Below are 144,179 nucleotides of genomic sequence, written 5' to 3'. Positions count from 1 at the left end.
TCAGTCATGTCCAACTTTTTGTGACCCTTTGGACTGTATCCTTCCAGGCTTCTCTGTTCATGGGATTCTTCCAGCAAGAATACTGAAGTGGGTTGCCATTTCCAGACATATCTAAATCATTTTCCTGTACAGCAGAAATTAACAGAACATTATAAACCAACTGCAATGGTAGTTGAAGTATTACAACTTAAATAAAAATTTTTAAATAAAGAACTTCTAACAGTTTTAAAAAATTAAATCGGTAAGATGCACTGCTTTGTAATATGCGTGCGTGCTCAGTGGCTATGTTGTGTCCAACTCTTGTGACCATGGACTGTAGCCCACCAGGCTCCTCTATCCATGAGCCCTCCCAGGCAAAAATACTCAAATAGGTTGCCATTTCCTTCTCCAAGGGATGTCCCCGAGCCAGGGATTGAACTGGAGTCTCCTTCATTCTTTAGAATTCCTTACCATTGAGCCACCTGGGAAGCATTATAGGAAACAAAATATAATATTGGAACTATTTCATTTCATTTTTATTGAGATATAGTTGAATTACAATGTGGTGTTAACTACTGCAGTACAGCAAATTGACTCGGTCATATATATATATAGATAGATAGATAGATAGATAGATAGATAGATAGATAGATAGATATTCTTTTTCATTTTCTTTTCCATTATGGTTTGCCATAAGATATTGAATATAATCCCCTGTGCTGTACAGTTGGACTTTGTGTTAATCCAATTTGTATACAATAGTATGCATCTGCTAACCCCAACCTCCCAGTCCAACTCTTTCCCAAGCCCTTCCTCCCTGGAAACCATCAGATAATACTTGATAGCTTACAAAAATACTTAAACTAAGTAAAAAAAAGTGTAAAACCTGTATATTGATTGAAGATTATTTCAAATTGTAAATAAACATGCAAATATTTTATATAGGAGAGTCATGAAAGTATGAAATTAAATTTATATTTTATGGCAAGAAAAATTTAAACATGAAAAACTATTCTATACCTTTGCACTCCTCTCCCTCACTGTAAGTTGTGTGTCTGCATGATGCATGGACCAGACCTCCCACATCAGAGGGAAGACCTGCTTGACCTTGAAGAGCAACAGACTCCTAGCATCAGTAAGACAGCTCCTTAAAAGATAAATTCCTTCTTGACCTTGTAAGGGGTCACATGACCCACCATGGTGATGCTTAGATCTGGATTAGGTACACTGTCAATAATGTCTTTTCATGCAGAGCCCTCTGTCTCCAAAACTTACATCCCTGTGCCTTGACTTCTGGAGGACATAACAGTTCTCAGGCTTTCTGAGATGCTCTTCCTGGGTTATAGTTCTCAAATCTGACTCGAATAAAATTTTCCATTTCTTTCTCTTACTTTTTCTTTTTTTTCTCCGTTTTACATATGATATTATACATTTTTCGATGCCGTTCTCCCAAATCATCCCACTCTCACCCTCTCCCACAGAGTCCAAAAGACTGTTCTATACATCTGTGTCTCTTTTCTGTCTTGCATACAGGGTTCTCGATAGATCAACTAATTCATTTTTGACAAAAGAAAAGGCACCAGGAGGTTACCTTTGTTTTTTATCCTTTCTCTTTAATTTTCCAATTATTTAGTTATCAGAGAAAACTAGAATTCATATTTGAAGTCTTCTTTATTTCATAAAAAAATTTTAATGATAAACAAGCTTCAAAAGTTCAGACACTTCTTTTAAACATCTCCACCAAGTACAGAAATGCTCTTCACAACCCTAGAAAAGAAGTTCTGGTAGAATGCATGGTGGACAGCTCACAGTCAATATTCTTCAGAATATGGATACTCAGGATGATTGACAAAACTGAGAGAGAAAAAGAAGAAATAATTTATTAAATCTGTCATATTGTCACGGAGAGCATTACTCTGTGGATACAGTCAGGATGGGCTAAAGCTCTAAATCTGTAAACACATCCCATCTTCTCCCCCAACAAGCACACATCAGGTGTCTGCTCCATGTGCACATGGCACCTGCATGTCCAATCCCAACATTCACGTGTGATATTCACCCCACAGTGACAGGTAGTTTGACTCAGGTTGCAATTTATAAGAGGGCACAGACCTAAGGATAACTATGGAGGTCATTTCAGACACAGGTGGAACTTTTGACCCTAAGTAGTGAGAAGGATCACAGTTAAGGAATTCTTTGCTGTTTTTCATAAATCCATTCAACAGAAAAAAAAATGTCAAGCACCCCTCCAATACAGGGTGCTTCCATTAAGGAATTACTATTAAATTGAAGAAATACCACATACACCTAAACAGTCTTACCTATAAAATGTGATTACTGCTTTCTTAATTTGTATCATATAACTACACTCTTTATTAATTAATATTACTGCTGTTTTCCTTCCTTATAGTCTGATTTTTCTTTCTAAATTTGTTCTTTTGAACTCAGTTCATTAAAGAGTGCATCCTGAGCCATTCCATGTGCCAGGAGCTGTGCTATCGACATAAACCTACAAGGATGAGTAAGTCTAGGCATTCACAGAATAATGAAGGAGAGCACAGAATATACATAAAGCTTTTGAGGACAGAAAAGTAACTTGCTATTTTTTCTTACTTTTCATCATGTCTTTTTTCAGAATCATAATATACATATACATAAGTATGCAGGCATACTAAGTCGCTCAGTTGTGTCCAACTCTTAGTGACCCTATGGACTATAGCCCACAGGCTTCTGTGTCCATGAGATCCTCCAGGCAAGAATACGGGAGTGAGTTGCCTGCATTCCTCCAGGGGATCTTCCCACCCAGGGTTCCAACCTGCATCTCTTATGCCTCCTGCATTGGCAGGTGGGTTCTTTACCACTACCACCCCCTAGGAAGCCCATATATATGTGCATGTGTGCTGTGTGCTAAGTCGCTTCAGTCGTGTCTGACTCTTTGCATCACCATGGACTGTGGCCCACCAGGATCCTCTGTCCACGGGATTCTCCAGGAGAATACCGGAGTGGGTTGCCATTTCCTTCTCCAGGGGATCTTCGCAACCCAGAGATCCAACCTGCACCTCTTAGGTCTCCTGCATTGGCAGGTGAGTTTGTCACCATTAGCGCCAACTAGAAAGCCTACATGTAAATGTACATATAAATATATATATCTTCTTTACATACAAGGAGGCTTCCCAGTGTCTCAGTGGGTAAAAAACCTGCCTGAAATGCAAGAGACACAGGAGACATGGATTCAGTCCCCAGGTTGGGACGATCCCCTCAAGATGGGCATGGAAAGCCACTTGAGTATTCTCCCCTGGAGAATCCCATGGGCAGAGGAGGCTGGAGGGCTATAGTCCATAGGGTTGCAAAGAGTCAGACACAACAGAAGCAACTGAACACTACAAACAAGGAGAGTTGTAAGATTTTCCGTTTGAAACTAAATCTTCATTTTATCACTAATTTGTGTTCCCTTTTCTCTAAACTCCCTTCCAGCATCTCTCTGTTTGAGTAGTCTTCTGTCCCTTCAGTCCTGACATCCTCTTGTAGTATTTGGCAGCTGGAATTCGATGGTACTAACTAAGCAAAGTCAAGGAGGTAGGAGCTCCCCAGTGGGTGGACCCCTGAGGGAAAAAGTCTACACTGCGGTGAGTCTTGACTCAAGAAACCAGAGAGACTCAGACGATCTTACCAGGTGTGTCCAGGTAAGGACAGAAGTCTCTCTCTGAAGGGTCAGTCCATGATATACTCAAACTTCATTTGGTGACATTTTAAGGATGAGGAAATGGGAGATGTGTTGGGGAAAAGGTCAATAAAGGGATAAATTTGGAAGAAATAGATGGTGTCTTGGTAAAGAAAAGTCCATCAGCGAGAAAATCCACCAGACACTTAGGAGAGGGAGTGGAGCCAGGCTCACTGTGACTTCTCACACTGAAGCATGTTGGCCTTCATGGGGCCCTCCTCCAGAAATATCAACAATGTGTTCACAATTGTGTTAGGATAGCAGGAATGTAATTCAGGATGGATTCCTTATTACACATCATTATATATCATTTCCTCCTGATTCTACAAAGAACTAAAGATGAAATATTTGCCTCAGTCCCTGAAAGAAGTAGCCTGGTGGGCTACAGTTGATGGGGTCCAAAGAGTCAGCCAAGACTGAGCAAGTAACGCTTTCACTTTCCATAAGAAGAATGGGCTGCAGGCCCTGTGTCCTCTGTGTTTCCTGGGTCTCTGGGCCCTGAGAGGAGGTACACCAGGCACAGGCTTTAGGGGCACAACATAGTGAATTCACCACAATCTCAACACTGGGGATTTTACTGATTGGCTGTCCTGGGCCCCAGTCACATTTCTGTTGATCAGAGATAGAAACCTAGAAGAAACCTCTGGTCTGAGGTCTGCAGGAAGCCCCTGGTATACTCCTACACTGGAAACCAGTGCTGTCTCCCTGAAATTAAGCTTTAAGTAAGCTATTCCTCTGCTGATCTGTATGTTACAGAAACAGTATTTGTGGAACATATGCAAGTCACTTACTGTTGCAAATCATAGTATCTTATATTGCTATTGAGGCCTTCGATTGCTTTCATCTCTTCTGGAGTCAGTTCAAAGTCAAACACCTGGAAAGAAGGAAGAATCACATTAAACTTTCCCCCAAGGAGCTGGCCTTCCCCCGGGGACAGGAGGACTTTCCAGCTGGATGGGGACAACCAGAGGGGAAAGGGAAGCCATGTCTGTCTTCAGTTAGACAAAGAATGCCCCTCATGAAGGATATTCCTTAAGAGCCCTCTCTGCCCACAGCCCCACTCATTACCTGTATGTTCTCTTTTATCCGCTTCCTGTTGTAACTCTTGGCCAGAACCACAACCCCACGTTGTATCTGGTAGCGAAGGGCAACTAGAGCTGGGGTTTGCTTGTGCTTTTTGGCAATGGCAGAGAGAACTGGGTCCTCCAAGAGAAAGGGGAGGTTTGGGTTCACCCTGGAAGGAAATTCAGAAATGCCAAGGAGCTAAAACTAAGTACTCAGTTTATGAAGAGGCTTCCCAAACAGATCAGGTATGTCACCTCTAGACCAGTGCTTCTCAAAGTGTGGTCCATGAATCAGCATCATCAGCATCACCTCGGATCTTTTAGAAACACAAAATTCCATGGCTTTGCTGAAGACAAACTGATACAGAACCTCAAATATGTCACCAGAGTTGACTCATTGGAAAAGACTTTGATGCTGGAAGGGATTGGAAGCAGGAGGAGAAGGGGACGACAGAGGATGAGATGGCTGGATGGCATCACTGACTCAATGGACGTGAATCTGACTGAACTCCGGGAGTTGGTGGTGGACAGGGAGGCCTGGCATGCTGTGATTCATGGGGTCACAAAGAGTCGGACATGACTGAGCGACTGAACTGAACTGATTCTGTGATTACAGATCTCTGCGGGTGATTCAGATGCATTATTGAGTTGAAACCAGGACTGCCAAACTCTTGGAATTTGTTTCTTTTTCACTTCTCTGTGGTTATTTTTCTTTTCTAATCAAAAGTAAAGACAATGGTATGAAAGGAGAACATCATGGGAAATATTGGGAAATATTATGTTTTTCATTTTTTTCTAATTTTCACTAGTCTCAGGTGTTGATAAAAGCTGAACAGTCTGAAAATAAAGACTGTGCATTTCATAATTATTTACATTGTGCAGTTCTTCTACAAATGTTTAAAAAAAAATGGTTCAACTTGTACTTATTTTTCAATCATGATAGGCCTGGAATTGTGTACTATTATCCTGATTTTAGACATAAAGTGAGGGAGACTTGGTAAGTCTATTATACTAATGTGCTCATTATCCATAAATAAGTAAATTATGACAAAGCTTATGTCTTAGTTATCAACTGGGGGATTATATAGAGATTTTAATGCAGACACTTGTGTTAAAATCTATATACAAGACACATACAATGTAAGATATCAAGCTGGATGATGAAAAGACAAAAGAGTATTTTTCCCAACTGTCTTCTCTCTCCTCTACCCTTTGAGAGTTATCTACAAAGCACTGCATACAGAATAATAATATTTTCATTAAAAAATGAGTTTTAAATTAACTCCTTGTGGCCATCCATAATGTTCATTACCATTGTAATGTTCGTTGGGCTCCCAGAGCACCATAGGCAACCAGGACAATATCGTGTGACTTGCAAAACTCCAGCAGTTTGCTCTGGTTGAGATAAGGGTGACATTCCACCTGTAGAAGCCAACAGAAAAGAGTGTCAGATTATATGAAAAGGTAACACACCAGAGAAAGCTTGAAAGGAAGAATTATATATGCTAAAGAAAAACTGTCACATCAAATTACAACTGGAAGTATCAAGGAAAGATTTTTTAAACTTATATTTCTGTCCCCTGAAAAGGTAAAAAATAATGACATTACCAAGAACAAGTAATTCTACGGACCAGATCTTGGTTGCTGAACACCACTGAACAGACCAAGATAAATGCCTAATTCCAGACCTGGGACAGGAAAAGAGCTGTCTAAGCTTTGGACATCAAACAACTCCAGAAAGAAAGAAATTGCACAGTCTTATGAAGAAATGTCTGAAGGACAAAAGAACCAGTGTGATGAATTCCCATTGGTGACATTTCAGTAGATTTGAGCACCAAAGGGAATCATGAGTGAAAGCAAATATAGCACACAGAGGCAAAATAAATCCCTGAGAGAGGAAGAAAGAGCAAAACTGCTTCTCTCCACAGATGGTGATTATTACAATACATCTTTTCTCAGAAACTGACAGCTAATGTGAAGGAGTGCAGTGTTTTCCCCTGTCTGATAGGAATAGATGTATTTTATCCTGAATAATGACGGAATTTTACTTTTACAGTAAAATGTTAGATCAGAAGATTGAAAAGAGCATTTAAAATGGAAAATAATGAAAAACATTCCAATGAAATAATTAATTCAGTTGAAAGTCATCAATGGATTCTCAACCATTATGTGAAAACTTAGGGGAAATCAAACTTCCCCTGATGATGGTTATCATCCAACAGATGACTAGATAATTTCAAGAAGGAAAATACACATTTTCAAATAAAATATCCAGCTACTCAGGAAGCAAGAGTTCGAACTGGACATGGAACAACAGACTGATTTCAAATAGGAAAAGGAGTACATCAAGGCTGTATATTGTCACCCTGTCACCCTGCTTATTTAACTTATATGCAGAGTACATCATGAGAAACGCTGGACTGGAAGAAACACAAGCTGGAATCAGTTTTGCCGGGAGAAATATCAATAACCTCAGATATGCAGATGACACCACCCTTATGGCAGAAAGTGAAGATGAACTAAGAAGCCTCTTGATGAAAGTGAAAGAGGAGAGTGAAAAAGTTGGCTTAAAGCTCAACATTCAGAAAACGAAAATCATGGCATCCGGTTCCACCAATTTATGGGAAACAGATGGGGAAACAGTGGAAACAGTGTCAGACTCTATTTTTGGGGGCTCCAAAATCACTGAAGATGGTGACTACAGCCATGAAATTAAAAGACGCTTACTCCTTGGAAGGAAAGTTATGACCAACCTAGATAGTATATTCAAAGGCAGAGACATTACTTTGCTGACTAAGTTCCATGTAGTCAAGGCTATGGTTTTTCCAGTGGTCATGTATGGATGTGAGAGTTGGACTGTGAAGAAGGCTGAGTGCCAAAGAATTGATGAGTTTGAACTGTGGTGTTGGAGAAGACTCTTGAGAGTCCCTTGGACTGCAAGGAGATCCAACCAGTCCATTCAGAAGGAGATCAACCCCGGGAGTACTTTGGAAGGAATGATGCTAAAGCTGAAACTCCAGTACTTTGGCCACCTCATGCAAACAGTTGACTCATTGGAAAAGACTCTGATGCTGGGAGGATTTGGGGGCAGGAGGAGAAGGGGACGACCGAGGATGAGATGGCTGGATGGCATCATGGACTCGATGGACGTGAGTCTGAGTGAACTCCGGGAGATGGTGATGGACAGGGAGGCCTGGCGTGCTGCGATTCATAGGGTCGCAAAGAGTCGGACATGACTGAGTGACTGAACTGAACTGAACTAGCTTTTCCAGAAAAACAAAAGTGCTGTCCCTCCCAGGGGGACAACTTGTCACCATGCACTTCCTACCCGGGTTCATTTAGGGACAAAGCATGCAACTAACATTTTCTTGTCAAAATATTTAAACTTAATGTAGCAAGGAGTTCAGATTTAACTACTAATTTATGTAATCTAGGATTACAGAAACAAGTCAATTAGCATCACAAAGTATCAATGATAAATACAGTGTATTTCTGAAAACCTTGCCTGGATATCTTGGTAACACAATGACTGAGTGATCGTTTTACATTAAAAGAGCTTAAGGTGACTCAAAATTACATGTGAACCAGTCAGACTCAGATCACCAATATACTGTTGCAGCCTGGCAGAGCAGACGCCAGAACCTGCCCCATGGCTAGAGGGTGCGGCAAACGGTGCCCTCATGATTGTGCTAGTAAGCATGCTGAATGGACAGACTTGGTGCTGGGCATGCTCTCGGCTCTGCTTCACTGCCGGCCCCTGCATCCATCCCCATGGAAACAAATGTTTCTGATCAACAGCGGAGCCTCACCTTTACTCCCTCTTTATGGTGTGCTGATCAAACTCCCCAGTATAGCTCTTTCCTAGTGATCTCGTGACTTCTGCCCATAAAAGTGGGGGCTGAAAGGAGACGTCTTGGCTTCCTGCCATGGAGAGCAGGAGGGTCCCCTGATCCCCCACTTGCAAATTAGATGTGTCTGTCTTTTCATTACATGCTCACCCCTGGTTCCGGTCTTTCTCACCCTCTGTGCTGGCCATGGCAGGTGGCCCCTGAACAGGGACCTGAAGTCGGGAAGGATTCCCCTGAGGGAACAAACTCAAAGTGAAGACAGTGAGCGGTAGCTGAGATGCCTGGATCACAACCAGGCCCTCAAACTCTAAGGGTGGGAAGCCCCTTGTTGTCCACATCAGGGTGTCCATGGGGAAGGACTTGAGTAAAGCTGAGAAACATCATCTCCAGCTTTTGAGGCACCTCCTCCAGACTGCAGGAGTGCAGGTGAAAGAGGAGCCATTGACACAATTGCTAAGAGAGGTGGCTAAATATAATCTTTAGTTTCCAGAAGAAGGCACTCTAGATATTGAAAATTGGGACCCAGTGGAAGAAAATTTGAAATCAGCACACAGGAGAGGGGATTGCATACCTGTGATGGTATTCAACACCTGGGGGCTAGTGCGATTGGTCCTATACCCTTGACAGACTGAGAAATAATGTGAGAAGACGGTGTCCTCAAACGTCTTGTTAATCCTTCCACCCCTTTGCCACCCAAGCTCAATTTTCCACCACCGCCGCCACCACTGGGTCCAGAAATGTCTCTAGAGGACAAGCCGCTGACATGGTTTCAGCAGGCCATGGCCTCCAGCCTTCCTATGGGTGCTTTTGACATTGAAGACCATCTTGCTTTTCCTATCAATTACAGGCCCAACCCCAATAATCCCACTCAGGTTATTGCAACCCATGAAACTTTTGACATCAGGCTTTAAAGGAACTAATCTAGTGTTAGGCTGAACAGGGTCAATTCTCCGTATACATACATGGGAGCTGTTGGAAATTTTCTTGCATGGGAGATGCTCTCCTTACGATGTTAAAATGCTAGCCAAACAGCTTTAAGTGGTCCCCCAAATTTACAGATTTTTGCCTCTTATATTGAATTGTGCCAATAGCTGCCCTGTATTAATTTGGTCAACGGAGATTATCTTACTTTTGAAATACTCATAGGCACAAGGCAATACACCAGTCCAACAACCCAATTGACTTATGAAGGTATACTGGTGAGAGCATATGTACAGATTGCAAAACGCTGCTGAAGCAGGGGCAGACAGCATGAGAACCCAGCGAGCCTACTGGTTCATTTGTTAAAATATTACAGAGACCCAGAAAAGACTTCACTGAATTTTAGACCGGCTCTCATCTTCTCTCCACCATCAAATTAATAGTCCTACAGTGGAGGACATTTTGTAAAAACAGTTAGCCTATAAAAACGTCAATAAAGATTGCCAGGCTGCCCTTAACACTATTTGTCAAAATGGTAGCCTTGGCGATATGTTGGAGAGTGTCAAAATGTTGGTACATAGGCTCACAAACAAACCAAACTAACCCAAGCAATTTGTGCTGCCTTTAAAAACAATTTTAGCTCTTCCCATGCCAAATGCTTTCAATGTGGAAAACCCGGATATACGAAAAAGGCATGCTGTTCTGGGCCCAAAATAGATGTTACAATAGCTCCGCCTACTGGAGAAAATAAAACACCAGGACTTTTGTCAAAGGCTGTCTCAGCACAGTATACTAATGCATATATAAGGAATTTAGAAAGATGGTAACGATAACCCTGTATGCGAGACAGCAAGAGAGACACAGATGTATAGAACAGTTTTGGGACTCTGTGGGAGAGGGAAAGGGTGGGATGATTTGGGAGAATTGCATTGAAACATGTATAATATCATATATGAAACGAATTGCCAGTCCAGGTTCGATGCATGATACGGATGCTTGGGGCTGGTGCACTGAGACCACCCAGAGGGATTGTACGGGGAGGGAGGAAGGAGGGGGGTTCAGGATGGGGAACACATGTATACCTGTGGCGGATTCATGTTGACGTATGGCAAAACCAATACAATATTGTAAAGTAATTAGCCTCCAATTAAAATAAATAAATTTATATTATAAAAAATAAGGTAAAACACCAGGACAGTGTCCTAGGTACCAGAGAGGCAATCATTGGGCTAATCAATGCAGGTCAAAATTCCATAAGAATGGTTCCCCTTTGCAGCCAGGAAACCGCCATCAGGGCCAGCCCCAGGCCCCACAAACGGTGGGGGCATACACTGTGAGAATCTCCAGCACACCTTTCAGCCTATCTCCAGCCTCTCAGTCTCTACCAGTGGAAGTGCTGGGTTGGACCTCCCAACCTGAGTAACTGTTCGAATTAATGGATTGGATCCCCCCAACCACCACCCAGTCACAATCCCTACTGGGATCCAAGGCCCCATTCCACCAGGGACCATAAGATTCATTCTGGGCAGAAGTGGCCTTACCCTTCAGTTCAGTTCAGTTCAGTTTAGTCGCTCAGTCGTGTCCGACTCTTTGCGACCCCATGAATTGCAGCACGCCAGTCCTCCCTGTCCATCACCAACTCCCGGAGTTCACTCAAACTCATGTCCATCAAGTCAGTGATGCCATTCAGCCATCTCATCCTCTGTCGTCCCCTTTACCTCCTGCGCCCAATCCCTCCCAGCATCAGAGTCTTTTCCAATGAATCAACTCTTCGCATGAGATGGCCAAAGAATTGGAGTTTCAGCTTCAGCATCAGTCCTTCCAATGAACACCCAGGACTGATCTCCTTTAGAAAGGACTGGTTGGATCTCCTTGCAGTCCACAGGATTCTCAAGAGTCTTCTCCAACACCACAGTTTAAAAGCATCAATTCTTCGGCGCTCAGCTTTCTTCACAGTCCTACTCTCACATCCATACTGGAAAAACCAGAGCCTTGACTAGATGGACCTTTGTTGGCAAAGTAATGTCTCTGCTCTTTAATATGCTACCTAGGTTGGTTATAACTTTCCTTCAAAGGAGTAAGTGTCTTTAATTTCATGGCTGCAATCACCACCTGCAGTGATCCAATATGCCTCTGGAGATCAGTGGAGAAATAACTTCAGAAAGAATGAAAGGATGGAGCGAAAGCAAAGCAATACCCAGCTGTGGATGTGACTGGTGATAGAAGCAAGGTCCGATGCTGTAAAGAGCAATATTGCACAGGAACCTGGAATGTTAGGTCCATGAGTCAAGGCAAATAGGAAGTGGTCAAACAGGAAATGGTAAGAGTGAACATTGACATTCTAGGAATCAGCGAACTAAAATGGACAGGAATGGGTGAATTTAACTCAGATTACCATTATATCTACTACTGTGGGCAGGAATCCCTTAGAAGAAATGGAGTAGCCATCATGGTCAACGAGAGTCTGAAATGCAGTACTTGGATGCAACCTCAAAAATGACAGAATGATCTCTGTTTGTTTCCAAGGCAAACCATTCAATATCACAGAAATCCAAGCCTATGCCCCAACCAGTAACACTGAAAAAGCTGAAGTTGAACGGTTCTATGAAGACCTACAAGACCTTTTAGAACTAAAACTCAAAACAGATGTACTTTTCATTATAGGGGACTGGAATGCAAAAGTAGGAAGTCAAGAAATACCTGGAGTAACAAGCAAATTTGGCCTTGAAATATGGAATGAAGCAGGGAATAGGCTAATAGAGTTTCGACAAGGGAACACACTGGTCATAGCAAACACCCTCTTCCAACAACACAAGAGAAGACTCTACACATGGACATCACCAGATGGTCAACACCGAAATCAGATTGATTATATTCTTTGCAGCCAAAGATGGAGAAGACCTATACAGTTAGCAAAAACAAGACCAGGAGCTGACTGTGGCTCAGATCATGAACACCTTATTGCCTAATTCAGACTGAAATAGAAGAAAGTAGGGAAAACCACTAGACCATTCAGGTATGACCTAAATAAAACCCCTTATGATTATACAGTGGAAGTGAGAAATAGTTTAAGAGACTAGATATGATAGACAGAGTGCCTGATGAACTATGGACCAAGTTCGTGACATTGTACAGGAGACAGGCCTTACCCTTCAGTTCAGTTCATTTCATTTCAGTTGCTCAGTCATGTCCGACTCTTTGCGACCCCATGAATCGTAGCACGATTCCATCACCAACTCCCTGTCCATTACCAACTCCCGGAGTTCACTCAGACTCACGTCCATCAAGTCAGTGATGCCATCCAGCCATCTCATCCTCGGTCATCCCCTTCTCCTCCTGCCCCCAATCCTTCCCAGCATCAGAGTCTTTTCCAATGAGTCAACTCTTCACATGAGGTGGCCAAAGTACTAGAGTTTCAGCTTTAGCATCATTCCTTCCAAAGAAATCCCAGGGCTGATCTCCTTCAGAATGGACTGGTTGGATCTCCTTGCAGTCCAAGGGACTCTCAAGAGTCTTCTCCAACACCACAGTTCAAAAGCATCAAGGGCCTCCAAATTCTTCCTGGCCTTATTGACCAAGACTATTCAGGAGAAATTAAAGTAATGGCTCTCTCTCATTAATTCCATGTCATTCCTCAAGCTCAACAAATTGCTCAACTCTTTCTCTTGCCTTACCATGCCCTTAACAACTATAATTCTGTCACCAGAGGAGAACAAGGATTTGGGAGCACAAGTGATCAAGTAGTGTGCTTTACTCAACAAATAGTCTCAGATCAGTCCATATGTAAGGCTAAAATCCCAGGAAAAATGTCTCTGAACTCTTAGATACTGGGGCTGACATTTCCATCATTACTTCTCCTCAATGGCCAGCTGATTGGCCCCTGACTGAACCCCAGGAAAAGATAATCAGGCTTGGGGGAACCTCAACAATTTGCTGAAAGTGCAACAGTTTTTCCTTGCCTGCTGCTGCTGCTGCTGCTGCTAAGTCGCTTCAGTCATGTCTGACTCTGTGCGACTCCATAGATGAAAGCCAACCAGGCTCCCTCATCCCTGGGATTCTCCAGGCAAGAACACTGGAGTGGGTTGCCATTTCCTTCTCCAATGCATGAAACTGAAAAGTGAAAGTGAAGTCACTCAGTCCTGTCCGACTCTTTGCGACCCCATGGACTGCAGCCTATCAGGCTCCTCCATCCATGGGATTTTCCAGGCAAGAGTACTGGAGTGGGATGCCATTGTCTTCTCCATCTTCCCTGCCTAGGGCCCAACAAACAAACTGCTCACTTTCAACCTTTTATTGCAGACCTTCCCTGCAAAGATCTGCTTGCCCTTTGGCACCTAGTTCTCTCCAATGAGGAAAAGGCAGATCATATGATGGCAAGAATGGGATGCCAACCAGCAAAAGAGCTAGGAAACATTTACAGGGAGATCCTTCTCCTTTACCTATTCATCCGAAACTGGACAGAAAAGGGCTAATTGAGGGCCATTGAAGTTTCTCTGCCACCACAAGCCACACCTCTAACATGATTTACATCTAAACCTGTTTGGGTGGATCAACGGCCTCTAGCAAGGGAGAAACTTATACATTTACAAGCCTTGGTAGAAGAACAGTTTCAAGCAGGACACATAGAGAATGCTAGTCCTTGGAATACTCCAGTTTTCACAGTCCATAAAAAATCAGGCAAATGTAGGCTGCTTCATGAGCTTTGAGCTATTAATGCAGTAATGCAACCCATGGGGACCTTGTAGCCTGGACTCCCATCCCCTTCAGCCTTACAACAGAATTGGCCAATTATAGGCCAATTCTTTGGATCTTAAAGATTGTTTTTATACAATCTGCTTAGCCCCATAAGACAAAGAAAAATTTGCATTTTTGGTACCCAATATTAACCAGCAAGCCCGCATGAAACATACCAATCAAAAATGTTGTCTCTGGGGATGATGAGTCTACAAGTCTTCAATGATGGCAAAGTAGAAGGACGTGTGCTCATCTTCTCTTGTGAGAACTCCAAAATTACAACTCACTGCTGAACAACTGTCAACAGGAGAATGTTGAATCCCACTAAAAAGAGATACCCCACATCCAAGGGCTAAGGAGAAGCCTCAGCAAGAGAGTAAGAGGGACAAAATCACATTTGGAATCAAATCTTGTACCCGCCAGAGACCTCGGAGGGCTCAAACAAACCTTGTGTGGACCAGGACACAGAGACCCCACAGAGACTGAAACAGAACTGTGTTTGAGTCTCTCCTGCAGAGTTAAGGGTCAGCAGTGGCCTGCCATACCCCTCAGTCAGTCTCTCCCATCAGGAAGTTTCTGTAAGCCTCTTATCCTTATCCATCACAGGACAGACAGATGAAAACCACAATAACAGAAAACTAACCAAACTGATCACATTGACTATAGCCTTGTCTAACTCAATGAACTATGAGCCATGCCATGTAGGGCCACCCAAGACAGACAGGTCGTGGTGGAGAGTTCTGACTAACGATATCCACTAAAGAAGGGAATGGCAAACCACTTCAGTATTCTTGCCTTGAGAATCCCATGAAAAGGCAAAATTATAGGACACTCAAAGATGAACTCCCCAGGTCAATAGGTGCCCAATATGCTACTGGAGATCAGTGGAGAAATAACTACAGAAAAAAATGAAAAGACAGAGCCAAAGCAAAAAAACGCCCAAGTGTGGATGTGACTGGTGATGGAAGCAAAGTCCGCTGCTGTAAAGAATGATATTGCATAGGAACCTGGAATGTTAGGTCCATGAGTCAAGGCACATTCAGTTCAGTTCAGTTCACTTCAGTTGCTCAGTCATGTCCGACACTTTGTGACCCCATGAATCACAGCATGCCAGGCCTCCCTGTCCATCACCAACTCCCGAGTTCACTCAGATTCACGTCCATTGAGTCAGTGATGCCATCCAGCCATCTCATCCTCTGTCGTCCCCTTCTCCTCCTGCCCCCAATCCCTCCCAGCATCAGAGTCTTTTCCAATGAGTCAACTCTTCACATGAGGTGGCCAAAGTACTGGAGCTTCAGCTTTAGCATCATTCCTTCCAAAGTAATCCCAGGGCTGATCTCCTTCTGAATGGACTGGTTGGATCTCCTTGCAGTCCAAGGGACTCTCAAGAGTCTTCTCCAACACCACAGTTCAAAAGCATCAATTCTTCGGTGCTCAGCCTTCTTCACAGTTCAACTCTCACATCCATACATGACCACAGGAAAAACCATAGCCTTGACTAGATGGACCTTAGTCGGCAAAGTAATGTCTCTGCTTTTGAATATACTATCTAGGTTGGTCATAACTTTTCTTCCAAGGAGTAAGTGTCTTTTAATTTCATGGGTGCAGTCACCATCTGCAGTGATTTTGGAGCCCCAAAATATAAAGTCTGACACTGTTTCCACTGTTTCCCCATCTATTTCCCCTGAAGTGATGGGATCAGATGCCATGATCTTCATTTTCTGAATGCTGACCTTTAAGCCAACTTTTTCACTCTACTCTTTCACTTTCATCAAGAGGCTTCTTAGTTCTTCTTCACTTTCTGCCATAAGGGTGGTGTCATCTGCATATCTGAGGTTATGGATATTTCTCCCAGCAATCTTGATTCCAGCTTGTGTTACTTCCAGTCCAGCATTTCTCATGATGTACTCTGCATATTGGAAGTGGTCAAACAGGAGATGGCAATAGTGAACATTGACATTTTAGGAATCAACAAACTAAAATGAACTGGAATGGGGGAATTTAACTCAGATTGTGATTGCAGCCATGAAATTAAAAGATGCTTACTCCTTGGAAGGAAAGTTATGACCAACATAGATAGCATATTAAAGAGCAGAGACATTACTTTGCCAACAAAGGTCCATCTAGTCCAGGCTATGGTTTTTCCAGTAGTCATGTATGGATGTGAGAGTAGGACTGTGAAGAAAGCTGAGCACTGAAGAATTGATGCTTTTGAACTGTTGTGTTGGAGAAGACTCTTGACAGTCCCTTGGACTGCAACCAGTCCATTCTAAAGGAAATCAGTCCTGGGTGTTCATTGGGAGGACTGATGCTGAAACTGAAACTCCAATCCTTTGGCCACCTCATGCAAAGAGTTGACTTATTGGAAAAGCTCCTGATGCTGGGAGGGATTGGGGGCAGGAGGAGAAGGGGACGACAGAGGATGAGATGGCTGAATGGCATCACCGACTCGATGGACATGAGTTTGAGTAAACTCTGGGAGTTGGTGATGGACAGGGAGGACTGGAATGTTGCAATTCATGGGGTCACAAAGAGTCGGACAAGATGAGCAACTGAACTAACTGACTGACTGACTGACAGACCATTAATTACATCTACTACTGTGGGCAAGAATCCCTTAGAAGAAATGGAGGAGCCATCACAATCCCCAAAAGAGTTCAAAATGCAGTACTTTGATACAATTTCAAAAACAACAGAATGATCTCTGTTTGTTTACAAGGCAAACTATTCAATATCACAGTAATCCAAGCCTATGTCATGACCAGTAATGCTGAAGAAGCTGAATTTGAATGGTTCTATGAAGACCTACAACACCTTCTAGAACTAACATCTGAAAAAGATATCCTTTTCCTTATAGGGGACTGGAATGCAAAAGTAGGAAGTCAAGAGACACCTGGAGTAACAGGCAACTTTGGCTTTGGAGTACAAAATGTAGCAGATCAAAGGTTAACAGAGTTTTGCCAATAGAACACAATGGTCATAGCAAACACCCTCTTCCAACAACACAAGGGAAGACTCTACATATGGGCATCACCAGATGATCAATACAAAAATCAAATTGATTATATTCTTTGCAGCCAAAGATGGGGAAGCCCCATACAGTCAGCAAAAACAAAACTGGGAACTGACTATGACTCAGATCATGAAGTCCTTATTGAGAAATTCAGACTTAAATTTTAAAAAGTAGGGAAAACCACTAGACCATTAGGTATGACCTAAATCAAATCCTTTATGGTTATACAGTGGAAATGAAACATAGATTGAAGGGATTCGATCTAATAGAGTGCCTGAAGAACTATGGACAGAGGTTCTTGACTTGGTACAGGAGGCAGTGATCAAGACCAACCCTAAGACAAAGAAATGCAAAAATGCAAAACAGTTGTCTGAGGAGGCCTTACAAATAGCTATGAAAAGAAGAATACTGAAAGGCAAAGAAGAAAAGGAAAGATATACCCCTTTGAATACAGAGTTCCAAAGGATAGCAAGGAGAGATAAGAAAGCCTCCCTCAGTGTCAATGCAAAGAAATAGAGGAAAACCATAGAATGGGAAAGAATAGAGATCTCTTCAAAAAAATTGGAGAAAATGCTCCAAGGGAACATTTCATGCAAAGATGGGCTCAATAAAGGACAGAAATGTTATGGACATAACAGAAGCAGAAGATATTAAGAAGAGGTGCAAAGATGCACAGAAGAATTATACAAAAAAGATCTTCACAACCCAGATAATCACGATGGTGTAATCACTCATCTAGTGCCAGACATCATGGAATGGGAAGTCAAATGGGCTTAGGAAGTATAACTAGGAACAAAGCTATTGGAAGTGATGGAATTCCAGTTGAGCTATTTCAAATCCTAAAAGATGATGCTGTGAAAGTGCTGCTCTCAATATGCCAGCAAACTGGGAAAACTCAGCATTGACCACAAAACTGGAAAATATTAGTTTTCATTCCAATCCCAAAGAAAGGCAATGCCAAAGAATGCTCAAACTACCACACAATTGTGCTCATCTCACATACTAGTAAAGTAATGTTCAAAATTCTCCAAGCCAGGCTTCAGCAGTACACGAACTATGAACTTCCAGATATTCAAGCTGGATTTGGAAAAGTACGGGGAAACAGAGATCAAATTGGCAACATCTGCTGGATCATTGAAAAAGTAACAGAGTTCCAGAAAAACATCTACTTCTGCTTTATTGAGTATGCCAAAGCCTTTGACCGTGTGGATCACAACAAACTGGAAAATTCTTCAAGAAATGGGAATACAAGACCACCTTACCTGCCTCCTGAGAAATCTGTATGCAGGTCAAGAAGCAACAATTAGAACCAGATATGGAATAACAGGAAAGGAAAGTGAAGCTGCTCAGTCACGTCCAATTCTTTGTGACCCCATGGACTGTGGCATACCAGGCTCCTCCTTCCATGGGGTTTTCCAGGCAAGGGTACTGGAGTGGGTTGCCATTTCCCTCTCCAGGGGATCTTCCCAACCCAGGAATCAAATCCGGCCTCCCACATTGCAGGCAGACGCTTTACCATCTGAGCCACCAGGGAAGCATGGAACAATAGACAAGTTCCAAGTGGGAAAGGAATAAGTCAAGGCTATATGTTTTCACATACAGAATATGCAGAGTACATCTTGTGAAATGCCTGGATGGATGAAGCACATGCTGGAATCAAGATTGCTGGGAGAAATATCAGTAGCCTCAGATATGCAGATGACATAACCCTTATGGCAGAAATTGAAGACAAACTAAGAACCTTTTGATGAAAGTGAAACAGAGTGAAAAAATTGACTTAAAAATCTACATTCATAAAATAAAGATGATGGCATCTGGTTCCTACACTTCATGACAAATAGATGGGAAACAATGGAAACATGACAGACTTTATTTTCTTGGACTCCGAAATCACTGCAGATGGTGGCTGCAGCCATGAAATTTAAAAATGATTGCTCCTTGGAATGAAAAACTGTGAGAACAACCTAGACAGCATATTAAAAAGCAGGCAGGGTACTTTGTCAACAAAGGACCATCTAGTCAGAGCTATGCTTTTTCTAGTAGTCATGTATGGATTTGAGAGTTGGACCATAAAGAAAGCACAGTGCCAAAGAATTGATGCTTTTGAAACTGTTGTGTTGGGGAAGACTCTTGAGAGTCCCTTGGAGATCCAAACCAGTCAATCTTAAAGGAAATCCTTCCTGAACAATCATTGGAAGGACTGATGCTGAGGCTGAAACCCCAATACTTTGGCTACCTGATTCAAAGAACTGAGCCATTGGAAAAGACCCTGATGCTGGGAGAGATTGAAGTCAGGAGGAGAAGGGGACAACAGAGGATGAGACTGTTGGCTGGCATCAACAACTCGATGGACTTGAGTCTGAGTAAGCTCTGGGAGTTGGTGATGGACAGGGAGGCCTGGTGTGCTGCAGTCCATGGGGTTGCAAAGAGTCAGTCATGACTAAGCAACAGAACTGAAATATTCTGAAATCACAATATCTGCTCTAAATCCTGAGTAACTCTTCCATCAACTGTTAGGATCAACAAAGCCTTTAACTTCATGCTCTAACCTGGGTGACTCTCATAGTCTCCAGCACATTTCTTTGTACTGTGCTCACTGTTGAAGCTGGCATACCAAGACTAAGGATTTAGGCATCCAAACCCCATACAAACACTTAACACCTATCTCACCTGTTTTTTTCTCTATTTATTTCCCATTCTGTGTTTTCATGGTCTTCCTTCCTGTATACAGTTTCATCTGAGCACTTTCACACCTGATTTCTGGTCATGCTTTCAGCTCAGGGAAACACGTCCTCCCTCTAAGTTCTAGAAGCAGGAAGCCATCCCCAACTTTTCCACCCAGAGTTTATCAAAGATACTGTTATAGATTCTATCCACACAGTCCAGACACAGGCTCAGCTCTGTAGAATTCACTCTCCTCAAATGTCAGATAAACAGGAGTGAAGGACAGACAGACATCAGGCTCCAGTGCAAGAAGGAGGTTCTGAAGAGCAGGAGGGAGAGGAGCCGAGCTGCTCACCTGATTGCAGACGGGCTTATACTTGAGCCCCGGCTTGTTCAGGATCTTCTCCAGCTGCTTGTGGTTGAAGTTGGACACCCCGATGGACTTGGTCAGCCCTGCATCCTTACACTTCTCCAGGGCCTGGGAGGGAGTGGTGGTGAGCAGTCACTTGGCATGGGTAATATAGCAATAAGAAATGCTGAAAAATCATTAAGAGGGTCTCTGGTCAAGAATTAGCATTGCTTATCAAGGAGATAAAGGGGGAAATGTCATGACACAAGAAGAAGAAGTATTATCTCCTTAGAAAACCTTGGAGAAGAAGGTCACATGTAAGGAAAGAGATGCCTATCTACACTGTCTCAAATTCTCCATTTCATTCCTCTCTGTGAATATTTGATCAATGGTTCCCTCCCCACAACCCCAGCATCCCAGCCCTTAGATTCATGAACTGCAGAGTGTGATGGTCCACAGCCCATTCTCACAGGTGGAAGAAAGGAAGGAGGTTCCCCCTCTTCTGGCTCTTCCTCTGGTTCTCTTCTCTCCAGACTCACCTCCCACGTGTGACAGAGATCCACGGAGTCAAATATCGGTTTTCCATTTTCATCTGTTGGGAAAATTGCCTCCCCTGGCTGGAAAAGAAGCAGTCATTTCAGAGATGTCACCAAATAATTTCTCCACATTTAGCCAGCCTGCCAGGCACATCTGGGTCTAGGATGCTAAACCTCCATGAGGTTCATTTACTTTCTGCATACTAATATTTGCAAAGGGATTTGCAAATGGAGTTATCAGCAATGTCTTTAGAAGGCAGTTTTCCAGTAATCTCCTATACAAACTATATGTTTTGATAGATATAATTTTCCTACATTTTCCTGGGAACTCTCAGTGCCTTAAGTGAATTTTTTTCTGCCCCTTATAACTTTCCTCTTGCAAAATGCCTCTATTGTGCAGGGAGTGACAGTAAGTTATGCCTTACTGCTGGCATAAAAAATGTAATCTTGACCTGGACTAAATATAAAAATTCCTTTTTCACTCTGAACATCTGATAGCTTCAGGGCATGCACATGAACCAGCAAGGTTCTCTTTAGGTTGATAAGCTATGTGGCAGAAGCAGACATACTCTCAAATATTCTGGACAATGAGGCTTGAACAGATCAGGGTCATTCTGCCACCCATGGAAAATGCTGAAATAAAAATAAAGCAAACCAAGAGTGATGTCATTATAAGGAATAGAAAAACAGAGACATTTCTGTCAAGTATTAGGAATCCTTAAATCTATGTAGATGGGAATTACCATCTACATAGTCCAATAAACTCCTTGGCAAAGGATAGCTTGAGCAGAATTCTGTATTCTAAAAAAGAGTTCTGCATAATAGATGTTGTTCCTGTTGTTTTGTTTCGGCTGTGCCATGGGTTTGCTGTATCTTAGTTCCCTGAATAGGAATTGAACCCACTCCCTCAAAACACCCTGACTCAGCACCGAAAGCACATAATCCTAACCACTGGAACAACTGGAAAAATTCCCCTCTACATAATACAGTTCTTAATGGCTAAGTGCAGTTTGCAAACCTCACTGTGAATACAGGCGACAGTGGAGGCCAGGTCTCTGAAGTCCTGAGAAGACTGTGATTAGACCCACCCAGAAGGACACCACCAAATCCACGAAACATGAAAGGATGAGAGATGAAATGACCTCATCCTGTTCAGGTGTGAGGTCGTGTCAGCGCTCAGCACCAAACTCTGGATATGAAATCCCATCTCCCAGGCCTAATCAGCACCATGCACAGAACTCGCCTATTTCTACTTCCTCAAGATTTTGAGACAGAGTCTCAGATTATTTAATTTGTTTCTCTGGAGGTAGATAAGAGATTCAAAGAATCTCCCCAAAAAGATGAACACAAATGATAATTTAGGGGATTCTGCTCTAGTGTAATCATTCCTTCAACCTAAGAAAAATCTTCAACCATCCATGGAAGTTATAGACATTCTGACCCAAGAAATACAACAGAGGTGATCACACAAAGCACCTACCATCAAAGCCACTGGTTGATGAATAATGTAGAGATCGACATAGTCCAGTTGAAGATCTTTCAGTGACTTTTCCAACGCTGGTCGGACCAACTCCGGACGAAGGGACGTGGACCAAACCTGCAGGGATTAAACAAAGGGAGCTGTGGGAAATGAATGCTTCATGTAATTTTGTTTGACTTGTTTCACTTAATAACTAGACATTATTATTGGTTAGAAAGAGATCACTATGGGAAAAAGTTCCATTTCTTCTTGAGTTCTACTGTTTATCTAACCTACCCATGTAAACTTCATTATTTGATTGAATTTATCATCTGTACATCTTTCACAATGGAATGAAATGAATCAAGATATAAATAACTTTATCAAATGATTACCATACCCATCAACTGACCTATGCTTGATAGAGTATAGAAGCAGAACCTTAGTCTAATTTGACCAAACAATCCATCTTCTCAAAATTAATTACTATCTTGTTTAAACATAACTATGGGGGAAAACGCTTTGAACACTTTAATATGAGCAGAACATAATTCAAGAAACTTTGGCTAGATCTTGTATAATACACTAAGTGTCTCTCCCAATGCTCTCTTACTCTTGGAGCTGAGAACTGAGATTTAGAATGTGAAGAAATTTGAGAAACTCACCCAGATGATAAGAAAAGCTATAATCTGCTCCCAGGTCTGTCTGATTCATTAGCCCATAATAAATTACACTGCTCTGGCCTGGGCTCAAAGAAATAAAGTGACTTTCATGTAAAATTAAAATTTGAGTACACCATGATGATAAAGCTCTAGTTATACTCTTTTGGGAGGGGAGGACACAGTGAGAGGAAAAGGATGCTAGATTTAAGATACAAATAAGTGTGAAAACAGTGGTACCAATAAGCACCTTCACCAAACTACTGATTCTATTACCAAACTGTCATCTGCCCCAGTCACTTGCACACACACAACACACACAGCACCTTTGAAGTGTAGAATATGTCTTCTCTCTTCACAGTGCCATCAGCAATCTTGCTTCGAATGGCCTGGCCAACCTGCTCTTCATTTTGGTATGCATGAGCACTGTCAATATGTCGGAACCCAGCCTCTATAGCAAATTTGGTGACCTCCACAGCTTCACTCTTAGGAACCTACATAAGCAACAAAAATAGTAATTGAATATCCAAATGATTAAGAGATTGCTAAGGCACAAGCTTGATCTTATCAAGAACCAACATTGCTTCATGCATTTGATTCATTCTGCATGTGTGGTGAGGAACCCATAACAATTTCCCTGCATGTTCCTGGTCAGTGATTAAATGGACACCCAGGAACCCTTCAACCCCAGGCTATCACTGGTTGATTACAGGCATCAGAAGACCCAAATACCCTCTAGGTTCAGTAATCTGGTGGTAAAACTCGAAAGACTCAGAATAAAATTGTAGTCATGGATATGATTTATACAGTGAGATGTTTGAAGCAAAATCAATAAAAGTACAAGGGGATGGTAAATACATCAAGAAACCAGGCAAAAGTGTCTAAGACCTCTGTCTACCAGTGTAACCACACAGAAAACACCAAATAAATGCTATATCTATTCAAGGTGTACAAAGTGATGCTCTCATATAACTATCCATTGTTAATGATTACCACATTCAAGCTATTTAGCAGATCCATCATCTCACATAGCTAACTTCTGGGGTGTTTTCATGAGAATACTTAACATCTATTAACTATAGTCACCATACTGTACATCAGGTAGATTTATCTCATTACAGAAGGTCTGGATCTTGAACCAACATCTTTCCATTTTTCTTAACCTTGTCCCCAGTTTCTGGTCACCATTCCTCTACACTCTGCTTCTATGAGTTCACTTTTTCAGATTCTACCTATGAAGAGAACATGTTGTATTTGTCTTTCTATTTCTGGCTTATTTCACTTAGCTTAATGTTCTCCAGGTTCATCTGTGTGGTTGCAAATGGTGGGATTAGCTTCCCTTTTCAAGCCAAATAATATTGCAATATGTTTCTGTAATCCAGGATCTTTCATGTTTCAAGCAGGTAGATGCTTGGTCCAAGTTCCCCCTGTTGGATCTAGTCTTGGTTTCCTTATGATTGCATGCCTTTTGGGGTATACTGAGGAATGAACCAGTGAGCTCTATACTAGCCTGGACCCTTCCCTCTACTCATCACATTTTACAAAGTGAAAAATCCCATCTTTTACCTCCAAAATGTCTTCTGTTCTATAAATTAGAAAAATGAGATTCAAAGTTTGAAGAACAGTCCGTTGTCACAACTATATACTCTAAAACAAGATGGACAGCAAAGTTTCTGGCTTCCAGTCTAGAGGCTTGTCCACTAGTCTCTCTTATGGCTAAGGACTGAAAACTATAATTAAAAGGCACTACAAAATCCAAGGATACAGTACAAAGCCTGGCATGTAAGATAGTAGCATATCCCCTCAAATGATAGTATAGTTACCATCAGAAAAAGTTTCCAAGCAGAAACAGAAGTACAAGGCCAAACACAGCTGGAATGTGTCTTGCCTGGCACCGAGCAGGTATACCACAGGAGAAAGGCAATTCTCTCCCACTAGATTTCACTCACCTCATCTTTAGGCCCTCCCACCTCAATTATTTCACTGGGTCATGTTTTTCTGGGAGGAGGAAAGATTTCTGAAATGAAATATACAGAAAACACCGCCATTGCAATTGCCCTCAAAGTCAAGCTGCTGACAGTGATCTTGACAGCTGAATCTCACTCTTCTGCCAAGCTGGGAAAGAGATAGAAACTGGAGGGGAACCCAGAGTAATCTGCAGGTGAGCACAGCCTCAGACTCTGATGCAAAGTGAAGACTGGATGCTCTCTCCCTTTTCACAGGGCATGGTTCTAGCCTGGTTAGTGGAACCACATGATCCTCCCAAAGTCACCCAGGAACTCAATGCTTAAGAATCTTAACCTCTTTCCACTCATGTTACATCTACTTACTATTTATATCTCAACCCCAAACCACTGCACTTACCTCTGGAGGTGCACCGGTGCCAAATCCCAAGGCAGGAATGAAGTGGCCATCATTAAGCTTCACTCTCTGACTTTTTGGATCCATTGTCTGTTTGGCTTCTACAACTAAGCAGACTCCGATTTTTCTCTTCTGCCTTCACAGGTTATAAATGCCAGTGAGGTAATGCCCTAGCTGTACTCTCCAATGTTAGCAGATACATTGTAGGAGGGGCAAAGTGAAACCAGTACCCCGGGGATAGGATAAGAAAAGGATTGAAGTCAATTAACTTGTTTGCATTTTTATCACTGTAATCATTAATTACACTGATTGAATCATTGACCTGAGGTTAAATCATTAACCACAGATATGCAGATAATACCACCTTTATGGCAGAAAGAGAAGAAGAGTAAAAGAGCCTCTTTATGAAAGTGAAACAGGAGAGTGAAAAAGTTGGCTTAAAACTCAACATTCAGAAAACTAAGATCATGGCCTCTGTCCCATTACTTCATGGCAAATAGATGGGGAAACAGTAGAAACAGTGACAGATTTTATTTTCTTTGGCTCCAAAATCACTGCAGATGGTGACTACAGCCATGAAATTAAAAGATGATTGCTCCTTGGAAGGAAAGTTATGACCAATGTAGACAGCATATTAGAAAGCAGAGAAATTACTTTGCCAACAAAGGTCCGTCTAGTCAAAGCTATGGTTTTTCCAGTAGTCATGTATGGAAGTGAGAGTTGGACTATAAGGAAAGCTGAGTGCCAAAAAATTGATGCTTTTGAAATGTGGTGTTGGAGAAGACTCTTGCGAGTCCCTTGGACTGCAAGGAGATCCAACAAGTCCATCCTAAAGGAAATCAGTCCTGAATATTCATTGGAAAAACTGATGCTAAAGCTGAAGCTCCAATCCTTTGGCCACTTGATGGGAAGAACTGACTCATTTGAAAAGGCCCTGATGCTAGGAAAGATTGAAGGCAGGAGGAGAGTGGATGACAGAGAATGAGATGGTTGGATGGCATCACCAACTCAATGGACATGAGTTTGAGTAAACTCCAGGTGTTGGCGATGGACAGGGAGGCCTGGCATGCTGCAGTCCATGGGGTCGCAAAAAGTCAGACAAAACTGAGCAACTAAACTGAACTGAACTGAATCGTTAATTATATAATGATGAGATTGACTGAACAATTATTGACCATATATTAGACTAGAAACCTCCACATAATTTTTTCATTGTCTAATATGAAGCTTGTGCTGTGCTTAGTTGCTCGCTCATGTACAACTCTTTTGACCCCATGGACTGTATTACACCAGGCTCCTAGTCCATGGGATTCTCTAGGGAAGAAAACTGGAGTGGATTGCCATGTCCTCTTCCCAGTGGATCTTTCCAACCCAGGGATTGAACTCAGGTCTCCCGCATTGCAGGCAGATTCTTTATCGTCTGAGGCACCAGGGAAGCCCATATGTTAGACTAAAAACTTCCACACAATTTTTTTTTCATTTTTCTAATATGAAGCTTGATTTTGATCAAACATCAGTTGAAATAATTAACTATCTTACAATATACACATACAAACATACAGTGAAGTGAAACTCACTCAGTCATGTCTGACTGTTTGTGATCCCATGGACTATATAGTCCTATATAGTCCAGGCCAGAATTCTCCAGGTCAGAACACTAGAGTGGATAGCCTTTCCCTTCTCCAGGGGATCTTCCTAACTCAGGGATCAAAGCCAGATCTCCCGCATTGCAGGCAGGTTGTTTACCCACTGAGCTATCAGGGAAGCCCCTGATACACACGCACACATATAGAGAATCACACAATTTAAGGGAGTAATTAATAAGCGTTTTTCAAAATATTATTTCTTAATAAAGAAAACTTCAAATGAAAATAAATTTGCCTTTTTACTTTTCTCACCACCATAATTATGTTGCTATCCAGACCTAACAGTGGTGATATCCTGAAAAGAATACCAAAACCACACATTCTAACAAAGTGTTTTTTTGAGATTAATTATTTAATAGTTTCTGAATACCATGTGCAGTGTGCAAACAGACCCTCGCAGGGGTTAATCCTTGGACTTAGTTATATAACTTTTTAGAAAGATATCATAATGGAAATGATAACGATTTTATTTACTTTACTATCTTTATCAGTGGTTACTCATAAAAGAAGAATCTGTACACAAGTTAAATTGTTACAAATATGGGAAGAGTCAGGGAAATCAAGATGTATTGATACTATGGGATGTTGTAAAGCTAGAAGTATTGAATTCTCCTTTAGAAATGTGAGAAAACAATCAGAAAACAGATGAAAAACCTCACAGGAGCTCTAGAAATGAATAAAATCTACAGGAAACATTAAACACACTATCAGGAAAATTCCAGAACAGAGCAGAAGGTCATTTCATCATGTTTTTACTCCCACTTACCTCTCCTCTGACTTCTACACTGCAGTCTTGATCTGTAAAGGGTGGCAGTTCAGTTTCCTGTTGCCTCCAGCAAACCAGATTGATCACAAAAACCTTAATGCAATGTTCCGACCTATTTGGATGTTGCCTGGAGACTGGTGTCTGTTTTTCATAAACCTAAGCTTAAACTAAAGAGCAGCTGGAGTGGCTTATCACTGTTGCAGGGAGACTGTATATATATATGGGGCCAGGGACAAGGAATTAAGGGTGGAGACATAGCTAGAGCATATAAAACCTTGAATAGAAACAGGGTGTGGATTTAGGGGACAGAGGACATTCAAAAACAACCATATATTCAGGAGAATCAAAGAGGCACACCTACTCTAGGCAAGATGCTGACTCAGAAATGAACTCAGTGCCCTTAGCTTAACTATTGGGGTAATCCAAGGACTAAAGCATGCCAAGTTAACTAGTGAAAGCCAGTCAGGACATGGCACAAATCTACAAAGAGTGGGTATTTTGTCCTTGTTTCAAGTGCCCAGTTGTAAACACACTCACACCCCATACACATAAAACTCAATATGCATCAAAGACTGACACATACAAGACACAAATATGGAAGTCTTAGAAGAGAAACTAGAGGGAAAACTTCATGGCATTAGATTTGGATATGTCACCAATATATTATGGCATCCATAAGTGATGGTACCAATAAGTGATGGCATCCAGTTTCATCACTTCATGGCAAATAGATGGGGAAGCAATGGAAATAGTGACAGACTTTATTTTCTAGGGCTCCAAAACCCTGCAGATGGTGACTGAATCCTTAAATTAAAAAATGCTTACTCCTTGGAAGAAAAGCTGGACCAACCTAGACAGCATATTAAAAAAGCAGAGACATTACTTTGCTGACAAAGTTTCATCTAGTCAAAGCTATGTTTTTTCCAGTAGTCATGTGTGGATGTGAGAGTTGGACTGTGAAGAAAGCTGAGCGCTGAAGAATTGATGCTTTTGAACTGTGGTGTTGGAGAAGACTCTTGAGAGTCCCTTGGACTGCAAGGAGATCCAACCAGTCCATCCATTCTAGAGGAGGTCAGTCCTGGGATTTCTTTGGAAGGAATGATGCTAAAGCTGAAACTCCAATACTTTGGCCACCTCATATGAAGAGTTGACTGACTGGAAAAGACTCTGACGCTGGGAGGGATTGAGGGCAGGAGGAGAAGGGGACGACCGAGGATGAGATGGCTGGATGGCATCACTGACTCTATGGACATGAGTTTGAGTGAACTCCGGGTGTTGGTGATGGACAGGGAGGCCTGGCATGCTGCAATTCATGGGCTCACAAAGAGTTGGACACACTGAGCAACTGAACTAACTAACTAACTAGGTTGGTCATAGCTTTTCTTTCAGGGAGCAAGCATCTTTTCATTTCATGGCTGTAGTCACCATTTGCAGTGATTTTGGAGCCCAAGAAAATAAAGTCTGACACTGTTTCCACTGTTTCTCCATCTATTTGCCATGAAGTGATGGGACCGGATGCCATGATATTAGTTTTCTGAATGTTGAGCTTTAAGACAACTTTTTCACTCTCCTCTTTCACTTTCATCAAGAGGCTTTTTAGTTCCTCTTCATTTTCTGCCACAAAGGAGGTGTCATCTGCACATCTGAGGTTAATGATATTTCTCCCATCAATCTTGATTCATCTTGTGCTTCCTCCAGCCCAGCATTTCTCATGATGTACTCTGTGTATAAGTTAAATAAGCAGGGTGACAATATACAGCCTTGACATACTCCTTTTCCTATTTGGAACCAGTCTCTTGGTCCATGTCCAGTTCTAACTCTTGCTTCCTGACTTGCATATAGGTTTCTCAAGAGGCAGATCAGGTGGGCTGTTATTTCCATCTCTTTCAGAATTTTCCACAGTGTATTGTGATCCACACAGACAAAGGCTTTGGCATAGTCAATAAAGCAGAAATAGATGCTTTTCTGGAACTCTCTTCATTTTTCATGATCCAGTGGATGTTGGCAATTTGACCTCTGGTTTCTCTGCCTTTCCTAAAACCACCTTGAACATCTGGAAGTTCACGGTTCACATATTGCTGAAGCCTGCCTTGGAGAATTTTGAGCATTCCTTTACTAGCGTGTGAGATGAGTGCAATTGTGCGGTAGTTTAAGCATTCTTTGGCATTGCCTTTCTTTGGAACTGGAATGAAAACTGACCTTTTCCAGTCCTGTGGCCCCTGCTGAGTTTCCAAATTTGCTGGCGTACTGAGTGCAGCACTTTCACAGCACCATCTTTCAGGATTTGAAATAGCTCCACTGGAATTCCATCACCTCCACTAGCTTTGATCATAGTGATGCTTTCTAAGGCCCACTTGACCTCACGTTCTAGGATGTCTGGCTCTAGGGTAGTGATCATACCATCGTGATTATCTTGGTCATGAAGATCTTTTTTGTACAGTTCTTCTGTGTATTCTTGCCACCTCTTCTTAATATCTTCTGCTTCTGTTAGGTCCATACCATGTCTGTCCTTTATCGAGCCCATCTTTGCATGAAATGTTCCCTTGGTATCTCTAATTTTCTTGAAGAGATCTCCTGTCTTTCCCGTTCTGTTCTTTTCCTCTATTTATTTACATTGATCGCTGAGGAAGGCTTTCTTATCTCTCCTTACTATTCTTTGGAGCTCTGCATTCAGAGGCTTATATCTTTCCTTTTCTCCTTTGCTTTTCACTTCTCTTCTTTTCACAGCTATTTGGAAGGCCTCTCCAGACAGCCATGTTGCTTTTTTCATTTTTTTTTCCATGAGGATGGTCTTGATCCCTCTGTCCTGTACAATGCCTCCGTCCATAATTCATCAGGCACTATATCTATAAGGTCTAGCCCCTTAAATCTATTTCTCACTTCCACTGTATAATCATAAGGGACTTGATTTAGGTCATACCTGAATGGTCTAGTGGTTTTCCCTACTTTCTTCAGTTTCAGTCTGAATTTGGCAATAAGGAATTCATGATCTGAGCCACAGTCAGCTCCTGGTCTTGTTTTTGTTGACTGTATAGTGTTTCTCCATCTTTGGCTGCAAAGAATATAGTCAATCTGATTTCGGTGTTGACCGTCTGGTGATGTCCGTGTATACAGTCTTCTCTTGTGTTGTTGGAAGAGGATGTTTGCTATGACGAGTGCATTCTCTTGGCAAAACTTTATTATTCTTTGCCCTGCTTCATTCCGTATTCCAAGGCCAAATTTGCTTGTTACCCCAGGTGTTTCTTGACTCCCTACTTTTGCATTCCAGTCCCCTATAATAAAAAGTACATCTGGTTTTGGTGTTAGTTCTAAAAGGTCTTGTAGGTCTTCATAGAACCGTTCAACTTCAGTTTTTTCAGCATTACTGGTTGGGGCATAAGCTTGGATTACTGTGATATTGAATGGTTTTCCTTGGAAATGAACAGAGATCATTCTGTCATTTTTGAGATTGCATCCAAGTACTGCATTTCAGACTCTTTTGTTGACCATGATGGCTACTCCATTTCTTCTAAGGGATTCCTGCCCACAGTAGTAGATATAATGGTCATCTGAGTTAAATTCACCCATTCTTGTCCATTTTAGTTCGCTTATTCCTAGAATGTCAATGTTCACTCTTGCCATCTCCTGTTTAACCACTTCCAATTTGCCTTGATTCATGGACCTGACGTTCCAGGTTCTTATGCAATATTGCTCTTTACAGCATCAGACCTTGCTTCTACCACCAGTCACATCCACAACTGGGTATTGCTTTGCTTTGGCTCCATCTCTTCATTCTTTTTGGAGTTATTTCTCCACTGATCTCCATTAGCAATTTGGGCACCTACCGACCTGGGGAGTTCCTCTTCAGTATCCTATCATTTCGCCTTTTCATACTGTTCATGTGGTTCTCAAAGCAAGAATACTGAAGTGGCTTGCCATTCTCCAGTGGACCACATTCTGTCAGACCTCTCCACCATGACCTGCCCGTCTTGGGTGGCCCCACAGGACATGGCTTAGTTTCATTGTGTTAGACAAGGCTGTGGTCCATGTGATCAGACTGGCTAGTTTTCTGTGATTATGGTTTCAGTGTCTGCCCTCTGATGCCCTCTCGCAACACCTACCCAGTCTTACTTGGGTTTCTCTTACCTTGGATGTGGGGTATCTCTTCACAGCTTCTCCAGTGATGCACAGCCGTTGCTCCTTACCTTGGACGAGGGGTATCTCCTCAAGGCCCCCCTTCCTGACCTTGAACGTGGAGTAACTCCTCTTGGCCCTCCTGTGCCCATGCAGCAGCAACTCCTTGGAGGTGGGGTTGCTCTTCTCAGCTGCAGCCCCTGACCTCGGGCGTGGGGTAGCTCAATGGATAGTCATAAATGAAGAAGCTGTACACAAGTTATATTTTAACAAATAGGGGAAGAGTTAGGGAGATCAAGATGCATTGATACAATGGGATGTTGTGAAGTCAAATAAAATTTAACACATGGAGTGATGTCAGCAAAATGGTGAGCTAGGAAGTGTTGAATTCTCCCTTATAAATGTGAGAAAACAATCAGAAACCAGATGAAAAACCTCACAGGAGCTCTGGAAACAGTCAAACAGTCAAAATCTACAGGAACACATTGAACACTCAATCAGGAAAATTCCAGAACCTAGAGGAAGGACATTTTACTGTGTTTTTCCTCACACTTACCTCTCCCCTGACTTGAAGAGTGAAGTCTTGATCTATAATGGGTGGCAGCTCTGTTCCCAGCTGCCTCCAGCACACAAGACTGATCACAAAAACCTTAATGCAATGTTCCAACCTGTTTGGGGCTATGTATGTTTCACCTAAGCCTAGGGTTAAAGTGAAGAGCAGCCGAAATAGCTCATTACTGTTGCAAAGGAGACTATATATATATGGGGCCAGGGACAAGGGAGTAAGAGTGGAGATATAGATGAGAACATATAAAACCCTGAGTAGAACTGGGGTGTGGATTATGGGGAGAGAGGACATTTAAAAACAGCCATATATTCAGGACAATCAAAGAGGCACACCTACTCCAGGCAAGATGCTGACTCAGAAATGAACTCAGTGCCCTCAGCTTGACTATTGGGCTAATCCCAGGACTAAAGCATGCCAAGTTAACTAGTGAAGGCCAGTCAGGACATGGCACAAATCTGCAAAGAGTGGGTATTTTGCACTTGTTTTAGATGCCCAATTGTGAACACACTCACTCCCCACACACATAAACCTCGCTATGCATCAAAGACTTACACATACAAGACACAAATATAGAACTTTTAGAAGGCAAACTAGAAGGGAAGCTTCATGACACTAGATTTGGATATGTCACGAAAGCACAGGCAACAAAAGAAAAAAATAGGTAAATCAGTATTCATCAAAACTCAAAATGTTTTTGCCTCAAAGGAAACTATTAATACAAAAGTTGTGAAAAGGCAATCCATAGAAAGGGAAAAAAAACTACAATTTACTTTTATGATAAAGCTTAATGGAGTGGAACTTCCTGGAAACAGCCTAAAACTTTATCTCAAATCGCTTGGCTCAACTGCCAAGTTCTCTTGGTGACCTTTACTCTTTAATGCTTTCAGTTCAGTTCAGTTCTGTCCCTCAGTCATGTCTGACTCTTTGCGACCCTATGGACTGCAGCACACCAGGCTTCCCTGTCCATCATCAACTCCCAGAGTCTACTCAAACTCATGTCCATCGAGTTGGTAATGCCATCCAACCTTCTCATCTTCTGTCATCCCCTTAGCCCTCCGCCTTCATCTTTCCCAGCATCAGGGTCTTTTCCAATGAGTCAGTTCTTCACATCGGGTGGCTCAAGTATTGGAGTTTTAGCTTCCACATCAGTCCTTCCAATGAATACTCAAGACTGATTTCCTTTTGGATGGACTGCTTGGATCCCTTTGCTGTCTATTTTCATAATTAACCGTCTGATTATCCCTATCTACTGAAGAAAAATGCAAAGTTTTTCTGTTTCTTCACTCTTTCTGAGTTTGTGATGACTACCACCATTTCTCTTCCCCACTGAATTTAAAGCATTTTCTAAGAGCATTTGGATTTACACCTTGAACTAGTCCTAGTGTTTCCCCACCAGCAGACATGGATATGGTAGAAATTGTCACAATCTCTATGTGAACAGCTGACACTCAGGAATGGAAACACGTTGTTCCACAAACATCACACCAAGCACTCTGGTATATTCTCTCCCTCCAGTAGCCACTTCTGTTTCTCTTTGACTCTCGTTTTCTACACAGTGCATCCCAAACCATAGTAACTGTGTGGACAGGATGATGGTAAGCTCCAGGTGATGGTGGCCCTGGTGCTTTGGTCATGTTCCCTGGCTCCTGCTTCTGTTCCCTTCCCTCCACGTCTCAGAACCACTACCTGTTCTTCTTCATCTTTGTATTCTTGCACTTACTGGATCTCAGGGTTTGTGGGAACTTGAAGACCAGTCACAATCAGAGGATAAGTGTGGTCAGATCACAACAGGAATAAAGTGCTACATCAATAAACATCTTTATTATAGAAGGAGCTGATAATAATGTAAAAGAAATCTCAGATTTGCAAGGAAGTGTTCAAGGAGCTCTTATTCAGTTCAGTTCAGCTCAGTCCCTCAGTTGTGTCTGACTCTTTGTGACCCCATCAACTGCAGCACACCAGGCTTTCCTATCTATCACCAACTCCCAGAGCTTGCTCAAACTCATGTCCATAGAGTCGGTGATGCCATCCAGCCATCTTATCCTGTTGTCTCCTTCTCCTCCTGCCTTCACAGAATAAGTGTGATCAGATCACAACAGGAATAAAGTGTTACATCAGTTAACATCTTTATTATAGAAGGAGTTGATAATAATGTATAAGAAATGCTCATATTCACAAGCAAGAGTTAAAAAAGCTTTTCTTTGGTAACGTGCATTTCAACATCTGCTGAATGTTCATCCAATCCATCTTCAATGAGAACAATTTCTTCATGTCCTGGAGCAAGCACACTTATTGTTCTTGTTCTGATAACTAGAAAATTCTCCTCAATATAGTGTTCATGATTTCCACCCACAAATTCAGATGAATAAGAAAAAAACACAGTTATTCATTCTTCTTGAAATAGATCTTTCTTAGAAAATGGTAGCTGAAGAACATACTCTAGTCTAGATACAGAACCAAGACTTGGGAGTACCCCCATCATCAGGGACTAGCTCCACAGAGATACCCATTGTCCCAAGTCCTTTGTGCATTCAGGCCCAGCTGCCTGCATGGTGATCAGCCCAACTTCAGAAGGACAAGAGAGGGTTACTGCTTCAAGGTCTCAATGTCTAATTGTTGATACAAAACAGAAACAAGAAAAAAATCTTAATACAATTGCCTATATGAGTGTTTGGATAGAAGACAAATTTGGACCGTGCTGGGAGAAAAGATCCCACATCAAGTCACGAAAAGTCTCTCTCGGGCAGTATCTCGAAGGTTTCATGTCTGAATTTTGGCATTCACAGTAGAAACATATCAAGGACTACTCCTCAAATATACAGAAATTCAAGATCATTCATCTTATTATTTGGTCACAAACTTTTGAAGTTGCTTTCAGTCAAGCCTGTGTTCCCATCTCTAAAAGCCTCTTTAGTTTCCCTTTTGGGGGAGAACCCTGACCTGGTGGACACAACACATTTAAGGTACACAACACGTCTAGTGGATCCAAGGAAGAGAGCTCATTACTCACCACCCAGGTAACACTAGATTTACTTTCACATGTATGCAGACGTGGCTTTGGCAAACTGATGCAAAACTGTTCTTGCAATTCTTATTCAGTTCCAGGGTCAAAGACACAAAGCCCGCCCCTATTAAGAAAAATTCACTCATCCATTTGCTATAGCCCAGAACTATGGCAACATTTTCTTTATTATGAATTTAAAAAAAAATTTTAGGGAGAAATTTTTGGAGGAAAATTGCTTTATAACGTTGTTTAGGTTTCTGCCATACAACAATGTGATTCACTAATAATTATATTTTCTTAATTGATAAGATTTGAACTTATATCAACCTGTGCTTCATTTTTATGTTTATTTAGAAATTAGAACAGTCAGAATGCAGTATGACTGGAGCAAAAGTTAGAACACAAGAATGGTTAGACAATAGTGTGTTGCATTGGGGATGTTAGATTCCTTATGAGGAAAGAAGCAGGTAATAACTCATTAAATACACATGTGAGGTGTTGTTAGACATCTCCAAAGGAAAAAAAACAAAACAACAACAACAACTCAAACTCTAAAAGGTCTTCCCAATGGGAGGAAAGGATCTTCAGGCATTTGGGATGGACACATACACACTGCAATATTTAAAAGAGGTGACTGACAAGGACCTACTGTATAGCACAAGAAACTCTGCTCTATGTTATGTGGCAGCCTGGATAGGAGAAGTTTTGGGGGGAAATGGATACAAGAATATATATGGCTGAGTCCCTTTGCTGTCTGCCTGAAATCATCACAACATTGTTAACTGGCTATATTCTAATATAAAAAAAGTTTAAAAATAAATAAATAAAAGGGTCTTCCCAAATATCAGTCTACAGAATAGCTGCATTCAACTTACTGCTGAAATTTTTATAAAAATGCAAAAATCCTGGGCCCACATTGGGATTTAGGAGAAAACAAAGAGGAAGTTGGTCTGACTCCCTGTCAGTAAAAATCCAGTTTGTGGATTTGGCTGCAGGGTGGACTTGAACTGGAGAAGACAGAGATGGGAGGGAACCATGCTCCCCACCACCGAGGACCCCTTCAGCAAGGAAATGATCCCCCTTTTCCTTTCATTTATGTCCCATAAGTACACTCTGGTTGACTCTGCTCTTAAAATATATTCCAATTCTAACAATTTCTGACCGCCTTTACTACTCGCTCATTCCATGGTCCAGGTCAATATCATCTCTCACCTGAATTTTTGTAGAGCCCTAAAAGAGGACTCTTTTTCCTCCTTTTCTCCCCACAATGTAACACCTGTGCTTAGTTACTCAGTCATATCTGACCCTTTTCTACCCTATGGACTGTAGCCTGCCAGGCTCCTCTGTCCATGGATATTCCAGGCAAGAATACTAGAGTGGATTGCCATTTCCTCCTTCAGGGAATATTCCTGACTCAGGGATTGAACCCATGTCTCCTGTGTGTCCTGCATTGGTGGGCAGATTCTTTACTACTCTGCCACCTGGGAGGCCCACCAGAAATTATTCCATATCCCCAGTATGACATAAAATGTAGAAATGATATTTTGGAAATGATATTTTGGAATAGCATTAACCTTGGAGAACCTATGGAAAGGTGCATGTAAGAATTATAAATGCATGCAAGAATGTATTATGTGCCAGAATAGTATGGACTGAAATGCAAATGCTTTTTTCCCTCAGGGAAGTCATTAAGAATAAAAGTCAATAGGTTATTGTGACTTGGTGCCGATTTTATGGCTGTTTGGGAAAAAAAGCAGAACCTCTTTTTTCTTAAAAAGACCAGCTGAGATACCCTGAGCAAAGTCCAGATAGAGTGGGTATGTGGATATGCCTTTGATCTGGAAAAAATAGGAAAAGGAAAAATACATACAGATACACAGATACACACACACACACACACACACACACACACACACACACACACACTCACACTGATCTTCCACTTAGTTTCTCTAGCCTGTCATACAATCAGGAAATCATAGAACGTAAGAACTGGAAGAGATGATTCAGCTATCTGAGTTATCAACCCTATCTAAATAGTTCCTCTAAGGGTTATCAAATGTTTGCATGACAGAGATAATGAGATACTCTTTTTCATTGCTGTAGAACTAATTCGGGTCATCTGGGAGGCCTTGTATTATGATGAAAAAAACACAGATTTTGGAAGCAGAATCAGTACAGTTCAGTCGCTCAGTCATGTCCAACCCTTTGCAGCCCCAAGGACTGCAGCAGGCAGCACTGTAATAGCTGGAGTGATTTTTTTTTTTTAACTTCTGATCATGTAACTACCCTGTTCGAAACCTGAAATATTGTTGTCCATTTCTCTCAGCCTGAAGTCCTTTCAAGAGCCTACATGACACAGACCCCCTAGCCTCATTAGCTTTCTGACCTTATCTTCAGCTCCTTTCTCCCTCCCTCACTAAACTCCACCCACATAAGCCAACTTGCTTGCCCTTAAATGTGACAGAGGCACTCCTCCTGGACTTAGGTTTTCTATTCTGTGCCTGATGTGTCCACTGTTTGCCTTCACTTTTGCTCAAGTGCATCCATCTCAGTGACATTTATTCTAACTCTCTTGTAAGAGCACTCAACCATTTCACCTCCCAGCATGACCCATTCCCCTCCCTGCTTTCTCTTTCCCCTTATCACTATTAGAAGTCATGAAGAATATAAGATTTTAATGTGACTTGCAGGCCTTCAAATCACCTTGCCCTGGGTTTCAGAGAATCACTTCCTAGGTAGGTTGATAAAAAGTCCAGGTGTCCCCAAGAAGACAGGGGTCTGAAATTCTCAAGGAGGATGAAAGGACAAACTTTTTTTTTGTCTACATTCCTTCAGTTCAGTTCAGTTCAGCTCAGCCACTCAGTCATATCAGACTCTTTGAGACCACATGAATTGCAGCACGCCAGGCCTCCCTGTCCGTCATCAACACCCGGAGTTCACTCAAACTCACGTCCATCCAGTCAGTGATGCCATCCAGCCATCTCATCCTCTGTCGTGCCCTTCTCCTTCTGCCCCCAGTCTCTCCCACCATCAGGGTCTTTTCAAATGAGTCAGCTCTTTGCATCAGGTGGCCAAAGTATTGGAGTTTCAGCCTGAGCATCATTCCTTCCAAAGAACACCCAGGACTGATCTCCTTTAGAATGGACTGGTTGGATCTCCTTGCAGACCAAGGGACTCTCAAGAGTCTTCTCCAGCACCACAGTTCAAAAGCATCAATTCTTCGGTGCTCAGCTTTCTTCACAGTCCAACTCTCAAATCCATACATGACTAATGGAAAAACCATAGTCTTAACTAGATGGACTTTTGTTGGCAAAGTAATGTCTCTGTTTTTCAATATGCTATCTAGGTTGGTCATAACTTTCCTTCCAAGGAGTAAGCGTCTTTTAATTTCATGGCTGCAGTCACCATCTGCACTGATTTTGGAGCCCCCAAAAATAAAGTCCAACACTGTTTCCACTGTTTCCCCATATATTTCCCATGAGGTGATGGGACCAAATGCCATGATCTTCGTTTTCTGAGTGTTGAGCTTTAAGCCAACTTTTTCACTCTCCTCTTTCATTTTCATCAAGAGGCTTTTTAGTTTCTCTTCACTTTCTGCCATAAGGGTGGTGTCATCTGCGTATCCGAGGTTATTGATATTTCTCCCAGCAATCTTGATTACAGCTTGTATTTCTTCCAGCCCAGCGTTTCTCATGATGTACTCTGCATATAAGTTAAATAAGCAGGGTGACAACATTCAGCCTTGACATACTCCTTTTCCTATTTGGAACCAGTATGTTGGTCCATGTCCAGTTCTAACTGTTGCTTCCTGATCTGCATACAGGTTTCTCAAGAGGCAGATCAGGTGGTCTGGTATTCCCATCTCTTTCAGAATTTTCCACAGTTTATTGTGATCCAGAGTCAAAGGCTTGGGCATAGTCAATAAAGCAGAAATAGGTGTTTTTCTGGAACTCTCTTTCTTCTTCCATGATCCAATGGATGTTGGCAATTTGATCTCTGGTTCCTCTGCCTTTTCTAAAACCAGCTTGAACATCTGCAAGTTCACGGTTCACGTATTGCTGAAGCCTGCCTTGGAGAATTTTGAGCATTTCTTTACTAGTGTGTGAGATGAGTGCAATTATGCAGTAGTTTGAGCATTCTTTGGCATTGCCTTTCTTTGGGATTGGAATGAAAACTGACCTTTTTCAGTCCTGTGGCCACTCCTGAGTTTTCCACATTTGCTGGCATATTGCGTGCAGCACTTTCACAACATCATCTTCCTGGATTTGAAGTAGCTCAACTGGAATTCCATCACCTCCACTAGCTTTGTTCATAGTGATGCTTTCTAAGGCCTACTTGACTTCACATTCCAGGATGTCTGGCTCTAGGTGAGTGATCACACCATCATGATTATCTGGGTCCTGAAGATCTTTTTTGTACAGTTCTTCTGTGTATTCTTGCCACCTCTTCTTAATATCTTCTGCTTCTGTTAGGTTCATATCATTTCTGTCCTTTATCGAGCCCATCTTTGCATGAAATGTTCCCTTGGTAGCTCTAATTTTCTTGAAGAGATCTCTAGTCTTTCCCACTCTGTTCTTTTCCTCTTTTTCTTTGCACTGATCACTGAGGAAGGCTTTCTTATATCTTCTTGATATTCTTTGGAACTCTGCATTCAGATGCTTATATCTTTCCTTTTCTCCTTTGCATTTCACTTCTCTTCTTTTCACAGCTATTTGTAAGGCCTCCCCAAACAGCCGTTCTGCTTTTTTTTTTTTTTTCATTTCTTTTCCATGGGGATGATCTTGATCCCTGTCTCCTGTACAATGTCACAAACCTCTGTCCATAGTTCATCAAGCATGCTATCTATCAGGTCTAGTTCCTTGAATCTATTTCTCACCAGCACTGTATAATCATATGGGATTTGATTTAGGTCATACCTGAATGGAGAAGGCAATGGCAACCCAGCCCAGTACTCTTGCCTGGAGAATCCCATGGGCAGAGGAGCCTGGTAGGGTGCAGTCCATGGGGTCTCAAAGAGTCGGACCCGACTGAACGACTTCACTTTCATTTTCACTTCCATGCATTGGAGAAGGAAATGGCAACCCACACCACTGTTCTTGCCTGGAGAATCTCAGGAAGGGCGGAGCCTGGTGGGCTGCCATCTATGTGGTCGCACAGAGTTGGACACGACTGAAGCAACTTAGCAGCAGCATACCTGAATGGTCTAGTGGTTTTCCCTACTTTCTTCAATTTAAGTCTGAATTGGCAATAAGGAGTTCATGATCTGAGCCACAGTCAGCTCCCAGTCTTCTTTTTACTGACTCTATATAGCTTCTCCATCTTTGGCTGCAAAGAATATAATCAATCTGATTCCGGTGTTGACCATCTGATGATGTCCATGTGTAGAGTCTTCTCTTGTGTTGTTGGAAGAGGGTGTTTGCTATGACCAGCGCCTTCTCTTGGCAAAACTCTATTAGCCTTTGACCTGCTTCATTCTGTATTCCAAGGCCAAATTTGCCTGTTACCCCAGGTGTCTCTTGACTTCCTACTTTTGCATTCCAGTCCCCTATAATGAAAAGGACATCTGTTTTTGTGTGTTAGTTCTAAAAGCTCTCGTAGGCCTTCATAGAACTGTTCAACTTCAGCTTCTTCAGTGTTACTGGTCATGACATAGGCTTGGATTACTGTGATATTGAATGGTTTGCCTTGGAAAACAACAAAGATCATTCTGTCATTTTTCAGATTGCATCCAACTACTGCATTTTGGACGTTTTTGTTGACTATGATGGCTACTCCATTTCTTCTAAGGGATTCCTGCCCAGTTCAGTTCAGTCGCTCAATCGTGTCTGACTCTTTCTGACCACGTGAATTGCAGCATGCTAGGCCTCCCTGTCCATCATCAGCTCCTGGAGTTCACTCAAACTCATGTCCATCGAGTCGGTGATGCCATCCAGCCATCTCATCCTCTGTCGTCCCCTTCTCCTCCTGCCCCCAATCCCTCCCAGCATCAGAGTCTTTTCCAGTCAGTCAACTCTTCGCATGAGGTGGTCAAAGTACTGGAGTTTCAGCCTGAGCATCATTCCTTCCAAAGAACACCCAGGACCGATCTCCTTTAGAATGGATTGGTTGGATCTCCTTGCAGTTCAAGGGACTCTCAAGAGTTCTCCAACACCACAGTTCAAAAGCATCAATTCTTCGGCGCTCAGCTCTCTTCACAGTCCAACACTCACATCCATACATGACTACTGGAAAAACCATAGCCTTGACTAAACTGACCTTAGTCGGCAAAGTAATGTCTTTGCTTTTGAATATGCTATCTAGGTTGGTCATAACTTTCCTTCCAAGGAGTAAGTGTCTTTTAATTTCATGGCTGCAATCACCATCTGCAGTGATTTTGGAGCCCCCCAAAATAAAGTCTGACACTGTTTCCACTGTTTCCCCATCTATTTGCCATGAAGTGATGGGACCGGATGCCATAATCTTCGTTTTCTGAATGTTGAGCTTTAAGCCAACTTTTTCACTTTCATCAAGAGGCTTTTTAGTTCCTCTTCACTTTCTGCCATAAGGGTGGTGTCATCTGCATATCTGAGGTTATTGATATTTCTCCCAGCAATCTTGATTCCAGCTTGTGTTTCTTCCAGTCCAGTGTTTCTTATGATGTACTCTGCATAGAAGTTATATAAGCAGGGTGATAATATACAGCCTTGACGTACTCCTTTTCCTATTTGCAACCAGTCTGTTGTTCCATGTCCAGTTCTAACTGTTGCTTCCTCACCTGCATACTGATTTCTCAAGAGGCAGGTCAGGTGGTCCGGTATGCCCATCTCTTTCAGAATTTTCCAGTTTATTGTGATCCATACAGTCAAAGGCTTTGTCATAGTCAATAAACCAGAAATAGATGTTTTTTCTGGAACTCTCTTGCTTTTTCCATGATCTAGCTGATGTTGGCAATTTGATCTCTGGTTCCTCTGCCTTTTCTAAAACCAGCTTGAACATCAGGGAGTTCACAGTTCACAGTTCACGTATTGTTGAAGCCTGCCTTGGAGAATTTTGAGCATTACTTTACTAGTGTGTGAGATGAGTGCAATTATGCAGTAGTTTGAACATTCTTTGGCATTGCCTTTCTTTGGGATTGGAATGAAAACTGACCTTTTCCAGTCCTGTGGCCACTCCTGAGTTTCCCACATTTGCTGGCATATTGAGTGCAGCACTTTCACAACATCATCTTTCAGGATTTGAAACAGCTCCACTGGAATTCCATCACCTCCACTAGCTTTGTTCATAGTGATGCTTTCTAAGGCCTACTTGACTTCACAGTCGAGGATGTCTGGCTCTAGATGAGTGATCATACCATCGTGATTATCTGGGTCGTGAAGATCTTTTTTGTACAGTTCTTCTGTGTATTCTTGCCACCTCTTCTTAATATTTTCTGCTTCTGTTAGGTCCATACCATGTCTGTCCTTTATCGAGCCCATCTTTGCATGAAATGTTCCCTTGGTATCTCTAATTTTCTTGAAGAGATCTCTAGTCTTTCCCACTCTGTTCTTTTCCTCTATTTCTTTTCATTGATTGCTGAAGAAGGCTTTCTTATCTCTTCTTGCTATTCTCTGGAACTCTGCATTCAGATGCTTATATCTTTCCTTTTCTCCTTTGCATTTCACTTCTCTTCTTTTCACAGCTATTTGTAAAGCCTCCCCAGACAGCCATTTTGCTTATTTGCATTTCTTTTCCATGGGGATGGTCTTGATCCCTGTCTCTTCTACAATGTCATGAACCTCATTCCATAGTTCATCAGGCACTCTATCTATCAGATCTAGGCCCTTAAATCTATTTCTCACTTCCACTTTATAATCATAAGGGATTTGATTTAGGTCAAACCTGAATGGTCTAGCGGTTTTCCTTACTTTCTTCAATTTAAGTCTGAATTTGGTAATAAGGAGCTCATGATCTGAGCCACAGTCAGCTCCTGGTCTTGTTTTTGTTGACTGTATAGAGATTCTTCATCTTTGGCTGCAAAGAATATAATCAATCTGATTTCACTGTTGACGATCTGGTGATGTTCATGTGTAGAGTCTTCTCTTGTGTTGTTAGAAGAGGGTGTTTGCTAAGACCATTGCATTTTCTTGGCAAAACTCTATTCTTTGCCCTGCTTCATTCCGCATTCCAAGGTCAAATTTGCCTGTTACTCCAGATGTTTCTTGCCTTCCTACCTTTGCATTCCAGTCCCCTATAATGAAAAGAACATTTCTTTTAGGTGTTAGTTCTAAAAGGTCTTGCAGGTCAACTGTAGAACCATTCAACTTCAGCTTCTTCAGCGTTACTGGTTGGGGCACAGGCTTGGATTTTGTGATATTGAATGGTTTGCCTTGGAGATGAACAGAGATCATTCTGTCATTTTTGAGATTGCATCCAAGTACTGCATTTTGGACTCTTTTTGTTGACCATGATGGCTACTCCATTTCTTCTGAGGGATTCCTGCCTGCAGTAGCAGATATAATGGTCATCTGATTTAAATTCACCCATTCCAGTGTGTTGTAGTTCACTGATTCCTAGAATGTCGATGTTCACTCTTGCCATCTCTTGTTTGACCACTTCCAATTTGCCTTGATTCATGGACCTGACATTCCAGATTCCTATGCAATATTGCTCTTTACAGCATCGGACCTTGCTTCTATCAACAGTCACATTCACAATTGGGTATTGTTTTTTAAACTCTGTACTGGGGATTATACAACAACAATGTATCTTGCTTGAGGACAGTTTCTCCTTCCTGAAAACCTTCAGACTAATCCTGTTATCTTAAGATGTAAATTATGGGAGTGAGTCTAGTAAGATCTTTACAACCTCCAGACATTCTATTGATTCATTGTAATAACTAATTAAAAGTATATAACTCCATTGCTAAGACTAACGAGAGGTGTACTCTTTCCGCCCCCTTCTGATGTCTATGTCAGAATCTTTCTCAATCCCTTTTATACTTTAATAAAACTCTATTACACAAAAGCTCTGAGCCATCAAACCTCGTCTCTGGCCCCGGACTGAATTCTTCTCCTCCAGAGGCCAAGAATCCCAGTATCTTTCATGGTTCAGCAACAACCTTTCAGTCATGGATGCTGGTGAAAAATGGAACGTTTATCACCCACAACAAATGCCATAGCCAACCTAAGAATATTGTTTTTCAGCTTTGCTGAGACATAGTTGACATGTCTCATTATGTAGTCTTAAAGATTACCATGTGATGATCTGGTGTACATAGATATCGTGAAAATGTTCACCACAGCAAGAATCATTCTTAACTCTTTCTTTTTAAAGGTTGAAATGGTGGGACCAGGTGACACCTAAACAGGCAATGGATAGGAGGAAAAGTTTAAGTCTAGGGGCCCTGGATGAACTGCACTAAGCACTCAGCATATCTGCCCTTTTTCTGGTTTTCTTTATATCACTGGACAGTGAGCCACGCCCTCCATTTCTCTGGAGGAAGCCACTGTCTCTATGTTGCAAGGCTGTTCCCTGTACAAATAAGAATTAGTGTGGCAGGAAGGTTAGTCAGTGCCTCTGCATCTCAGCTCTCAGAAATGCAAGATGCTGTTGGCAGTCATCTCCCAAAGGGCAATGATCCATTTCTAACAGCTAAATACTCATGACTTCATTTATCATCTTCACTCTCCACTAGACTATTATTTCAAGACACTTCTTACTTTCACTTCATTCTTGCCTGCTTTATGTATTGACAAAACACTGTCTTATTAAAAGTGTTTGATAAAGTTTTGTTGAGTAAATCAGTGAATGAATGAAGAACTCATCAAAACGCTGACCATGGGAGAACAACGTGGCAGAGGAGTAGGTGGACGTGGAGTACATCTCTCTCCTCGGATACATCAGGAATACACCTTCAGACACAGAAGTGCATGCCGAACACCAGCTGAGAGCAGACAGGTGTACCTGACCAGTAGAAAAGAATATACAGAATCATGTAAAACTCGGTAGGACAAAGGAACTAGGGGGAAAAATAGGAGTGTCAGTAGGACTGCACCTGCCCTTGCTGGGTGTGGGAAGTGAAGCAGGAGTCTGATCCCCACAGCAAGGCAATTGTCTGAGTCAGAGGGGAAACATTTAAGGCTGAAAGTGAAACAGCTGCTCTGTGGCACCCTAAATGGAATGAGAATCAGACAGTCCTTGCCACAGCCATACATATGCTGGGCAGGAATGCGCGTTTCCAGGAAGGGACAGTGGCTGGGAGCTGAAGTTTAGGGGTTATGGAGCAATTCCAGTGTGCGGGCTACTGTTGACTGTGGAGAGACGGATTGAGGGGATGTGAGGGAGGAGACTGTGGTGGGAAATGCCTGTGCAGGAAAGCTAGGCAGCCACAGAAGTAAGGTGATACTGCTGAGTCATGCATAGGGGGTAGAGCCATCATCATAGCCTCTCTCTCCCCACCCACCAGAGTCAGCAGATGAACAACAGAGAGGCTGGCCCATCAAACCCCTGGAGTGCTGAACTACTGAGCAGGACCCAGGGTGCCCCTTTAAGTGCCTGATGCACCAAACAACAAAGAAGGACCCCAGGCAAAGGAGCCCTCTAAGTGCCTGAATGGGCAGAGCTATGGACAAAGACTGGCCAAAGACTGATCGCGAGCTACAAGAGACTCGAAAAAAGACTCTGATGGGGCTATAACCCCTGCCACGGAGGCAGTCCGTGTCCCTGCACATCTGGTGCCGCCAGGGTCCCTGCAAGCCAAGCAGCTGCACCACCTTCACACTCCACCCTCACTGTGGTAGAGCTGCCACGGTGGGGGTGGGGGGTGGGTTGGGTAGAGGGGGAAGTCTTGTGCTTATGCACACAGGGTTGCTTTGGCCATGTCTGACTCTTTGCGACCCTGTGGACTGTGGCCTGCTAGGCTTTTCTGTCAGAGAGGGGGCTCTCCAGGCAAGAATACTGGAGCGTATTGGCCAATAATTGTTGCCACACCTTCTAGAGCACTTTATTTTCTACTATCCTAGCTAAGAGTTGGATACAACTGAGCGACTTCCCTTTCACTTTTCACTTTCATGCATTGGAGAAGGAAATGGCAACCCACTCCAGTGTTCTTGCCTGGAGAATCCCAGAGACGGGGGAGCCTGGTGGGCTGCCGTCTCTGGGGTTGCACAGAGTCGGACATGACTGAAGTGACTTAGCAGTAGCAGTAGCAGTAGCAGTGAACTTCCCCGAGTACCTGGTGCTGCCAGAACCCCTGTGACCCAAGCAGCTGCACCACCTCCACACCTGGCCCTCACAGGGGCAAACCTAAACCCTCTAGGACAGCCTCAGGAGCTAAACCCCAGTGGATGACCCGTATGTAGAGGTGGAAATAAAACCACAATTGAAACCCAGGGGTAGTGTGGCTAAGGAAGAAGACTCAAAATCTTCCCACCAGCTGTGCAAGCTGCAGATTAAACCCACATGATCAACTAAGCAGACTCTGTGTCTATGGAATACATAAAAGGCCATTGAGAGCTCCCACAAGAGAAAACGCACTAGCTCCGATAGCTGTGGACACTGGAGGCAAGAACCCACAGGGGTAGGACCAGATTAGAATCTGAGCAGCCCCCACAGCAGGTCCAGAGATCAGTACAGTGTTGGAGGGCATCCTAGGGAGGTGAGGTGGACTGTGATTTCCAGCAAGGGGAAGGATTCTGACAGCAGTGACTCAAGAAAAGCATTTATTAGTCTTATTTTTTCACTTGTTCTGTAGATTCTTTGGATTTTCTTTTTTTGTCTCCTTTGTTGTAGTTGATTTTATTGCCACTAAGAAATTCAACTAAATTTTTGAGCTTTTTCTTTTTCCTCATTCTTTTTATTGTTGTCATAAACCTCTGCCTCTACATTGGGCTTTTGCAGTTCTGTGGAGTTTTCCTCTTTCATTTTCTTTTCTCTTTTTTTAATTTTAATGTTTAATTTTTTAAACCTACTCCTATTTTTTTTCTACATTTATTCCTTTCTTTGCTTTTCCTACTTTTTTCCCCCATTGCAGTTAATCTTTAATGTATATAGCTCTTCTTTGTCTACCTCTATTTAACTTTGCATATCAATTCTTTCTTTCTTTTCTTTCTCTCCTTTCCTCTCAACTTATTTGTTAGTTTCATTTTCATTCCTTTATTCCCCAATTGGCACCTTGCTTTAGTTTTGTTTTCCAGTTTGTGCTTTAATTAGTTTCATTCGGGTAGATATAAATTTTGGTTTCCTTTGTTCACCAGGTCAATCTATTGTACTTAATTTTTGTTGGACTGCTTTGATTTTGTTTATGGGTGTATATGTATATGTGTATATTCAATCACATCTTCTATTGTTATAAAACCTCTGCATCTACATTAGGCTTTGGCAGTTCTGTGGAGTTTTCCTTTTTCTCCCTTTTTTCTTTCTTCCATTTTTTTCTCTTTTCTATTTTTCATAATCTTAATTTTTAATTTTTTGAACCGATTATAATTTTTCTACATTTATTCAGCATTTGCCTTTCCAACAGTTCTTTTCCCCTTACAAGCAATCTTTAATGTATATAAATCTTTTTCATCTATATATATTTAATTTTGCATATCCTTTCTTTTCTTTCTTTCTTTTCTTCTCAACATATTTGTTAGTTTTGTTTTCATTGCTTTATCCCCTACTTGGCATCCTGCTTTAGTTTTGTTTTCCAGTTGGTGCTTAAGTTAGCTTTGTTCTTAATGGATAAATACAATTTTTTATTTCCTTTGTTCACCGGATTAATCTGCTGTACTTTATTTTTGCTGGACTGTTTTCACTTTGCTCATGGGGGTATATGTATATATTCCATTATTTTTATTATTATTTGCCTGATTTTGTAATTGCCATTTATCTGGGCTTCATCTTTGGTTTCTTGTTTTTGGATGTTTGTTTTTCTCTCCCTTAATGCCATAACAAACCACCTGTGGAATCTTTGTTACTGACCAGAGATCAAACCCTGAGCCTTTGGAGTGGGAGCACTGACTCCAAGACCCTAGACTACCAGAGAGCTAACCCTAGGGAGTATCAAATAGTGAAAATTCACACAAAAGAAAGCACTTGAATACAAGACCCAGCATCACCCAACCAGCAGTAGCACCCTGTGCAGCGTGCCTCATCTAAACAACAAACAAAGCAAAAACAAACCCAGTCTTCAGCAGACAGGAGTACCATCTCACTCAGCCTTGCCCATCAGAGGAAAACCAACCAAACAAACAAAAATTCAGCACATATCTCACTGTATACGAAGCTCACACAAACCACTGAACCAACCTTAGGAGGTCAGAAACCAAAAGGAAGAAAGAATTCAACCTTCTTCAAGGAAAGAATTCAACTTTCCTTGAAGCCTGGGAAAAGGAGACATCAAACACAATACCTTAAAAAAAAAAAAAAAAGAAAGGCAGAGAATTACTGCACAAATGAGGGAACAAACTAGAAACACAGAAGTCCAAATAAATCAAGAGGAAATAGGAAAATTACCTGAAAAAGAATTCAGAATAACGATAGTAAGGATGATCAAAAACCTTGAAAACAAAATGGAGAAAAAGCAAGAATCAATTAACAAAGACCTAGAAGAACTAAATAATAAGCATACAGAGACAAACAACACAATTACTGAAATCAAAAATACTCTAGAAGGAATCAATAGCAAAATATATGAATCAGAAGAACAAATCAGTGAGCTGGAAGATAAAATGGTGGAAATAACTTTTGAAGAGCAGAATAAAGTAAAAAGAATGAAAAGAGCTGAGGACGTTCTCAGAGACTTCTGGGACCATATCAAACACACCAACATTCAAATTATAGGGGTCCCAGAAGAAGAAGAAAAAAAGAAAGGATATGAGAAAATTTTTGAAGAGATTATAGTTGAAAATTTCCCCAACATGGAAAAGGAAAGAGCCAATCAAGTCCAAGAGGCACAAAGAGTCCCATATAGGACAAGCCCAAGGGGAAACATGCCAAGACACATACGAATCAAACTAACAAAGACTAAACACAAAGAAAGAATATTAAAAGAAGCAAGGGAGAAGCAAGAAGTAACATACAAAGGAAACCCCATATGCCTAACAGCTTATATTTCGGCAGAAACTCTTCAGGCCAGAAGGGAATGGCAGGATATATTTTAAGTACTGAAAGAAAAAAATCTACAACCAAGATTACTGTACCCAGCAGGGATCTCACTCAAAACTGATGAGGAAATCAAAAGTTTTCCAGACAAGCAAAAGTTAAGAGAATTCAGTACCACCAAACCAGCTTTACAATAAATGTTAAATGGACTTACATAGTCAAGAAATATAACAGAAGAAAAAAGATATACAAAATCAACCCCAAGCAATTAGAAAATGCCAATAGGACTAGATAGATAGATAGATAGATAGATAGATAATTACTTTAAATGTAAGTGGATTAAGTTCTCCAACTGAAAGACACAGACTGGCTGAAGGGATACAAAAACAAGACCCATATATATGCTGTCTATAGGAAACCCACTTCAGACCTCAAGACACATGTAGACTGAAATTGAGAGGATGGAAAAATATATTCCATGCAAATGGGAAGCAAAAGAAAGCTGGAGTAGCAATTCTCATATCAGACAAAATAGACCTTAAAATAAAGCAGATTCCAAGAGATAAGCAAGGGCACTGCACAGTGATTAAGGGATCAATCCAAGAGGAAGACATAACAATTGTAAATATCTATGCATCCAACATGGGAGCACCTCAATACATAAGACAAACAGTAACAGACATAAAAGGAGAAATTGACAGTAACACAATAACAGTAAGAGTCTTTAACACCCCACTCACACCAATGGACAGATCATCAAAATAGAAAATTAATAAGGAAGCACAAGTCTTAAATGATACATTAGATGAGATGGATCTCACGGATATCTTCAGGACATTCCATCCAAATGCAGAAGAATACTCCTTCTTCTCAAGTGCACATGGAACATTCTCCAGGATAGACCACATCTTGGGTCACAAATCAAACCTCAGTAAATTTTTAAAAATTGAAATTGTATCATGCATCTTCTTCGACCACAATGCTATTAGATTCGATGTCAATTACAAGAAAAAACTGTAAGAAACACAAATACATGGAGATTAAACAACACATCTCTAAATAACCAACAGGTTACTGAAGAAATCAAAAGAGAAATCAAACGATTTCTAGAAACAAATGACAATGAAAACATGACAACTCAAAATTTATGGGATGCAACAAAAGCAGTTCTAAGAGGGAAGTTTATAGCAACAAAATCCTACTTCAAGAAACAAGAAAAATATCGAATAGACAACTGAACTTTATACCTAAAGCAACTGGAAAAGGAAGAAGAAAATAAACAAAATTAGGAGAAAGAAAGAAGTTATAAAGATCAGAGCAGAAATAAATGGAAAAAAAATGAAAGAAACAACAGTGAAGATTAATAAAATTGAAAGCTGGTTCTCTGAGAAGATAAAAAAAATGACAAATCCTTAGCCAGACTCATCAAGGAAAAAAGAGAGAAGAATCAAATCAACAAAATTGGAAAAAGAAAAGGAGAGGTTACAACAGACACTGTAGAAATACAAAGGATTATAAGAGACTATTATGAACAACTATAAGGCAATAAAATTGATAACCTGGAAGAAATGGACAGACTCTTAGAAAAATTCAATCTTCCAAGACTGAACCAGGAAGAAATAGAAATTATAAACAACCCAATTACAAGTACTGAAATTGAAGCTGTGATCAAAAATCTCCCCAAATACAAAAGCCCAGAACCTGATGGCTTCACGGGAGAATTCTATCAAACATTTAGAGAAGAGCTAATGCCTATCCTTCTAAAACTTTCAAAAAATTGCAGAGGAAGGAACACTTCCAAACTCATTCTACAAGACCACCATCACCCTAATACCAAAACCAGACAAAGATAACACAGGAAAAGAAAACTATAAGCCAATATCACTGATGAACATAGATGCAAAAATCCTCAACAAAATTTTAACAAACAGAGTTCAGCAACACATCAAACAGCTCATACACTGTGATCAACTTGGGTTTATTCCAGGGATGGAAGGATTCTTCAATACATGGAAATCAATCAGTGTGATACACCATATTACCAAATTGAAAGATAAAAACCATATGGTAATCTCAATAGATGCAGAAAAAAACCTTTGACAAAATGACAAAATTCAGCACCTATTTATGATTAAAACTCTTCCAAAAATGGGCACAGAAGGAACCTACCTCAACATAGTAAAGGCCATAAATGATAAGCAACACAGCAAACATTATTCTGAAAGCATTCACCTTAAGATTCCCTGATCCTAAGATCCCCAAGACAAGGGTGTCCACTTCCTCCACTATTATTCAGCATAGTTCTGAAAGTGCTACCTACAGCAATCAGAGAAGAAAAAGAAATAAAAAGAATCCAGATCAGAAAAGAAGTACAGCTCTCATTGTTTGCAGATGACATGATACGGTACATAGAAAACCCTAAAGATATTATCAGAAAATTACTAGAGCTAAGACTATGGTTTTTCCAGTGATCATGTATGGATATGAGAGTTGGGCTATAAAGAAAGCTGAGCACTGAAGAACTGATGCTTTTGAACTGTGGTGTTGGAGAAGAAACTCTTGAGAGTCTCTTGGACTGCAAGGAGATCTAACCAGTCTATCCTAAAGGAGATCAGTCCTGGGTGTTCATTGGAAGGACTGATGTTGAAGCTGAAACTCCAATACTTCGGCCACTTGATGCAAAGAGCTGACTCATCTGAAAAGACTTTGATGCTGGGAAAGACTGAGGGCAGGAGGAGAGGGGATGACAGAGTATGAGATGGTTGGATGGCATCACCAACTCAACGGACATGAGTCTGGGTAAACTCCAGGAGTTGGTGATGGACAAGGAGGCCTGACATGCTACAGTTCATGGGGTCACAAAGAGTCGGACATGACTGAGTGACTGAACTGAAGTAAAGTGAATCAGTGAATTTAGCAAAGTTGCAGGATAAAAAATCAATATGCAGAAATCACTTGCATTTCTATATAATAACAATGAAAACTCTGAAAGAGCAATTATGGAATCAATCCTATTCACCATTGCAACAGAAAGAATTAAATATCTAGGAATAAACTTACCTAAGGAGATGAAAGAACTATACACAGAAAATTATAAGACATTAATGAAAGAAATCCAAGGTGACATAAACAGATGGAGAGATATTCCATGTTCCTGGGTAGGAAGAATCAATATTGTGAAAATGACTGTATTACCAAATGCAATCTACAGATTTAGTGCAATCCTTATCAAATTACCAATGGCATTTTTCACAGAACTAGAACAAAAATTTCACAATTCATATGGGAACACAAAAGACCCTGAATAGCTAAAGCAGTGAGAAAGAAGAATGGAGCTGGAGGAATCAAGCTTCCTGACTTCAGGTTATACTACAAAGCTATAGTCATCAAGACAGTATGGTACTGACACAAAAACAGAAATATAGACCAGTGAAACAAGATAAAGTCCAGAAGTAAACCCATGCATCTATGGGTACCTTATTTTTTACAAAGGAGGCAAGAATATACACTGGGGCAAAGACAGCCTCTTCAATAAATGGTGCTGGGAAAACTGGACAGCTACATGTAAAAGAATGAAATTAGAATACTTCTTAACACCATACACAAAGATAAACTCAAAATGGATGAGAGACCTAAATGTAAGACCAGAAACTATAAAACTCTTAGAGGAAAACATAGACAGAACACTCAGTGACATAAATTAAAGCAAGATCCTCTATGACCCAACTCCTAGAGTAATGGAAATAAAAAGTAAACAAGTGGGACTTGTTTACTTTTAACTTAAAAGCTTTAAACTTAAGATTAAACTTAAAAGCTTTTGCACAGCAAAGGAAACTATAAGCAAGGTGAAAACACAACCTTCAGAATGGGAGAATATAATAGTGAATGAAACAACTGATAAAGGATTAATTTCCAAAATATATAAGCAGCTCATACAACTGAATACCAGAAAAACAACCCAATCAAAAAGTGTGAAAAAAGACCTAAACATTCATTTCTCCAAAGAAGACATATAGGTGGTTAACAAACATATGAAAAGATGCTCAACATCGCTCATTATTAGAGAAATGCAAATCAAACCTACAATGAGATACCACCTCATATCAGTCAGAATAGCCCCCTCAAAAAGTCTACAAACAATAAATGCTGGAAAGGGTGTGGAGAAAAGGGAGAACTCTTGCACTGTTGGTGGGAATGTAAATTGATACAGCCACTATGGAAGACTGTATGGAGATTCCTTTAAAAACTAGGATTAAAAGCACCATATGACCCAGCATTCCCACTCCTAGTCATATACGTTGAGGAAACCAAAATTGAAAGAGACACATGTGCAAACTGAGAGTTTTACTTCTTCTTTTCCAATTTGGATTCCGTTTATTTCTTTTTCTGCTCTGATTGCTGTGGCCAAAACTTCCAAAACTATGTTGAATAGTAGTGATGAGAGTGGGCACCCTTGTCTTGTTCCTGACTTTAGAGGAAATGCTTTCAATTTTTCACCATTGAGGATAATGTTTGCTGTGGGTTTGTCATATATAGCTTTTATTATGTTGAGGTATGTTCCTTCTATTCCTGCTTTCTGGAGAGTTGTTTTTTTCTTTATCATAAATGGATGTTGAATTTTGTCAAAGGCTTTCTCTGCATCTATTGAGATAATCATATGGCTTTTATTTTTCAATTTGTTAATGTGGTGAATTACATTGATTGATTTGCGGATATTGAAGAATCCTTGCATCCCTGGGAAATGCCCACTTGGTCATGGTGTATGATCTTTTTAATGTGTTGTTGGATTCTGATTGCTAGAATTTTGTTAAGGATTTTTGCATCTATGTTCATCAGTGATATTGGCCTGTAGATTTCTTTTTTGTGGCATATTTGTCAGGTTTTGGTATTAGGGTGATGGTGGCCTCATAGAATGAGTTTGGAAGTTTACCTTCCTCTGCAATTTTCTGGAAGTGTTTGAGTAGGATAGGTGTTAGCTCTTCTCGAAATTTTTGGTAGAATTCAGCTGTGAAGCCATCTGGACCTGAGCTTTAGTTTGCTGGAAGATTTCTGATTACAGTTACAATTTCCGTGCTTGTGACGGGCCTGTTAAGATTTTCTATTTCTTCCCGGTTCAGTTTTGGAAATTTGTACTTTTCTAAGAATTTGTCCATTTCTTCCACATTGTCCATTTTATTGGCATATAATTGCTGAGAGTAGTCTCTTATGATCCTTTGTATTTCTATGTTGTCTGTTGTGATCTCTCCATTTTCATTTCTAATTTTATTGATTTGATTTTTCTCCCTTTGTTTCTTGATGAGATTATTATTTATCAATCTTACTTATCCTTTCAAAGAACCAGCTTTTGGCTTTGTTGATTTTTGCTATGGTCTCTTTTGTTTCTTTTGCATTTATTTCTGCCCTAATTTTTAAGATTTCTAAAGTGCTGCACTCAATATGCCAGCAAATATGGAAAATTCAGCAGTGGCCACAGGACTGGAAAAGGTCAGTTTTCATTCCAATCCCAAAGAAAGGCAATGCCAAAGAACGCTCAAACTACCACACAATTGCACTCATCTCACATGCTAGTAAAGTAATGCTCAAAATTCTCCAAGCCAGGCTTCAGTAATACATGAACCATGAACTCCCTGATGTTCAAGCTGGTTTTAGAAAAGGTAGAGGAACCAGAGATCAAATTGCCAACATCCGCTGGCTCATGGAAAAAGCAAGAGAGTTCCAGAAAAATATATATTTCTGCTTTATTGACTATGCCAAAGCCTTTGACTGTGTGGATCACAATAAGCTGTGGAAAATTCTGAAAGTGATGGGAATACCAGACCACCTAACCTGCCTCTTGAGAAATCTGTATGCAGGTCAGGAAGCAGCAGTTAGAACTGGACATGGAACAACAGACTGGTTGCAAATAGGAAAAGGAGTATGTCAAGGCTGTATATTGTCACCCTGTTTATTTAACTTATATGCAGAGTACATCATGAGAAATGCTGGACTGGAAGAAACACAAGCTGGAATCAAGATTGCTGGGAGAAATATCAATAACCTCAGATATGCAGATGACACCACCCTTATGCCAGAAAGTGAAGAAGAACTAAAAAGCCTCTTGATGAAAGTGAAAGAGGAGAGTGAAAAAGTTGGCTTAAAGGTGAGCATTCAGAAAACAAAGATCATGGCATTTGGTCCCATCACTTCATGGCAAATAGATGGGGAAACAGTGCCAGACTTTATTTTTTTGGGCTCCAAAATCACTGCAGATGGTGACTGCAGCCATGAAATTAAAAGACACTTACTCCTTGGAAGAAAAGTTATGACCAACCTAGATAGCATATTCAAAAGCAGAGACATTACTTTGCCGACTAAGGTCCGTCTAGTCAAGGCTATGGTTTTTCCTGTGGTCACGTATGGATGTGAGAGTTGGACTGTGAAGAAGGCTGAGCACCGAAGAATTGATGCTTTTGAAATGTGGTGTTGGAGAAGACTCTTGAGAGTCCCTTGGACTGCAAGGAGATCCAACCAGTCCATTCTGAAGGAGATCAACCCTGGAATTTCTTTGGAAGGACTGATGCTAAAGCTGAAACTCCAGTACTTTGGCCACCTCATGCGAAGAGTTGACTCATTGGAAAAGACTGTGATGCCGGGAGGGATTGGGGGCAGGAGGAGAAGGGGACAACTGAGTATGAGATGGCTGGATGGCATCACGGACTCAATGGATGTGAGTCTGAGTGAACTCCGGGAGTTGGTGATGGACAGGGAGGCCTGGCATGCTGCGATTCGTGGGGTCTCAAAGAGTCGGACATGACTGAGCAACTGAACTGAACTGAACTGAACTAACCCTGGCGTTCTTCATTTCTTCCTTTTCTAGTTGCTTTAGGTGTGTAGCTGCTGCTGCTGCTATGTCACTTCAGTCGTGTCCAACTCTGTGCGACCCCACAGACGGCAGCCCACCAGGCTACCCCATCCCTGGGATTCTCCAGGCAAGAACACTGAAGCGGGTTGCCATTTCCTTCTCCAATGCATGAATCTGAAAAGTGAAAGTGAAGCCGCTCAGTCATGTCCGACTCTTAGCGTGTAGAGTTATTATTTGACTTTTTTCTTGTTTCTTGAGGTATGCCTGTATTGCTATGAACTTTCCCCTTAGCACTGCTTTTACAGTGTCCCACAGGTTTTGGGTTGTTGTGTGTTCATTTTCATTCATTTCTATGCATATTTTGATTTCTTCTGTGATTTGTTGGTTATTCAGCAGCATGTTGTTCATCCTCCATATGTTGGAATTTTTAATAGTTTTTCTCCTGTAATTGAGATCTAATCTACTGCACTGTGTCAGAAAAGATGCTTGGAATGATTTCTTTTTTTTTTTTTTAATTTATCAAGGCTAGATTTATGGCCCAGGATGTGATCTATCCTGGAGAAGTTTCCGTGTGCACTTGAGAAAAAGGTGAAATTCATTGTTTTGGGGTGAAATGTCCTATAGATATCAATTTGGTCTAACTGGCCTATTGTATCATTTAAAGTTTGTGTTTCCTTGTTAATTTTCTGTTTAGTTGATCTATCCATAGGTGTGAGTGGGGTATTAAAGTCTCCCACTATTATTGTGTTATTGTTAATTTCCCCTTTCATACTTGTTAGCATTTTCTTACATATTATGGTGCTCCTATGTTGGGTGCATATAGCAACTGACAAACAACTAATATCAAAAATATGCAAACAACTCCTGCAGCTCAATTCCAGAAAAATAAACGACCCAATCAAAAAATGGGCCAAAGTACTAAATAGACATTTCTCCAAAGAAGACATACAGATGGCTAACAAACACATGAAAAGATGCTCAACATCACTCATTATCAGAGAAATGCAAATCAAAACCACAGTGGGGTACCATTTCACGCCAGTCAGAATGGCTGCAATCCAAAAGTCTACAAGCAATAAATGCTGGAGAGGGTGTGGAGAAAAGGGAACCCTCTTACACTGTTGGTGGGAATGCAATCTAGTATAGACACTATGGAGAACAGTGTGGAGATTCCTTAAAAATTGCAAATAGAACTGCCTTATGACCCAGCAATCCCATTGCTGGGCATGCACACCAAGGAAACACGTGTGCCCCAATGTTCATCACAGCATTGTTTATAATAGCCAAGACATGGAAACAACCTAGATGTCCATCAGCAGACGAGTGGATAAGAAAGCTGTGGTACATATACACAATGGAGTATTACTCAGCCATTAAAAAGAATACATTTGAATCAGTTCTAATGAGGTGGATGAAACTGGAGCCTATTATACAGAGTGAAGTAAGCCAGAAAGAAAAACACCAATACAGTATACTATTGCATATATATGTAATTTAGAAAGATGGTAATGATAACCCTGTATGCAAGAGAGCAAAAGAGACACAGATGTATAGAACAGTCTTTTGGACTCTGTGGGAGAGGGAGAGGGTGGGATGATTTGGAGAATGGCATTGAAACATGTATAATATCATATAAGAAATGAATCGCCAGTCCAGGTTCAATGCAGGATACAGGATGCTTGGGGCTGGCACACTGGGATGACCCAGAGGGATGGTATGGGGAGGGAGGTGGGAGGGGGGTTCAGGATGGGGAACTTGTGTACACCCATGGCAGATTCATGTTGATGTATGGCAAAACCAATATAATATTGTAAAGTAAAAAATAATAGTAATAATAAAAGAAAGAGACACATATATCCCATTGTTCACTGCAGCACTATTTACAATAGCTAGAACATGGAAGCAACCTAGATGTCCATCGACAGATGAATGGATAAAGAAGTTGTGGTATATATACACAATGGCATATTACTCAGCCATAAAAAGGAACACATTTGAGTCAGTTCTAATGAGGTAGGTGAATGTAGAACCTATTATACAGAGTGAAGTGAGTCAGAAAGAGAAAAATATATACTATAATCTAACACATATACACAAAATCCAAAAAAATGGTACTGAAGAATTTATTTACAGGGCAATAATGGAGAAATAGACATAGAGAATAGACTTATGTACATGGGGAGAGGGGAGGAGAGCGTGAGATGTATGGAAAGAGTAACATGGAAACTTACATTACCATATGTAAAATAGATAGCCAGTGGGAATTTGCTGTATGGCTCAGAAAACTCAAACAGGGGCTCTGTATCAACCTAGAGGGGTGGGATGGGGAAGAAGATGGGAGGTAGTTTCAAAAGGGAGAGGATATATGTATACCTATGGCTGATTCATGTTGAAGTTTGACAGAAAACAGCAAAATTCTGTAATGCAATTATCCTTCAATAAAAAATAAATTAATTTTAAAAAAACGCTGAGCATGGGCAGATGACTTAAAATTGGATAATTTGATATGATGCACTGCTTTACAATAGACAAAATATAATACTGGAATTTTAAAATACTATGCTATAGCTTACCAAGATACTTAAGCTAAGTAAAAAGAAAGTATGCAACCTGTGTGTTGAAGATTATTTCAATTTATAAATAAATACACAAGGTGGCGCCAGTGGTAAAGAACCTGCCTGCCAATGCAGGAGACGCAGGTTCAATTTCTTGATCGGGAAGGACCCTTGGAAGAGAGCGTGGCAACCCCCTCCAGCATTCTTGCCTGGACAATGCCATGGACAGAAGAGCCTCACAGCGTACAGTCCATAGGGTCGCCAAGAGTCAGACACGGCTGAAGTGACTTAGCACGAATGCACACACAGTTGGAAAGGAAAATTACGAAAGTGTGAAATAAATTACATATTTTGTGAAAAGACAAGACAAACTTCAGCAACAAAAAATTCTTCTCTGTCCTTTGCACTCCTCTCTCCTCACTGTGAGTTGTGAGTCTGCATGACCTATGGATCAGACCTCCCCATCAGAGGGAAGACCTGCTCAACCATGAAAAGCAACATTTTCCCAGAATCAGTAAGACAATTCCTTAAAAGAGAGCGTTCTATCTTGACCTTGTTAGGCGTTACATGACCCAGCACGATGATGCTTAGATCTGGATTATGTACACTGTCAATAATATGTCATTTGATGTACAGCCTTCTTTCTAAAAACTTCCATAACTGTACCTAGACCTCTAATGGACAGAACAGTTCTCAGAACTTTCTGAGATGCTCTTCCTTGAAGGTATTAATCCTCACATTTAAATCAAATAAAATTTTCCATTTCTTTCTTAGGTCAACTGACTAACATTTCACTGACAAAGGAAAATGCACCAAAGTTAAGTATTACTAAATGGATTAATCACAGGTTAGCTTCATTGTCTAAACTTTCCCTTTTATTTTCCAAATTTTCTGTAGCTTTTACATGTATTATTTTAATTATTGGGAAAGACAAGAATCAATACTTTCAAGACCACTATTTCATAAAATGTTTTTTAATAAAGGAAAGGCAAGTTTTTGAAATGGAAGACACTTTTTTTAAGCACCTCTACCAAGTACAGAAATCCTCTTCACAGCCCTAGAAGCAAGTCGTTCTGGTATAATGCGCGTATACAGCTCACAGTCAATATTCTTCAAAAAATGGATACTCAGGGTGACCAACACCCCTGAAAGAGAAAGAGGAGTGTTAATTTATTAAATCTGTCATGTTGTCATAGAGAGCTTGACTCTGTGTTGCAGTCAGGATGGGTTAACACTCTGAATCTACAAACACGTCCCTCTTTCTCCCCCAGCAAGAACACACGCAGATGCCATCTCCATGTGCACACTGGACCTGTACGTCCAGTCCCAAAATCTACACAATGACAGGTAATTTGACCCAGGTTACAGTTTATGAAAGGGCCCAAGAACTATGGCTAGGGGCTTCCCTGGTGGCTCAGTAGATAAGAATCTGCCTGCCCATCCAGGAGACACGGGTTTGATCCCTGGTCCAGGAAGATCCCATATGCCATGGAATAACTAAGCCCATGCATCACCACCACTGAGCATGTGTTCTAGAGCCCGGGGACCACAACTCCTGAAGACCATGCACCCTCGAGCCTGTGCTCCACAATAAAAGAAGCCACTGCAATGAGAAGCCCACGAAGCACAACTACAGAGTAACCTCCACTCGCCTCAGCTAGAGAAGAAAGCCCACGCAGCAACAAAGATCCAGCACAGCCAAAATAAATAACTTTTTAAAATTTTTAATGGTTTTTAAAAGTTTTTTAAAAAATGAACGATGGCTAAAGATGGAGCCATAGGTAAAACATAGGACGCTAGATGATGAAAAGGAGAACCCTTAAGGAACTAGTTGATCTTTTTCACACAACATTCAGAAAATAACTACTGAAGCCAGGACACAGGGTGCCCCTGGTGAGGAGCTTCTAATATAATGAAGAGATATCACATTCATCTGAGTGATCATAACTAGAGAATAAATCACTGTATAATTTATGAGAATGCTTATTGTTCATAATTGGTATTACCATTGTCTTCTGCTTCTTGTGTTCCCATTTTTCTTTCTAAATTTGTCCTTTTCAATTCAATTCATTAAAGAGTGTATTTTGAGCAATTCCATATCAAAAGAACCATGCTGTTTACCTAAACCCACAAATATGAGCAAGTCTAGGCATTCACAGCTTAATGAAGGAGCACATAGAAATATAGTTCAAAGGCTGAGAACAGAAAAGGATCCATCTTTTTTCATTTATCAAGATACAGCTTTACAAACAAGAGAGAGTTTTGAGATCTTTCATTCAAAACTAAATGTTTGTTTTATCACTAAATTGTATGTTCTTCTCCTTAAACTCCCTTTCAACTTCTTTGTGTTTGATTAGCCTTCTGTCTCTTCAGTTCTGACAACCACCTGCAGTAATTAGGCAGCTGAAATTCCATGGTACTGACTAAGTCAAAGTCAAGGAGGTATGGGCTCCCCGTGGGATGGAGCCCTGGTTGACAAAGGCTACACTGGGGTGAGTCTGGACTCAAAAAACCAGAGAGACCAGACGATCTTACCTGAGTGTGTCCTGCCAAGGACATGGCCATCACTCACTGGAGGGTCAGTTAAGCTCATGATCTACTTGTGATTCATTTGGTGACATTATAAGGATGAAGAAATGGAAATTAGAACAGGGGGAAAAGGCCAATGAAGAGATAAATTTGAAAGAAATGAATGATGGCTTGGTAAAGAAATGCCCAATAGGGAGAAAAGCAACTAGACTCTTGGCAGGGGGCGGGGGTGGGGCAGAGTTGAAGCAGGCCCACTGTGACCTCTCAGTACCCATATACAGTGGCCTTTGTGGGCCCCTCCTCCATAAAAACATAAGCATGGCATTTTACAATTGTATTAGGATAAACATGAACGTGCTAAAGGATGGATTCATTATTACATAGTAATCATTAATATAATCATTTCCCCCTGATGTAAAAAAGAATTGAAGATGAAATATTTTCATAAGTCCTTAAAAAATAGTGGGCTGAAAGCTCTGTGCTGTCTGTGTCCACAGGGTGCCTGGGCCCTGAGAGGAGGTGCACCAGACACAGGGATGAGCGGTACAAAGTAGTGAATTTACCACCATATCATCTCTGGGCTGGCCTGGGCCCCAGTCACATTTCTGTTGGTCAGAGATAGAGCCTTGGAGAAAACCTCTGGTCTGAGGTCTACAGGAAGCCCCTGGTTTACTCCTATGCTGGAAATTAGGACTGTCTCCCTAAAACTAAGCTTTGAAAAATGTTAGTTCCCTGTTGACCTGCCTGCTACAGAAAATCGTGAAGCATCTGCAAGTCACTTACAGTAGTAGCTCATTATATCTTATGCTGCTGTTGAGGCCATCGATTGCTTTCATGTCTTCTGGAGTCAGTTCAAAGTCAAACACCTGGGAGGAAGGAACAATCACATTACCTCCCCCACCCCCGCAAGGAGCCAGTCTTACCCTGGGGACTGGAGGACTTTCCAACTGGATGGGGACAAGAAGAGGGGACAGGGAAGCCATATCTGTCCTCAGTTGGACAAAGAATGACCCTTGTGAAGGATATTCCTTAGGAGCCCTCTGCCCACAGCCCCACTCATCACCTGTATGTTCTCTTTGATCCGCTTCTTGTTGTAACTCTTGGCCAGAACCACAACCCCACGTTGTATCTGGTAGCGAAGGGCAACCACAGCTGGGGTTTGCTTGTGCTTTTTGGCAATGGCAGAGAGAACTGGGTCCTCCAAGAGAAAGGGGAGGTTTGGGTTCACCCTGAAAGGAAATTCAGAAATGCTGAGGAGCTGAGACTTATTTGTAAGGTGACTTCCCAAACAGACCAAGTAGGTCCACTCTAGACAGTGCTTCTCAAAGTGTGGTCCATGGACCAACAGCATCAGCATCACTTGGGATCTTGTTAGAAATACAAATTCCATGGCTGAGCTGAATACCAACTGAATCAGAACCACAACTGTGTCACTTCCCATTCTGTGTTTACAAAGCTGTGCAGGTGATTCAGATGCATTTTTGAGTTGAGGCCAGTGCTGCCAAACAGGTGGAATTTATTTCTCTTTTTTACTTTTTTTCTTCTTTAACCACCATGAATAGAAAAAGAGAAGGAAAAGACTAGGAATTTTTTTTTTTTTTTTTTTTTACTTTTCTAGGGTATTGATCAAACTTGAATAGTCTCAAAATGAGAGCTATTCATTTCACCATTAGTCTTCTATGGATGTTTAAAAAAATGCTTCATATTTGAATTTTTTCTATCATGATAGATCTGGGAGTTGCATATTACTATCCCAATTTTAAACATAAGGTAAGTGAGGCTAGAAATGCATATTTTTAGAAATATGTTCACGAGTTAATAGATAAGTAAATCATGACATAGCTTGTGTCTTTGGTCTCAAAGAGAGATTATATAGAGATTTTAATACAGACACTTGTTCCTGATGAATCTATAAGGCTAATACAATGTAGAAAAATTGTCTGGGAGCTGGGAAAATAAAAGAGAAGAATTCTTTCCATCCTTCCCCTTTCTCCCCTCTGCCTATGAGAGTTATCTGAGTACTGTACGATTTAAACTATTTCATCAAAAATTGAATTTTAGGCAAACTCCCACTTGTCTTCAATAGGATTCAATACCATCCTTTTATTCTTTGGGATCCCAGAGCGCCATAGGCAACAAGAACAATATCATGTGACTTGCAGAACTCCAACAGTTTGCTCTGATTGAGATAAGGGTGACATTCCACCTGTAGAATGTCAACAAAGAAGAGTGTCAGATTATATGAAAAGGCAATATTAACAGGAAAGAGGAAGATTAAAAGTTTAAGAGGTGCTAAAGGAAAAACTGCAACTTAAATGTAAACTGGAAATATCAATATCAAGAGAAAAATAGAGAAAAGTGTGTTTATATAGTTAATTTTATCATAGACATAGGTGGGAGAACTAATCCAAGATGGAGAAAATCACAAGGTGGGCTCTACATTTGAGTAAATATTTCAGAGTAAATATTTCATCTAGTGTTAGCATCACCATGATCCTTCAACTTCACCCTCTTACCTGGATGATTTTCATCATCTCCAGTACATTTTTGTGTACTGTGCTGCCTGTTTCTCTACTGTGCTCATAAATGCCAAGACACCAAGACTAAGGATTCAGTCATTCAAACCCCATACAAACTCTGAAACCCATCTTATATGACTTTTCTTTGGTGGTGGTGGTTTAGTTGTTTAGCTGTCCAACTCTTGCAACCCCCATGAACTGTAGCCCACCAGGCTCCTCTGTCCATGGGATTTCCCAGGCAAGAATACTGGAGTGAGTTGTCTTTTCCTCATCCAGGGGATCTTCCTGACCCAGGGATGGAGCCTGCTTCTCCTTCAGTGCAGACAGAGTCTTTACTGATGCTCCACTTGGGAAACACATATGTTCATTGTCTTTCTTCCTGTACACAGTTCCCTCTGAGCACTTTCACATCAACTTCTGGTCATGCTTTCAGCTCAGGAAAACACCTTCTTCCTTTAGTTCTGCCTGTCTAGTCTAACCCCTTTCACCTCCATTACCTTCCCTCAGTCCCTACCACAATTTAACAGAAAGTTCTCCCAAATTTTCTACCCAGACATTAGCAGACACAGATACCACTGTGAGTCCTATTCTCTAGAATCTTCTGTCCACAAAGGAGTGGAGGACAGACAGACATCAGGCTCCAGTGCAAGAAGGAGGTTCTGAAGAGCAGGAGCGAGAGGAGCCGAGCTGCTCACCTGGTTGCAGACGGGCTTATACTTGAGCCCTGGCTTGTTCAGGATCTTCTCCAGCTGCTTGTGGTTGAAATTGGACACCCCAATGGACTTGGTCAGCCCTGCATCCTTACACTTCTCCAGGGCCTGGGAGGGAGGGGTGGTGAACAGTCATGAACAGTCACTTGGAATGGTCAATAGAACAAGAATAAAAAAGCTGAAAAACAATCTGTAAAAAAAAGCTGAAAAACAATCTGTAAAAAATGTCTCCTGTCCAGAATTAGCATTGATTATAAGGAAGGAAAAAGGGGAAGAAGGTCATGACACAAGAAAAATTACTATCTCCTAAGAAAAACCTCAGAGAAGACATATCACGTGGAAGGAAATAGATGCCTGTCTTACTGGCCAAAATTCTCCTCTATTCCTTTCTGTGAACATTTCAGCAATGGTTTCCTCCCCCACAACCCTAGCATCACAGCCCTTAGATTCATGAACTGCTGAGTCTGATGGTCCACAGCCCATTCTCACAGGTGGAAGAAAGGAAGGAGGTTCCCCCTCTCCTGGTTCCTCCTCTGGTTCTCTCCTCCCTAGACTCACCTCCCACGTGCGACAGAGATCCACTGAGTCAAATATTGGTTTTCCATTTTCATCTTTTGGGAAAAGTCCCTCCCCTGGCTGAAATGGAAGCAGTCATTTTAGAGATGTCACAAATTAATTTCTCCACATTTAGCCAGCTTGCCAGGCACCAGGGATTAAACCTTCATGAGGTAGGTTTATAAATTTCTAGATACTAATATTTGCAGTGATTGCATATGGAGTTTTAAGCAATGTCTTTAAAGGGAGGCTTATTCTAATCTCTTACACATACTATCTGTTGTAATAAATATAATTTTTCTAGGTCCTAATGGGACTCATATTGGCTTATGTGAATTTTGTTTGTTTCCTATAATTGCCTCTTTTGAAATGCCTCTTTTGAGCTGGGAATGGAAGTAAGCTACATGGCTTTATTTCCAGAATAAAAATTGCAACCTTGACCTGGGCTAAATAATCAGACTTCCTTTTCCCTCTGAGCATCTGATACCCTAGGGCAGGCATATGAACTAGCAATGCTCTCCTTAAGTTGATACGGAGTGTGGATGATCCAGACATGCTTTCAAATATTCATGACCATGAGCTTTGAGCTGTCCCAAGGCCATATTTGCCACCAATGGAAAATGTTCAGTAAAAGTAAAGCAAACCTAGAGGATTGCCTTGATAAAGGCTTTTTGTTTTTGTTTTTAAGACATTTCTGAAGAGTACTGCAAATCCTTAGATCTCCGTGGTTGGGACCTGCCATTGTTATAGTCCTCCAAGCTATTTTGCATCAGGTGGCTTGAGTAGATTTCTGTAACTTAAAATCAAGAGTTCTACATGATACAGTTCTTAGTGGTTGAGCGCAGTCTACAAACTTCATGAAAATAGACATTAGTGTAGCCAAGGCTTCCCAATTCCCTATAAAGGCTGGGAGGTTTAGACCTACACAGAAAGAGCACCAAATCTGCTCAACTTGAAAGAAAAGATAAACTCATCATGTTCAATGTAAGGCAGTTTCATGCTCACCATGGCTGCACCAAACTCTGGGTTCATGAAATCCCCAGAGACTCAGGAGTCATAATCTTGACTATATTGAACTGGCCTATTTTTATTTTCACAAGTTTTTGAGTCAGATTATTTAACTCCTTTCTCTGGGAAGCAGGTAATGTATTCAAAGAAACTCAGTAAAAAGATTATCACAAATGAATTTTTGAGAGGATTCTGCTGTAGTGAGGGCTTCCCTACAACCTACTAAGAAAAATCTTGTCAACCATCCATGCAAGTTTATAATCATTCTGAGGCAAGAAAAAATATATATGTGACTGATTTTAAAAATAGATTGCCAACCTTCAGAGCCACTGGAAAATGAATAATATAGAGATCGACATAGTCCAGTTGAAGATTATTCAGTGACTTTTCCAAGGCTGGTCTGACCAATTCTGGATGAAGAGAAGTGGACCAAAGCTGCAGAGGTTAAACAATAGAAGCTGTGTTAAATTAATTCTTTAGGTAATTTGGTGGGGGGAATGGGGGGCCCTAAATGTGAGGCTGAAGAGATCTTAGTTCCCTAGTTAGGGATGAAACCCAGGCTCATGGCAATAATACACTGAGTCCCAACCATTGGACCCCCAGGGAATTTCAATACTTCAGGTAATTTTTTTTCTTCTTTCATCTAATATTTAGACATTTGGGGGCTTCCCTGGTAGCTGAGACAGTAAAGAATCTGCCTGCAATGGAGGAGACCAGATTTGACCCCTGGGTTTGGAAGATGCCCTGGAGAAGGGAATGGCAACCCACTCCAGTATTCTTACCTGGAGAAGATCCCCTGTAGAAGGAGACCCACTCCAGTATTCTTGTCTGTACAATTCCATGGACAGAGGAAACTGGCAGGCTGTAGCCCATGGGGTCACAAAGAGATGGACACAACTAATGGACTATGTCTAACACTTTAGACATTTTTATTGATTAAAACAAATGACCTCAAGAAAGACGCTCATTTTCCTTTCGAGGTCCTTTTTGATCTAACTTACCCATGTAAGCTTTATTATTTGCTTAAATTATCATCAGTTGAATCAGACATAGTTACATCACTCACAATGGAGTGAAATGAAGGAAGAGATAAAAAGAATTATTGGAAAATTACCATGTTCATCATCTGATTATGTTTGATAGAATGTGAAACCTGCTCACAAACTTGCTCTAACTGGATCAAACAATCAGATCTCTCAGAATTAATTAATAGCTTGCTGTTTACGTAACTGTAGGGAAAAGACCTTGAACATATTAACATGGGCAGAAGATAAGTCAAGACACTTTGGCTAGATCTTGTGTGATACACAAAGTGCCTGTCCTAATGCTCTCATACTGACAGATCCAAGAACTGATTCAGAATGAGAAGAAATTCTAGAAAGTCTACCAGGTGATAAGGAAAGCTATAATCTGACAACTGTTCTCTCTGATTCATTCGCCCATACTAAATCACATTGCTCTGGTATAGGCTCAGAGAAGCAAGGGACTAATTTAAAATTAAAATTTGAACACACCGATGATGAGAAGGGTATAATCACATTCTTCCTTTGGTGGGAGAGTATGGTTTGGTGGAGAAGGATATTAGATTTAATATATAAATATATGTGAAAAAAGTTGTAGCAATAAGTACCATTGACCAAATAACTACTGATCCTGTTACCTAATTGTCACCTGCACACAATCACTTACACACATGTGCACACAGAAAACACACAGCACCTTTGAAGTGTAGAATACATCTTTTCTCTTCACAGTCCCATCGGCAATCTTGCTTCGAATGGCCTGGCCAACCTGCTCTTCATTCTGATACAAATGAGCACTGTCAATATGGCGGAATCCAACCTCTATAGCAAATTTGGTGACCTCCAGCGCTTCACTCTTAGGAACCTACATAAGCAACAAAAATAAAGTTAAATATCCACATGATTATGAGATTGCTAAGGCCCAGGCTGATCTTCCCAAGAACCCACTTTTTTGTGTGCCTTTGGTTAGTTCTGTATGTGTGGTGATGTAGCCATGACAGTTTCCCTGAACATTGTTATTGCTCAGTCACCAAGTCGTGGCCAACTCTTTGAGACCTCAGAGACTACAGCACGTCAGACTTCCCTGTCTTTCACTATCTCCTGGAGTTTGCTCAAACTCATATCCACTGGGTCAGTGATGTCGTCCAACCATCTCATCATCTGTCGTCTGCTTCATTCCTAGTAAGTAACTAAATGGGCACGCAGAAACATTTAATACCAGGCAATTGGTGGTTGATTGCTGGCATCAGCAAGACCACTTCAAGTTGCTGGAAGAAATCATAAGACTCAGTATAAGGTTGTAGTCATGGATATGATTTATACTGTGAGATGTTTGAAGCAAAATCAATAAAGGTGTAAGTTGTCTGGTAAAAGCATCAAGAAAGCAGGTGAAAGCTATTGAGACCTCTGTTTACCAGTGAAGCCACACAGAATACACTAAATAAAAACTGTATCTATTAAAGCTGTACAAAGCTATATTCTCATAAAAGATCCATTGTTGATGATCACCAACACTCCTCTTACGACCAAGCACTGAAAATTATACTTTAATAAAAACATATTACGACACCCAAGGAAACATTACAAAACCTTTCCTGTAAGACTGTAGCTTATCCTCTCAAATGACAGTATATTTTCCATTAGAAGAAGCTTCCAAGCAGAAACAGAAGTACAGGCAAAACACAGCTGGAGTGTCTTGCTTAGCACCAAGCAGGCACCCCAGAGTAGAAAAGAAATTGTCTCCCATTAGTTTTCAGTTACCTCATCTTTGAGAACTTTAACTCAAATATTTCTCTGGGTCATGTCTTTTCAGAAGGAGCAAATTTTTGAACTAATTAAATACACAGAGAAACCCCACCATTGCAATCCCCCTCAAAGCAAATCTGGGAAAGAGGTGGAAACTGGAGGGGAACCCAGAGTAATCTGCAGGTGAGCACAGCCTCAGATCCTGATGCAGAGTGAAGACTGGATGCTCTCTCCCCTTTCACAGGGCATGGTTCTAGCCTGGTTAGTGGAACCTCGTGATCCTCCCAGAGTCACACAGGAGTTCAGTGCTTGACAACCCAAGTCCCTTGCTCTCATGTTACATTCACTTACTATTTATATCTCAACCCACAGCCACTAATGTTACCTCTGGAGGTGCGTAGGTTCCAAATCCCAGGACAGGAATGAAGTGGCCATCATTAAGCTTCACTCGCTGGTCTTTGGGATCCATTGTTTGTTGCTCCACTAAGTAAGCAGATTGATTTTTTTCTTTTGACTTCAGAGGTTATAAATAACAGGAAGTTAACGCCCCAGCTGACTGTCCAATGTTAGCAGACATGCTGTAGGAGGAGACGGATTAAATGAGTCCCACAGGGTAAGAGGAGTATTTAACCACTTAGCTTGTTTGCTTTTTCTTATCGGAATATCTCAAGTTATATAATGATGAGATGTGCAGAACAGTTATTGACCATATGTTACACAGAAACCTCCAATGCCCGTCATTTCATTTTTCTAATTAAGAAGCCCACTCTTGATCAAACATGATTTGAAACAACTATCTTGTAGTACATACAAACACACAAGTCACACAATTTGAAAGAATGTTTAATAAGCATTTTTTCAAAATGTAATCCCTTAATAAAGAATAAAAATATCAAATGAAAACAAACTGCCTTTTTACATTTCCCACCAGCAGAATTATTTTGCTTTATAGACCTGTACTGGTGGAAGTTTTAGTTGCTAAGTCCTGTCTGACTCTTTTATAACCCCATGGACTGTAGCTTGGCAGGCTACTCTGTTCATGGAATTTCCCAGCAAGAATACTGGAGTGGGTTGCCATTTACTGTATCACGGGAAATTCCTGACGCAGGGAACACACATCTCTTACAACTCCTGCATTAACAGTCAGATTCTTTAACTCTGAGCCACCTGAGAAACCCTTACAGATCTGACAAGGGTAAAATCCTGAAAAGGATTCCAAAACCAGACATTTGGCAAGATGTTTATAGGAGACTAAATATTAATAATTATTGGTTACCATGTGCAGTGTGCAAACAGACTCTGAGTGTTTATACCATGGAGTTTGTTACATAATTTTTAAAAAACACTCACAATGTAGCTGACAAATATTTACATAATTTACTATCCTGTTCAACATTATTCATAAAAGGAAAACCTATAAACAACTGAAACTGCAACAAAATTGAGAAGAGTAAGGGAAATCATGATGTACTAGTACAAGGGGATGTTGTGAAGGAAAACATAGTTAAACACATAGAGTGATGTTAGCAAAATAGTGAGCTAGGAGGAGTGAAGTCTCCTTTGGAGAAGGAAGTATGGAAACAGGAAGCAGCTGAAAGTGTCATAGGCATTCTGGGAAACAGTCAAAGATCTACAGCTACAAAGTGAGCATGCAACTAGGAAAGATCCAGAACTGTAGAAGGACATTTCCATGTGTTTTTATTCACATTCACCTCTCCTCTGACTTGTACAGTGGTGTCTTGATCTGTAAATGGCAGCAGCTCAGCACCCAGTTGCCTCCCTCAAAACAAACTGATGACAGAAATCCTTATATGCAAAGTTCCCACCTACTTGGGGGCTGACTGAAGACTGGTGTCCATTTCACTTAACTCTGAACTTAAACTGAAGAGCAGCTGGGGGGCTCCTTACAGCTGCAGAGGGATTTATATATGTGGGGACAGGGACAAGGGAGTAACGGTGGAGACACAAGACTAGACCATGTCAAACACTGAGTATAACAGGTGTGGATTTGGGGGATAGTAAAGCATTCAAAAACAGTCATAAATTCCCCAGAACCAGAGTCATCCACGGGTCAGCTACGTTGTTGACTCAGAAATGAATTCAGTTGCAGATGACACCACCCTTATGGCAGAAAGTAAAGAAGAACTAAAGAGCCTCCTGATGAAAGTGAAAGAGGAGAGTGAAAAAGTTGGCTTAAAGCTCAACATTCAGAAAATTGAGATCTTGGCATCCAGTCTCATCATTTCATGGCTAATAGATGGGGAAACAGTGGAAACAGTGGCAGGCTTTATTTTTTGGAGCTCCAAAATCACTGCAGATAGTGACGGCAGCAATGAAATTAAAAAATACTTACTCCTTGGAAGGAAAGTTATGACCAACCTAGACAGCATATTAAAAAGCAGAGACATTGCTTTGTCCATCTAGTCAAGGCTATGGTTTTTCCAGTAGTCGTGTATGGATGTGAGAGTTGGACTGTAAAGAAAGCTGAGCACAGAAGAATTGATGCTTTTGAACTGTGGTGTTGGAAAAGACTCTTGAGAGTTTCTTGAACTGCAAAGAGATCAAACCAGTCCATCCTAAAGGAAATCAGTCCTGAATATTCGTTGGAAGGACTGATACTGAAGCTGAAACTCCAATCCTTTGGCCACCTGATGCAAAGAACTGACTCATTGGAAAAGACCCTGGTGCTGGAAAAGATTGAAGGTGGGAGGAGGAAGTGATGACAGAAGATGAGATGATTGGATGGCATCAGTGACTCAATGGACATGAGTTTGAACAAGCTCCGGGAGTTGGTGATGGACAGGCAGGCCTGGCATGCTGCAGTCCATGGGCTCACAAAGAGTTGGCCACAACTGAGCAACTGAACTGAACTGAACTGCTCTTAGTTTCCTGTTGGGCTGATCCTGGACCAGGCACATGCCATGCCACCTAGTGAAGGACAATCAGGATGTGGTACAAATCTGCAAACAGTGGGTGTGTTGTGGTTGTCCAAGTACCCAGTCATGAACATACAGAGGAGGAGAGAGAAAAAGTGTACAATAAAGAAAAGTGAAACACGAAAGCTAAAAAAAAAGACAGAGTGGAAAAAGAAAGAGGGAATGACATGAGCCATGAAACTGTTGTTGTTATTGTTTAGTTGGCTAAGTCAAAACCCCTCTTTTGCGACAGCATGAACGGTAGCCTGACAGGTTTCTCTGTCCATGGGATTCTCCAGGCAAGAATACTGGAGTGGGCTGCCATTTCCTTTTCCAGTGAATCTTCCTGGATCTGAGATCCAACCTGTATCTCCTGCACTGTCAGGCAGGTTCTTTACCACTGCCCTACCTGGGAAGCCTGATCCATGAAAGGAAGAAAAGAAATCAGCACCAACTCTTCCTGAACAATCACAGGAGCCACACTTAGCAAACAGCGAGTGTCGCAACTGTGCTGGGAGGAGCTCCAGATAGGCAAGAGGACACTGAGCTCAGCTCCCTCAGGAACACATCAGGATCACATCTCCTAATAACACACGACAACAGCAGGAAGCCTTGTCCACACCAGGGCTGTAAAGAACTGTCCCCATAGAGCTGGGTGGGAAGGGAAGAGAAGCCGGCAGATCAGGACTGAACCCCGGGAGGGCCCCAAACAAGTTGGGTGACAGGGGCTCAGAGGTCCTCCCTGGAGAGACCCTTACACACCACACACTGAGCACTGCAGCCCTGGGATGACTCTGGGAGGTCGCGACCCCGCAGCTGCTATGAACCCAGGTGGACCCACAGGAAGCCCAGGAACCTGACTCCTCTCCTGAGACATGAACCCACTCCTGCTCCTGGAACAGGCTGAGAGGGTGACCAGATGCTGCCCAGGACTCGGCCAGTTTACTGGGCAGCCTGTGTGCCCCCAAGCTCACAAATGCCCCCTCAGCACCTCTAGATCCAGTTCACTCTCCCTGGGGCAAGGGCCACCCATGCTGGGCAGAGTGAGCAATGCAGCGTACAGATCCGGCTCAGACCAGCAGGATGTCTGAATGGGCCAAGGTGGTCATCAGCTATCAGAGAGAGGCCTGAGGAACAGTGTTCTGGAACTATCCTTCTCCATTTCCCTCACAGTAAAGTCCTTTAAAAGCCTATGTGACAAGGACCCCCTGCCCCACTGGCTCTCTGACTTGTCTTCAGCTCCTGTCTCCCCACCTCACTAAACTCCACCCACATCAGCAGACTTGATGGCCCTTAAATGTTCCATGAACACCCTTCCTTCCTGGAATAAGTGTTTTCTGTTCCAGAGAAATGCAGGGAACCACTGTCTCTATTTTCAAGGCTGTTTGATACAAATGAAAAGTTGTGTGGGGTGAACGGTAGTTTGTGTCTCTGCCTAACAGAAGTACAGAAATGAGAGAGATTGTGCAGAATTATCTCAACAGACACTTACCCATTTCTAACAGTTAAATTCTCCTGATTTCATTCAGTCTCATTCTCCATGAGACTAATGACTCAAGACATTTCTCATTTCAGTTATTGACATTCGTTGATGCAACAATGTCTTTCTAAAGAATATTCAGTAAAGTTTTGCTGAATGACCACTGAATAAACTCAAAATGTGTAAGGATTCATCAAAATGCTGAGCACAGGCAGACAAATAAGAAATTACATATATGACTAAGATGTGCTGCTTGCTATACAGGAAGCAAAATATAATGCTGGATTTTTAAAATCATGTTTTTAGCTTACCAAGATACTTAAGCTATGTTTCAAAAGAAGCATACAACCTGTAGATTGAAGTTTATATGTCTTTGTAAATAAACAAACACACACATTTGTCAAGTAAAATCACAATGTAAATGCACCAAAGGAAGTATTTTTGAGTGGGTAAACACAGCTGATCATCATTCCCTGTCCTGTCCCTTTTCTATCTAAATATTCTGTCATATATCTGTATTATTTTAATCATCAGGAAAAAGAGTATTCTTACTTTGAAGTCTATGCTGTTTCATAAAAAGTGTATTTTTAAAAGGAAAAGCATGGTTTTAGAAAGTTCAGACACTTTATTTAAACTTCTCCTTCAGGCACAAAAATTTTCTTAACCACTCTAGAAGTAAGAAGTTATCAAAGAACTACAGTGAGAGCTGAGAGTCAATATTATTCAGAGAATGGGTACTCAGGGTGACTGACACCACTGGAAGACAAAGAGATGGATTCATTCATGAAATCTGGCTTAATTATAACATAGTTTTATAATTAATAGAATCATTTTCCCCTGATGTGAAAATAATTAAACATTAAACATGTTCACTGATCCCTGAAAGAACAGTGGACTGTGGAGACTGTGCCCTTTGTGTTTCCTGGCTCCCTGGGCTGTGAGAGGAGGTACACCAAGCACAGGGATTAGGGGCACAAAGTAGTGAATTTATTCACCACAATGTCAACTGTGGGAATTTTACTGATGGACTGTCCTGGGCCCCAATCTCATTTCTGCTGATCAAGGATGGGGCCCTGGAGGGAGCTTCTGGTTTGAGGTCTGCAGGAAGTACCTGGTTGACTCCTGTGCTGGAAGACTTCTATGCTAGACTGTCTTTCTTTTCAGTCTTGAAAAGAGGACTGACTTAAGGACTGACTGAAGCTTTTAAAAAGCTTAGTTCCCCTGCTCACCTGTCCGCTACCAAAAAACAACAACAACAAAAACTCTGTGTGTGAAACAGTCACTTACATTAGAAATTCATAATATCTTATGTTTCTGTTGAGGCCATCAATTGCTTTCATGTCATCCGGACTCAGTTCAAACTCAAACACCTGGAGGGAAAGAACAATCATTTCAACCTCTCCCGGAAGGAGCCAGCCTCCTCCTGGGCACTGGAGGACTTTCCAGCTGGATGGAGACAAGAAGAAGGGACAGGGAAGATGTGTCTGTCCTCAGCTTCCAGGAGAACAACCTAGGATCCTCTGATGAATTCTCACCTCTCCTTTCCACACCTTCTCCTACTCTGTCCACCTCACAAACATTGTGCATCAGTCCCTTATCTTTCTGAGTGAATCACTTGTGACAGAAAACAAACTAAAATTTGCTTTTTTCAAACACACTGCTTTAGACACTCCTGACTTGATACTGAACCTGAGCTGACGTTAGACTGATTGCCTTTCCCCAACACTCCCTAAGGATGACAGCATTCTGCTGAAGCAGTGTGGGAAGGAGGCTCCCTGTGAAAGCCTATTCAAGAATCTGATATGAAACTTGCTCATTATCTAATATAATAAATCTAACAAAACCTATATGTCAATGCCTTAGTTGAGAAGACCCCTGTGTTGGGAAAATGTCCTGGAGAAGAAAATGGCAACCCACTCCAGCATTCTTGCTTGGAGAATCGCATGGACAGAGGAGACGGGCGGGCTATAGTCCATGGGGTTACAAAGAGTTGAACACAACTAAAGCAACTAACACTTTAGTGTAAACAGTTATGAATGAAAAGTGTTTTAAATACTAAAGAACGCAAATTATTAAAAATTCACATCACAGTCATGAAAAAAAAAGCTTAACTTTCTAAAGAAATACGTTTTCCAGAGTGATCTAGTGATTCAGTGCAGTTCAGTTCAGTTCAATCGCTCCGTCGTGTCTGACTCTGCGACCCCATGAATCACAGCACGCCAGGCCTCCCTGTTCATCACCAACTCCCAGAGTTCACTCAGGCTCACGTCTATCGAGTCAGTGATGCCATCCAGCCATCTCATCCTCTGTCGTCCCCTTCTCCTCCTGCCCCCAATCCCTCCCAGCATCACAGTCTTTTCCAATGAGTCCACTCTTCGCATGAGGTGGCCAAAGTACTGGAGCTTCAGCTTTAGCATCATTCCTTCCAAAGAAATCCCAGGGTTGATCTCCTTCAGAATGAACTGGTTGGATCTCCTTGCAGTCCAAGGGACTCTCAAGAGTCTTCTCCAACACCACAGTTCAAACTCATCAATTCTTCTGTGCTCAGCCTTCTTCACAGTCCAACTCTCACATCCATACATGACTACTGGAAAAACAATAGTCTTGACCAGACGGACCTTAGTTGGTAAGGTAATGTCTCTGCTTTTGAATATACTATTTAGGTTGGTCATAACTTTTCTTCCAAGGAGTAAGAGTCTTTTAATTTCATGGCTGCAGTCACCATTTGCAGTGATTTTGGAGCCCCAAAAGATAAAGTCTGACACTGTTTCCATTGTTTCCCCATCTATTTGCCATGAAGTGATGGGACCAAATGCCATGATCTTTGTTTTCTGAATGCTCACCTTTAAGCCAACTTTTTCACTCTCCTCTTTCACTTTCATCAAGAGGCTTTTTAGTTCTTCTTCATTTTCTGGCATAAGGGTGGTGTCATCTGCATATCTGAGGTTATTGATATTTCTCCCAGCAATCTTGATTCCAGCTTGTGTTTCTTCCAGTCCAGCATTTCTCATGATGTACTCTGCATATAAGTTAAATAAACAGGGTGACAATATACAGCCTAGACTTACTCCTTGTCCTATTTGGAACCAGTCTGTTGTTCCATGTCCAGTTCTAACCGTTGCTTCCTGACCTGCAGACAGATTTCTCAAGAGGCAGGTCAGGTGGTCTGCTATTCCCATCTTTCAGAATTTTCCACAGTGTATTGTGATCCACACAAAGGCTTTGGCATAGTCAATAAAGCAGAAATATATGTTTTTCTGGAACTCTCTTGCTTTTTCCATGAGCCAGCAATTTGATCTCTGGTTCCTCTGCCTTTTCTAAAACCAGCTTAAACATCAGGAAGTTCATGGTTCACGTATTGCTGAAGCCTGGCTTAGAGAATTTTGAGCATTACTTTACTAGCATGTGAGATGAGTGCAATTGTGTGGTAGCTTGAGCATTCTTTGGCATTGCCTTTCTTTCAGTGCAACATGAACCAAAGTCTTAAACACATAATCTTTTGTGGAAATCAGTAAAGTAATACTAAATTTTAAATAAAAGAACAGTTGGTCAAGAGCAGTCTAGACATCCTTAAAGACAAATGTACCATTCTAAAGAAGAACACTTATTTTCCTTTTTAAAAACACAGAACAGAAAACTGAATAATTAAATGGAAGAGAAAGGCCACAGATGTGCTTATGGACACTTATTATATGACAGAGTTGATAATAAAAATCGATGAAATACATAGACACTTAGATTTCTATTTAAATAAATAAACATATAGGCAATCATTTTTATATCATATTAGAAAGTCAGTTTCAGGTATATTTTTGAATGAAATTTCAATGGAAACAGAAAAACAATTTTTCAGGGGACCATCCACCTAACCCTTGACATGGCCTGACCTGTAATTTGCAATGGAGATTTAAGTTTTCCAAAAGAAGTGGTGACTTAGTTCTGAGCTGAGACAATGACATGAATTTTTTCCCACTCCCTGGCTTGAAATTACAGCGTTGTCCTGAGATGAAAACCAAGGTAGTTGACCAGATTCTAGCCGAATATATATGAAAAACTACATGGAGAAGCATGCAGTCTCCTCTGACAAGAGTCATATCCACATGCTAAAGCAGAACTGCCAAGCTGTACTGAACTGAACAGCAAATGCACGAGAGCACAGCCAAGAGGACAACAGTTGAGCTGAGTGCAGGCGGAATCTCAAACCATAGAATCAAGAGACACATAACTGATCTCTGCATTAAATCTTAAAACTGGAGAGTTTTCTGTACACCTATGCTTAAGGGCACAGTAATGCTCTGTTACACAGAAAACAAATGAGAGACACCATGCAAAAGTGGACAAAGTCTTGAAGAGGAACTTCACAAAGACAGAAACTCAAGAAGGTTAAATATATGAAGATGAAAACTTATTAGTATTCAGGAAAATGCAAAATAAAGTCACTATTGTTTGGAGATTAAAGATTGCTACCATAATTTTCATGCCCCCAAATTCACATGTGGATGGTGTTAGAAATGGAGCCTTTGGGGGGTGATTAGGTCATGATGGTGGAGCCTTTTTGGTGAGATTTCAACAACATCATGGTCATATAAGAAACTTGGGAGAACTCTGCTGCCCACCTCAACTATGTTAAAATACAAGAAGAAGCCTGGAGGAGGGCCCTCACCTGTCCAAGAGTGCTCCCTGACCTCAGACTTCCAGCTTCAGAAATGTGAGAAACAAATTTTCATTGTTTCTAAGACACCAAATCTGTGGCATTTTGTTAAAACAGTCCAAAAGGCGTAAAATAATCACATAGTGAAATTTTGTCCATTGAGAATGAAGGTAAGAAGACATCATTTGTACAAAGTGATGGGATAAATTTCAGACCTAGCACTGGAACTAAAATCTCTATTTTCTGTCTAAATTTATCTTCTTGGACTCCAAGATCTTGGACACTGAAGATCGTGACCAGCCATGAAATTGAAAGACCCTTGCTCCTTCTAAGAAAAGCTATGACAAACCTAGACAGCATGTTAAAAAGCAGAAGCATTACTTTACCAACAAAGGTCTGTCTAGTTAAAGCTGTGGTTTTTCCAGCAGCCATGTTATGGATATGAGAGGTGGACTGTAAAGAAAGCTGAGTGTCAAAGAACTGATGCTTTTGAACTGTGGTGTTGGAGAAAACTCTTGAAATTCCCTTGGACTGCAAGGAAATTAAACCAGTCAATTGTAAAGGAAATAAGTCCTGAATATTCATTGGAAGGACAGATGCTGAAGGTGAAGCTCCAATACTTTGGCCACCTGATGCAAAGAACTGACTCATTGGAAAAGACCCCGATGCTGGGAAAGATTGAAGGCAGGAGGAAAAGGGGAAGACAGAGGATAAGATGGTTGGATGGCATCACCGACTCAATGGACATGAGTTTGAGCAAGCTCTGGGAGTTGGTGATGGACAAGGAAGCCTGGTGTGCTGCAGTCCATGAAGTCACAAAGAGTCATACATGACTGAGTGACTGAACTGAACTGAACTGAACCCTCCACAGCCAGGCCACCTCTCCTGTTGCCACAGCAGGAGGAGAAAACCATCAGGAATACACACAAGGCATTCATGCACAGGGAAGAACTGGTAAATCATTTTAACTCAAGGAAAGTCTTGAGAAATAGACAAAGAATGACCCTTGTGAAGGATATTCCTTAGGAGCCCTCTACCCATAGCCTGACTCATCACATGTATGTTCTCTTTGAATTGTTTCTTGTTGTAACTCTTGGACAGAACCACAACCCCACATTGTTTATGATAGAGAAGGACAACCAAAGCTGGAGTTCGCTTGTGCTTTTTGGCAATGGCACAAAGAACCAGGTCCTCCAAGAGAATGGGGTGGTTCACATTCACCTTAGAAGGAAATTCAGAAATCCAGAGGAGCTGAGACTAAGTACTCAGTCTGTGAGTAGTTTTCTCAGACAGATTAAGTCGTGCTTCTCAAAGTGTCAGCGTCATCAGTATCACCTGGGATTTTGTTAGAAATACAAATTTCATGGCTTAGCTGAAGAATAACTGAATCAGCATCTCAACTGTGTCACCTCCCATTCTGTGCTTACAAAGCTCTGCAGGTATTGGATGCATTATTGACCTGAGACTAGGATTGCTAAAGTTGTGGGTTTTTTCTTTAATTCTCAGAGGTTGTTTTTCTTCTATAATCAAGGGCATGAACAGAGAAACAGAAGGGAAATTCCAGGAATTTTTTTAAATTTCACTTTCCGGCTGCTACTGCTGGTAAGTTGCTTCAGTCATGTCCGAATCTGTGCGACCCCATAGATGGCAGCCCACCAGGCTCCCTCATCCCTGGGATTCTCCAGGCAAGAACACTGGAGTGGGTTGTCATTTCCTTCTCCAATGCATGAAAGTGAAAAGTGAAAGTGAAGTCGCTCAGTCGTGTTCAACTCTTAGCGACCCCATGGACTGCGGCCTACCAGGCTCCTCTGTCCATGGGATTTTCCAAGCAAGAGTACTGGAGTGGGGTGCCATTGCCTTCTCTGCTCACTTTCCTAAGGTATTAATAAAAAGTAAGTAGTTTCAAAATCAGAGACATTTATTCCCTCATTATTTTTCTTTAGATATTTACATAAGTGGTTCAAGTTTGTTTTTTTCTATCATAATAGACCTCACAATTGCATATTATTATCACAATTTTACACATAAGGTAACTGAGACTTGGAATTTCTATTTTTAGAAATGTTTTATTAGTTAATAATTACATAAATCATGACATAAGCTTGTGTCTCTGGTTCCAACTAGGGGATTATATATAGATTTTAATGCAGACGTTTGTTAATGATGAGTTTACGATCTAATCAGTTCAGTCGCTCAGTCGTATCCAACTCTTTGCGACCCCATGAATCGCAGCTGATACAATGTACAAAAAAATGGCTGGGTGATGGGAAGTTATAAGAAAAGAAAATATTCCATCCATCCCCTCTCTCCCCTTTGCTTAGGAGAGTTATCTGAGTACTGTATTTTAAAATATCTCATCACGTGTTCCCCGTCCTGAACACGTGTATACCTGTGGCAGATTCATGTTGATACATGGCAAAACCAATACAATATTGTAAAGTAATTAACCTTTAATTAAAATAAATAAATTTATATTTTAAAAAATCTCATCAAAAATTGAATTTTAGGGAAACTCCCACTTGTCTTCAATAGGATTCAATACCATTTTTTACTCCTTGTGATCCCAGCACACCACAGGCTAAAAGAACAATATCATGTGACTTGCAGAAATCCAACAGTTTGCTCTGGTTGAGATAAGGGTGACATTCCACCTGTAGAATGTCAACAGAGAAGAGTGTCAGATTATTTGAAAAGGTAATATTAACATGACAGAGGCAGATTAAAAGTTTTAAGTGCCTAAAGGAAAGATTGCAACATTAAATGTAAATGGAAATATCAACATCGAGAGAGAAGTAGAGAAAAGTGTGTTTATACAGTTAACTTTATGACAGACCATGGATGGGAGAACCAGTCCAAGTTGAGTAATAAAAAAGTGTACTCTATATTTGAGTAGATATTCCCAGGTAAATGTTTTATCTTCTGTTAACATCACCTCAAGTCTTTAACTTTACCCTCTAACCTGGATGACTTTAGTCATCTCCAGCACATTTTCTGTTCTGTGCTCTCTGTTGAGACTCATAAAGGCTAAGACACCAAGACTAAGGATTCAGACATCAGAACCCCACACAAACACTTACCACTCATCTCAGCTGATTGGTTACTTTAATACTTTCCATTCAATGTTTTCAAGGCTTCCTGCCTATACACAGTTCATTCCAGGACACTCTCCCATCCAATCTTGTCATCCTTTAATCTCAGCGAAACACCTCCTACCTCTAGTTCTAGATTCTACCCAAAATTCAGAAGGATGCCCTCCCCACCTTTTCCATCCAGATTACATAGAGATACTACTTTGGGTTCTATTCACACCACCCAGACAGAGACTCTGCTCTCTAGAGTCCTCTGTCCCACAAAGGTCAGATGAACAGGAGGGAAGGACAGACAGATATCTGGCTCCAGTGTAAGAAGGAGGTTCTGAAGAGCTGGAGGGAGAGGAGTCGAGCTGCTTATCTGGTTGCAGACCGGCTTGTACTTGACCCTCAGCTTGTTCAGGATCTTCTCCAGCTGCTGTGATTGAAGTTGGACACCCCAATGGACTTGATCAGCCCTGTGTCCTTACACTTCTCCAGGGCCTGGGAGGGAGGGGTGGTGAGCAGTCACTTGGAATGGGCAAGAACAAGAATAAATGCTGAAAAAATCAACAAACATGGTCACCATCAAGAATTAGCATTGAGTATCAAGAGGAAAAAGGAAAGAAAGTCATCACATCAGTTGAACAATTACTATTTCTGCCTTAAAAAAAAAAAAAAAAAACGAAGAAGGCATATCACATGCAAGGAAAGAAATGCCTTGTCTTCATTGTCCAAAATTCTCCATCTCATTCCTCTATGTGAACATTTCAGCAATGGTTTCCTCCCCTCAACCCCAGCAACCCAGCCCTTAGATTCATGAACTGCTGAGTCTGATGGTCCACAGCCCATTCTCACAGGTGGAAGAGATGAAGGAGGTTCTCCCTCTCCCGGCTTCTCCACTGCTTCTCTCCTCCCTGGACTCACCTCCCACGTGTGACAGATCCAAGGAATCAAATATCAATTTTTGATTTTCATCTTTTGGAAATAATTCCTCCCCTGGATGGAACAGAAGCAGGCATATTAGAGATGTGACAAAATAATTTCTCCACGATTAGCCAGGCTGCCAGGCACCAGGAATTAAATCTCCATGAGGTAGGTTTATAACTTTCTACATACTAGTATTTGCAATGTGATTTGTGTTTGGAGTTGTAAGCAATGTCTATAGGAAGGAGGCTTATTCTATTCTCTTACACTTATTACGTTACAAAAAATACAATTTTTCTATGTTCTTAAAGGGATTTCCATGACTTCTGTGAATTATGTCTGTTTCCTGTACTTGCCTCTCTTGAAATGTCTCTGGTCTGAGAATGGCAGTAAGTTCCATGCCATAATTTCCAGAATAAAAATTGCAAATGACTCCTGGGCTAGATAATCAGGTTTCCTTTTCTCTTCAAGCATCAGATGTCCTAGAGCAGGCATGTGAACCAGCAAGGCTCTTGTTAGGCTGATATGGAAGGTGGAAGATCCAGACATACTCTCAAATATTCATGACCATTAGGCTTGAAAAGCCTCCAAAACCATATTTGCCATCAATGGAAATGTTCAGTAAAAATATAGTAATGTCATGATAAGGAATAGAAAAAGGAGACATTTCTGAAGAGTCCTGCAAATCCTCAAATCTCTCTGTGTCTGAGATTTGCAACTACATAGTCCACTAAGCTTTTTTGCATCAGATGACTTGAGTTGATTTCTGTAACTTGAAATCAAGAATGCAAAGTAAACCTTTCCTTTTTTTTAATTCTTTTTTTTAAATTGAAGGATCAACGTTTTACAGAATTTTGTTTTCTGTCAAACCTCAACATGAATCAACCATAGGTAAACATATATCTCCTCCCTTTTCAACCTTCTCCCCATCTCCCTCCAAATTCTACCCCTCTAGGTTGATACAGTGCCCCATTTGAGTTTTAAGCAAAACATTCTTAATGACTAGTTGCAGTCTACAAATCTCATTGTAAAGTAGGGCAGGACTGTAGACAATGTCTCCCAATTCCCTATAAAGGTAGAAGGTTTAGGCTCACCAAGAGGGAGCACCACCAAAACTGCTCAAGTTAAAAGGATGAAAGACAAGATAAAGTTATCATGTTCAATGTAAGGCAGTGTCATGCTCACTACGACTTCACCAAATTCTTGGTTCATGAAATCCCCAGAGACTCAGGAGTCATAACCAGGACTGTGTGCAGAACTTACCTATTTCTACTTCTTCAAGTTTTTCAGGCAGAGACTCTAGATTATTAACTCCTTTGTCTGGGAGGCATGTAACAGATTCAAAGAAACTCGGTAAATAGATGACCACAAATGATTATGTGGGAAATCCTACTCTAGTGTAATCATCCCTTCAATCTGCTAAGAAAAATCTTAATTCAACCATCCATGCAAGTTGATGCGTATTCTTTTTTTTATTTATTTATTTTAGTTGGAGACTAATTACTTTACAATATTGTAGTGGTTTTTACCATACATTGATATGAATCAGCCATGGGTTTACATGTATTCCCCATCCTGAGCCCCCATCCCATCCCTCTGGATCATCCCAGTGCACCAGCCCTGAGCACCCTGTCTCATCCATCAAGCCTGGACTGGTGATATGTTTCATATATGATAATATACATGTTTCAAGGCTATTCTCCCAGATCATCCCACCCTCACGTTCTCCCACAGAGTCCAGAAGACTGTTCTATACATCTGTGTCTCTTTTGCTGTCTCGCATATAGGTCATCGTTACCATCTTTCTAAATTCCATATATATGTGTTAGTATACTGTATTGGTGTTTTTCTCTCTAGCTTACTTCACTCTGTATAATTGGCTCCAGTTTCACCCACCTTATTAGAACTGATTCAAATGTATTCTTTTTAATGGCTGAATAATACTCCATTGTGTATATGTACCACAGCTTTCTTATCCGTTCGTCTGCTGATGGGCATCTAGGTTGCTTCCATGTCCTGGCTATTATAAACAGTGCTGCGATGAACATTGGGGTACACGTGTCTCTTTCAGTTCTGGTTTCCTCAGTGTGTATGCCCAGCAGTGGGATTGCTGGGTCATATGGCAGTTCTATTTCCAGTTTTTTAAGGAATCTCCACACTGTTCTCCATAGTGGCTGTACTAGTTTGCATTCCCACCAACAGTGTAAGAAGGTTCCCTTTACTCCACACTCTCTCCAGCGTTTATTGTTTGTAGATTTTTGCATAGCAGCCATTCTGACTGGCATGAGATGGTACCTCATTGTGGTTTTGATTTGCATTTCTCTGATAATGAGTGATGTTGAGCATCTTTTCATGTGTTTATTAGCCATCTGTATGTCTTCCTTGGAGAACTGTCTCTTTAGTTCTTTGGCTCATTTTTTGATTGGGTCATTTATTCTTCTGGAATTGAGCTTCAGGAGTTGCTTGTATATTTTGGGGATTAATTCTTTGTCAGTTGTTTTGGTTGCTATTATTTTCTCGGATTCTGAAGGCTGTCTTTTCACCTTGCTTATTGTTTCCTTTGTTGTACAGAAGATATTAAGTTTAATTACGTCTCATTTGTTTATTTTTGCTTTTATTTTCACTACACTGGGAGGTGGGTCATAGAGGATCCTGCTGTGATTTATGTCGGAGAGTGTTTTGCCTATGTTTTCCTCTAGGAGTTTTATAGTTTCTGGCCTTACATTTAGATCTTTAATCCATTTTGAGTTTATTTTTGTGTATGATGTTAGAAAGTGTTCTAGTTTCATTCTTTTGAAAGTGGTTGACCAGTTTTCCCAGCACCACTTGTTAAAGAGATTGTCTTTTCTCCATTGTATATTCTTGCCTCCTTTGTCAAAGATAAGGTGTCCATAGGTGCATGGATTTATCTCTGGGCCTTCAATTTTGTTCCATTGATCTATATTTCTGTCTTTCTGCCAATACCATACTGTCTTAATGACTATAGCTTTGTAGTAGAGCCTGAAGTCAGGCAGGTTGATTCCTGTAGTTCCATTCTTCTTTCTCAAGATTGTTTTGGCTAATCGAGGTTTTTTTGTATTTCCACACAAATTGTGAAATTATTCTAGTTCTCTGAAAATACCATTGGTAGCTTGATAGGGATTGCATTGAATCTACAGATTGCTTTGCGTAGTACACTCATGTTCACTATATTGATTCTTATGATCCATGAACATGGTATATTTTTCCATCTGTTTGTGTCATCTTTGACTTCTTTCAGCAGTGTTTTATAGTTTTCCATATATAGGTCTTTTGTTTCTTTAGGTAGATATATTCCTAAGTATTTTATTCTTTTCACTGCAATGGTGAATGGAATTGTTTCCTTAAATTCCCTTTCTGTTTTCTCATTGCTAGTGTATAGGAATGCAAGGGATTTCTGTGTGCTGATTTTATATCCTGCAACTTTACTGTATTCACTGATCAGCTTTAGTAATTTTCTGGTGCAGTCTTTAGGGTTTTCTATGCAGAGGATCATGTCATCTGCAATCAGTGAGAGTTTTACTTCTTCTTTTCCAATTTGGATTCGTTTTATTTCTTTTTCTGCTGATTGCTGTGGCCAAAACTTCCAAAACTATGTTGAATAGTAGTGGTGAGAGTGGGCACCCTTGTCTTGGTCCTGACATTAGGGGAAATGCTTTCAATATTTCACCATTGAGGATAATGTTTGCTGTGGGTTTGTCATATATAGCTTTTATTATGTTGAGGTATATTCCTTCTATTCCTGCTTTCTGGAGAGTTTTTATTATAAATGGATGTTGAATTTTGTCAAAGGCTTTCTCTGCACCTATTGAGAAAATCATACGGTTTTTATCTTTCAATTTGTTAATGTGGTGAATTACATTGATTGATTTGCAGATATTGAAGAATCCTTGCATCTTTGGGATAAAGCCCACTTGGTCATGAAGTATGATCTTTTTAATATGTTGTTGGATTCTGTTTACTAGAATTTTGTTAAGGATCTTTGCATCTATGTTCATCAGTGATATTGGCTTGTAGTTTTCTTTTTTGTGTGGCATCTTTGCCTGGTTTTGGTATTATGATGATGGTGGCCTCATTGAATGTGTTTAGAAGTTTACCTTCCTCTGAAATTTTCTGGAAGAGTTTGAGTAGGATAGGTGTTAACTCTTCTCTAAATTTTTGGTAGAATTCAACTGTGAAGCCGTCTGCTCTTGGGCTTTTGTTTGCTGGAAGATTTCTGATTACAGTTTCAATTTCCATGCTTGTGATGGGTTTATTAAGATTTTCTATTTCTTCCTGGTTCAGTTTTGGAAAGTTGTGGTTTTCTAAGAATTTGTCCATTTCTTCTAAATTGTCCATTTTATTGGCATATAGTTGCTAATAGTAGTCTCTTAGCATCCTTTGTATTTCTGTGTTATCTGTTTTGACTTCTCCATTTTAATTTCTAATTTTGTTGATTTGATTCTTCCCCCTTTGTGTCTTGATGAGTGTGGCTAATGGTTTGTCAATTTTGTTTATCTTCTCAAAGAACCAGTTTTTGGCTTTGTTGATTTTTGCCATGGTCTCTTTGTTTCTTTTGCATTTATTTCTGCCCTAATTTTTAAGACTTCTTTCCTTCTACTAACCCTGGGGTTCATCATTCCTTCCTTTTCTAGTTGCTTTAAGTGTAGAGTTAGGTTATTTATTTGACTTTTTTCTTGTTTCTTGAGGTAAGCCTTTATTGCTATGAACCTTTCCCTTAGCACTGATTTACAGTGTCCCATAGATTTGGGGTTGTTGTGTTATCATTTTCGTTCATTTCTATGCATATTTTGATTTCTTCTGTGATTTGTTGGTTATTCAGAAGAGTGTTGTTTAGCCTCCATATGTTGGAATTTTGAATAGGCTTTTTTCACTGTAATTGAGATCTAATCTTACTGCATTGTGGTCAGAAAAGATGCTTGGAGTAATTTCAGTATTTTTTAATTTACCAAGGCTAGATTTATGGCCCAGGATGTGATTTATCCTGGAGAAGGTTCCGTGTGCACTTAAGAAAAAGGTGAAAGTCTTTGTTTTGGGATGAAATGTCCTATAGATATCAATTAGGTCTAGCTGGTCCATTGTGTCATTTTAAGTTTGAGTTTCCTTGTAATTTTCTGTTTAGTTGACCTATCCATAGGAGTGAGTGGGGTATTAAAGTCCCCCACTATTATTGTGTTATTGTTAATTTCCACTTTCATACTTGTTTGCATTTGCCTTACATATTGTGGTGCTCCTATGTTGGGTACATATATATTTATTTATAATTGTTGCATCTTCTTCTTGGATTGATCCTTTAATCATTATGTAGTGTCCTTCTTTGTCTCTTTTCATAGCCTTTATTTAAAGTATATTTTATCTGATATGAGTATTGCTACTACTCCTTTTTTTTGGTCTCCATTTGCATGAAATATCTTTTTCCAGCCCTTAACTTTCAGTCTGTATGCGTCCCTTGTTTTGAGGTGGGTGCCTTGTAGACAGCATATATAGGGGTCTTGTTTTTGTATCCATTCAGCCAGTCTTTGTCTTTTGGTTGGGGCATTCATCCCATTTACTTTAAAAGTAATTTTTGATAAGCATGGTCTTGTTGCCATTTACTTTGTTGTTTTGGGTTTGAGTTTATATGTACTTTCTGTGTTTCCTGTCTAGAGAAGATCCTTTGGCATTTGCTGAAGTGCTGGTTTGGTGGTGCTGAATTCTCTCAGCCTTTGCTTGTCTGTAAAGTTCTTGAATTCTCCTTCATATCTGAATGAGATCCTTGCTGGGACCTGGGTTGTAGGTTTTTCTCTCATCACTTTAAGTATGTCCTGCCATTCCCTTCTGGCCTGTAGAGGTTCTCATGAAAGATCAGCTGTTATCCTTATGAGAATCCCCTTGTTTGTTATTTGTTGTTTTTCCCTTGTTGCTTTAATATTTGTTCTTTGTGTTTGATCTTTGTTAACTTGATTGATATGTGTCTTGGGGTGTTTCACCTTGGGTTTATCATGTTTGGGACTCTGGGTTTCTTTGACTTGTGTGAGTATTTCCTTCCCCATTTTATGGAAGTTTTCAACTATTGTCTCCTCGAATATTTTCTCATGGCCTTTCTTTTTGTCTTCTTCTTCTGGGACTCCTATAATTCGAATGTTGGGGCATTTCACATTGTCCCAGAGGTCTCTGATGTTGTCCTCATTTCTTTTAATTCTTTTTTTCTCTCTCTCTGCTTCATTTATTTCTACCATTCTATCTTCTACCTCACTTATCCTGTCTTCTGCCTCCATTATTCTACTGTTGGTTCCCTCCAGAGTGTTTTTTATCTCATTTATTGCATTATTTTTTACCAAGGTGTACAAAGGGATGTTCTTATATGAGGATCCATTGTTGATGATCACCAAAATCAAGCTATTTAGCAGATCCCTCATCTCACTTACTTTACTTTAGGGGAGTTAGTAAGAAGATTTCACATCTACTCTCTACAAAATCTCAGGGTATCACCCATTATTTTTAACTATTGTCACAGTGTTGTCCATCAAGTTACCAACTTATTTGTCTTATCATTGAAGTTCTAGACTGTTGACCAATATTTTTCCATTTGTCGCAGATTTATCTCCAGCTTCTGGTCTTCATTTCTCTACTCTCTGTTTCTATAAGTTCCACTATTTTATATTCCACCTACAAAGAGACTCCCCTGGTGTTTCAGATGATAAAGTGTCTACCTACACTGTGGGAGACCTGGGTTAGATCCCTGGGTCGAGAAGATCTCCTGGAGGAGGAAACAGCAACCCACTCAAATATCTTGCCTGGAAAATTCCATGGACAGAGGAGCCTGGTAAGCTACAGTCCACGGGGTCCCAGTGAGTCAGACACGACTGAGCGACTTCACTTTCACTTTTCACAAAGAGATCATGTAGTATTTGTCTTTTTATTTCTGGCTTACTTCACTTAGCTAAAGTTCTCTCAGTTCACCTGTGTGGTTTCAAATTGCAGGACTAACAGTTTAAATGCTGAGTAATATTCCATTTCTTTTACATGTGTAGAATCTTTTCTATTACAAGGAGTTAGATAATTGGTGTAACCGCCCTCTGTTGGGTTCAGTCCTGGTCTTTCTTAAACATTCTGGCATTCGGGGAATGTACTGAGGAATGGACCAGTAAGCTTCAGTACTAACCTGAACACTTTACTCCTTGCACCCTACTTTGCACTAAAAAGTCCTGTCTTCTCTTTCCAAAATGCCTCTGAATATTTCCTTTGTTTTCCAAATGAAAAAAGTGAGATGCAAAGTTTCAGGATCAGACCTTGTCACTACTACATTCTCTAAAGACAAGATGGACAGCAAACTTTCTAGCTTCAGGTCTAGAGACTTGTCTGCTAGACCCTTTTTTGTCCAAGCACTGAAAACTACACTTTAATAAAAAGACATTGCAACACCCAAGGGATTCATTACAAAACCTGGCCTGCAAGATGGTAGCTTATCCTCTCAAATGACACTATATTTTGCATTAGAAGAAGTTTCCAAGCAGCAACCAAAGTACAAGGCAAAACACAGTTGGAGTGTCTTGCCTGGCACCTACCAGGTACCCCACGGTAGAGAAACAATTCTCTCCAATTAGTTCCTATTCACCTCATCCTTAGGACCTTCCACCTCAAATACTTCTCTGGGTCATGTCTTTTTGGAAGGAGGAAGAGTTCTGGAATAAAACATACAGAGAAACCTGGCCATTGCAAAGGCCCTCAAAGCAAAGCAGTTGACAGTCAGTGATCTTGACAGTCAAGTCTCATCTCTTCTGCCAAGCTGGGAAAGAGATGGAAACTGGAGGGGAACCCAGAGTAATCTGCAGGTGAGCACAGCCTCAGACCCTGATGCAGAGTGAAGACTGAGTGCTCTCCCCTTTCACAGGGCATGGTTCTAGCCTGATTAGTGGAACCACGTCACCCTCCCAGAGTCCTCCAGGAACTCAATGCTTGACAACCCAAGTCCCTTTTGCTCATGTTACATCCACTACTATTTATACCTGAACCCCAAATCACCTCTGTTACCTTTTTAGTTTCTCTGGCCTCTAGGATACATTGCTTGTTTCTAATCTGAATAAGCAGACTGATATTTTCTTCTGCCTTCACAGGTTATAAATAACAGGAGGTTAACACCCCAGCCAACTATCCAATGTTAGCAGATACATTGGAGGAGGAGAAGGATTAAACCAGTGCCCATAGAGTAAGAAGAGAATTGAAGCCAGTTACATTTTTTTTTGATCAGAAAGAAAAACTTACGTTATATAAAAATGAAATGTGCCAAACAATTATTGACCAAACTTTACACAGAAACCTCCACACACCAGTCATTTCACTTTTCTAATTATGAAGCCCACTTTTGATCAAATATCAATTGAACCAACTGCTTCATAGTACAGAAAGACATACTAGTCACACAATTAGAAAGTGTTGATTATTAAGCATTTTCTAAAATGTAATCTCTTAGTAGAGAATCAAAATGTGAAACAAACCAAACTTCGCCTTTAAATTTTCCAGCAGCAAAATTATTTTGTTTTACACACCTATGGTGGTAGAGGTATAGTCAGTAAGTCATGTCTGACTCTTTTACAACCCCATGGACTGTATCCTGCCAGGCTCCACAGTTCATGGAATTTCCCGGCTAGAATACTGGAGTGGGTTGCCATTTCCTACACCACAGTATCTTCCTGATCCAGGGATCAAACCCAAGTCTCTTGTGTCACTTACATTGGCAGGCGAATTCCTACCCCTAGGCCCCCTGAGAAGCCCTTACAGACCTGACTAGGGTGAAATTCTGAAAAGGACACTAAAACCAGACAGTTTGGCAAAGTGTTTATTGGTATTAATCATTAACAATGTTTTGATACCATGTGCAAGTTCAAACAGACTTGGCTATTTATACCTTGTACTAAGTTACATAACTTTTTAGAGTACTCTTATAATGTAACCAGTACATATTTTACACAGTGTGTTATCATGCTAAATATTATTCATAAAATAAAAACCTACAAACAACTGAAATTGCAACAAATTTGGGAAAAGTAAGGGAAATCATGATGCACTGGTACAAGGGGATGTTGTGAAGAAAAATTCATTTTATCACATAGAGTGATGTCAGCAAAATAGTGAGCTAAGAGGAGTGAAGTCTCCCTTGGAAAGGGAAGTATGGAAAGAGAAAGTAGCTGGAAAATGTCGTAGGAGTTCTGGGAACCAGTCAAAAAAACCATCTACAGTAACAACGTGAATGCATAACTAGCAAAGGTCAGAACTGTGGAAGGACATTTTCGTACATTCTCTCACCTCTCCCCTGACTTGAACAGAGCCATCTTGCTCTGTAAAGGGCAGCGGCTCAGCACCCTGTTGTCTCCCTCAAAGCAGACTCATTGCAGAAATCCTCGAGTGCAGTATTCTCCCCTATTTGTGGCTTGCCTAGAAACTGGTATCCATTTCACTTAACTCTGAGCTTGAACTGAAGAGCAGCAGGAGTGGCTCGTTAAAGCTTCAGGGGGACTAGATATATATGGGACCAGGGCCAGGGACAAAGTGTGGAGACACACACAAGACCATGTAAAACCCTGATAGAACTGGGGTGTGGATTTGGGGAATAGCAAGGCATCCAAAATCACTGCAGATGGTGACTGCAGCCATGAAATTAAAAGACGCTTACTCCTTGGAAGAAAAGTTATGACCAACCTAGATAGTATATTCAAAAGCAGAGACATTACTTTGCCAACAAAGGTCCATCTAGCCAAGCCTATGGTTTTTCCAGTAGTCATGTATGGATGTGAGAGTTGGACTGTGAAGAAGGCTGAGCACTGAAGAATTGATGCATTTGAACTGTGGTGTTGGAGAAGACTCTTGAGAGTCCCTTGGACTGCAAGGAGATCCAACCAGTCCATTCTGAAGATCAGCCCTGGGATTTCTTTGAAGGGAATGATGCTAAAGCTGAAACTTCAGTACTTTGGCCACCTCATGTGAAAAGTTGACTTATTGGAAAAGACTCTGATGCTGGGAAGGATTGGGGGCAGGAGGAGAAGGGGACGACCGAGGATGAGATGGCTGGATGTCATCATTGACTCGATGGACGTGAGTCTGAGTGAACTCCGTGAGTTGGTGATGGACAGGGAGGCCTGGCGTGCTGTGATTCATGGGGTCCCAAAGAGTCGGACATGACTGAGTGACTGAACTGAACTGAACTGAAGGCATTCAAAAACAATCATAAATTTCCCAGGATCAGAAAGCCACTCATGCTCCAGGTATGTTGTTGACTTATAAATGACCTGAGATTCCCTTTGTTTTCTGTTGAGCTGACCCAAGAACCAGGCACATGCCATGTCAGCTAGTGAAGCACAATCAGGATGTGGTACAAATCTGCAAAGAGTGGGTGTGCTGTGCTTTTCCAAGTTCCCAGTCATGAACACACAGAAGGCGACAAAGAGAAGGTGTATAATAAAGAAAGGTGAAACAAGAAAGCTAACAACAACAACAAAAAAGACAGAGAGGAAAAGAGAGAGAAAAACATGAGCCATGGAACAGTTTTTGTTATTGTTTAGTCGCTACGTCAGACCCCTCTATTGCAACCCAATGGACGGTAGCCTCACAGGTTTTTCTGTCCATGGGATTCTGCAGGGAAGAATACTGGAGTTGACTGCAATTCCTTTTCCAGTGGATCTTCCTGGACGAGATCCAACCCACTTCTACTGCATTGGCAGGCAAATTCTTTACCACTGCCCTACCTGGGAAGCCTGATCCATGAAAGGAAAAAAAAAAAAAAATGGCACCAACTCTTCCTGAACAATCACAGGAGCTACACTTAGCGAACAGTGAGTGTCACAACTGTCCTGGGAGGAGCTCCAGGTGGGCAAGAGGACACTGAGCTCAGCTCCCCCAGGAGCACATCAGGGTCACATCTCCTAATAACACACGACACCAGCAGGAAGTCCCCTCCACACCAAGGCTGTAAAGAACCAGCCCCACTGAACTGGGTGGGAAGGGAAGAGATGCCAGCAGATCAGGACTGAGCCCCTGGGAAGACCCCAGATGAGGAGAGGAGGACAGGGGCTCAGAGGTCCTCCCTGGAGAGACCCGTGCACACCACACACTTGGCACTGCAGCTCTGGCACAACCCTGAGTGGTCTCAGCCCCACAGCTGCTGTGAACCCAGGGGGACCCGCAGGAGACCCAGAAACCTGACTCCTCTCCTGAGACATGAACCTGTTCCTGCTCCTGGAACAGGTTGAGGGGGTGGCCAGATGCTGCCCAGGACTTGGCCAGTTTACTGAGCAGCCCATGTGCCCCCCAGCCCATAAATGCCCCCTTAGCACCACTGGATCCAGCTCACTCCCACTGGGGCAAGGCCACCCATGCTGGGCAGAGTGGGCAGTGGTGGATACAGATCCAGCTCAGACCAACAGGATGTCTGGATTGGGCAGGGCTGCCTTCAGAGAGGGGCCCAAGGAGCAGTGTTCTGGAAATATCCTTCTCCACTTCTCTCACAGTAAAGTCTTTTTAAAACCTATATGACAAGGACCCCCTGCCCCACCAGCTCTCTGACTTGCCTTTAGCTCCTGTCTCCCCACCTCACTAAACTCCACCCACATCAGCAGACTTGTTGGCTCTTAAATGTTCCATGAACACTCTTCCTTCCTGGAATAAGCATTTTCTGTTTCAGAGAAATGCAGGGAGCCACTTTCTCTATGTTTCAAGGCTGTTTTGTACAAATGAAAAAGTTGTGTGGAATGAAGTGCAGTTGATACCTCTGTCTAACAGAAGTACAGAAATGGGAGAGATTGTGCTGAATTTCTCAACAGATATTTCTAACAGTTAAATTCTCCTGATTTCATTCACAGTCTCATTCTCCATGAGACTAACAACTCAAGACATTTCTCATTTCACTTATTTACATTTGTTGATATGACAATGTCTTTCTAAAGAATGTTCAGTAAAGTTTTGCTGAATGACCACTGAATAAACTCAAAATATGTAAGGATTCATCAAAATGCTGAGCACAGGCAGACAAATAAGAAATTACATAAATGACTAAGATGTGCTGCTTGCTATACAGGAAGCAAAATATATTACTAGATTTTTAAAATCATATTTTTAGCTTACCAAGATACTTAGGCTATGTTTGAAAAGAAGCATACAACCTGTAAATGAAGTTTGTTTGTCTTTGTAAAGAAACAAATGCACATATGTGTCTAGGAAAATTACAAGGTAAATGCACCAAAGGTAAGTATTATCAAATGGGTAAACACGACTGATCTTTATTTCCTATCCTGTCCCTTTTCTATCTAAATATTCTGTCATATATATGTATTATTTCAATGACAGGAAAGAAAGAGCATTCTTACTTTAAAGTCTATGCTGTTTCATAAACTGTTTATTTTTAAAAAGAAAGGCATGGTTTCAGAAGTTCAGACACTTTATTTAAACTTCTTCATCAAACACAAAAATATTCACCACCCCAGAAGTAAAGTTATCGAAGAACCACAGTGAGTTGATCAATATTCTTCAGAGAATGGATACTCAGGGTGACTGACACCACTGGAAGACAAAGAGATAGACTCATTTATGAAATCTGGCTTCATATATTAATATAATAACTATATTCTTTTTATTCTTATATAATAACTAATTGTTCTTCCTTATGTAAAAATAATTAAAAATTAAACATGTTCACTGGTCGCTGAAAGAATAGTGGGCTGCAGGCTTTGTGCCCTTTGTGTTTCCTGGCTCCCTGGGCTCTGAGAGGAGGTACACCAGGCACAGGGATTAGGGACACAAAGTAGTGAATCTATTCACCACAATGTCAACTGTGGGAATTTTACTGATGGGCTCTCCTGGTCCCCAGTCACATTTCTGTTGATCAAGGATGGAGCCCTGGAAGAAACCTCTGGGGTGAGGTCTGCAGGAAGCACCTGGTTCACCCCTATGCTGGAAATCAGGACTCTTTCTAGACTTAAGCTTTTAAAAAGCTTAGTTCCCCTGCTCACCTCTCTGCTACAAAAAAACAAGAACGACTGTGTTTGTGAAACAGCCACTTACATAAGAAATTCATAGTATCTTATATTTCTGTTGAGGCCATCGATTGCTTTCATGTCTTCTGGAGTCAGTTCAAAGTCAAACACCTGGAAGGAAGGAACAATCATGTTAACCTCTCCCCCAGGGACCCAGCATCCCCCTGGGGACTGGAGGACTTTCCAGCTGGATGGAGACAAGAGGGGACAAGGAAGACGTGTCTGTCCTCAGCTTCCAGGAGAACAACCTGGGACCCTTGCTGAGTTCTCACCTCTCCTTCCCACACTTTCTCCTACTCTGTCCACCTCACTAACATTACCGTGTATCAATCCCTTATCTTTCTAAGTGAATCACTTGCGACAGGAAACAAACTAAAATCTTTTTCCAAACAAACTTCTGTGGACACTCCTGACTCGATACCTGAACCTGAGCTAACATTAGACTGATTTCCTCTCCCGAGCACGCCCTAAGGGTGACACCATTCAGCTGAAGCAGTGTGGGTGGAGGCTCCCCCTTGAAAGCCTATTCAAGAATCTGACTTCAAACTTACTCCTTACCTGTGAATAAATCTAACAAAACCTATATGTCAGTGCCTTAGTGGAGAAGATCTCTGTGCTGGGAAAATTCCCTGGAGAAGGAAATGGCAACCAACTTCAGTATTCTTGCCTGGAGAATCGCATGGACAGAGGAGCCTGATGGACTACAGTCCATGGGGTCGCAAGGAGTCACACACAACTGAAGCAACTAACACTTTAGTGGAGAAAGTTATGAAAAGTGTTTAAAATGTTAAAGAACAGCAACTTATTAAAAATTAACATCACAGTCATGAAAATAAAAGCTCAATTTTCTAAAGAAATGTATTTCTCCAGAGTGATCTAGTATTTCAGTGCAGCATGATCCAAGGAGTTAAACAAATATTCTTTTGTGGAAATCAGTAAAATGATACTAAATTTTAAATAAAAGAACCGTCAAGAGCAGTCAAGACATCTTTAAAGATGAATGTACCATTCTGAGAAAGAACACTTATTTTCCATTTTAAGAACACAGTACAAAGAACTGAATAAATAGAAGAGAAGGGCCAAGGCAGTCCTAAGATGGCGGAGGAATAGGATGGGGAGACCACTTTCTTCCCCACAATCATCAAAAGATCATTTGAATGCTGAGCAACTTCCACAAAACAACTTCTGAATACTGGTGGAGGACATCAGGCACCCTGAAAGGCAGCCCATTCTCTTTGCAGGGAGACAGGACAAAATATAAAAGACAAAAAGAGAGACAAAAGAGTTAGGGATGGAGACCCATCCTGCAGAGGGAGTCTTGAAGGAGAAGTTTCCAAACACCATGAAACCCTCTCACCAGCAAGTCTGCGGGGAGTTTTGGAATCTCAGAAGGCAACATAACCAGGAGGAAAAAAATAATCCACAGAATACATGCCTTCACTGCAATTCCCAGCAAAGAATAGCCCAGATGCTCATGTCTGCCACCAGTGCGTGGGGGCTGAACAGGGAGGCGGGGGTTACATTTTTAAGGTAAGGACTGGGCCTGAACGCTCTGAGGACAATCTGAGGGAACTAACCTGAGATAGCAACCCAAATCGTGGGTTAGCCAGAGAAAAAAAACAAAAGAAAGAGAGAACTTTCCTGCAAAAAGCTCTAACCAAAGGTACAGCCTGGCCTACTCATAAAACAAAGGACTGAGCGAATACCAAAGGAAAGCTAGCTGGCTGTGGACAGGCCCATCCCCCTGCCAGAGGCAGACTGGCTGGCAGGCAACAGCCAGAGCCAGAAAGTGAGGGGCAATCTCAGCCCCAGAGATGGCATTCTCCACCAAATTGTGAGCAGGCTTCCAGTTGCTAACAAAGTCTTCCTGGGTTCCTGGAAGGTTGACATCTGCCAGGAGGGTTTCAGCCTGAGATCAGCTCCCCAGAAGAGACACAAGGCACATATGAGAAGGCGCTTTCACTGCGTACCCTGGAAACCGAGCAGCTGGGACCAGGGAGGTGATTAAGATGCACAGCACCCCCTGGGACAGTGCACTCACCACGCACCTGGTCACTTGAGCTCCTTGGACCTGGGAAGGGCATAAAACGAAGGCCCACCCAAGTCTTTGCCTTTGCTAAGTACACAAGAACCTGAACCTGAGCAGCTTAGACCCAGGAAGTGCATGCAACCCCAGGCCCACTTTGGACAGTTCCCCTGCAGAGCAACTTGGAGCCTGAGCAGTGTAGACTGGGAAAGCATGCACCGCCGTGAGCTGGGGCAAACCCAGTGTAGCCCAGACACTGAAAGCACTCCCCATACGTACCAGTGATATTTGTTTGCAGTGTTCTGCCCTCCCCACAGCATAACTGAGCAAGTGAGCCTAAATAAGTGACCATTTTCACGCCCTTGTGTCAGGGCAGAAATTAGACACTGAAGAGACTTGCAAACAGAGGAAGCCAATAAACAAAGAAGAGGGAACCGTTCTGGAAGTGAGAGGTGCAACAGATTAAAACCCTGTAGTTAGCATTGACTAGCCATTGGAAGGTGCCTATAGATCTTGAGAAGAAGTATAAGTTGGAAGAAGGAACTATCTGAAACTGAACTGACCCCACACTGCCCTCAAGAGCTCCAGAGAAATTCCTAGGTATATTTTTACTATTATCATTTTTTAGTTTATTTTTATTTTTTTATTTTTAAGTTCTTTATTACTCCTTCAATTTTCATTTTTATAACCTACTATTACCTTGCAAAAAAAAAAAGACCCTATTTTTAAAGCAAACTTCACATTTTTTTTTATAGTTTTTTGATTGCTTTTGTTTTGTATTTTTGATATTGTATTTTTGAGAGTCTAACTTCTATCCTAGATTTTTAATCTTTGCTTTTTGGTATTTGTTATCAATTTTGTACCTTAAGAATCTAATCTTCAGTATCCATTTTCACTTAGGGGTGTGATTACTGGCTTATTTGCTCTCCTCCTTTTTGACTCTTCCTTTTCTCCCCCAGGTCACCTCTATTTCCTCCCTCCCCCTTCTCTTCTCTGCTGAACTCTGTGAATCTCTCCGGGTGTTCCAGGCTATGGAGAACACTTAGGGAACTGATTAGTGGCTAGATTGTTCTCTCCCCTTTTGACTGTCCCCTCTTCTCCTCCTTTTTACCTCTATCTCCCTTCTCCCTCTTCTCTTCTCTCCTCTATGTAACTCCATGAACCTCTCTGGGTGTTCCAGACTGTGAAGAACACATAGGGAATTGATTACTGGCCAGATTGCTCTCTCCCCTTTTGATTTTCCCTCTTCTCCTTTTGATCACCTCTACCTCCCTCCTCCCTCTTCTCATCTCCATGTAACTCTGAGAAGTTGTCTGGGTGTCCCTCACTGTGGAGAATCTTTTCACCATTAACCTAGATGTTTTATCATCTATGCTGTATGGATGGAGAAGTCTTGAGGCTACTATAAGAACAAGACTGAAAGCCAGAGGCAGGAGGCTTCAATCCAAAACTTAAGAACACCAGAGAACTCCTGACTGCAGGGAACATTAATCAATAAGAGCTCATCCAAAAGCCTCCATACTTACACTGAAACCAAGCTCCACCCAAGAGCAACAACTTCCAGAGCAAGACCTACAATGCTAATTCTCCAGCAATGCAGGAACATAGCCCTGAGCATTAAAATGCAGGCTGTCCAAAGTCACACCAAACACACAGACATCTCAAAACGCACTACCAGACACTTCATTGCACTCCAGAGAGAAGAGATCCAGCTCCACCCACCAGAACACTGGTTCAATCTTCCCTTCCTCCCCTTGTCAAGGAAACTTTGACAAACCACTAGTCCAACCCCACCCACAGGGAGCAACCTCCACAATAAAGAGGAACCATAAACTTCCAGCATATAGAAAAGTCACTCCAAACAGAGCAATCTAAACAAAATGAAAAGGCATAGAAATATTCAGCAGGTAAAGGAATATGATAAATGCCCACCATACCAAACAAAAGATGAAGATACAGGGAGTGTACCAGAAAAAGAATTCAGAATAATTGTAGTAAAGATGATTCAAAATCTTGAAAACAAAATAGAGTTGCAGATAAATAGACTAGAGACAAGGATTGAGAAGATGCAAGAAATGTTTAACAAGGAGCTAGACAAAATAAAGAGTCAATCAATAATGAATAATGCAATAACTGAGATCAAAAGCACTCTGGAGGGAACAAACAGTAGAATAACTGAGGCGAAGATAAGATAAGTGAGGTGGAAGATAGGATGGTGGAAATAAATGAAGCAGAGAGGAAAAAAGAATTAAAAGAAATGAGGACAATCTCAGAGACCTCTGGGACCATGCTAAATGCCCCAACATTCTAATCACAGGTGTCCCAGAAGAAGAGGACAAAAATAAAAGCCATGAGAAATTACTTGAGGAGATAATAGTTGAAAACTTCCCCAAAATGGGGAAGGAAATAGCCACCCAAGTGCAAGAAACCCAGAGAGTCCCAAACAGGATAAACCCAAGGTGAAATACCCCAAGACCCACATTAATCAAATTAACAAAGATCAAACACAAAGAGCAAATATTAAAAGCAGCAAGGGAAAAGAAACAAATAACACACAAGGGGATTCTCATAAGGATAACAGCTGATTTTTCAATAGAACCTCTTCAGGCCAGAAGGGAATAGCAGGACATACTTAAAGTGTTGAAAGAGAAGAACCTACAACTCAGATTACTATACCCAGCAAGGATCTCATTCAAATATGAAGGAGAAATTAAAGTCTTTACAGACAAACAAAAGCTGAGAGAGTTCAGCACCACCAAACCAGCACTTCAACAAATGCTAAAGGATCTTCTCTAGACAGGAAACACAGTTTATAAACCCAAACCCAAACAATAAAGTAAATGGCAACAGGACCATACTTATCAATAATTACCTTAAAAGTAAATGGGATGAATGCCCCAACCAAAAGACAAAGACTGGCTGAATGGATACAAAAACAAGATCCCTATATATGCTGTCTATAAGAGACCCACCTCAAAACAAGGGACACATACAGACTGAAAGTTAAGGGCTGGAAAAAGATGTTTCACACAATTGGAGACCAAAATAAAGCAGGAATAGCAATATTCATATCAGATAAAATAGACTTTGAAATAAAGGCAGTGAAAAGAGACAAAAAAGGACACTACATAATGATCAAAGGATCAATCCAAGAAGAAGATATAACAATTATAAATACATATGCACCCAACATAGGAGCACTGCAATATGTAAGGCAAATGTTAACAAGTATGAAAGAGGAAATTAACAGTAACACAATAATAGTGGGAGACTTTAATACCCCCACTCACACCAATGGATAGATCAACTAAACAGAAAATTAACAAGGAAACACAAACTTTAAATGATACAATAGAACAGTTAGACCTAATTGATATCTATAGGACATTTCATTCCAAAACAATGAATTTCACCTTTTTCTCAAGTGCATACGGAACCTTCTCCAGGATAGATCACATCCTGGGCCATAAATCTATCTTTGGTTAAATCAAAAACATTTAAATCATTTCAAGCATCTTTTCTAATCACAATGCAGTAAGATTAGATGTCAACTACTGGAAAAAACTATTAAAAATACAAACTATTGGAGGCTAAACAACATGCTTCTGAATAACCAACAAATCACAGAAGAAATCACAATATGCATAGAAACAAAATATGCAGAGAAAACGAAAACACAACCACCCAAAACCTATGGGATTCAGTAAAAGCAGTGCTAAGGGAAAGGTTCATAGCAATATAAGCTTACCTCAAGAAACAAGAGAAAAATCAAATAAATAACCTAACTTTACACCTAAAGCAACTAGAAAGTAAGCACTCCAGGGTTAGTAGAAGAAAAGAAATCATAAAAATTACGGCAGAAATAAATGAAAAAGAAACAAAGGAGACTATAGCAAAAATCAACAAAACTGAAAGTTGGTTCTCTGAGAAGATAAATAAAATAGACCAACCATTAGCCAGACTCATCAAGAAAAAAAAAAAAAAAAAAAGGAGAAGGATCAAATCAACAAAATTAGAAATGAAAATGAAGAAATCACAATAGACAAAACAGAAATACAAAGGATCATAAGAGACTACTATCAGCAACTATATGTCAATAAAATGGACAACTTGCAAGAAATGGACGAATTCTTAGAAAGTATAACCTTCCAAAAACTGGGCCAGGAAGAAATAGAAAATCTTAACAGACCCATCACAAGCATGGAAATTGAAACTGTAATCAAAAATCTTCCAACAAACAAAAGCCCAGAACCAGATGGCTTCACAGGTGAATCCTACAAAAATTTAGAGAAGAGCTAACACCCATCCTACTCAAACTGAAGAGGAAATTGAAGAGGAAGGTAAATTGCCAAATTCATTCTATGAGGCCACCATCACCCTAATACCAAAACCAGAAAAAGATGCCACAAAGAAAGAAAACTACAGGCCAATATCACTGATGAACATAGATGCAAAGATCCTTAACAAAATTCTAGTAAACAGAATCCAACAACATATTAAAAAGATCATACATCATGACCAAGTGGGCTTTATCCCAGGGACGCAAGGATTCTTTAATATTTGCGAATCAATCAATGTGATACACCACATTAACAAATTGGAAAATAAAAAACATGATTATCTCAATAGATGTAGAGAAAGCCTTTGACAAAGTTCAACATCCATTTATGATAAAAACCCTCCAGAAAGCAGGCATAGAAGGAACGTATGTCAACATAATTAAAGCCATATATGATAACCTACAGCAAAGATTATCCTCATGGTGAAAAATTGAAAGCATTTCCCCTAATGTCAGGAACAAGACAAGGGTGCCCACTCTCACCGCTACTATTCAACATAATTTTGGAAGTTTTGGCCACAGCAATGACAGAAGAAAAAGAAAAAAAGGAATCCAGTTTGGAAAAGAAGAAGTAAAACTCTCACTGTTTGCAGATGACATCATCTTCTACATAAAAAAAAACCTAAATACACCACCAGAAAATTACTAGAGATAATCAATGCATTAGATTTAGTCAAGGCTATGGTTTTTCTAGTAGTGATGTATAGATGTGAGAGTTGGACTATAAAGAAAGCTGAGCACTGAAGGATTGATGCTTTTGCACTATGCTGTTGGAGAAGACTCTTGAGAATCCCTTGGATTGCAAGGAGATCTAACCAGTCCATCCTAAAGGCAATCAGTCCTGAATCTTCATTGGAAGGACTGATGCTGAAGCTGAAACTTCAATACTTTAGCCACCTGATGCGAGGTGCTGACTCATTGGAAAAGACCCTGCTGCTGGGAAAGACTGAAGGTGGGAGGAGAAGGGGATGACAGAGGATGAGATGGTTAGATGGCATCACTGATTCAATGGACATGAGTCTGGGTAAACTCCAGGAGTTGGTGATGGACAGGGATGTCTGTCGTGCTGCCTCCTTGGGGTTGCAAAGAGTCGGACACAACTGAGAGACTGAACTGAACTGAACTGAACTGAATCAATGGATATAGTAAAGTTGCAGGATATAAAATTAACACAGAGAAATCCCTTGCATCGCTATACACTAACAATGAGAAAACAAAAAGAGAAAGTAAGGAAACAATTTCATTCACCATTATGAAGAAAAGAATAAAATACTTAGGAATATATCTACTTAAAGTATCAGAAGACCTATACATAGAAAACTATAAAACACTGATGAAAGAAATCAAAAATAACACAAATAGATGGAGAAATATACCATGTTCATGGATTGGAAGAATCAATATAGTGAAAATGAGTATACTACCCAAAGCAATCTACAGATTCAATGCAATCCCTATCAAGCTACCAGCGGTATTTTTCACAGAACTAGAACAAATAATTTCACGATTTGTATGGAAATACAAAAAACCTCGAATAGCCAAAGCAATTTTGAGAAAGAAGAATGGAACTACAGGAATCAACCTGCCTGACTTCAGACTATAGTACAAAGCTACAGTCATTAAGACAGTATAGTACTGGCACAAAGACAGAAATATAGATCAATGGAACTAAATAGAAAGCCCAGAGATAAATCCATGCACCTATGGACAACTTATCTTTGACAAAGGAGGCAAGAATATACAACGGAGAAAAGACAATCTCTTTAACAAGTGGTGCTGGGAAAACTGGTCAACCACTTGTAAAAGAATGAAACTAGAACACTTTCTAACACCAGACACAAAACTAAAATCAAAATGGATTAAATATCTAAATGCAAGACAAGAATCTATAAAACTCCTAGAGGAAAACATAGTCAAAACCCACTCTGACATAAGTCACAGCAGGGTCCTCTAGGACCCACCTCCCAGAGTAGTGAAAATAAAAGCAAAAATAAACAAATGGGATCTAATTAAACTTAAAAGCTTTCGCACAACTAAGGAAACTATAAGCAAGGTGAAAATACAGCTTTCAGAATGGGAGAAAATAATAGCAAATGAAGCAACTGACAAAGAATTAATCTCAAAAATATAAAAGCAGCTCATGCAGCTCAATTCCAGATAAATAAACGACCCAATCAGAAAATGGGCCAAAGAATTAAACAGAAATTTCACCAAAGAAGACATACAGATGGGTAACAAACACAGGAAAAGATGCTAAACATCACTCATTATCAGAAAAAATGCAAATCAAAACCACAGTGAGGTACCATTGGTTCCTCATTGGTACTGCTATCTCACGCCAGTCAGAATGGCCACTATCACATGTCTACAAACAATAAATGCTGGAGATGGTGTGGAGAAAAGGGAACCCTCTTACACTAAATTGGTGGGAATACAAGCTAGTACAGCCACTCTAGAGAACAGTGTGGAGATTCCTTTAAAAACTGGAAATAGAACTGTCATACAAGCCAGCAACGTGACAAACAAATTTTCATTGTTTCCAAGGTACACAATGTGGGGTGTTTACAGTCCAAACAGCTTAAAATAATCACATAATGCAATTTCATCCATCAGAAAGAAGGTAATAAGGCACCATCTGTACAAGGTGAGAGGATAAATTGCAGACATAAGCACTGGAACTAAAATCTCTTTTTTTGTGTGTGTGTCCAGCTTTATTTTCTTGGGCTCCAAAATCACTACAGATGGTGACTGCAGCCATGAAATTAAAATACCCTTGCTCCTTCTATGAAAAGCTATGACAAACCTGCAAAGCATATTATAAAGCAGAGATATTACTTTACTAACAAAGGTTCATATAGTCAAGCTATGGTTTTTCCAATAGCCGTGTATGGATGTGAAAGTGGACCATAAAGAAAACTGAGTGCCAAAGAACTGATGCTTTTGAACTGTGGTGTTGGAGAAGACTCTTGAGAGTCCCTTGGACTGCAAGGAGATCAAACCAGTCAATTGTAAAGGAAATCAGTCCTGAATATTCATTGGAAGGACTGATGCTGCAGGTGAAGCTCCAATATTTTGGCCACCTGATGCATAAGGGCTGACTCATTGGAAAAGACCCTGATATTGGGAAAGATGGAAGGCAGGAGGAAAGGAGGATGACAGAGGATGAGATGTTTGGACGGCATCACCGACTTAATTGACATGAGTTTCAGCAAGCTCCAGGAGATGGTAATGGACAGGGAAGCCTGGCATGCTGAAATCCATAGGCCATAAAGGGTCAGACATGACTGGGCGACTTAATTGAACAGAACTGAACCCTCTCCAGGGAGGCCACCTCTCCTGCTGCCACAGCAGGAAGAGAAAACCATCAGGAATACACACAAGGCATTCATGCACAAGGAAGAACAGGTAATTCATCTTGTCTCAAGGAAAGTCTCGAGATACAAAGAATATCCCTCATGAAGGCTATTCCATAGGAGCCCTGTGCCGAGAGCCCCACTCATCACCTGTATGTTCTCTTTGATCCGCTTCTTGTTGTAACTCTTGGCCAGAACCACAACCCCACGTTGTATCTGGTAGCGAAGGGCAACCACAGCTGGGGTTTGCTTGTGCTTTTTGGCAATGGCAGAGAGAACCGGGTCCTCCAAGAGAACGGGGAGGTTCGAGTTCACCCTAGAAAAAAATTCAGACATCCACAGGAGCTGAGACTAAGTATGCAGTTTGTGAGTAGTTTTCCCAAACAGATTAAGTAGGTCTGCTCTATACCAGTGCTTCTCAAAGTGTACCAGCATCATCAGTATCACCTGTGATCTTGTCAGATATAAAAATTACATGGCTAGCTGAAGACAAACTAAATCAGAATTTCAACTGTGTTACATCCCATTCTGTGTTTACAAAGCTCTTCAGATTATTTGGATGCATTATTGACCTGAGACCAGGATTGCTAAAGTTGTGGGTTGTTAAAAAAATTCTCAGAGGTTGTTTTGCATCTATAATCAAGGGCATGAACAGAGAACAGAAGGAAAAAAAAACAGGGCTTTTTTTAAAATTTCACTTTCCTAAGTGAATATTCCTAAGTGATAAATATTGAGTACTCTCAAAATCAGAGAAATCTATTCTATTATTTAGATAGATTATCTTCTTTAGATATATACCAAAATGGTTCAAGTTTAGTTTTTTCTATCATAATAGACCTGATTGCATATTATTATGTCAATTTTAGCGATAAGGTAAGTATGGCTTGGAATTTCTGTTTTTTGTTAATATCTGTATAAATCATTACATAAGCTTGTGTTTCTGGTTTCAGCTGGGGGATTATATATAGATTTTAATGCAGATATCTGTTAATGATGAGTCTACAAGCTAATACAATGTAGAAAAATGGCTGGGTGATAGGAAGATAGAAGAAAATAGTCCATCTGTCCCCTCACTCCCCTTTGCTTATGAGAGTTATCTTAGTACTGTATTTTAAAATATCTCATCAAAAATTGAATTTTAAGGAAACTCCCAGTTGTCTTCAGTAGTATTCAATACCATTGTTTTCCTCGTTGGGATCCCAGAGCACCATAGGCTACAAGGACAATATCATGTGACTTGCAGAAATCCAACAGTTTGCTCTGGTTGAGATAAGGGTGACATTCCACCTGTAGAATGTCAACAGAGAAGAGTGTCAGATTATTTGAAAAGGTAATATCAATATGACAGAGGCAGATTACAAGTTTTAAGTGCCTAAAGGAAAGTTTGCAACATTAAATGTAAATGGAAATATCAACATCTAGAGAGCAATAGAGAAAAGTGTGTTTATACAGTTAACTTTATGACAGACCATGGATGGGAGAACCAGTCCAAGTTGAGTAATAAAAAGATGTACTCTATATTTGAGTAGATATTCCCAGGTAAATGTTTTATCTTCTGTTAGCATCACCTTGAATCTTTAACTTCACCCTCTAACCTGGATGACTTTCATCATCTCCAGCACATTGTTCTATTCTGTGCTCCCTGTTGAGACTCATAAATGTTGAGACACCAAGACTAAGGATTCAGTCATCAGAACCCCACACAAACCCTTACCACCCATTTCAGCTGATTGGTTACTTTATTCATTTACTTTCCATTCAATGTTTTCATGGCTTCCTTCGTACACAAAGTTCATTCCAGGGCACTTTTCCATCCAATCTTATCATCCTTTAATCTCAGGAAAACACATCCTATCTCTAGTTGTAGGTTCTACCCACAATTTAGCAGGATGCCCTCCCTACCTTTTCCATCCAGACTACATCAGATAGAGATACCATTTGGGGTTCTATTCACACTATCCGGACAGCAACTCTACTCTCTAGAATCCTCTGTCCCACAAAGGCTGGAGGAACAGGAGGGGAGCACAGAAGCAGACATCAGGCTCCAGTGCAAGAAGGAGGCTATAAAGAGCAGGAGGGAGAGGGGCCGAGCTGCTCACCTGGTTGCAGATGGGCTTGTACTTGAGCCCGGCTTGTTCAGGATCCTCTCCAGCTGCTGGTGGTTGAAGTTGGACACCCCGATGGACTTGGTCAGCCCTGCGTCCTTACACTTCTCCAGGGCCTGGGAGGGAGGGGTGGTGAGCAGTCATTTGAAATGAGTGATACATCAAGAATAAATTAATAGCTGCGATCCAAAAGTCTGCAAGCAATAAATGCTGGAGAGGGTGTGGAGAAAAGGGAACCCTCTTACACTGTTGGTGGGAATGCAAACTAGTACAGCCACTATGGAGAACAGCGTGGTGATTCCTTAAAAAACTGGAAATAGAACTGCCTTATGACCCAGCAATCCCACTGCTGGGTATACACACTTAGGAAACCAGAATTGTAAGAGACACATGTACCCCAATGTTCATTGCAGCACTGTTTATAATAGCCAGGACATGGAAACAACCTAGATGTCCATCAGCAGATGAATGGATAAGAAAGCTGTGGTGCATATACACAATGGAGTATTACTCAGCCATTAAAAAGAATACATTTGAATCAGTTCTAATGAGATGGATGAAACTGGAGCCGATTATACAGAGTGAAGTAAGCCAGAAAGAAAAACACCAATACAGTATACTAACACATATATATGGAATTTAGAAAGATGGTAATGATAACCCTGTATGCGAGACAGCGAAAGAGACACAGATGTATAGAACGGACTTTTGGACTCTGAGGGAGAGGGAGAGGGTGGGATGATGTGGGAGAATGGCATTGAAACATGTATACTATCATGTAAGAAACGAATCACCAGTCTATGTTCGATACAGGATACAGGATGCTTGGGGCTGGTGCATGGGGATGATCCAGAGAGATGATATGGGGTGGGAGGTGGGAGGGGGGTTCAGGATTGGGGACTCATATACACCTGTGGTGGATTCATGTTGATGTATGGCAAAACCAATACAGTATTGTAAAGTAAAATAAAGTAAAAATAAAAATTTAAAAAAAAAAAAGAATAAATGCTGGAAAAAAATCTGTAAAAAGTGTCTCATGTCAAGAATTTACATTGATTTTAAGAAAGGAAAAAGGAAAAGAAGGTCATGATATAAGAAGAGCAATTACCAACTCCTCCTTAGAAAACCCTGGAGAAGAAATATCACAAGGAAGGAAACAGATGCCTGTCTACACTGTCCCATATTCCCCTCCTCTGTTCTTTTCTATGAACATTTCAGCAATGGTTTCCTCGCCACAAACCTAGCATCCCAGCCCTTAGATTCATGAACTGAATGGTCCACAGCCCATTCTCAGAGGTAGAAGAAATGAAGGAGTTTCCCCCTCTCCTGGATCCTCCTCTGACTCACCTCACACGTGTGACAGAGATCCACCGAATCACCTATCAGTTTTCCACTTTCATCTTTTGGAAATGATTCCTCCCCTGGCTGGAACAGAGGCAGATATATTAGAGATGTGACAAAATAATTTCTCCACATTTGCCAGGCTGCCAGGCACTAGGAATTAAACCTCCATGAGGTAGGTTTATAACTTTCTACATACTAGTATGTGCAAAGTGATTTGTGTATGGAGTTTTAAGCAATGTCTTTTGAGGGAGGCTTATTCTAATCTCTTACACTTATTATATGTTGCAATAAATATAATTTTTCTATGTCCTAAAAGGGACTTCCGGTGACTTCTGTTAATTGTTTCTGTTCCCTGTACTTGGTTCTTTTGAAATATCTCTGATCTGAGAATGGCAGTAAGTTACATGCCATAATTTCCAGAATAAAAATTATAAACTAGACCTGGGCTAGATAATCTAATTTCCTTTACCCTTCTAGCATTAGACGCCCTAGAACAGGCATGTGAACCAGCAAGGCTCTCTTTAGGTTGATATGGAATGTGAAAGATCCAGACGTGCTCTCAAATGTTTATGACCCTGAGCTTTGAAAGGCCCCCAAGGTCATATTTCCCACCAATGGAAAATGTTCAGTAAAAATAAAGTAATTCTCTTATAAGGGATAGAAAAGAGACATTTCTGAGGAGTCCTGCAAATCCTCAAAACTCTCTGTGTCTGGGACTTGTCACCTACATACTCCACTAAGTTTGCATTAGATGGCTTGCGTTGATTTCTATAACTAGAAATCAAGATATTTCTATAACTACAAATCAAGATTTCTAAGTAAACCATTCTTAATGACTAAGTGCAGTCTACAAACTCATCATAAAGTCAAGCAAGACTGTAGACAATATCTCCCAACTCCTTATAAAGGTACAAAGTTTAGACGCACCCAGAGGGAGCAGCACCAAATCTGCTAACCTTGAAAGGGTGAAAGACAAGATAAACTCATCATGTTCAATATGAGGCAGTCCCAGGTTCACCACAGCTGCACCAAACTCTTGGTCCATGAAATCCCCAGACACTCAGGAGTCATAATCAAGACTGTGTGCAGAACATGCCTATTTCTACTTCCTCAAGTTTTTCTGGCAGAGAGTCTCAGATTGTTAACTCATTTGTCTGGGGGGCATGTAACAGATTCAAAGAAGCTCAGTAAAAGGATGATCACAAATTATTATTTTAGGGATTCTACTCTGGTGTAATCATGCCTTCAATCTACTAAGAAAAATCTTAATTCAACCATCCATGCAAATTGATGCACATTCTAACACAAGATTTAAAATTGATGTGATCACACATATATCCAACCTTCATAGCCAGTGGCAAATGAATAATATAGAGATCGACATAGTCCAGTTGAAGATTTTTCAGTGACTTTTCCAAGGCTGGTCTGACCAACTCTGGTCGAAGGAAAGTGCACCAAAGCTGCAAATATTAAAGAATAGAAATTTTATTAATAATAATTTAGGAAATTTTCTTTTGGTCTTACTGCATGGCTTGTGGGATATTACTTCCCTGACCTATGATGGAATGGGGGCCCATGATAGTAATGTGCCAAGTCTTAAACACTGATCACCAGGGATTTCTAATACCTAAAGAATGTACTAAGAAGCATAGTTCACCAATCAATTCTTCATCAAATATGATCCTATTATATAATAGTGACCTGGGCACACTCACTAGTACACATGTTCAACATACAACATGCAGCACCTTTGAGGTATAGAATATGTCTTCTCTCTTCACAGTGCCATCTGAAATCTTGCTTTGAATGGCCTGGCCAACCTGTTTTTCATTTTGGTACACATAAGCGCAGTCAATATGGCGGAACCCAACCTCTATAGTGAATTTGGTGACTTCCAGAGCTTCACTCTTAGCAACCTACATAAGCAACAAAGGTAGAAGATTAATACCCACATGATTAAGAGATTGCTAGCGCAACCTTTGATCTTCCAAAACTTTTCTTCATATCTTTGATTAGTTCTCTATGTCTGGTGCTGAACATATGATAGTTTCCCTGAACATTCCTGGTCAGATTTTAAATACACACCCGGTAACCCTTACATCCCAAATGATCTGTGGTCGATCACAGTCATCGGAGGACCCCAAGACCACCTCCAGGTTCAGTGGACCCAAAGGACTCAGCATTAAGTTGTAGTCATGAATATGATTTATACTACAAGATTCTTGAAGCAAAATCAAAAAGGTATAAGGTATATGGTAAAGACATTAAACAACAGGAGATAGTGAGAGACAGGGAGCTTGGCCTGTTGCAATCTATAGTGAGAGGGTAACAGGCAGGAAGGCCAGGGGTCTGCAAACGGAGGAAATAGCCTGCAAGTGTCAGACACTTTTATCTCTCTTAAGCAGCAGGAGAAAACAAACTAGCGATATTTTTTACTTCCCTATACAAATTTAAAAGGTTTCTCTTAAAATACTGTGTTGCCATAATGACACCTGGTTTCACCTGAAGTTAACTATACTCAAACCTAGAGATAACCAATGCCTTTTTCTTACGGAAATGTTTATCTTAAGCTATGCTAATGCATTTACCCCAAACTCTGTCTTCAAGTTGGTTCCACCTCTTGGCTCAGAATCCACTTGACAAACCAGTATGTTATACTCAGATATTGTTCCCCTAATCTATGTAAACGAAACTATTTGTATGGTGATCTGCCCTTCTTCAAGATTCAAGTTAATCATTTTATGGCCCATGATGAACCATTTGGTGCCAAGATTATCCCAAAATGCATCTTATGGGTGAGGGGCCTGGTGCCATTCTGAGTTTTAAGACATTCCTTTCTTTCATTACAGACTGCTAGTGACTATATAACATCCAGCTGAAGACTAGCAGGGGGGTACTCTTTCTGCCCCCTTCTGATGCCTATGTCAAAAGCTTTCTCTGTCTCCTTTATACTTTAATATAACTTTATTACACAAAAGCTCTGAGTGATCAAGCCTCGTCTCTGGCCCCGGATTGAATTCTTCTCCTCTGGGGGCCAAGAATCCCGATGTTTTTGCATGATTCAGCAACAACCTTTCAATAGGATCACAAAGAGTCAGACATGAATTAGTGACTGAAAAACAACAATAACAAAAAGCATCAAGAAGCAAGGTGAAAGCTTCTAAGACCACTGTCTACCAGTGAAGCTACTTGGAATACACCAAATATAAACTGTGTCTATTCAAGGTGTAAAAAGTGATGTTCTCATATAAGGATCCATTGTTGATGATCACCAAAATCAAGCTATTTAGCAGATCCCTCATTTCACTTACTTTACTTTAGGGGTTTTGTAAGAAAACTTCAGATCTAATCTCTACAAAATCTCAGGGTATCACCCATCATTTATAACTATAGTCACGGTGCTGTGCATCAGGTCACCAACTTATTCTTCATATCACTGAAGGTCTAGACTATTGACAAACATCTTTCCATTTTTCACAGATTTATCTCCAGCTTCTTGTCTTCATTTCTCTACTCTCTGTTTCTATAAGTTCCACTATTTTAGATTCCACCTACAAAGAGACTTCCTTTGTGATTCAGACAGTAAAGCATCTGCCTAAAATGAGGGAGACCCAGGTTTGATCCCTGGGTCAAGAAGATCTCCTGGAGAAGGAAATGGCAACCCACTCCAGTGTTCTTGTCTGGAAAATCCCATGGACAGAGGAGCCTAGTAGGCTACAATCCACTGGGTTGCAAAGAGTCGGACACGACTGAGCGACTTCACTTTCACTTTTCACAAAGACATCATGTAGTATTTGTCTTTTTATTTCTGGCTTACTTCATCTAGCTAAACTTCTCCCGGTTCACCTGTGTAATTTCAAATGGCAGTATTAACTTTGTTTTAAATGCTGAATAATATTCTATTTCTTTTTCATGTGTCAGAATCTTTTCTATTTCAAGGAGGTAGATAATTAGGGTAACTGCTCTCTGTTGGGTTCAGTCCTGGTCTTTCTTAAACACTTTGGCATTCAGGGATGTACTAGGAATGGACCAGTGAACTTTAGTACTAGCCTGGACACTTTACTCCCTGCACCCTACTTTGCAAAGTCCTGTCTTCTCTTTCCAAAATGCCTCTGAATATTTCCTTCTGTTCTCCAAATGAATAAAGTGAGACCCAAAGTTTCAGGATCAGAACTTGTCACAACTGCATTCTCTAAAGACAAGATGGACAGCAAACTTTCTGGCTTCAGGTCTAGAGATTTGTCCGCTACTCCCTTTTCTGTCCAAGCACTGAAAACTACACTTTAATAAAATGACATTACAACACCCAAGGATACATTACACAACATGGCCTGTAAGATGGTAGCTTATCCCCTCAAGTGACACCATATTTTCCATTGGAAGAAGTTTCCAAGGAGCAACTGAAGTACAAGGCAAAACACAACTGAAGTGTCTTGCCTGGCACCTACGAGGCACCCCATGGTAGAGAAGCAGTTCTATCCCATTAGTTCCTATTCACCTCATCCTTAGGAACTTCCACCTCAAATACTTCTCTGGGTCACATCATTTTTGAAAGAGTTAACAGTTCTGGAACTAATGAAATACACAGAGAAACCAGCCATTGCAATCGCCCTCAAAGCAAAGCAGTTTACAGTCAGTGATCTTGACAGCCAAGTTTCACCTCTTGTGCCAAGCTGGGAAAGAGACAGAAACTGGAGGGGAACCCAGAGTAATCTGCAGGTGAGCACAGCCTCAGACCCTGATGCAGAGTGAAGACTGGATACTCTTTCCCTTTTCACAGGACATGATTCTAGCCTGGTTAGTGGCTAAAGGAGCCAGCCAGAAGCTCAGTGCTTGACAACCCAAGTCCCTTTCACTCATGTTACATCCACTGCTATTTATATCTCAACTCCAAACCACCTCTGTTACCTCTTTAGCTTCAGAGGTGCCAAATCCTAGGACAGGAATGAAGTGGCCATCATTAAGCTTCGCTCTCTGGCCTTTGGGATCCATTGCCTGTTTCACCTCTGAATAAGCAGACTGATCTTTTCCTCTGCCTTCACAGGTTATAAATAACAGGAAGTTAACACCCTAGCTGACTGTCCAATGTTAGCAGATACATTGGAGGAGGAGAGGATTAAACCAGTGCCCATAGGGTAAGAAGAGAAATTAAGCCAATTACATTGGTAGTTTTTTTTTTAATCAGAATAACTTCAGTTATATAATGATGAAATGTGCCAACAATTATTGACCAAATGTTACACAGAAACCTCCACATACCAGTCATTTCACTTTTCTAATTATGAAGCCCACTTTTGATCAAATATCAATTGAAACAACTACTTCATAGTATAGGAAGGCACACTTATCACACAATTAAGAAGTGTTGATTATTAAGCGTTTCCCAAAATGTAATCTCTTAATAGAGAATCAAAATGTGAAACAAACCAAATTTGCCTTTTAAATTTTCCAGCAGCAAAATTATTTTGCTTTACACACCTATGGTGGTAGAGGTATAGTCAGTAAGTCATGTCTGACTCTTTTACAACCCCATGGACTATACCCTGCTAGGCTCCACAGTTCATGGAATTTCCTGGCTAGAATACTGGAGTGGGTTGCCATTTCCTACACCACAGTTTCTTCCTGATCCAAGGATCAAACCTAAATCTCTTGTGTCACTATTTACCAGGTGAATTCTTACCACTGGTCCACCTGAGAAGCCTTTACAGACCTGACTAGGGTGAAATTCTGAAAAGGATACCAAAACTAGACATTTTGGCAAAGTGTTTTTTGACGTCAATTATTAACAATTTGTGGATACCATGTGCAGGTTCAAACAGACTCTTGAGTGTTTATACCTTGAACCAAGTTACATAACTTTTTAGAGTACTCTTATTATGTAACCAATACATATTTTACACAGTTTGTTATCGTGCTAAACATTATTCATAAAAGAAAAACCGATAAACAACTGAAATTGCAACAAATTTAGGAAGAGTAAGGGAAACCATGATGCACTGGTACAAGCAGATGTTGTGAAGGAAAATTCAATTTAACACATAGAGTGATGTCAGCAAAATAGTGAGCTAGGAGGAGTGAAGTCTCCCTCGAAAAGGGAAGTATGGAAAAAGAAAGCAGCTGAAAAATGTCGTCGGAGTTCTGGGAACCAGTCAAAAAAACATCTACAGCAACAAAGTGAACACAAAACTAGGAAAGATCCAAAAGACTGGAAGGACATTTCCGTATGTTTTTATTTACACTCATCTCTCCCCTGACTTGAACAGAGCCATCTTGATCTGTAAAGGTCAGCGGGTCAGCACCCTGCTGCCTCCCTCAAAGGAGACTCATCGAAGAAATCCTTATATGCGATATTCTTCACTACTTGGAGCTTGCCAGGGAAATGGTGTCCATTTCACTTAAGTCTGAGCTTGAACTGAAGAGCAGCTGGAGTGGCTCATTACACCTGCAGGGGGAATAGATATGTATGGGACCAGGGCCAGGGACTAAGGGTAGGGACACACACAGACCATGTAAATCCATGATAGAACTGGGGTGTGGATTTGGGGGGGTAATAAGGCATTCAAAACAATCATAAATCTCCCAGAATCAGAAAGCCACTCATGGGCCAGGTAAGTTGTTGACTCAGAAATGACTTGAGTTTCCCTTAGATTCCTGTTGGGCTGACCCCAGAACAGGGACATGCCACATCAACTAGCAAAGGACAAACTGGATGTGGTACAAATCCGCAAACAGTGGGTGTGCTGTTCTTGTCCAAGTACCCAGTTAGGAACACACAGAAGGAGAGAGAGAAAAGGCATACAATAAAGAAAGGTGAAACAACAAATCTAAAAAAAGAGACAGAGAGGAAAAAAAGAGAGAAAAACATGAACCATGAAATTATTTTTGCTACTGTTTAGTCACAAAGTCAAGACCCCTATATTGTGACCCCCATGAACCCCACAGTTTTCTCTGTCCATGGTATTCTCCAGGCAAGAATACTGGAGTGGGCTGCCATTTCCTTCTCCAGCGGATCTTCCTGGATCAGAGATGCAACTCATATCTCCTGCACTGTCAGGCAGATTCTTTACCACTGCCCTACCTGGGAAGCCTGATCCATGAAAGGAAGAAAAGAAATTGGCACGGACTCTTCTTGAACAATCACAGGAGCCACACTTAGAGCACAGTGAGTGTCACACACTGACTGTCCCATGGAGGAGCTCCAGGTGGGCAAGAGGATGCTGAGCTCAGCTACCCCAGAAGCACATTAGGGGGTCCCATCTCTTGAAAACACATGGCACAAGCAGGAAGACTCCTCCATACAAAGGCTGGATAGAACCATCCCTACTGAGCTGGGTGGGAAGGGAAGAGAAGCCAGCAGATCAGGACTGAGCCCACAAGAGGGCCCCAGATGAGAAGGGGAGACAGGGACTCAAAAGTCCTCCCTAGAGAGACCTGTGCACACCACACACTGGGTACTGCAGCCCTGGGATGACCCTGGGAGGTCGCAGCCCCGCAGCTACTGTGAACCCAGCTGGACCCACAGGCGGTCCGGGAACCTGACTCCTCTCCTGAGACATGCACCCGCTTATGCTCCTGGAACAGGCTGAGGAGGCGGCTGGACATTGTCCAGAACTTGGCCAGTTTACTGGCAGCTTGTGTGCCCCCCAGCCCACAGACACCCCTTCAGTGCCTCTGGATCCAGTTTACTCCCCGCAGGGCGAGGGCCGCCCATGCGGGCAGAGTGGGCAGTGTAGGGTACAGAGCCGGCTCAGACAGGCAGGATGTCTGGACGGGCCAGTGTGGCCGTTGGCTATCAGATAGTAGCCCGAAGAGCAGTGTTCTGGAAGTATCCTTCTCCATTTCCCTCACAGTAAACTCCTTTAAAAGCCTATGTGACAAGGACCCTCTGCCCCACTGGCTCTCTGACTTGTCTCCAGCTCCTGTCTCCCCACCTCACTAAACTCCACCCACATCAGCCAACTTACTGGCCCTTAAATATTCCATGAACACTCTTCCTTCCTGGAATAAGCATTTTCTGTTCCAGAGAAATGCAGGAATCACTGTCTCTATCTTCAAGGCTGTTTTGTAGAAATGAAAATTTGTGTGGGATCAAGGGTAGTTGGTGTCTCTGCTGAATAGATGTACAGAAATGCAAGACGTTATGCAGAACTATCTCAACAGACACATACCCATTTCTAACAGCTAAATTCTCCTGATACCATTCACAGTCTCATTCTGCACGAGACTAAAGACTCAAGAATTTATTTTACTTATTGACATTTTTTGATGAAACAATGTCTTTCTAAAGAATGTTCAATAAAGTTTTGCTGAATGACCAATGAACGAACTCAAAATATGTAATGATTCCTCAAAATGCTAAGCATGGGCAGACAATTAAGAAATTATATAAATGAGCAAAATGTGCTGCTTTACAGGAAGTAAAATACAACACCAGATTTTTAAAAATCATTCTTTTAGCTTACCAAGATACTTATGCTAAGTTTCAAAAGAAGTATACAATCTGTTGACTGAAGTTTATTTGTCTTTGTAAGTAAACAAATGCACATATTTGTGTAGGAAAATCACAAGGTAAATACACCAAAGGTAAGTATTTTTAAATGGGTAAACACAACTGATCTTTATTTTCTATCTGGTCCCTTCTATTTTCCAAATTTTCTACAATTTGGAGGTATTATTTTAATGATCAGAAACAAGAGTCTTACTTGAAGTCTTTATTGTTTCATGAACTTTTTATTTTTTAAAAAGGAAAGGCAAGCTTTCCAAAGTTCAGACACTTCATTTGAGTACCTCCACCAAGTACAAAAGTTGACACAAGAAAATCTTGAAGAATCTCAGTGAGAGCTGAGAGTCAATATTCTTCAGAGAATGGATACTCAGGGTGACCAACACCACTGAAAGAGAAGGAGGAGGATTCATTCATTAAATCAGTCATGTTGTCATAGAGTATTACTCTATGATGCGGTCAGGATGGGCTAAAACTCTAAATCTACAAACACGTCCCTCCTTCTCCCCCGACAAGCACACAGGTGGTGTCTGCTCCATGTGCACACGGCACCTGCACATCCAGTCCCAACATCCACATGTGACATTCACTCCACAGTGACAGGTAGTTTGACTTGTTATAATTTATATGAGAGCACAAGACCTGGCAGTAACTGTAGCGATCATCTCAGACACAGGTGTAACTTCTGCTCCTAGATGATGAAAAGGTGCCCAGTGAATAAATTAGCTGCCGTTTTTCATACACCCATGGATAAGCAAGTGAACACTCCATAAATGCAGAGTGCCTGCATTAAGGAACTTGTCATCTATTGAAGAGCTACCACAAGCACTTGAATAATCACATAGCTCAAAGAGGGAATATTCCTTTCTTAATTTATAATATATTAAAACACTTGTTACTCAGAAATTAGTATTACTGCTGTTTTCCTTTTTTTCCATCTTTTTACTTTCCTTTCTGAATTTGTCCTTTTTGATTAATTAAAAAGTGCACTCTGAGCAATTCCAAGTGCCAGGAGCTGTGCCATTGACCCAAGCCCACAAAGATGAGTAAGTCTAGGCATTCACAGCCTAATGAAGAACATAGAATTATACTTAAAAACTCCTAAGTACAGAAAAATAACCTTCCACATTTTTTCTTTCATCATGGCTTTTCTCAGAAGCATGATACAGCTTACAAGCAATAGGGAGAGTTTTGAGATCCTTCGTTGGAAACAAAAGCTTCATTTTACCAATAATTTGTATTCTCTTCTCTCTAAACTCCCTTCCAGCTTCTCCCTGTTTGATCAATCATCTGTCTCTTCAGTCTTGACATCCTCCTGCAGTAATTAGGCAGCTGGAATCCCATGTTAGTGACTAAGTCAAAGTATGGGAGGTAGGGACTCCACAGTGGATGGATCACTGATGAACAGATACAACACAGGTGTGAGTCTTTACTCAAGAAAGCAGAAGACCCAGATGATCTTACCTGGGTGTGTCCTGCTAAGGACACAACAGTCACTCACTGGAGGGTCAGTTAAGCTCATGATCTACTGGTAATGCAGCTTTGTGAGATAACAAGGGTGAAGATGTAGGAGTTGTAACAGGGGAAAAAAGGCCAATGGGGAAACCAGTTTGAAAGAAATGGATGATGTGTTGGAGGAAAAAAAATGCCCATTAGGGAGAAAATCCACCAGACACTTAGGGGACAGGGTGGAAGCAGGCCCCCTGTGACTTCGTAGCACAGATGCACATTGGATTTCATGGGACCATCCTTCATAAATATATCAACAATACATTTTGTAATTTTGTTAGGCATAATACGAATGACTTCTTCCCAGGTGGCTCAGTGGTTAAGGATCCACCTGCCAAGCAGCAGACCTGGGTTCAATCCCTAGGGTAGCAAGATCCATTGGAGAATGAAATGACAATCCACTCCAGTATTATTGCCTGGGAAATGCCAAGTGCAGAGGAGCCTGTTGGGCTATAGCACATGGGATGGTAGAGAGTCATACAGGACTTAGAGATTAAACAAAAACAACAAAAAAAGAATGTAATGCATGATGGATTCATTATATATAGTTATTATTAATATAATTATTTTCCCCTGATGTAAAAAGAATTAAAGATGAAACATGTTCACAAGTCCTTGAATGAACACTGGGCTGCAGACACTGTGCCCTCTGTTTCCTGAGTCTCTCAGCCCTGAGAGGAGGTACACCAGACACAGGGATCAAGGGCACAAAGTAGTGAATTCACTATGATGTGAACTCGGGATTTTATTGATGCACTATTCTGGGCTCCAATCACATTTTGGTTGGTCTGAGATGAAGTCCTAGAGGAAACCTCTGGTGTGAGGTCTGCAGGAAGCCCCTGGTTTATTCCTACACTGGAAATCAGGACTGTCTTCCAAGAATTAAGCTTTAAAAAACTTAGTTCCCCTACTGAACTGCCTGATACAGAAAATAACATATGTGTGAAACATCTGAAAGTCACTTATGGTAGAAATTCATAGTATCTTCTATTTCTGTTGAGGCCATCAATTGCTTTCATATCTTCCAGAGTCAGTTAAAAGTCAAACACCTGGAAGAAAGGAAAGAACCATGTTTACTCCCCCAAGAACTGGCCTTCCCCTGGGGACTGGAGGAGTTTCCAGCTGGATGCAGACAAGAAGAGGGGACAGGAAAGCTGTATCTGTCCTCAGCTTCCAGGTGAACAAGCCTAGGAACCTCTGCTGAGTTCCCACCTCTCCTTCCCACACCTTTTCCTTCACTGTCCACCTCACATACGTTACAGTGCATCAGTCAGTCCCTTATCTAAGTGAATCACTTGAAAAAACAAACAAATTAAAATCTTTTACCAAGCATGCTCATTGGACACTCCTGACTCGATACTGAATCTGAGCTAACATTAGACTAATTAACTCCCCCCAACACACCCTAAGGGTGACAGCATTCAGCTGAAGCAGAGTCAGAAGGAGGCTCCTCCATGAAAGCCTATTTAAGAATCTGATATCAAACATACTCATTACCTATCAGTTCAGTTCAGTTGCTCAGTTGTATCCGACTCTTTGCAACCCCATGAATTGCAGGCTTTGCAACCCCATGAATTGCAGCATGCCAGGCCTCCCTGTCCATCACCAACTCCCGGAGTTCACGCAAACTCACGTCCATAGAGTTGGTGATGCCATCCAGCCATCTCATCCTCTGTTGTCCCCATCTCTTCCTGCCCCCAATCCCTCCCAGCATCACAGTCTTTTCCAATGAATCAACTCTTCGCATGAGGTGGCCAAAGTACTGGAGTTTCAGCTTTAGCATCATTCCTTCCAAAGAACACCCAGGACTGATCTCCTTTAAAATGGACTGGTTGGATCTTCTTGCAGTCCAAGGGACTCGCAAGAGTCTTCTCCAACACCACAGTTTAAAAGTATCAGTTCTTTGGCACTCAGCTTTCTTCACAGTCCAACTCTCACATCCATACATAACCACTGGAAAAACCATAGCCTTGACTAGACGGACCTTTGTTGGCAAAGTAATTACCCATAATTGAACCTAAAAAACTTTATGTAAATGCCTTTGTGGAGAAAGTTATGAAGTGTTTAAGACATTAGAGAACACCTAAATAATTAAGAATTCATATCATAATTTTGAAATGGAAAGCTCAATTTTGTCAAGAAATTCATTTTCTCCAAAGTGATGTAGTGTTTCAGTGCAATATGAACCAAAGACTTAAACATGTATTATTTTGTGAAATTCAGTAAAGTGATACTAAGTTTGAAATAAGAAATAGCTAGTCAAGAGCAATCAAGATATCCTTAAAGAAGAAAAATATGCCATCCTGAAAAGCAAGACTTATTTTATACTTTTGTAACAGAGTACAGAAAACTGAATAGTTAAATATAAGGGAGAGGCCAGAATGTATTTATGAACATTTGATATATGAGACAGCTGGCAGTGAAAATCTGTGGAAAATGTGGACACTTAGATTTCATTTAAATAAAAAAAAATAGGTAATCATTTCATATCATATTAGAAAATCAGTTCCAGGTGTATTTCAGAGCCAAATTTGAATGCAAACACAAAAACAATTTTTCAGGGGACTATATAACTGACCCTTGACTTGGCCTGACCCATAACTTGCATTGGGCAGTGAAATTTGCCAGAAGAAATGGTGAGTTAGTTTTGAGGCTAGACATGAAGAGGATTTTTTCCTACTCCCTAGCTTGGGATCATAATTGGGAAATTAAAAGACACTTGCTCCTTGAAAGAAAAGCTATGACACACCTAGACAGCATATTAAAAAGCAGAGACATCACTTTTCTGACGAAGGTCCATCTAGTCAAAGCTATGGTTTTTCCAGTAGTCATGTATGGATGTGAGAGTTGAACTATAAAGAAAGCTGAGTGCTGAAGAATTGATGTTTTTAAACTGTGGTGTTGGAGAACACTCTTGAGTCCCTTGGACTGCAAGATCAAACCAGTCAATCGTAAAGGAAATTATTCCTGAGTATTCATTGGAAGGACTGATGCTGAAGCTGAAACTCCAATACTTTGGCCACCTGATGCAAAGAACTGACTCATTGGAAAAGACCCTGATACTGGGAAAGATTGAAGGCAGGAGGATAAGGCGACAACAGGGGATGAGATGGTTGAATGGCATCACTGACTCGATGGACATGAGTTTGAGTAAACTCCAGGTGTTGGTAATGGACAGGGAAGTCTGGCGTGCTGCAGTCCATGGGGTTGCAAAGAGTCGGACATGATTGAGTAACTCAACTGACTGACTGACTTGGGATCATAGGGCTGTGCTGAGACAGTTGTCACAGTCTAGCTAAATATATATGAAAAAATATACAGCAAAGCGTGCAGGCTCCTCTGACAAGAGTCACATCCAGCTGGTAAAGCCCTGAACTGCAAATGCCCAAGAGAGCCCAGCCTAGAGGACAACCACTTAGCTGAGTGCTGGCTGATTGTCAAAGCACAGAATCGAGAGATGCAGAAGTGATCTCTGCGTTAAATCATAAAACTGGGGAGAGTTTCCTGTACAGCTACGCCAAAGGTACAATAATGGTCTCCTAGACAGAAATTAAAACACAGACAGCTTAGCAATAATAGGCACAGTCTTGAACAGGAACTTTGCAACAGCAGAAACTCAAGGAGATTAAATGTGTGAAGTAAAACCTTATAGTATTCATGAAAATACAAGATAAAACCACAATTAGGAGGTTAAAGATCACTGCCATAATTTTTGTACCCCCAAATTCACATCTTGATGGTGTTAAAAAAGGAGTTTTTAACAGGTTATTAGGACATAATCATAGAGCCCTCATGCATGAGATTTAAACAATATCATATAAGAGACTTGGGACAGCTCTGTTGGCCCCTCCACCATGTTAAGATACAAGGAGAAGCCAGTGACCTGGAGGAGGGCCATCACCCAACCACATGGGCACCCTGACCTCAGAACTCCAGCTTCAGAACTGTGAAAAACAAATTTCATTTTTTTCTAAGTCACTCAGTGTGTAGTATTTTGTTAAAACACACAAAATGGCCTAAAAAAAAAAATCACATAATGCAATTTCATCAATTGAGAAAAAGACATTTGTACAATGTGACATAATAAATTGGAGACATAGCATTGGAGCTAAAATCTCTGTTTTCTGTCCAACTTTAGCGAAAGTGAAAGAGGAGAGTGAAAAAATTGGCTTAAAGCTCAACATTCAGAAAACTAAGATCACGGCATCTGGTCCCATCACTTCATGGGAAATAGATGGGGAAACAGTGGATGACTTTATTTTGGGGGGCTCCAAAATCACTGAAGATGGTGATTACAGCCATGAAATTAAAATACTTTTACTCTTTGGAAGGAAAGTTTTTACCAACTTAGACAGCATATTAAAAAGCAGAGACATTACTTTGTCAACAAAGGTCCATCTAGTCAAGGCCATGGTTTTTCCAGTGGTCATGTATGGGTGTGAGAGTTGGACTGTGAAGAAAACTGAGCACCGAAGAATTGATGCTTTTGAACTGTGGTGTTGGAGAAAACTCTTGAGAGTCCCTTGGACTGCAAGGAGATCCAATCAGTCCATCCAAAAGGAGATCAGTCTTTTGTGTTCATTGGCAGGACTGATGTTGAAGCTGAAACTCCAATACTTTGGCAACCTGATGCGAAGAGCTGACTCATGAAAAGACCCTGATGCTGGGAAAGATTGAGGGCAGGAGGAGAAGGGAACAACAGAGGATGAGATGGTTGGATGGCATCACCGACTCAATGGACATAGGTTTGGATGGACTCCAGGAGTTGGTGAATGACAGGGAGACCTGGCGTGCTGCAGTTCATGGGGCTGCAAAGAGTCAGACATGACTGAGTGGCTGAACTGAACTGAACTGAACCCTCTCTAGTAATGCCAACTCTCCTGTTGCCACATCAGGTGGGGAAAACCACGAGGAATACACACAAGGCTTTCATGCACAGGAAAGAACAGGTAACTCATCTTGACTCAAGGCAAATCTTGAGAGACAGACAAAGGATGACCCTTGTGAAGGATATTCCCTAGGAGCCCTCTGCCCACAGACCCACTTATCATCACCTGCATGTTCTCTTTGACCCACTTCTTGTTGAAACTCTTAGTCAGAACCACAACCCCATGTTGTATCTGGTAGTGAAGGGCAACCAGAGCTGGAGTTTGCTTGTGCTTTTGGGCAATGGCAGAGAGAACTAGGTCCTCCAAGAGAACAGCATGGTTCAGGTTCACCCTTGAAGGAAATTCAGAAATGATGAGGACCTGAGACTCATTCGAGAAGAGACTTCCTAAATAGACCAAGAAGGTCCACTGTAGACAGTGCTTCTCAAAGTGTGGTCCATGGACCAACAGCATTGGCATCACTTGGGATCTTGTAAGAAATACAAATTCCATGGCTGAGCTGAAGACAAGCTGAATCAGAACCTCAACTGTGTAACCTCCCATTCTGTGTTTACAGAGCTCTGCAGGTGATTCGAATGCATTATTGAGTTGAGACCAGGACTGCCAAACTCGTGGATTGTTCTTTAATTCTGAAAGGTTGTTTTTCTTCTATTATCAAGAGCATGAATAGAGAAACAGAAGGAAAAAAAAAAAAAAAACAGGGATCATTTTAAAATTTCACTTTTCTAAGGTACTAATGAAAATTGAGAAGCCTCAAAGTAAGAGACATTTATTTCATTATTATTCTGCTATCAGTTCAGTTCAGTTGCTCAGTCGTGTCCAACTCTTTGCGACCCCATGAATTGCAGCACGCCAGGCCTATAGATGTTTACAAAAATGGTTCATTGAAATTTTTTCTATCATGATTGATCTATGAGTTATATATTATTATCCTAATTTTAGACATAAGATAAGAGGCTTGGAACATCTATTTTTAGAAATGTGTTCCATGGTTAATAAATAAGTAAATCATGACATAATGTTGTGTCTCTGGTCTCAATTAGGGGACTATATATAGATCTTAACACAGACATTTATTACTTGTGAGTTGACAAGCTAATACAATGTGGAAAACAGACTGGGTGATGGAGAAATAAAAGAGAATTCATTCCATCCCTCCCCACTCTCCCCACTGCCTAGCAGAGCTATCTGAGTACCATACAATGTAAACTATTCCATCAAAATTTGAATTTTAGGGAAACTTCCAGTTATCTTCAATAGGATTCAGTACCATTCTTTTACTCGTTGGGATCCCAGAGCACCAAAGGCAACAAGAACCATATCATGTGACTTGCAGAAATCCAACAGTTTGCTCTGATTGAGATAAGGATGGTATTCCACCTGTAGAAAGCCAACAAGAAGAGTGTCAGATCAAGTGCATCCCAAACTATAGGTTAACTGTACCTAATACACCCAAGGTGATGTTAGTCAGACCACTGATGACCAATGTGAAGATGACTGTTAGAGACGACTATGCTGTTTCTGCATGTAACCCCCCCCCCACACACACACACACTCTCTATAAATGGTCTCACCCCCTCCTGGCCGAGCGTGCATGGGAGTTGGCCTTTGGGCAGGTGTCTGCCACCCTCCCCTCCAGTTGCTGGCACCTGAAATAAAGCAAACTTTCTTTTCCAAAAAAAAAAAAAGATTATATGAAAAGGTAATATTAACAGGACAGAGAATGATTAAAAGGTGAAAAATATGTTGAGGGAAAAACTGTAACATTAACTGGAAACTTGAAATATCAACAGCAAGAGTGAAATAGAGAAAAGTGTGTTTATATAGTTAATTTTATGATGGAAATGGATGGGAGAACCAGTCCAAGATTGAGTAGTCAAAATATGGGCTCTAGATCTGAGTAAAAGTTTCAGAGTAAATAATTTATCTCCTGTTAGTTTCTCATGCATTGGAGAAGGAAATGGCAACCCACTCCAGTGTTCTTGCCTTGAGAATCCCAGGGAAAGGGGAGTCTGGTGGGCTGCCGTCTATTGGGTTGCACAGAGTCGGACACGACTGAAGCGACTTAGCAGCAGCAACAGCAGTTTTACCGTGAGCCTTTAACTTCACCCTCTAACCTGGACAGTTTTCATCATCTCCAGCACTTTTTATTTTTCTGTGCCCCCTGTTGAAGGCCCATAGAGGATGAGACCTCCAAGAATAAGGATTTAGTCATCAAAATTCCACACTAATTCTTAAGCCAGTCTTACATGATTTGTATTTTTTATTTACTTCCCATTCCATCTTTTCATGGTTTTCCTTCCCATACACAGTTTGCTACAAGGCACTTTCCAGTCCAATTTTTGGTCATGTTTTCATCTCAGAAAAATGTCTTCTCCTTATTCTAAGTTCTGGGTTCTACGCTCAATTTACTTGGAAGCTTTCCCCACCTTTTCCACCTGAATTTATCAGACAGGCATAACATTCTGGGTTCTATGCACACCATCCAGACAGAGGCTCTGCACTTTTGAATCTTCTGTCCACAAAGGTCAGATGAACAGGAGGGGAGGAAAGATAGACATCAGGCTCCAGGGCAAGAAGGAGGTTGTGAAGAGCAGGATGGAGAGGAGCCAAGCTGCTCACCTGGTTGCAGACGGGCTTGTACTTGAGCCCTGGCTTGTTCAGGATCTTCTCTAGCTGCTTGTGGTTGAAGTTGGACACCCCAATGTACTTAGTCAGCCCTGCATCCTTACACTTCTCCAGGGCCTGGGAGGGAGGGGTGATGAAAAATTACATGGAATGATAGAGCAAAAATAAATGCTGAAAAACATCAGTAATCACCGTTATCCATCAAGAATTAATTAGCATTGATTATCAAGAAGAAAAAGGGAAATATCGTGACACAAGAATTACTGTCTCTTCCTGAGAAAAATTCTAGAGAAGACATATCACATGGAAGGAAAGAGATGCCTGTCTTACTGCCCCATATTCTCCTCCTTCATTCCTCTCTGAGGAGCATTTCAGCAACGGTTTCCTCCCCACAACCTCAGCATCATAACCCTTAGATTCATGAACTGCTGAGTTTGATGGTCCACAGACCATTCTCACAGGTGGAAGAGATGAAGGAGGTTCCCCCTCTCCTGGCTCCTCCCCTGGTTCTCTCTTCCCTGGACTCACCTCCCACGTAAGACAGAGATCCACTGAGTCAAATATCAGTTTTCCATTTTCATCTTTTGGAAATAATTCCTTCCCTGGTTGGAAAAGAAGCTGGCATTTTAGAGATGTCACAAAATAATTTCCCAACATTTATCCAGGCTGATAGGCATCAGGAATTAAACATCCATGAGACAGGTTTACAACTTTCTAGATACTAATATCTGCAAAGTGATTTGTGTATGGAGTTGTAAGCAGTGTCTCTAGGAGGAACACTTATTTTAATCTCTAATACTTAATATATGTTGTAAAAAATACAATTTTTCTAGGTCCTAAAAGTGACTCAGTGATTTCTGTGAATTTTGTCTTTTCCTTGTACCTGTCTATTTTGAAATGCCTCTCTTGAGCTAGAATTGGTAGTAAGCTCAGTTCAGATCAATTCAATCACTCAGTCGCGTCTGACTCTGTGACTCCATGAACTGCAGCATGTCAGGCTTCCCTGTCCATCACCAACTCCCGCAGTTTACCCAAACTCAGGTGGCTCAAAGGTTAAAGCCTCTGCCTCCAATGCAGGAGACCCGGGTTCGATCCCTGAGTCGGGAAGATCCCCTGGAGAAGGAAATGGTAACCCACTCCAGTATTCTTGCCTGGAGAATCCCATGGATGGAGAAGCCTGGTAAGCTACAATCCACGGGGTCACAAAGAGTCGGACACGACTGAGCAATTTCACCTCACCTCATGTCCATTTAGTCGGTGATGCCATCCAACCATCTCATCCTCTGTCATCCTCTTCTCTTCCTGCCCTCAATCTTTCCCAGCAGCAGGGTCTTTTCAAATGAGTCAACTCTTCACATTAGGTGGCCAAAGTACTGGAGTTTCAGCTTCAACATCAGTCCTTCCAATGACACCCAGGACTGATCTCCTTTAGGATGGATTAATTCGATCTCCTTGCAGTCCAAGGGACTCTCAAGAGTCTTCTCCAACACCACAGTTCAAAAGCAACAATTCTGCACTCAGCTTTCTTTATAATCCAACTCTCACATCCCTACATGACTACTGGAAAAAACCATAACATTGACTAGATGGACCTTACATGGGTTTTATTTCCAGCATAAATATTGCAATCACTTCCTTTTCCCTCTGAGGATCTGATGCCCTAGGGCAGGCATATGAACCAGCAAAGCTCAAGTTAGGTATGTATGGAATGTGGAAGATCCAGACAAACTCTCAAATTCGTGACCACGAGCTTTGAACTGCCCCAAGGCCATATTTGCCACCAATGGAAATGTTCAGTAAACATAAACCATACCATGAGTAGAGCCATGATAAATCATAGAAATTAGGAGACATTTCTGAAGAGTACTGCAACTCCTAAAATCTGTCTGTGATGGGACTTGCCATCTACATAGTCCACCAAGCGATTTTGCATCAGATGACTTGAGCTGATTTCTATAACTTGAAATCAAGAATTCTAAGTAAACTGTTCTTATTGGCTAAGTGCAATCTACAGATGTCATCCTGAAGACAGGCAAGAGTGTAGGCAAGCTTTTCCAAGTCCCTATAAAGGTATGAGATTTAGACGCACCCAGAGGGAGCACCACCAAATATGCTCAACTTGAAAGGGTGAAAGACAAGGTAAACATGTTCAATGTAAGGCAGTGTCATGCTCACCACAACTACACCAAACTCTTGGTTCATGAAATCTCCAGAGACTCAGGAGTCATAACCAGGACTATGTGCAGAACTGGCTTATTTCTCAAGCTTTTCAGGTAGAAAAACAAGTTATTTAATACTTTCCCTAAGAGTCATGTAAGGGATTCAAAGAAACTCAGTAAAAAGAGGATCACAAATGATTATTTGAGGGACTCTACTCTAGAGTAATCATCCATTAATTCAACCATCCATGCAAGTTGATGCACATTCTAACACAAGATATAAAATTGATGTGATCACACAAAGTTCTAACCTTCAGAGCCACTGGAATATGAATAACATGAAGATCAACATAGTCCAGTTGAAGATTTTTCAGTGATTTTTCCAAGGCTGGTTGGACCAACTCTGGTCAAAGGGAAGTTAACCAAAGCTGCAGAGGTTAAAGAGTGAAAGTTGTATTAATAACACATTATGTAACTTTTTCCTTACCACTTGCCTTGTGAGATATCACTTCCTTGACCAAGGATAGATCCTAGCACATGGTATTAAAGTATCAAGTCTTAACCACTGAACCACCAGGGAACTCTAATACTTCAGGAATGTATGTAAGAATAGTTCACCAAACAATTATTCACTGAACAATGATCCTATTATATAACTGTCACCTGGGCAAAATCACTTGCACACATCTGTACACACTCAACACACAGCACCTTTGAGGTGTAGAATATGTCTTCTCTCTTCACAGTGCCATCTGCAATCTTGCTTCGAATGGCCTGGCCAACTTGCTCTTCATTTTGGTACACATGAGCACAGTCAATATGGCGGAACCCAACCTCAATAGCGAATTTGGTGATTTCCAGAGCTTCCCTCTTAGCCCCCTACATAAATAACAAGGTAGAAGTTGAATAGCTACATGATCAAGAGATTGCTAAGGCACAAGATTGATCTTCCCAAGAATCAACATTTCTTTGTGCTTTTAGTTCATTTTGCAACTGTTGTGATGAACTCATGACAGTTTCTCTGAATGTTCTGGCCAGAGATTAAATGGGCAGTAAGGAACCCTTCAATCCCAGATGGCCAGTGGCTGATCACAGGCCTCAGAGGACCCCAAGACAACCTCCAGGTTCAATGACTTGCTGGAAGACCCAAAGGACTCAGCATAAAGTTGTAGTCATGGATAAGATTTATACTGTGAGATGTTTGAGGCAAAATCAACAAAGGTGTAAAATGCCTGGTAAAAGCATCAAGAAACATGTGAAAGCTACTAAGACTTCAGTCTTCAGTGAAGCCACAGAGAATACACCAATTAAAAAGCATATATATTGAATAAAGTGATGTTTTCATATAAGTACACATTGCTAATGATTACCACAATCAACCTAGGCAACAGATCCATCACCTCACATACTTGAATTTATGGCATGTTTGTAAGAAAATTTAAGGTCTAGTCTCTACAAAATCTCAAGATATAGCCCATAATCTTTAACTATAGTCACTGTGCTATACAACAGGTGTTCAGATTTATTCGCCTTAGGACTGAAAGTCTGTACCCTTGACCAACGTCTTTTCATTTTTCCTAGACTTGTCCCCAGCTTCTGGTCACCATACCTTATTCTTTCTTCTATGAGTTCCACTGTTTTAGATTCCACCTATAAGTAAATTATATAGTAATTGTCTTTCTGTTTATGGCTTATTACACTTAGCTTAAAGTTAGTTCATCTATGTGGTTCAAAATGACAGGATTAATTTCATTTATAATATTGAATAATATTCCACTTCTTTTTATGTGAATCAGACTCATTCCTATTTCAAGGAGGTAGATAGTTGGTATAGCTTCTCTCTGTTAGGGTTGGTCCTGGATTTTCTTAAATGCTCCAGTATTTGTGTGTATACCAAGGAATGAACCCAATGAGCTTCAGTAACAGCCTGGACTCTTCCCTCCCCTCACCCCAATTTGTACTACAAAGTCCTGTCTTATGTTTCCAAAATGTATCTAATTATTTCCATCGGTTTTATAGATGAAAATTTTGAGGCTTAAAGTTTAAGGACCAGTCCATTGTCTCAACTACATACTATAAACACAAGATAGATAGCAAATTTTCTGGCTTACAGTATAGAGACTTGTCCACTAGCTCCTCTTCTATAACCCAGCACTGAAAACAATACTTAAATGAAAACACATTACAAAACACAAAGATACATTACAAAACCTAGCCTGTAAGATTGCATCTCATCACGTCAAATGATACTATAGTTCCCATCAGAAGTTTCCAAGCAGAAACAGAAGCACAGGGCAAAATACAGCCGGAGTGTTTCTGCCCTGGCACCTACCAGGCACCCCACAGTAGAAAAACGATTTTCTGCCATTATTTTTCAGTCACCTCATCTTCAGGACCTTCCACCTAAAAGCTTCTCTGGGTCATTTTTTTTTGGAAGGAGGAAAGAGTTCTTGAAATAATAAAATCTACAGAGAAACCCCACCACTGCAATCACACTTAAAGCAAAGCAGCTGACAGTAAGTGTTCTCCACAGCCAAGTCTCACCTCTTCTGCCAAGCTGGGAAAGAGATGGAAACTGGAGGGGAACCCAGAGCAACCTGCAGGTGAGCACAGCTTCACACCATGATGCAGAGTGGAGATTGGATGCTCTTTCTCCTTTCACAGGGCATGGTTCTAACCTGGTTAGTGGAACCACGTCACCCTCCCAGAGTCACACAGAAGCTCAGTGCTTGACAACCCAAGTCCCTTTTGCTCATATCACACCCACTACTATTTATATCTCAACCCCAAACCACTACTGTTACCTCTGGAGGTGCATAGGTTCCAAATCCCAGGACAGGAATGAAGTGGCCATCATTAAGCTTCACCTTCTGGCTTTTGGGGTCCATTGCCTGTTGTTCCCCTGAGTAAGCAGATTGATTTTTTCTTCTGCCTTCAGAGGTTAGAAATAACAGGAAGGTAACACCCCAGCTGCACTGTCCAGTGTTAGCAGATGCATTGCAGGAGAAGTGTGATTAACCTAATGCCCATGGAGTCAGAGAGTTAACTTGTTTGATTTTTTTTTATCAGTATAACCTAAAGTTTTATATAAAGTGAGATTGGCTGAGCAATTAATGACCATTAGTTAAACTAGAAATTTCCACACTCCAACCTTTTATATTTTCTATTATAGGCCCAATCTCAATCAAACATAAACTGAGACAATTGTCTAACAGTACAAACAGCACACATACACACATCACAAAATGTAAAGTGATAACAGCATTTTTGAAAATGTTATCCCTTAATAAAGAATCAAAACTTCAAGTGAAAGTAAATTTTCCTTTTTACATTTCCCACCAGCAAAATTATTTTGCTTTACAGACCTGACTGTGGTGAAATCCTGAACAGGATACCTAAACCAGACATTTTGGAAAAGTATTTATTGGAGGTTAATTATTAATAGCTTTAGGATACCATGTGCAGTGTGCAAAGAGAACGTTGTAATTAGTTATATAACTTCTACAGTACGCTTGCTTTCCAGGTGGCCCTAGTGGTAAAGAACCTGCCTGCCAATGCAGGAGATGTACAGTTTCGATCACTGGGTTCAATCCCTGGGTTGGGAAGATCCCCTGAAGGAGGGCATGGCAACCCACTCCAGTATTCTTGCCTGGGGAATCCCATGAACAGAGGAGTCTGGCGGGCTGCAGTCCATGGGGTTGCAAAGAGTCGGATGGAACTAAAACAGCTTAGCACACACCCAGAGTACTTTCATAATGTATCTGGTACATACTTTACATAATTTACTAACTTGTTGAACATTATTCATAAAAGAAAACGCAAGAAACTACATGTATATTAGTAGCTCAGTTGTGTCTGACTCTTTGCGACCCCATGGGGTGTAGCCCACCAGGATCCTCAAGCCATGGGATTTTCCAGGTAAAAATTCTGGAGTAGTTTGCTATTTCCTTCACCAGAGGATCTTCCTGACCCAGGGATAGACCCGAGTCTCCTGCATAAGCTACACAAATTATAACAAAGAGTAAGGGAAAGAGTAAGGGAAATTGTGATGCACTGATATATGGGGGTGAGGTGAAGTTAAATAAAATTTAACATATATAGTGATGTCAGCAAAATGGTGAAGTAAGATGACTGAATTCTCCCTTGGAAAGGCTAGAAAAGGAAGAGAAAGCGGCTGAAAAACCTCATGAGATCTCTGGAAAACACTCAAAGATCTACAGCAACAAAGTGAACACACAATTAGGAAAAATCCAGAACAGAATGGTAGGAAATTTCATCGTGTATTACTCACCTGTACCCTCCTCCTCCCTGGGACAGTGCACTCTTGATCAGCCCCCAGTTGCTTCCCTCAATCCAGAGTGATCAAAGAAAACCAACTGTGCAATGTTCCAACCAACTTGGGGGCTGGCTGCCTGGGGACTGGTGCCTGTTCCAATTAACTCTAAGCTTAAACCGAAGAGCAGCTGGAATGGCTATTGCAGCTCGAGGGGAACTATATATATATATATATACATACATACACACAGAGCCAAGGACAAAGGAATAAGGGTGGAGCCATAGACTAGACCATGTATTGATAAAACCCTGAGTAGAACTGGGGTGTGGATTTGGGAGCCATAAGGCATTCAAAAACAGTCATAAATTCACTGGACTCAGAAAGCCACCCATGGGCCAGGCAAGACGCTGACTCAGAAATGAACTGAGTCACCCTTAGCTTTCCTGTTGGGGTGAAAGAAGCACAAGGAGAATGCCAGGCAAACTAGTGAAAGCCAGTCAGGACAGGGAACAAGATCTACCAAGAGTGAGTATTTGCCTGCTGTTTCAGGTAGTCAATTATGAACACCTACATATACACACACACACACAGACACACACACACAGGAACACACACACATCTGGATGGGGCAGGGAGGCCAGACGGGCCTGAGGAGCAGGGTCTGGGGTTCTGACGGTGTGCCAGGGATGCACCACAGTCACGGCTGCCCACACCAGGGGCTGCTCCAGCATTCCTCCCTCCAGCTCTGCCACCCTCTAGGGCAAAGGTGCCAGAGTGGGGGAGGGGGGTGCACACTTACTAGGGGTGGAACCAGTGTGGGCCCAACCCTCAGAGTTCTGCTCCAGCATATTGGGACCTGCCTGGCCCAGTAGGGTGGGGACAGCCACTGAGCACAGGAGAAGCCTTTGCTCACACTGGGCTCTGGCTCTAGTCTTCCCCTCCCCGTCCCACAGAGGTGACAGTTGCCAGCACTCCCTGGGAAGGGGTGACCCTGCCCACCTCAGCTCCAGCTCTGCCCCAAAGCCTCTGGGCACACAGACTGCACAGGGACACAGCCACAGAAGGACAGCCCCGCAAAACCAGGACAGGTAACTTTTTCACCTAATTTCATAGAGACAGAGGATGTTAAACAAAATGAGAAGACAGAGGTATCTGTTTCAAATGAAACAATTAAAAAAAAAGAAAAACCTGAAAAAAATCTGCTAATAAGATAGATATTAATAATTTACCAGAATTCAGAACAGTAATAAGAATGTTATTCTAACTAGGGAATAGAGCATACTAACATTCACATGATAGGGGTTCCAGAAAGAGAAGAGAGAGGAAAAGGGGCAGAAAATGTATCTGATGAAAATACGGCAAAAAAAAAAAAAAAAAAATTTCTGAACCTGGGACTTCCCTGGTGGTCCAGTGGTGAGGATTCTGTGCTTCCACTGCAGGGGGCAGAAGTTCTGAAAATGGTCAGAGAACTACTTAGCAAAGGTGATTAAAACCATGAGATGGGGCCACGGCGTGCTGGCTCCTGTGGAGGCTTTGTCGGCCGGTCTGCGGGGCGTGCAGCTGGCAGTCCGCGTGTGGGGCGCCGGCGTCCTCTCGCCCTTGGGCGCCGGGTCAGTGGAGCGTTCCGGGCCCCGAGCGGGATGGCAGGGTCCTCTGGTCGGGTGGACGGGCGGACTGAGCGCGGCCAGCCCCTCACGGGGGTCCCGGAGCCTCGGGCTCGGTGAGCCTGGCTCCCAGCAGCCGTCAAGGCTGCCCCCGCCGGACTGCAGTCCGGCCCGGGTCCCGCAGCTTCTCTCCCCAGGGAACGTCGTGTGGGTAAATTCTACTCTCTTGGTTCCTTTCCCTGGTTGCAGGGGCCACACACCCAGGCGTAGAGCCCCCAGCTTCAGCGTCTGTGTCGCGGCTTTCAAGCCCACTGCCTGCTTTGGGGTGGCCTGAGGGTAGGTGAGGGTCACGGTGCGGGTAGTGCTGCTCTTTTGTTGCAAGCCAGCCGGCCTCTCCCTGGAGCCCGAGGGAGCTCTCCAGATGATGCTGGGAGAGTGACCGGCGCCTCGAGCCTGCCTGTGCTGGAGGAGGTGCAGAGCCGGCACCGGTGCCCTGGCCGGGTAGAGGTGAAGAAGAGAATCGCCTCCAGATGATGGGCTGCGCTGTCCTTTTCTCGAGTCGTATCAGTCCTGGAGGCCATCTCTGCTGATGCCCTGGACGTCCTACCCCTCATGCAGTGGCTGCATCGTAGTCATAGGAGCCTCAGGGCCTGAGTACCATGCCTTTCTGTATTCCCGGGAGTGTTAGCTGGAGACCAGTTTGAACTCTGGCAGTTTGTCTGTAGAGCTCATGCTCTTAATCAGGCCACAGTGCCCTCTCTCTGGAGCACATCTTTCCCCTGAGCTCCAGTCCCAGTGAATGACAGGACTTGGTCCTGTCCATGGAGGTGGGACTTAGATGTGACAATAACAGTCTCTTAATAATGGCAATAGCTACAGCATCACTCATGTGGAAGATACGAGAGAAATGGGGCAGGGCGGGGCGAGGTTGCTATGTCTTTTCACAAGCCTAACTTCCTAGCTCCAGTGTCTCCTGGAGAGATGGGGATGGATTTCTCCTGCAAAGGCCTTAGGGATGGTAAGGCTTGCACGGTGGAGCTGAGAAAGCCCTAACCGCGTTCAGAAGCTGGTAATGGAAGAGGTGCTCAGAGAAGCAGCTGACCCAGAATAGGCCAGGGCCTTGAAGCAGTTCAGGGAGCTGTCAGGCACGTCCAGTGCTGCCTCAGGTTGTGGAATATGACCAGTGAAAGGACACTGAACTGCTCAGGAAAGGAGAAGACCATTGACATCTGGGCAGAGCCCTGGGAGCAAAGCAGATGGCTGTGCGGTGGTGGGGGGAGGAGACCGCAGCTAGCAGCTGGCTCAGCTGTAAGCCAGTCACCTCCCTGAACCTCATGGATGATTGTGTGGCGAACACAGGAAATAAGAAAAGCATGTGCCGGGTACTTGGTCCCCGCTGTGGCTGTGGTGGCATGAGTGCAGGGTGGTGGCATGAGTGCAGGTTGGTGACACTGGCGGCCGTGGGGCCGTGCAGGGGTGCAGATTCTCCTGCAGCTCTAGTCCGTGTCTTCCTTGGGTGCCCTTTTACTATCCTTTTCCTGCTGCTCCCAAGGGTGGAGCTCTGCACACCTACCTGCTTCCTTTCTTTAGACTGTAACCAGCAGACAGCCACGCTGGTAACTTGCAAGCCCAAGGCTTATAACATCCCTTTACTAGTGCGCGTGCACAAACAGCTTCCTGTCCCTGCAGTGGGCACTGCCCTCTCCCGTCTCAGAGCCACTCTGGCAGTTCATAACCTTCACTCCCAGCTCTGAGGCTTGCCCCATCTCAACATCAACAATGTGTTATATTTTGTCCAGCAAGTTCTAACAGAAGGGAGGGCCATGTTAGCCCCAGACATTATGGAACCAGCAGTCTGATATATTTTTACTTCGTTTGCTTATTTCATTCAGGTTTCTTTAAATGAAAAAGTATCAATTTAACTTTATATGAATTCACAGGGGGAAAAGGCGTTAAGGAGAAACTGAAAGATTGCTGACATTCAGATAAATGTTTATTCAAAGCAAAGTATATTTAATTTTAAAAACTTCCTGAAAAGTTAAAGTTATGAAAATCACAAAAAGGCACACATTTTAAAGCTATATTCTTATAAATAGATGCAAGCCTGTTTTCAGGTGGTATAACAGTCCTTTTAAACAACAACAACAAAAAAAAAAATCAGGAAATATCACCTCCAAAACAAAAAACCAAATATACTCCCTTTTTTTGGATTAAAAAAATAACAAGATTTAAAATATAAGACTTTTAGAATACCAATCCCACCTGCTCTAAGCAAAATACCCTGTAACAGCAATATCACACTTGGGGAGGGAAAAACATCTTTGAGAATGGACTCTGGAGGCAGACAGGCCTGACTCTGAGCCTAAGTTCTGCCACTGACTGGCTTAGCAGCCTTGGGTAATTGACTTTCTCAGCCTCTGTAAAATAGAGCAAACAATCGAGGTCATGGCTGCCTTGCAAGGTTTGGAGCTGTGCCTGAGACTGTGCAGGCCAGTTCAGCAGTGCCTGGTTGGGGTTGAGGGACACTCATCAATAGCACCCCTCCTGCCCTCCCAAATCTGCACCAGTGAGGCCCATGAAGAGTGAAAGTTCAGCTCACCACTTGTCCAAGCCTTGGTTGGAGTGATGCTGGACCTCTAGACCAAGTGCCGGTTAGGCTATGTCCTGCCTGCCCACAGGAGGCGCTGGATCGCCACAGCCTCTCCACAGCACTGCACTCCTGGCCCAGAGCAGCAGGACCTGTGCCCCAGTGGACGAGGCTGGGTGCCACGTGCCTAGTTATTCTCCCACCCTTTCATTTGGTTAACTCCTTCCCCCAGTCTGGGGAAGGGAGGTGGGCTGAGTACTTCAGGGAATGTCGTTCCTCATGACACCAGGGGCACCTCCAGCATCTGAAGTGTAGTGGGACCTCCGAGCACCAGGGCTCCATGTGAATGAACTTGAAGGATGTGGGGATGTGTTAGAAGGGGGAAGGTGTACAGATGGACAGGTATATGTGACCCCATGTTTATACCTACAGATGGCGTGCATGGAAGTAAATGTTGTTTTTGCTTAAGCAGAAGTCTGGATGAATACGTATAAACTGAACAGCTTGCAGTGGTCTCTGGGATTGCTGAGGATTATCCTTGTTTTTGTTTACCACTTGAAGTGTTCTTACAGTGTGGGTCTTGTGTCTGTTATTGCTCAGAATGGACAGTACAAAAGTGAAGTAAAATAGGATATGAGACTGAGGAGTGTGATCCTCATTTCATAATATATTGGTGCAGAAAAAAACACTAGAGGAACACGTCACTGTGTAATCTGAGTACTGGGGTTAAGAATAATTTTATTTTTAGTCTTAAAGTTTTTATCAACTAGCATAGTTTACCCTTATGCCTTGAAAAAATAACTAATTTCTGTAAGCAGGAAAAAGATTTAAATCAAGTTAGTGGGCCTTTAACTCAGAAGAACAGTGTCAGTGAATGTCACCGGGCAATGGTCAGAAATGCTGTGTCACAGGGCACCCAAGAGGGCCACTGCTCCAGGAAGCTGTGTTGCAAAACTCACATGGAGAGAAATGCCTCACATAAACTTGCAGCTTCTCACTCTTACTGTCAGCTGTTGGTTCAGTGTCTTCATCATCACAGGGAGCGTTGCATCTGAATAGTCAGGTTATCTAACAGCATTATTTAAGCGAGGGTTCCTCTTGCTATAACGGAGATTCAAAACTAGTTTTCCCAATAGGAAACTTGGTTTCTGGTATCCCATCTCAGAGGCAGGGGGAGGGTCTTGCCCCCCAGGAGCCTGCAGTATGGCCTCGCGCACATCCCACGGGCTGGGCAAGAGGGTGGCATGCTGGAATCAGTCACAGGTCACCCCTGACATCAGGGGACTTCAGGAAACATGGTGGTTCGCTGCTGGCTGGCTCTGTGTCCACTGAAATTTCTGGAGGGATTTTTGTCACTCAAAGCAGGGACACTGGGCAGCTTCATGTTTGCCGTAGCTGACCAGCTGACCCTGTGGCCCTCACACTAGGCTGTGCTCAGTTGCTGCCTCCAGCCGGAGCCAGGATCTCTGGCCGGTGGCCTTCTCTCAGCATCAGTGCATGTCCACACAGCCACAGTCTAAACTTGACAAGTTCCGGCCTCCCCAGATGCTGCCTCCTCCCCCAGCAAGAGCAGATGACCACGTGAATGCATCCACTCAGGAAGGGGAGGAGCCCCGAGCACAGGCAGTTGCTGGTCCACAGCTTCAGCAGTTTCCGGGAGTCTCTAAGGGTGGCCTGAGCTGTAGCCACTGAAACAAAGGAGTTCCAGGGCTCAGCAGGAATGAAGACCTCTGTCAGCCAGAAGACAAGCACAGGACCGTGCCCAGCCCTGAGCTGCCAGTCCCTTGGGGTGAAGGGCAGAATCGTGGAAAGGACATGGCATTGTGCTCACACAATGAAGGCTGCCCATGCTGAGGTCCACGCAACATAGGCAGCCTCCCTGGTGTGGTGCTCAGCATCAGCAGACACCTGGGGGGGTCCTGACAATGCTCAAATTAGTGTGAAAAGTCCTACAACCTTAGAAATATGCTAAGAAGCAGTGAATTGTATGCTTTAAAATGGTGGATTCTATGATGTGTGAATTCTAGCTCTATAAAAAGTGGGTGCCTATTGAATAAAAAGCAGACACAAACAAATAAATAAAACCATGAGATGGGGATGTTCCTGGATTACCTGGTCACCCTGGTGTAATCACAAAGTCCTTATTCGTGGGACCTGTCAAAGGGTTGTAGTCAAAGAGAAGGTGGGAAGATAGGAGCATTAGATAAGAGACTCGAAGACACTATGTGCTGTCTCTGTCTCTGAGATGGCTGGAGAGTCTACAAGACCAAGAACGGAGTGTTCTCCTGCTGTTCAGTCCCTCAGTGGTATCCAACTCTACCATAGCATGGACTGCAGTGCACCAAACACTTCTACCCTTCACTGTCTCCCAGAGTTTGCTCAAACTCATGTCCAGTGAGTTGGTGATGTCATCTAAGCATCTCATCCTCTGTCACCAACTTCTCCTCCTAATCTTAATCTTTCCCAGCATCGGGGTCTATTCCAATGAGTTGCCTCTTCTGGTCAGATGATCAAAGTATTGGAGCTTCAGCTTCAGCATTAGTCCTTCCAATGAATATTCAGTGTTGATTTCCTTTAGGATTGACTGGTTTGATTCCCTTGCTGTCCAAGGGACTCTCAAGAGCCTTCTCTGGGACCACAGTTTGAAAACATCAATTCTTCGGCACTCAGCCTTCTTTATGGTCCAAATCTCACATCCGTACATGACTACTGGAAAAACCAGAGCTTTGACTACATAGAACTTTGTCAGAAAAATGATATCTCTCCTTTTTAATATGCTGCCTAGTTTTGTCATAGTTTTTCTTCCAAGGAGCATTTAATTTTATGGCTAAGGTCAGTGTCCGCAGTTATTTTGGAGCCCAAGAAAATAAAATCTGTCACTGTTTCCATTGTTTCCTCCATCTGCCATGAAGTGATGTGACCAGATGCCATGATGTTAGGTTTTTGAATGTTGAGTTTCAAGTTGGCTTTTTCACTCTCCACTTTCACCTTCATCAAAAGGCTCTTTAGTTCCTCTTCCCTTTCTGCCATAAGGGTGGCATCATCTGCATGCATGAAGTTATTGATATTTCTCCCCAAATCTTGTTTCCAGCTTGTGATTCATCCAGCTTGGCATTTTGCAGGATGTACTCTGCATGTAATATAGATAAGCCTGGTGACAACATACAGCCTTGATGTGCCTCTTTCCCAATTTTGAACCACTTTGTCATTCCATATCCAATTCTAACTGTTGCTTCTTGGCCTGCATACAGGTTTCTCAGGAGGCAGGTAAGGTGGTCTGGTATTGCCAACTCTTTAAGATGTACCACAGTTTATTGTGATCAATACTGTCAAAGGCATAAGCCTAGTCAATAAAGCAGAAGTAGACATTTTTCAGGAATTCTTTTGTGTTTTCTGTGATCCAGAGGATGTTGGCAATTTGATCTCTGGTTCCTCTGCCTTTTCCAAATCCAGCTTGTATATCTGGCAGTTCTCAGTTCACATGCTATTAAAGCTTAACTTGAAGGATTTTGACCATTACTTTGCTAGCATATGAGACGGGCACAATTATGTGGTAGTTTGAACATTATTTGGCACTGCTCTTCTTTGGGATTGGAAAGAAAACTGACCTTTTCCACTGCTGAGTTTTTCAAATTAGCTGCCATGTTGAGTGCAACACTTTAACAACATCATCCTTTAGGATTTGAAATAGCTTAGCTAGAAATCCTTCACCTCCAATAGCTTTGTTCATAGTAATGCTTCCTAAGGCCCACTTGACCCCACACTCCAAGATGTCTGGCTCTAGGTGAGTGAACATACCACCCTGGTTATCCAGGTCATTAAAACCTTTTTTGTACAGTTCTTCTGTGTATTCTTGCCACTTTTTCTTAATCTTTTCTGCTTATGTTAGAGCCTTACAGTTTCTGTCCTTTCTGTGGTCATTTTCACATGAAATGTTCCCTTGGTATCTCTAATTTTCTTGAAGAGATCTCTGGTCTTTCTCATTCTATAGTTTTAATCTATCTCTTTGCATTGTTCACTTATGAAGGTGTTCTTAATCTCTCTTTGCTCTTCTTCAGAACTCTGCATTCAGTTGCCTATATATTTCCTGTTCTCTTTTGCCTTTCACTTCTCTTCTTTCCTCAGGTATTTGTAAGGCCTCCTCAGACAACCATTTTGTATTCTTGCATTTCTTTTTCTTGGGGATGGTTTCAGTAACTGCCTATTGTACAATGTTATGAACCTCCATCCACAGTTCTTAAGGCACTGTGGATCAGATCTAATCTCTTGACTCTATTTGTCACTTTCATTGTATAATCATAAGGGATTTGATTTAGGTCATGCCTTAATGGACTAGTAATTTTCCATACTACAGGGAGGAACCACAGTCCCATCCATTAACAGAAAATTGGGTAAAAGATTTACTGAACATGGCCTTGCTCAACAGAGCAAGACTCAGCTTCCCCCACAGCCAGTCCCTCCCATCAGGTAGCTTCAACAAGCTTCTTATCCTCATCCATCACTAGACAGACAGAAGGAGCAAGAATTTCAATCCCATGGCCTCCAAAATGAAAACCACAATCACAGAAAAGTAACCAAAATGATCACATGGGTCACAGCCTTGTGTAACTCATGAAACTATGAGTCATGACATACATGGCCCCCAAGATGGATGCGTCATGGTGGAGAGTTCCAACAAAACTTGGCTCACTAGAGAAGGGAATAGCAAACCACTTAGAATTCTTGCCTTGAGAACCCCATGAACGGTAGGAAAAAGCAAAAAAGATACAACCCTGAGAGATGACTCCGCCAGGACAGTAGGTGTCCAATATGTTATATGCTAGAGAAGAGTGGAGAAATACAACCTGAAAGAATGATGAGGCTGATCCAAAACAGAAATGATTTCCCCTTTCATACTTGTTAGCATTTGTCTTACATATTGCGGTGCTCCTATGTTGGGTGCATATATATTTATAATTGTTATATCTTCTTCTTGGATTGATCCTTTGATCATTATGTAGTGGCCTTCTTTGTCTCTTTTCACAGCCTTTGTTTTAAAGTCTATTTTATCGGATATGAGTATTGCCACTCCTGCTTTCTTTTGGTCTCTATTTGCGTGGTATATATTTTTCCAGCCCTTCATTTTCAGTCTGTATGTGTCCCTTGTTTTGAGGTGGGTCTCTTGTAAGCAGCATATAGAGGGGTCTTGTTTTTGTATCCATTCGGCCAGTCTTTGCCTTTTGGTTGGGGCGTTCAACCCATTTACGTTTAAGGTAATTATTGATAAGTATGATCCTGTTATCATTTACTTTATTGTTTTGGGTTCGGGTTTATACACCCTTTTCGTGTTTCCTGTCTAGAGAATATCCTTAAGAATTTGTTGGAGAGCTGGTTTGGTGGTGCTGAATTCTCTCAGCTTTTGCTTGTCTGTAAAGCGTTTGATTTCTCCTTCGTATTTGAATGAGATCCTTGCTGGGTACAGTAATCTGGGCTGTAGGTTATTGTCTTTCATCACTTTAAGTATGTCTTGCCATTCCCTCCTGGCCTGGAGAGTTTCTATTGAAAGATCAGCTGTTATCCTTATGGGAATCCCCTTGTGTGTTATTTGTTGTTTTTCCCTTGCTGCTTTTAATATTTGTTCTTTGTGTTTGATCTTTGTTAATTTGATTAATATGTGTCTTGGGGTGTTTCGCCTTGGGTTTATCCTATTTGGAACTCTCTGTGTTTCTTGGACTTGGGTGATTATTTCCTTCCCCATTTTAGGGAAGTTTTCAACTATTATCTCCTCAAGGATCTTCTCATGGTCTTTCTTTTTGTCTTCTTCTTCTGGGACTCCTATAATTCGAATGTTGGAGCGTTTCATATTGTCCTGGAGGTCTCTGAGATTGTCCTCGTTTCTTTTAATTCGTTTTTCTTGTTTCCTCTCTGATTCATTTATTTCTACCATTCTATCTTCTATTTCACTAATCCTATCTTCTGCCTCCGTTATTCTACTATTTGTTGCCTCCAGAGTGTTTCTGATCTCATTTATTGTGTTATTCATTATGTTTTGACTCTTTTTTATTTCTTCTAGGTCCTTGTTAAACCTTTCTTGCATCTTCTCAATCCTTGTCTCTAGGCTATTTATCTGTGATTCTATTTTGATTTCAAGATTTTGGATCATTTTCACTATCAATATTCGGAATTCCTTCTCAGGTAGATTCCCTACTTCTTCCTCTTTAGTTTGGCTTCGTGGGCAACTCTCCTGTTCCTTTACCTGCTGAGTATTCCTCTGTCTCTTCATCTTGGTTATATTGCTGCGTTTGGGGTGGCCTTTTTATATTCTGGTAGTTTGTGGAGTTCTCTTTATTATGGAGCTTCCTCACTGTGGGTGGGGTTCTATCAGTGGCTTGTCAAGGTTTCCTGGTTAGGGAGGCTTGTGTTGGAGTTCTGGTGGGTGGAGCTGGGTTTCTTCTCTCTGGAGTGCAGTGGAGTGACCAGTAATGGGAAATCAACAATAACACAATAATAGTGGGAGACTTTAATACCCCACTCACACCTATGGACAGATCAACTAAACAGAAAATTAACAAAGAAACGCAAACTTTAAATGATACATTAGATCAGTTAGACCTAATTGATATCTATAGGACATTTCACCCCAAAACAATGAATTTCACCTTTTTTTCAAGTGCTCATGGAAACTTCTCCAGGATAGATCACATCCTGGGCCATAAATCTAAACTTGATAAAGTCAAAAAAATCGAAATCATTCCAAGCATCTTTTCTGACCATAATGCATTAAGCTTAGATCTCAATTATAGGAGAAAAACTACTAAAAATTCCAACATATGGAGGTTGAACAACACACTTCTGAATAACCAACAAATCACAGAAGAAATCAAAAAAGAATTCAAAATATGCATAGAAACTAATGAAAATGAAAACACAACAACCCAAAACCTGTAGGACACTATAAAAGCAGTGCTAAGAGGAAAGTTCATAGCAATACAGGCATACCTCAAGAAACAAGAAAAAAGTCAAATAAATAACCTAACTCTACAACTAAAGCAACTAGAAAAGGAAGAATTGGAGAACCCCAGAGTTAGTAGAAGGAAAGAAATCTTAAAAATTAGGGCAGAAATAAATGCAAAAGAAACAAAAGAGACCATAGCAAAAATCAACAAAGCCAAAAGCTGGTTCTTTGAAAGGATAAATAAAATTGACAAACCACTAGCCAGACTCATCAAGAAGCAAAGACAGAAAAATCAAATCAATAAAATTAGAAATGAAAATGGAGAGATCACAACAGACAACACAGAAATACAAAGGATCATAAGAGACTACTATCAGCAGTTGTATGCCAATAAAATGGACAATGTGGAAGAAATGGACAAATTCTTAGAAAAGTACAATTTTCCAAAACTGAACCAGGAAGAAATAGAAAATCTTAACAGACCCATCACAAGCACGGAAATTGAAACTGTAATCAGAAATCTTCCAGCAAACAAAAGCCCAGGTCCAGACGGCTTCACAGCTGAATTCTACCAAAAATTTCGAGAAGAGCTAACACCTATCCTACTCAAACTCTTCCAGAAAATTGCAGAGGAAGGTAAACTTCCAAACTCATTCTATGAGGCCACCATCACCCTAATACCAAAACCTGACAAAGATGTCACAAAAAAAGAAAACTACAGGCCAATATCACTGATGAACAGAGATGCAAAAATCCTCAGCAAAATTCTAGCAATCAGAATCCAACAACGCATTAAAAAGATCATACACCATGACCAAGTGGGCTTTATCCCAGGGATGCAAGGATTCTTCAATATCCGCAAATCAATCAATGTAATTCACCACATTAACAAATTGAAAAATAAAAACCATATGATTATCTCAA

At 41.3% G+C, this 144,179-nt stretch overlaps 3 protein-coding genes and 2 pseudogenes across 5 annotated transcripts; all 5 read right to left on the bottom strand.

The window, feature by feature from the left end:
* Positions 1 to 1,757: 1,757 nt before the first annotated feature.
* Positions 1,758 to 25,410, bottom strand: LOC128058213 (dihydrodiol dehydrogenase 3-like). Its single transcript, XM_052650596.1, has 9 exons — positions 25,312 to 25,410; positions 23,274 to 23,441; positions 22,310 to 22,426; positions 20,833 to 20,910; positions 20,300 to 20,422; positions 6,077 to 6,186; positions 4,769 to 4,934; positions 4,492 to 4,574; positions 1,758 to 1,833 (listed from the first exon to the last, which is right to left on the bottom strand). Exons 1-9 carry the CDS (start codon positions 25,393 to 25,395, stop codon positions 1,791 to 1,793), a joined length of 972 nt encoding a protein of 323 aa, XP_052506556.1. The 5' UTR covers positions 25,396 to 25,410; the 3' UTR covers positions 1,758 to 1,790.
* Positions 25,411 to 59,793: 34,383 nt separating this feature from the next.
* LOC128058203 (dihydrodiol dehydrogenase 3) lies at positions 59,794 to 69,457 on the bottom strand. 3 transcript variants are annotated; one of them, XM_052650590.1, is made up of 9 exons: positions 69,322 to 69,457; positions 67,888 to 68,055; positions 66,487 to 66,603; positions 65,164 to 65,241; positions 64,591 to 64,713; positions 63,473 to 63,582; positions 62,440 to 62,605; positions 62,160 to 62,242; positions 59,794 to 59,992 (listed from the first exon to the last, which is right to left on the bottom strand). In XM_052650590.1, the coding sequence occupies exons 1-9, from the start codon at positions 69,403 to 69,405 to the stop codon at positions 59,950 to 59,952; spliced, it is 972 nt and encodes a 323-aa protein (XP_052506550.1). In that variant the 5' UTR covers positions 69,406 to 69,457; the 3' UTR covers positions 59,794 to 59,949. The 3 variants fall into 3 exon arrangements, with proteins under 3 accessions (XP_052506550.1, XP_052506548.1, XP_052506549.1); XM_052650588.1 differs by lacking the exon at positions 65,164 to 65,241 and having other exon boundaries at positions 69,322 to 69,452; XM_052650589.1 differs by lacking the exons at positions 65,164 to 65,241; positions 66,487 to 66,603 and having other exon boundaries at positions 59,795 to 59,992; positions 69,322 to 69,452.
* Positions 69,458 to 74,614: 5,157 nt separating this feature from the next.
* Positions 74,615 to 82,526, bottom strand: LOC128058051 (prostaglandin F synthase 1-like; annotated as a pseudogene).
* Positions 82,527 to 94,483: 11,957 nt separating this feature from the next.
* Positions 94,484 to 113,173, bottom strand: LOC128058211 (dihydrodiol dehydrogenase 3-like). The gene is given in 10 exon segments (XM_052650594.1): positions 94,484 to 94,526; positions 95,028 to 95,110; positions 104,868 to 105,033; positions 105,895 to 106,004; positions 106,817 to 106,842; positions 106,845 to 106,938; positions 108,170 to 108,247; positions 109,510 to 109,626; positions 109,915 to 110,082; positions 113,075 to 113,173. Coding segments are annotated over 10 exon segments (969 nt in total). The 5' UTR covers positions 113,159 to 113,173.
* Positions 113,174 to 117,014: 3,841 nt separating this feature from the next.
* LOC128058205 (prostaglandin F synthase 1-like) lies at positions 117,015 to 130,742 on the bottom strand (annotated as a pseudogene).
* Between the last annotated feature and the right edge of the window lie 13,437 nt (positions 130,743 to 144,179).

This window comes from Budorcas taxicolor, chromosome 13, assembly GCF_023091745.1.
Source record: "Budorcas taxicolor isolate Tak-1 chromosome 13, Takin1.1, whole genome shotgun sequence".
Classification (NCBI taxonomy): Eukaryota; Metazoa; Chordata; class Mammalia; order Artiodactyla; family Bovidae; genus Budorcas; species Budorcas taxicolor.
The sequence above is the reverse complement of the archived record's forward strand: the minus strand, read 5'-3'. Positions and strand labels throughout refer to the sequence as shown.

Excerpts from the sequence above, each read along its gene's own strand:
- LOC128058213 (XM_052650596.1), bottom strand. The coding sequence starts at position 25,395 with ATGGATCCAAAAAGTCAGAGAGTGAAGCTTAATGATGGCCACTTCATT. Across the intron at positions 20,423-20,832 it reads ATCTCTGTCACACGTGGGAG|GCCCTGGAGAAGTGTAAGGA; the intron begins GTGAGTCTGGAG and ends ACTCCCTCCCAG. Across the intron at positions 1,834-4,491 it reads AGATACTATGATTTGCAACA|TTTTGTCAATCATCCTGAGT; the intron begins GTAAGTGACTTG and ends TTTCTCTCTCAG.
- LOC128058203 (XM_052650590.1), bottom strand. The coding sequence starts at position 69,405 with ATGGATCCCAAAGACCAGCGAGTGAAGCTTAATGATGGCCACTTCATT. Across the intron at positions 64,714-65,163 it reads ATCTCTGTCGCACGTGGGAG|GCCCTGGAGAAGTGTAAGGA; the intron begins GTGAGTCTAGGG and ends CCTCCCTCCCAG. Across the intron at positions 59,993-62,159 it reads AGATATAATGAGCTACTACT|GGGTGTTGGTCACCCTGAGT; the intron begins GTAAGTGACTTG and ends TTTCTCTTTCAG.